The sequence below is a fragment of the Ceratotherium simum genome, chromosome 21 (assembly GCF_057802395.1).
Source record: "Ceratotherium simum simum isolate JZ-2026a chromosome 21, ASM5780239v1, whole genome shotgun sequence".
NCBI classification, from domain to species: Eukaryota; Metazoa; Chordata; class Mammalia; order Perissodactyla; family Rhinocerotidae; genus Ceratotherium; species Ceratotherium simum.
In genome coordinates, this window is record NC_141920.1 from 10,291,759 (window position 1) to 10,435,937 (window position 144,179).

The following is a 144,179-nucleotide window of genomic DNA, read 5'->3' on the forward strand; positions in this document are numbered from 1 at the left end:
CAGCAACTAGAAGGATGTGCAGCTGTGACATACAACTATCTACTGGGGCTTTGGGGAAAAAATAAATAAAATTAAATTAAATAAACACAGAATCCACCCCTCCAGTTGCATGGCTCACTTAGCCTAGTCTCAACTCTGCCTTCTAGAAAGGGGAAATGTGTGTGGAGGAGGAGGAGAAGGAGGGGCAGGGAGAACGAGGGAGGAGGAGAGAGACAGAGAGAGCTCAGCACTCAGAGGCAGGTCCTAGCCCAGGAGAGAGAGGAGTGGTTTGCCCCAAACACGCCCAGAAGATTGGAGGTGAGCTGGCCCCTGCAAAGGGAGGTGGGCTGCAAGCTATCCAAGGGTTAGTCAGGGGCCCTGAGAACAGACCGGGGGCTCTATTCTCTGGGCTCCGCCAACAGCCACATTTATCAGCTCTAATTATGTTGTGTTTCTCAGGCCTTCGGGAAAATCATGCTGAAAATTGCACCCCATAATTTCTAGTAATAAATTTTGCAATACCACCATATTACAGTACAGAGGAATTGGGGAGATAAACCTCAACCTGCCAGAGCCCCCATTTATATTCACAAACCCCATTTATATCCACAATGTTTTTCACCCAATCCATCTCCAATTAGGGAATACTATGGAAATACATATATGAAAAATTATTTGTGTAAAAGTTATAAACTAAGTATAATTACAAAAACAGAGAGAAAAAGAGAGAGAAGTTCAGTTCATCTCCTTATACCATCTGAGATGATGGCAGAGAGTACTACCAAAAATGTGAAGCCTAAATTGAAAAGGAGTCTCTGAAGATATATATTCAAGACTTTCTTTTTTTTTTTTTTTTTTTGCTGAGGAAGATTCGCCCTGAGCTATCATCTGCTGCTAATCTTCCTCTTTTTGTATGTGAGCCACCACCACAGCAGGCCACTGACAGACAAGCGGTGTAGGTCCATACCTGGGAACTGAACCCAGGCTGCCAAAGGAGAGTGTGCCAAACTTAACCACTAGGCCACTGGGGCTGGCCCTAAGATAATATTTAAAGAAAAGAATTACATGTGCTTTCTTTCTTTAGCTGCATAGATATCCTGGCAAACAAACAATATTAGCAGATGGTACAATCCTTAATCATTATGGAAAAAAAAACCTCCCCCCTCCACCCCCCCCCCCACAAAACCCACAAAGTTTTCACGGCAGAATGTTCTGGTAATATTGGAATTGACACCTCCTAGCCACAGTTCTGAAATCTAAGACATAGTCTGGAATTTCCCCAAAACTTAATGACCACCAAGTAACACATCCTCACAAAAAGGAAACTCCCAAATAATACATTTCAGAAGAAAAAGTAAACATCACTTCAGAGGTTGAATCTCAGCTCTCACAACATACTTAATATTTTCTGCTCTCTTCCCCCAAATTAATAATCATACATATCAGAAAGGAAGCAGACAAATTACTATTTCAACATAATTAATTTGACATTTCTTCATTGTTGTAAAATTATTATTGTCATATAGTCATACTTTAATGTGCACATGTCAATAAGGCAGGCCAAGGATGAGGATTTTAAATAGTTTCAAGAAGGAAGACAATTAATTTTTGTGACTGTTGCATAAACATTGCATTAAGTGTCAAAGTAACACATTGGAGGAATTCGAATGGCTTCATAAAATCAAAGAGAAGGAAAGTCATATAATTACACATATCAGAAAATGATTGACTATTCTTTCAACAGAATTCCTTTGCTGAAGATTCACCAGATTAACATTTTTCTAGAATGTTCCAAAGCGAGCACCATTTGAGGGACAGTGGATAAATATGATTCTACATTAATAATTTTGTGTTTATTTTAGTGTATCTTAGAAATAAATAATCACTAGTGTACCGAGCCTGAGATGCCACAATATTATTGCTTACCATGAACTTTTGTTTTACAAGAAGTTCATATAAGTGAAAATATAACTAAGTCATGGGACAAGTATTACACAGATTATAGCAGATGATGTTAGTTCCCCATCACCTCCCTGTGGATCCCTTCCCCACTCTCCTGCGCTCGGACTTCCAGTGAGCTACTGCTCGCGACAGCCAGGCGCCTGGGTTCCTTGTCCACCTGGAGTTTCTGAAGCCAGCTTTCCCTGGGACCAGGGAGAGGTAGACAAGCCCTAACCTATGCCCTTAACTAGTGACTGTTGGGTGTGAGGATATAAATCAGCTCTGTCCAATAGAAATATAACGCCATCAACCCATGTCATTTAAAACTTTCCAGTAGCTACATTTTTACAAAAGCAAAAATCAACAGATGAAATGATTTTGATTATACATTTTATTATATTATATTTTCTATATATAATATATTATATATATTATAATATTTATTATAACCTATTGTAGTCAAAATATATCATTTCAACGTGTAATCAATATTAAAAATTACTGATGAGATCTTTCACTTTTTTTTTTTGTACTGAGTCTTCAAAATTTGGTATATATTTCACACTTACAGCACATTTCAAGTTGGACTAGCCACAACTATCGGCTCAGTGGCCACATGTGGCTGGGGCTGCCATCTTGAACAGAGAAGTTCTAGGTAGCTGCTACGGACTGAATGTTTGTGTCCCCCCCCAAATTCATATTTTGTTACCCTAATCCCCAGGGTGATGGTATTTGGAAGTGGGTCCTTTGGGAGATACAGTAGTCCCCCCACCCACTTTGTAACAAAGTGTCTCCTTTGCCATCTATGCATTTTATTTGAACCCCTTCTGAGTCAACATAGTCCACCCTTTACCCGTGGTTTCACTTTCCCCAGTTTCAGTTACCCACGGTGAACCACGGTCTGAAAATATTAAATGGAAAATTCCAGAAATAAACAATTTATAAGTTTTAAATTGCAAGCCATTCTGAGTAGCGTGAAGACATCTCATGCTGTCTCGCTCGGTCCCAGTAGGGACGTGAGTCATCCCTTTGTCCATGTGTCCAAGCTGTAGTCGCCACCCTCCCCCTTAGCCACTTAGTAGCCCTCTCAGTTATCAGATGACTGTCGCAGGATCGCGGTGCTCGTGTTCAAGTCACCCCTACTTTACTTCATAATGGCCCCAAAGTTCAAGAGTAGTGATGCTGGTAATTCGGATGTGCCAAAGAGAAGCTGTAAAGTGCTTCCTTTAAGCGAAAAGGTGAAAGTTCTCGACTTAATAAGGAAAGAAAAAAATCATATGCTGAGGTTGCTAAGATCTATGATAACATTTATTATGGTATATTGTTATGATTGTTCTTTTATTATTCATTATTGTTGTTAATCTCTTACCACGCCTAACATAAATTAAACGTCATCATAGGCTTGTCTGTTTAGGAAAAAACATAGTATGTATAGGGTTCGGTACCATCCTCAGTTTCAGGCATCCATTGGGGGTCTTGGAAGGTGTCCCCTGCAGATAAGCGGGGACTAATGTAACTAGGTCATGAGGGTGGAGGCTTTATTAATGGGATTAGTGCCCTTATCGGAAGAGACACAAGAGAGATTCTCTCTCTCTCTCTGCCGTGTGAGAATGCAGCAAGAAGGCAGCTATCTGCAAACCAGGAAGGCAGCTCTCACCAGGAACCGAATCTGCCGGCACCTTGACCTGGGACTTTCGGGACTGTGAGCGAGAAATTTCTGTTGTTTAAGGCCCCCAGTCTATGGTGTTTTCGTTAGGGCAGCTGAGCTAAGACAACAGCCGAGTACGATCCCCACTGTCCACAGAGCTCCCCGGGGATTCAACCCAAGTCGCCCTCCACGGGACTCTGCTTGGCCTCATTCCCCGTCACAAATCCCCACTCCCCACTGGCTCCCTGGGATCACACTCTAGTAAATCACTCTCAGACGTTCTTTGTCTCGGGTTCTGCTTCACGTATTCTCAATAAGCTTGGGAAAACGCTGGTATCTAGCACTTTCCCATCATGTTTTTTAACTCGTGACCAGATTTTTAGATAGACTGAAACATCTTAGGCACACATAAGATTTTTTTTTTTTATTTACCCTCCTCAGGAAGATGTTTCCCACCCTCACTCTTCCATATTCTTGATAGCCCGTTTTCTGCATTTACTCACCATTTGAAATAATTTAAAGATTTATCAAGCTTAACTTTCTGCAATTTTGGCTTCTAAAATAGCAGTTTTCTTTTTCATTTTCAAACATAAAAGGACATACTAGCAAATATGTACTCTCCTACTATCACCCTGTATAAGTCAGTATTTTTGCTTCCAGGCAACAGAAATCAATTCTAGGTAACTTAAGCAAAAAGGAAATTTATTGAAAAAATACTGACTAACTTACAGAATCAAAAAGAGCCAGACCCAGAATCAGGAGAAGTCCAGAGGGTCTAGATGAGCCCATTATCAATTTATTGCCTGTCAGCCCCAAATTCAGCCTTCACTACCTGCTTGTGGGAATGGAGATGGGCCCTTTAAGCATCTCTGTTTGCCAGGGACATGATGTTAAACTTTGTCATTAGAGGGAGCTGAAGGGACAGCCTATGAGGAGGGGCTTTTCCACCTCGTTCCCGCTCTTCTGCTGTTTCTTCCTGCTCCTCTGCACACCCACAGGGAGCACATGCTGGATAGTGGGTACATCCAGTGTCACTCTGCTCCAGCTCTGCACCAGTGCACAGTCCCTAGTGAACTTGCACAGCCCCCATCCTCACCTCACTGCAGCTCTCCCAACAGGGACACAGCACACCCCACACCACAGGCTTCCCCGCTGTAGTGTGGGCTCTTGACACCTCAACTTCCTCTCAATGTCCACCCACCAGCTTGGCCTGTCTATACCCCAGAGGGGTGTCTCCTGCTTGCCCAATGACTGTGGACCAGCTCTGGCCCAGGAAATCCAGCAAATCTCTTTGCCACCCAATGGGCTGCAACCACCCCATCTCCAGTGAGACTCCTCAGTCTCCCCATCCTTGGGGAGGGGACTTCTTCCAAACTCTTCCTTCCTTGGATATTCTCCCTCAACACTATGGGGTCCTTCAGGGTTGTCTTTATACCTTAATAATTATTCTTCAGTTATAGTTAACAATTCTTCACATTAAACTCTCCTTGTTGAAGTTACTGTGTGGTTTCTGTCTCCTGCTGGAACCGACTAATAAGCTAGGTCGAAGAAATGATTTGACAGAGTGCTGAAAATTCCGTCCCTGGAATGAATGAGTTTCATCCTTGGTCTCCACCAGGACAGGGAGAGAAAATGAGCATCTGACCAGTCCCTTGGCTCAAGGAGGGAAGGGCATGTTGGTTGATAATCCTACCGAGACTGCCTGTAATACAGGTGATTCAATTTCTCCAAAAGAAAAGTGGATGTTGATAGCATTAAAGTGGGGAATATATTGTAAGCAACAAGGAAATCATAAATATTCTCCACAAACACATACCTTCTTCTCCAAGATACTGATAAAACTTTCCCAAGAGGGTCCACCCCTCCCCCCCCAGTTAAAAATCTCTTTCCAAAATGATCTCTAAGGTTCCTTTAAGCTTTACAATTACTTAGCTGTATTTATATTTGTGTCCTTAGTTATTGGGGCATTTCCTTCAGGCACTTTTAGGGGTACTAGTTGGTGGGTCTTTCTTTGTTTTGTTTAGTTTCAGGCAGGTCTCTATTTCCGTTCCATTTCAGCCCAGAACACATGTTGTGCACTACAGGAAGACACAAAAGAAATAGTAGATAAGTCCTCACTGGCATAAAATCTAGACTTTTCCAAATTTTATTTTTTACCAAGATGCTCAAAATTATTTCTTTTTACTTATATCTTTTTATCTCTTACTTCACCAGAAACATTTTAAGGGGGATTGGCTAGAGGAACAAGTACCTGGGTGCCCATCCGTAATAGCAACATCACTGGAAACGCCGCTGGAAATGTGAGGAGAGGAGAGGAGGAAGCTGCTCTCAAAGGCCGTGCTCTCCAGTTGGAAGGGATGCTTTGATTAGTGATGGGGACGGGAAGTAGGGAGTTTTGGCAGACTCTTGTTAGTCACCCCATGGTCTCTGCCTTCCCTCTCCTCCCTGATCACCTCCCACTAACGAGACTGGAAAAGGCTACTTCCCCACCTACCCTGCAGCCAGGAGTGGCCACATGACCCCACCCAATAAGACGTAAGGAGTCTGCTGACGAATTTCAGAGAGAGGGTCCCCTCTCCCGGAATAAGAGAAGAGAGGCACATTAGGACATTTCTCTCCTTCCCCTTAGTCACCTCCCTTCTTCTCTTTGGACTTTGTCTTTGGACACAGTTCTATGAGGAGGTGAAGGGAAGAGCTAGTGCCATTTTGAAAAGAATGAAGTGACAAACCTAAAGACAAAAGCCACTTGCTGAGTAGGCTGGGGTAGAAAGATGAGTGACACCCAGTCTCTGGGGACACATCAAGCAGCAGGTCCGTAGGGTATGCAGACTTCTTCTTAATCACAACTATCTTAGGCTTCCATCCACCATTGGTCAAGTTCTCTGCTACTTGTAGTCAATGGAACCCCCAAGAGAATAAATGGCTTTGAATAGTTTCAGAGAGACTGACTGTTGCTACCTTCAGGATTCCTCCCTCCGAATAAATTTTGGACAAATATTTTAAAACAATCTGTTTGAAGGGACTTTAAAGTATAACTGTGACCCAGAAGTTCCTCTCTAGCTTATATGAAAAACAGAAACCAGCACATTTAAATTCACATTGTTTTCTGTTTTCTAAACCAAGTATGTCTCAAACTTAGTGTACATCGGAGTCACCCGGGGAAGAGGGTGACAATACATATTCTGGGTCCCACCCTCACGTATTCGGAGTCAATATTCTATGCCCGGAAGTCTGCATTTTTACCAAGTTGTCCCCCTGAGACAGTGTGAGGCAGGCCGTCTGTGCCACGCAGAGGCAGGGGTTGTTCTAAGCATCCAAGTTCATGACCCCTTATGGGCTTTCTGTGTGGCCCAAGGAGAGAAACACAGAAAACTCGCGTCCACCCACCACCTAGAGGGGAGAAACGTGCCAGGGGAAAGTACAGAACTCGAGGATGCTGGTTCACAAAGAGTCGTCAGCAACTAGAAGTGGCTTGTTGGTCAAAAGGATGAACAAGCAGGGGCCAGCCCAGTGGCGTAGTGGTTGAGTGCACGCGCTCCGCTATGCCAGCCCGGGGTCCGTGGGTTCAGATCCCAGGCACGCACCTACGCACTGCTTGTCAAGCCATGCTGTGGCGGCGTCCCATATAAAGTGGAGGAAAATGTGCATGGATGTTAGCCCAGGGCCCGTCTTCCTCAGCAAAAAGAGGAGGATTGGTGACCGATGTTAGCTCAGGGCTAGTCTTCCTCACACACACACAAATAAAGAATGAACAAGGTTAATTATAATCAGTGCATCTGGCTCCACCTCCATAATTTCAATGGTCAGAAGATTCTTAAACTACAAACCAGTGGCTCTCAACCAGGGGGATGTGGTCCCCAGGGGACTTTGACAATGTCTGCAGACACTTTTGGTTGTCACAAGTGGGCAGGTGCTACTGGCATCTAGTAAGAAGAGGTCAAGGATGCTGCTAAACATCCTACATTGTATAGGACAGCCCCACGACAGAGAATGATCCAGCCCCAGATGTCAATATGCCATGGTTGACAAGCTGCACTAGTTTCCTAGGGCTGCTGTAACAAAGTACCACAAACTGAGTGTCTTAAAACAACAGAAATTTATTCTCTCATAGTTCTGGAAGCTAGAGGTCCAAAATTAAGGTGTCAGCAGCACCGTGATCTCTCTGAGGGATCTAGAGGAGAATCTGTCCCCTTTGTCTGAGCTGCTGCTGATCCTTGGCGTTCCTTGGCTTGTAGCTACATCACTCCAATCTCTGCCTCTGTCTTCACACAGCCTCCTCCTCGTGTGTCTCTCTGCATCTCTCCTCTCCTTATAAGGACACCAGTCATACTGGATAAAGGGCCCACCCTATTCCAGCATGATCTCATCCTTACTCACATCTGCCAAGATTCTATTTCCAAATAAGGTAACACTCGTAAGTACCAGGGGTTGGGACTTCAACATATCTTTTTGGGGGTACACAGTTCAACCCACAACAGAAGCCGGGCCCTAAACTAAGTTATTTGTGTGTCTCTTTAAACATTTCCAAGTAGGAACCCTTTAAGAAAAAAATAAGGAATAAGTATGTGGAACTTATGCCAGAAATGAGCTGTGAACGAGACCTTATTGAAATCTTGGTCAATTCTCTTCACTTTTCTTTTTCCTTTTCATTCTATGCCTGGTCAGCCAAGTGCACAGACCAAAGTCATTCTTTCTTTTTTTTAACTTGAGCCAAATATGCTAGGACATCGGACTAAAGAGTAATGACACCTTGAAGTGCTGAATAAGTTTTTTGGAAAAAAATATCTCACATATCTGCCAAGAAAAAAGTGAAGCAAACGGTGAAATCTCTGGTAAAAATCAAAAAGGAAGTCAGTTGTGATGTTTCAACCACCAAGTTATCTTTGCAATGTGGTAAAAGAGATTAAAGTCAGTGGCTATCGCTGTGTAACTTTCTTCTACCTTTGACACCTTCCGGACGTGGCCTCATTAACACCAACTTTATTTCCTACGACTACAGGAGGTCTTGGAAACCTTTTATGTGCTACGGTCAGACATAAATGCTGACCCAACAAGATCTTTGTTTCTCACACTTTTAGTCGAATTTCTGTTACATTAATAGGAGTTTGGGGACTTGAGTCCATTTCAAAAACCGTATAAGTGGTCCTGATACAATCAGGCTGCGGGCTTCATTTTGAGTTATTTGTTAAGTTAGTGAGTTATTCGAGCACTTCTCCACGCCAGCCTTTTCGTCTCAGGCACTGGTACTAAAATTCCCTTTGTGTCCCAAAGCAGAGGGAAGTTTCCTCTTGCTGCTGTATCAAATTACCACCAATTTAGAGGCTTAAAACAACACAAATTTATTATCTGACAATCCTGGAGGTCAGAAGTCCAGACTCAGTCTCGCTGGACTAAACTCAAGGTGTTACCGGATCTGGCTCCTTGCGGAGGTGTTAGAACGAGTTCAAAGGAAGATCGAAAGGACAGACTCTTTCACAGAGCAGGACTATTGAGATAAATGTGCAGATAGAAGTGTGTTAGTTCCTACTGCTGCTGAAATGAGTGACCACAAACTTAGTGCCTTCTGACGCTAAGTGGCTTATTATCTTACAGTCCTGGAGGTCAGAAGCGCTAGAATCAAGGTGTCGGCAGGGCTGTTTCCTTCTGGAGGAGAATCCATTTCCTGGCCTCTTCCAGCTTCTGGAAGCCGCCTGCATTCCTCAGCTCGTGGCCCCTTCCTCCATCTTCCAATCCAGCCGGGTAGCATCTTCAAATCTGTCTCTCTCTGACCTCTTCATCTGTCGCCACATCTTCTTCTCTGACGCTGACGCCCCCGCCTCCCTTTTACGAGGACCCTTGTGATTACGATGGACTCACCCAGACAACCCAGGATAATCTCCCCATTTCAAGATTCTTCATTTAATTACATCTGCAAAGTCCCTTTTGTTATGTAAGGTGACAGGTTCATAGGTTCCAGGAATTAGGACGTGGACTTCTTGGAAAGGGAGGATGTTATTCTGACTACCATGGAAGGGAGATGGGAAATATGAGACCAACTTGCTTCTAATACAGTGTCAGAGAGGAGGGGTGTGCAGAACCCCGTGAACACACACACTCCCTCCTTGACCCTCAGCTCTCACCTCCATGGAGCCCCACTCTAGGGGTTCAGATTATACACCTTTCCAAGGGTAAAAAAATTTTCATTCATTAATCCATTTATTTTTTTAATCTAAAATACAGACAACTTGACCTTTTTTCTTTAGATGCACAGTTCTATAAATTTTAACACAAGTATGGATTTGTGTAACCACCACCACAATCAAGATACAGAACTGTTCCATCATCTCGAAAAAACCCTCATGCTTCCACTTTACAGTCACACTGTCTCCCCACCCTTAGTCCCTGATAGCCACTGATCTGTTTTCTGTTACTATCATTTTGTCTTTTTGAGAATGTCAATGGAAAGCCTTATCAAGGTCAAGCCCCGATGGCGGGCATCTGAGGTCAGGTTTCCTAGAGGTAGAACCTGAGATGGAGAGTCTTGTGCCAGTGATTTATGGAGAGAGGGCTGTCGAGAGAAGAGGAATGAGGACTGTAGGATGGAGCAGGAGTGAAAGCTAAGGCTGTGGCCTCAGCTGGACACTCGTGGGCTCCCAGGAGGAGCTCCGGAATACGAATTGGCCAGAGTCATTCCCACCCCCGAGGGAATTGCACACCTGTGTGAGCCTGTCATTGGCTGATGGCATGGGGAAGGGTGGTGGGAGGGCCCGTTCTCCACAGAAGGATGCAGCCAACAGCAGCCAGGGGCTGCACGCACCAGCCTGATTGACACAGGGTATCAGGGCGAGGCACGAGTAGCATCCATTACAGCAGTGGATCTCAAACTCTAGCGTGCATCAGAATCCCCTGGAAGTCTTATTAAGACACAGCTTGCTGGCCCCCTCTCCAGCGTTTCTGATTCAGTAGGTCTGAGCTGGGTCCTGAGAATTTGCATTTCTAACACTTTCCCAGGTGATACTGATACTGCTGGTCCAGGGACCACACTTTGAGAACTACTGAGTTACAGCATGAACGATTCAATGGTGGAAGCTTCTCTCCTTCCCCTAAGCTCCCATAATCCAACAAATCTTAATATTTGGGGCAAAGCCCCACTGAGAATCTGGGCAAGCTGTATTTGACATCCTCTGTCTCACCTGCTCCCCCTCCCTTCATCCTTCCTCTGGTAATAGAGTCACTCTTCATAGGGGCCTGTCCTTCCTTCAGCGAGTGTGGCTGTGAGTCACCTCATCACAGCTTCCCCTGCACGAAAGCAGGCACATGTCCCAGGCTGGGAGTCAGGACATCTTAGCACAAAGACCTGAGCAGGGCCACCTACCATCTTTTGGGATTTGATAGAAGTGCTCAGGAAAAGGGGGCAACTTCTTTCTTGTGAAGCTGTGAGTTCTAGGGAAAAGATTAAGGTAGAGCCAATGTTGGGTAATTTGGTGGACATGTGAGAGAGGCTGCCCAAGAAAACGCCAACGTGGAGGGAAGCAGAGCTGAGAGAAAGGTAGAAGCCCCAAGAACCCATTCTCCATTCCTTTCTCCAAACACAGCTTGTCTTAGTTCTTTCAGGCTGCTATAACGAAATACCAGAGACCAGATAGCTTATAAACAACAACCACTTATTCCCCACAGTTCTGGAGGGATGTCCAAGATCAAGGTACCGGCAGGTTCAGTGTCTGGTAAAAGCTCACTTCCTGGTTCAAATATTAAATCTAGAGCACCACTAAACAACAGAAATGGTCTTTTTTAGGATACACACCCACTAGGAAAAAGAAAACAGGAGGAGAAATTGCAACAAAATTTTGGAATCTGGTGAGGGAAAAATGTGTGCTTCAATGGAAAACTTCTCATCGACTATAGACCACCCTTCACATGACCTGATTCTGATTCTTTGGGAGCTCCTTACAACTCTGTAAGTTGTAGAGCTGATAGCAATGCAAAATAATTCTTGTTTATAGACTTTCAAATGAATTTTGTCAAGTGATGGGACAGCCCTTCCACTTCCTCCTCCCTCAACTCCCATCCACGAAAATACCAGTTTTGCCTCCTGTGGTAGCTAGGGTAATAGCCCCCCGAAATGTGCACGTCGTATGCGTGGAACCTGCAAATATGTTATTTAACACGTCAAAAGGGACTTTTGCAGATGGATTAAGTGAAGGATCTTGAGAAGGGAGATGATCCCGGATTATTTGTGTGGGCCCAGTGTAATCACAGGGCTCCCCATAAGAGGGACACAGGAGGGTCAGAGTCAGAGAAGGAGATGTGGTGATGGAAGGAGCGGTCAGAGAGAGATCTGAAGATGCTGCACTGCTGGATTTGAAAATGGAAGGGGCCACAAGCCAAGGAATGAAGGCGGCCTCTAGATGCTGGGAAAGGCCTGGAAACGCATTCTCCCCTAGAGCCTCCAAAAGCAAACAGCCCTGCCGACACCTCGGTTCTAGAACTTCTGATCTCCAGAACTGTAAGATAATAAGCCTCTTAGCGTTTGAAGGCACTGAGTTTGTGGTCATTTGTATCAGCAGCAGTAGGAACTAATACACCTCTGTTTGCACACGCCTTTCAATATTCCTGATCTGTGAATGTGTCTGTTCTTTGGATTCCCCTTTGAACCGGTTCTAACATCTCACCTGTTTCCTCATTAATGAGTTAAATAAAATCTAAAAAGTGTGTTCATTTTTCTGTCTGTATGAGAGTCATTACTTTACCTTTTTTGAAAACCATCTTTTAACGCTGGAAAGCAGATGAACACGTGGTAACTGAATCAATAGACTCAGGAAAGCTGACTCCTAGGCTAGCAGTGGGAAAGGCCAGAAAGGAACCCATGCATCCTGCAGATCCCTGGAGACGCACAGGAATCAGTGGCACCAGGTACCTCTGCCAGTTGGAGGCGAAAGTGTGGCAAAAAATAGAAAGAGTGTTTGAAAATCTAAGAAAGGGATAGACCCCAGACTCCCTCCCCCATGCCACATGCTGGGCATCTGATGCTCTTCAAACCTGTTCAACCAGCTGGACTTTATTCTTTTGAGAGAATAAAAGCGAAGGTCTCTGGACAGGGAGCTTCAGGCACAGGGACTAAACTGAAAACAGAAGGGACACTGTCCTAGACCCCAGGCAAGAAGGCTGATATCCTCCAGGCAGGCACGTGGACAAGCATTTTCTGCGAAATTTGTCCACTGTGGAAAAAGATACCGATATGTGGGTGTCGGGAGGTGGAGAGACAGGCAATGACACAGCCCAGCCAGGTCACCCTACACTGATGCTCAGGCTTGACAACCAGCCCCCTCCACGCCCTCAGGCTGCCAATCAGCTCTTCCGTGCCTCTTCCTAGAGTAAGATTAGACAGCCAAGGAGTGCAAGACCTTTGAGGAAACCTGAAAGACAAAGGCAAATACAACCAAACAGAGAAAGGCAGGCCACCTGGAGGAAAGCAAAACCATGCAGGAGGAAGAAAATCCCTCCCCAAAACATTCACTGCGACAGGGAGATAAGAGAAAATCCTGGACTGGCAAAATAAGAATCAGATGCCATTTTTAAAAATTCAGGTAACAAAAAAGAGTTCTAGGAAATTAAAAATATGACAGCAGAAATGAAAAACTAAATAGAAAGCTTGAAAGATACAGTTGAGGAAATATTCCAGAAAGCAGAGCAAAAAAACCAAGACATGAAACTTAGAGAGAAATGGTAAATAAGATAATGAGAGAAGCAGTGCAGGAGTTCCAATTCCAAATACCGGGAGTTCTAGAAAGAGAACAGAGAAAACGGGGGGAGAAAAAAATGTAATAAAATGTCCCAGAACCGGAGGATGCGAGTTATTAGATGGTAAAGGTCCTCTGAGTACCCCATGCAATGGATGGAAATAGATCCAACCAATAAATATCATCATTAACTTTCCCTTTGATTTCTTCTAAATTTCTAAATTTAGATTTCTTCTAAATTTCTAAATTTAGATTTCTTCTAAATTTCTTCTAAGGGACATTTCTTCTAAATGTCCCCTAGATCCCTAAGGGACAAGGAAAAGTTGCTCAAAGCTGGGGAAAAAACATGAAGTTTTCACTAAAAGTACAACAATCAGAATGGCATCAGACATATCATCACCATCAACATGGGAAACTCAAGGACAATGGAATAACGCCTTCAAATTTCTGAGGGACAATTGCAGTTGACCTTCATTATTAGTGGATTCAGTATTTGGAATTTACCTACCCGCTAAAATTTATTTTTAACACCAAAATCGATACTCGAGGTGCTTTCCAGGTCACTCAGAGACACATGCTGAGCAGTGAAAAATTCAAGTCATGTGTCACACACATATCCAGCTGAGGTCAACCGAGGCCGTGCTCTGCCTTCTCATTTCAGCTCTCACACTCAAGCAAGTGTCCTCTTCACAGTCTATGTAGCACCACATGTTTTTGCTTTTTTGTGCTTTTTTTAGGGATTTCAGACTGCTTAAAATGGCCCCAAGCATAGTGCTGAACTGCTGTCTAACGCTCCTACGTGCAGGAAGGCTGAGATGTGCCTTATGGGAAACCTCGTCACAAATAAGGTGTCTTTCAACAGAAACACACATAAAATAAGGTTATGTATCGGTGGGTTGATGGAAATGTTATGACCAGAGGCTCAAAGGAACCCAGCTCTGTATTTCTGCTAGGAGCAGTGGTTCAGTACTCACTAATTCTGTGGTCATGGTAACTATAACACACAACTACTTTGAATAACAAGAATCAACTATAATTTTAATGTAGAATTCTTTTTTTAATTTTGTAATATAGATAATAAGTTCTTTGCTTTCCATGTACAGTTCTACGAACTTTAACACATATATAGATTTGGGTGACCACCACCACAATCAGGATACATCACCCCAAAAACTTCCCCTGTATTGCCCCTTTTATAATCAAACACCCTTAAGCCCTGGCAACCACTGATCTGTTCTCCATTATTATTGCTTTGTCTTTTAGAGAATCTCATATAAATGGAATCACACAGGGCCGGCCCATGGCTTAGCGGTTAAGCGCCGCGCGCTCCGCTACTGGCGGCCCGGGTTCGGAACCTGGGCGTGCACCGACACACTGCTTCTCCGGCCATGCTGAGGCCGCGTCCCACATACGGCAGCTAGAAGGATGTGCAACTAGGACATACAACTATCTCCTGGGGCTTTGGGGGAAAAACAAAAGGAGGAGGATTGGTAATAGATGTTAGCTCAGAGCCGGTCTTCCTCCGCAAAAAGAGGAGGGTTAGCACGGATGTTAGCTCAGGGCTGATCTTCCTCACAAACAAAAAAAAAAATGGAATCACACAGTATGTAAACTTTTGAGACTGGCTTCTCTCACTCGACATAACGTCATTGGGATTCATTCAAATTTTTACACGTATCCATAGTTTGTTCCCTTTTCCTGCTGAGTAATATTCTACCTAGCCTAGAATTTTAAACTCAAATCATCAATAAAGTATGAGGATATACATGTTAGATCTTAAAATGTTCCTCCCTTGTACTTTGTCACAGGAATCTACTACACCAAAAAAGGGAAGAAACCAAGAAGGTGAAGGCATCAGATTTATAAAACCACCGGCTCTGCCATGAGGAAGAAACATAAGACATCTCCAGGATGATGGTGAAGACAACACCTCTAGACGATAGCTGCTCAGCTGCTCCAATCCGGGTTGAAGAGTCTTCTTCAAAAGATGAAATCGATAGAAATTGTAATGTGTTTGAATACATTGAGAAGAGATTTACACAACTGGTGGTGACTAATTCAGATGAATTAGTACACAGGAAAGTAAGCAAACAGAAAAGGAAAATTTTTAACTCTAAAGAAAACAAAAAGTTGAGCACAACAGGAAAAGTAATCAGAATATACTATGGCTCAGCTGCGACTAGCATTTACATAATGTAAACATTGAATATTTGTCTAAACATAATTACACTATAATTCCTTTGGGGCCTGGGGAAATAAGAGTGGGGAGATCATTCTTTTTCATAACAAGCCTTGTAGAATTATTTAACTCTTTAAACTATGTGCCTTTATAACGTATATAAAAATTAAAACTAAATTTGAAAATTTAATGTGATTAAATATATTTTTTTCTAAATCAAGGATAAGAGAAGAGAGAGAGAGCCATTTCTGATAATACCATCCTTGAAGCCATCTCTGAAGCTGGAGTTATAAATTCCCTTTTTGTTTAAAGCCAGCTCAAATTTGGATTTCCCTGATTAGCAACCAAAAGAAAACTGACAAATACCAAAGCTGTGGACCCTCCACACCAGAAAGCACCATCAGTCTTTATTTAGGTCCCCCACTTAACAGCACTGATGGTGCCTGATGTGCTGAATGTGCCCAGGAAGGTACTGCACCTGCTGGACGTCCACACCAGCAGCCGAGCTCGCAGAGCTCGCTGCTCCATGCAGCGGCCAAGGCACTGTGGTGCTGCCCCAGGAGTGTGTGTTCCAGATGCCCAAGGAACTGGTGCCCAAGCCAACCAACATGGGGTTGGTTACTTCTCTGCATTCTCAGCTGTGTCCTTTAGTGGATTCAGGCTAGCTGCAGGGGGTTGCTTGAACCAGTCTTGTGTGGTTTATCATTATTGTGAAATACACGATATTTCATCTATAAGTCTAATTGGACTTGAAAGCTATTTGCATTACCACAAGAAATTCTGACAGGTATCAGTGAAAGAAAGGGAGGTGCTTGCTGTTAGAGCCTTTAAATAAAATGTTAGTGTTGGAAATTTCTGAAAGGTTATTTTAAAAACTAGTTTGATTGGCTGGTCCAGTGGTGGAGTGGTTAAGTTTGTGTGCTCGGCTTCAGCAGCCCAGGGTTCACGGGTTTGGATCCTGGGCATGGACCTACATACAGCTCATCAAGCCATGCTGTGGCAGTGTCCCACCTGCAAAATAGAGGAAGATTGGCACAGATGTTAGTTCAGGGCCAATCTTCCTCACCAAAAAAATACAAATAAATTTTTTAAAAACCTAGTTTTATATTTTTATATAGCCTCTTTGTGCTAACAAAGCTTTTCATCTAGAGGACCCATCAAATATATGACAAGGTTTTCATTACAAAGGCCTGGACAGGAATTGCATGTAACCACTTTAAGCATAAAATATGACACACATGAAAGTCGTGTCTGTGGAAGCCAACTCAAGTTTCTCATGTAAAAATCTGAAATTTTGTAACAAGAAGTTTTGTAAAATTGCAATATTTAATTACTTTATAAAACTCTCTACTTTATTTTTTATATTTTAAGGAAATAACATTAAAAATACGATTAATTTCTTTCACTAGCCTCCATATCAATGCCTCAAAATTTCTGCCATTTTACCCCAGTGTGCTGTACAATTATTATCATTTTAATCATGTACCCTGATGTGAAAAAAGTTGGAGAGAACTGGTTTAAATCATGAGGATGTTTATTGTTACATTTAATGAAAAGTCAGGAGGTAGGCAGTCTGAAGGCAGATTCAATGGCTCAGTAATATCAGCGGGAACCCAGGTCCTTGTTATTTTTGCTCTCCACCAACCTCAGCACCTGGCTTCCACCCCCCCCCCCCCCCGAGCTCACCACGTGCTGTGCACAAGACGGCTGCTGCAGCTCTGGGAGCCAGCTCCACTCATGGCAATGCCCAGAGCCAAGAGAATGAAGATGAGAATGAGGGTAGGAAAGGGCTTTCTTCTCCCATGCCTCTTTCTTTTCAGGGTGGAAAATCTTTCTCAGAAGGCTCCAGGAGATTTCCTCTATGTCTTCCTGAGCAGAACTTGGTCACATGTTCCAATGTGTATCTTGTTTTGTTTCTCCAAGCACCAAGCAATTCTCTAACGCCAGCTGGGTGTCCTACAATTCCACTCAATTCTGACACTGTCTACCTGGAGATAGCGTCAGATCTCACAGGTTAAGGGCTCAGTCCTACAAGGCTGCCTCCCCTCCACACTTCAGAAGGCAATTGCAGGGCCATGTTGTCACCTGTGTTTCTGACCACGCCTATAGATCAGAGGTTCCCACAACCTCCTCCTTGCGTTTGATTAATGTGCTAGAGTGTCTCAAAGAACTGAGAAATATTTTACTTACTACGTTACCAGTTTATTATAAAAGGATACAAGTCAGGAACAGCCAGATGGAAGAGATGCGTAGGGCAAGGTGTGGGGAAAGGGCTCAGAGCTCCCATGCCCTCTCTGGGTGTACCGCTCTCCCCAGATCTCCACGTGTTCACCAACACGGAAGCTCTCCGAAGTCCATCCTATAGATTTTTATGGAGGCTTCCTCACATAAGCATGATTGATTAAGTCGTTGGCCACTGGTGAGTGAACTCAGTCTCCAGCCCCCTTCCAGGGAGCGAGGTGAGACCAAGTTCCAAACCTCCAATCACACAGTTGGTTCCCCTGGCAATCAGCCCCCATCATTAGGTTACCTAGGAGTCTTTCCAAAAGTCACCTCATTAACATATCAAAAGACACCTTTATTGCTTTCATCACTTTGGAAATTCCAAGGGTTTTAGGAGCTCCACACCAGGAACAAGGATGAAGACCAAATATACATTTCTTATTATAAATCAGAATATCACACTCGTCCGCTGGTAGACCAATCACCAGCAAAAGGAAATGAGATTTTCACGCACAGCTGGAACAGCCCCAGATAAAAGCTAGTCCTGACCAATGTAACTAGTCCAGGAGCTCCAGTAAACCCAGGCCCGTCCAGCTATTGGAAGGACTAAGGGCATCTATGTCTTGAGGTACATCTAAGAAAAGCTCCATGTAAGATGCTTATAGCCAAAGAGATCCTAACTGAAACAGGCCAAATCAACAAATACAACACATTGCGGTAAGTGCTAGAATAGCACCACACACAGGGATCTAGGGAGAGCCTCCTAAATCAAACAAGGAGATCCTGAAAGATCTCCATGAAGGAGATCCTTGAGCTCAGACTGAAGGAGTAGAAGTGAACCTGGTGGATAAGGTGGGAAACAGAATTTCAGACAGAAAACAGAACAGAGTGTACACGGTACGGAAGCTCGGAGGAGCTTCAGATAACTCAGTACACTACGAGACATTGGCTATGTCTGGATCACATGACCACCTTTGTGACCACTGGGATGGGGGACTGCGATTAACATTATGTGGAGTAGGGGGGAGTCATTCTCAAAAGGAAGTCATGGAAAGAAGTAGTCCTGTTATCAGAAGTAAGAAAGGGATACCAGGCAGACCAAAAAAAAATCAAAAGTTAGAGTTTGATTTTTAAGCTAACACTAGAGTTAGCTTAATAATAATAGGCTAAATTAAAACCTAGGTCCACAGATCTCATTGATACATCATCTGAGCAAAAGCAGAGAACCCTTTCTGTGGCAGAGATAGCTACCTGCCCATCAAAATTTGCCCCACGCCCCACCCCCCCACCCCACCCTCCACCCCCCATCTAGAGTTGTAGCTGAGAAGGTGCTACCATCCAGGGACTACATTTCCCCCCCTGCCCCCCGGCAGCCACAGGGCCATGTGACTAGATTCTGCCAATGGCACACAAGTAGGAAGTAGGTGTGTCTCTTAAAGACCAAAGCCTTTGGGACACGAGTGGACCTTCTCCACGTCCAGCCGTGGGGGTGACAGAGCCACAAAACAGAAGAGGTCCAGGCTCTTGAAGGGGATCTCCTACTGACAGGAACAAGCATCTCACACTGTTGCGAATGAGAAATAATATTCTACGACTTGGAGTCTTTGTGTTTGGGGGACTATTGATTTCAGTAGCAACTGTGACCCTAACTATAATACTTTGCCAGGACAATTTAATGAAAATCTGAATTATCAATACAATTGTGATATGACTACCTTTTGAATTGGCTGTGAATTCAGATGTGTAAAGAGGATTTAAAAGTAATCAACATTTCAAGATTTTTTTTTCAACTGAAAAAAATATGATATTATTGGGGAGAGCTGGGTGAAGGGTACATGAGAAGTTGGTACCATTTTTGCAACTTTTTGTAAGTTATAACTATTTCAAAATTAAAAGGTTAAAAAAAGTTTTCTTCAAATTTCCACCAATAGCTTTGGACTTCCACAAGAAGGAAGGGGCCTCGGTTTCCCCTTCTGTAAAATGAGAACTAAATCAGTGGTTTTCAAACCATAGTGTCCCTGAGGGTGTTGTAACAGCTCAGCAAATATCTGCTTTGAATTTTATCTTTAACGTACTATTAAAACCATCTGAAAACGCACACAAAAGTATTACACGCTAACTTTTCACACACTGGGGACCCCAGCAAGTTCACCTGTGCTCTCAGATTCATGCTTTGACATTCAAACTTGGGAATGAAGTGTCTCCTTTGTCATCTATGCATTTTATTTGAACATCTTCTGTGTCAATAGAGTAGTCCCCCCTTAGCTGAGGTTTTGCTTTTTATGGTTCCAGTTACTCTTGGTTAAACATGGTCTGAAAATTTAAGTGGAAAATTCCAGAAATAAACAATTCATAAGTTTTAAATTGCGCACTCTTCTGAGTAGCACGATGAAATCTCGAACTGCCCCGCTCCATCCTGCCGCAGACCTGAATCATCCTTTTGTTGGCATGTCCATGCTGTATACACTACCTGCCCGTTACTCACTTAGTAGCCATCTCGGTTATCAGATCGACTGTCCTGGTATCACAGTGCTTGTGTTCAAGTCACCCTTATTTTACTTCATAATGGCCTCAAAGTGCAAGAGTAGAAATGCTGGCAATCAGGATATGCCAAAGAGAAGCTGTAAAGTGCGACTTTTACGTGAAAAAATGAAAGTTCTTGACTTAATAAGGAAAGAAAAAAATCAAATGCTGAGGTTGCTAGGATCTATGGTAACCTTTATCACAGTGTATTGTTGTAACTGTTCTATTTCATTATTAGTTATTGTTGTTAATCTCTTACTGTGCCTAATTTATAAATTAAAAGTTAGCGTAGGTATGTATGTATTGGAAAAAACATAGTATACACAGGGTTCGGTACTATCCATGGTTTCAGGCATCCAACTGGGGGTCTTGGGACGCATCCTCCGCGGACAAAGGGGGACTACTGTAATTACACAGATTGTAACTACATTGTTTGGTTTTGTTGGAGATGGATGTTAAGAGTTTGCTTCAAATCAGACCTGTATCATAATTAGAGAAATGCAAATTAAATCTACAACAGCATTTTTCACCCATCGGATTGACAAAGATCAGAAGTGCGACAACACTGTGTGAGAGAGGATGTAGGAAACAGGAGCTCTAACGGGTTGTTGACAGAAGTTCGGAGTGGCACAATCCCACTGGAACGCTTCAGAATCTTAAATGCACATACCCTTCGACCCAGGAATTCTATTTTAGGAAACTGTGCTACAGATATACTCTCTCATGTACAGATATAGATACAGATATTCATTGTAGCTTTGTTTGTAGTAACAAAAAACTGGAAACTAAATGTCCATTAATAGGGATTGTTTAAGTAAATTTCGGTCTATGTATATATACAATGGAAAACTGAACTCTTCCTAAAGCAATGAGCCAATTCTAGATCCACTTACAAGCAATGTATTCCAACTCACATTGTTATGCGGAAAAAGGCAGAGTGGACTGTTGTTTGCAGGATAGTATAATTTGGAAAAAAAGAAATGGATGAATATACATATAGCTTTTTGCACATATGTAGGCAAGTTCAGAAGTGTTCTTCAGTTCCATGAAACTGGTAATAGTGGTTGCTTCCTGGAAAGGAAATTGGGTGGCTGGGGGAGGTTGAAAGGGTACCCACTTTTCACCGTATACCCTTTTATACCGTTTGCGTGTTTTCTTGTTCATGCACTGACTACATAAACGAGTGAAAAAACCAGGCCTGTGTATGCTTGCCCATTTGAAATTATCTAAGTGAATATACTATTAAAACACAGGTGTGCTACTCTCAGTTAGGTGCCAGGCAAGCCTCAGAGGCAGCTCTCATCAAAATAAGGGGTTGTGTAATCACCACTTAATGCCCAACAGGTTGAGTCTTGATCACGTCCTATTACAGAGGGTGTTAGCTCTCACTTTAACTTTCAAGTGTTTCTTCATTGACTTTTATGTTTAAGGATTGCAGGCAGTTGTTAAATATTGTTAGTGAATCAACTTCAGAATAAATTACCCCCTCGTCCCTTTCCAGGATTTTGGATCAGGTTTCAGTGGTGGAGTCAGGAGGTGCTCACTAGAGTCACCCAAGACGTGTCTCCATGCTGCGTACCTGGACCACACGCCCCGAGATTCTATTCCAGCGCATCCGGGTGGTGCCCGAGCATGTGTGTTCTCAGCAAGTTCCCTTGGAGACTCTAAGGCACTCTCCAGTTAGAATCGCCTGCAGTGTTCAGAAGAGCAAGAATAAAATTGCAAGCCCCACAAACTTTAATCCAGCTACATCAGACAGGGCCCAACCAGAAAAAGAGAATCAACTTTGAGGATTTAAGTAAATTTAATGCAGAGATTCATACACAGCTGATGAAAGAGCTAAAAAGACAAATGGGAATGGTGAGGCAACCCAGAGATGAGTAACAGCTGGAAGCCACTACCCCCTGCCCCCCAGGGAGGAGGCTGGGCACGAAGGGAGGAGGTGGTGGTGTCAGAGACAGAGTCGCCTGGCAGAAGCTGAGGCCACAGTGGATCTGTCTGGAATCTGGAGCCATAGAGGAAACACAGCCACTGCCACGAAGATAGGGAGGGAGGGGAAGTCATACTATGGCTTCTCCCTTCCACCCATTAGCGAAACCCAACAGAAAGCTAGAAGCCCCAGAAGCCTGGAAATGCCTCTGGGGCTCCTAGCTTCCCTGAATGCAGAGCTGAGCAGGGGAGGCAAGGAATGAACAAGAGGGCAACAGACTCAGGGCCAGCCCACCAGCCTCAGTTAAATTTATAGCTGAAACTTCAGACCACAATTTTCGGTAGTATTTTTGAGAAACTGAGTGGAGGGGCTGCTGACACAAGTGTTTTTGAGAATGTAAAGCCCTGGATTAGCCATTCTTATTAGCCTTTGTCTAGAAAAATAAGGGACGTTTAAAAATAATCGCACACCAGTTACCATACAATTAACATGGAATCTATACTTTTTCTAGATTCTGTCATCATATCACACTTTGTATGTTTACTAAAAAGGGAAAAATCCTTTCTTGTAATTGTCAAAGCTTAGCTTTAATAGGTATCTTTCAAAGGAGCCTTGATACTATTCATTCATTTGTCCATCCATCCAATACTTTTTATATACCAGGCACTGGATTTTTTTGTTGTTTTGTTTTGCTGGGAGAGGTTCACCCCGAGCTAACTTCTGCTGTCGATCTTCCTCGTTTGTTTTTTCTTTTTTTCCCCCTCCCCAAAGCTCCAGTACATAGTTGTATATCCTAGTTGTAAGTCATTCTAGTTTTTCTATGTGAGCTGCCACCACAGCATGGCAGCTGACAGACACGTGGTGTGGTTCCACGACCGAGAAGTGAACCCGGGCCACGGAGGTGGAGAAAGCACCGAACTTTAACCACCAGGCCATCAGGTCTGGCTCTACCAGGCACTGTTTTGATGCTGGTGTACAACAAGGAAGAAAATAAACAAAATTTCCTGCCCTGAGAACTTACATTTTAATAGACCGCACGTGATTGCCATAGGGAACTATATTTGCTAAATGTTTACTGTGGAAAAAATTTCATCGCTTGAAATAATGAGCTATTTTGTTAAGAGAAGGATATCTTTGCTCACAAAACTTATGACCATTAATTGAGTGACTATGACCTCCTTATTCTTGTTAATTAATATTACCAGAATAAAAATTTTTTGTATTCCTTGATAATTTAAGAAAGCAACTGTAAATCTCCTTCCAGAAATTATTTAAGCAGGGAAATAATTCCAATGGATTGATTTTGAAAGACTGTGCAAATCTCTGTTCTTGTACAGTTGCTGCTACTTGTCGTCAAAGATTCTTAACTGAGATAGTCCTTAATTGGCCTTTTGACTGGAGAAAACGTATTTACCCTTTATGGGACTCAGCTGCTACATAAATAAAATAGTGATGATAGTGCCTACCTCTATGCTGTTCCGAGGATTAAATGATATAGTATAGGTAATGTAGGTAATTCCTTGGTAGAGATTTTTAGTCAAAAGGAATATTTAGACCATGGGGAAGGACAAATTCCTTTTTCTATCAGAAACATATTGGAAATTTTGGATACATGCAGCACAAGATTAATGATTTAGAAGACTGATACTCAGTCTTGATATCGAGAAGTAAGAGGGAGGAGTGGGGACTGGGGTAACTGCAGAGGTTGGGCTTCATCCAAAGGAGCAGCTTCTCAGATCCAGCCGAGTGCTATTATATGATCATCCAGGCCCAGATTTGCCAGATCTTTCCATTTCTTTTTTCTTAAAAGCTATAAATCCCAATTTTTATGAGAAATCTAGAATCTTTTAAGCATTGGCAACAAATTCAAATTTATTTTAGATTTTAGATTTGAAACATGGAGTAGGATTACCAATATGTCTATACTCCACAGGAAATTTGCCATTTCTAAATTGTATCTATTAAATGAGAAGTGGTCAAACTTAAGAACAGAAGAAACCATAAGCATTCTAGTCAAACAAAGGCTGTTAACTTTTTAAGAAATGTGATCCTGGGGCTGGCCTGGTGGCATAGCAGTTAAGTGTGCACGCTCTGCTTCAGTGGCCCGGGGTTTGCAGGTTCGGATCCCAGGCGCGAACCGAGGCACTGCTTGTCAAGCCATGCTGTGGTGGCGTCCCATATAAAATAGAGGAAGATGGGCACGGATGTTAGCCCAGGGCCAGTCTTCCTCAGCAAAAAGAGGAGGATTGGCATTGGATGTTAGCTCAGGGCTAATCTTCCTCACACACACACAAAAAAATGTGATCCTTGCCGAGAAATTCATCAGGAAGGAACCCATATTGAGAAAATGATCTGAAAAGGGAAAAGAGGAAAAGGCCCTTACAAATGGTGTTGAAACAAGTTATCCTGACAGCTCTGTTCAGGATGGCTGGCATAGAGAGATGATGTGTTCACACGGGCCAATAAAAAAGCTACTGCAGTTTATTACTTATGAGATCTAAAAAATTATTACCAACATCCAGTAGCTTATCAAATAAATTATGATGCAAAACCTTATAATGAAATATTATGCAACCATTAAAACTAATAGTGGGGAGCAGAGGTCTGCAAACACCGAGTGCATCGGAATCAGCCAGGGAGCTGGTCAAAGGTACAGACGCCCAGGTTTCACACCAGCCCTTCTGAAGCAGACTCTCCACAAGTGGAGTTGGGGCATTTGGAGATTTAACAACTTCCCAGGTGACTCTAATGCACGAACCAAACTGGGAAAACTCTTCAAAAGCAAAGCCAATTATGAAACAATATGCATTGTATTGTGTTTGATTACCATTTGATTCAGCTGCATGTGAAAGACACACACACACACACACACACACACACACACACACACGCACACGCGCACACACACACACCTTACATACACACACACACACACACGAGTAACAATAGCTGAAACAAAATAAAAGTGCATTTCTCATGTAAATGAAGCCCAGAAGTGGACAGTCCAGTTGACAACTCCACAATGATGTTAGGGACCTGGTCTACTTCCAGCTCACCACTCCACCATACCTAGACTATAGTCTCATTCTCATAGTCCAAAATAGCAGCTAGCATTCCAGCCATCACATCCTCATTCCAAACGAAGAAGGGAGGGAGTGAAAAAGAAGAAGGGGCAAATGGACTATGTGTTGGTTCACAAACTGGCCCCCAGACACAGAGGGCAAGGAGAGACCAAAGAAGGAGGCAGACCACTCCAGATTGGTAGGTGGCAGGTTTAATAAGCAAGGTAACTCACAAGGTTTGTCTTGGACGGCCACAAGATGCATATATCTCTGCACCTGCTCACTAGAATCTTAAAATTTTATAAAGAGGCCTTAACTGGATTCTGTCACGAACACCGTCCAGATGGTCTCAACACCTTACTCTCTCAAGTCTGTGTCCTTGGAACAGCTCCCACTGGGGGAACTGTAGGCAGAGTGTACATTCCAAGGTCAGGGGAGGGGGTGAGGAACCTCCGATTGCCCAGGTCCGGCTCGAGGGTCAACCGGCGGTCACATCCTCTTGATTACCTCCTCCAACAATATGTCAACTGTTATTGTCAGGAGACTTCCCAGAAGTTACATCACAACATTTCATTTACATTGCCAGAATTTAGTCATACAGCCACGTCTAGCCACAAAGGAGGCTGGGAAAAGTCTCTTTCCAGGAGGTCGTGCACTCAGCTGAAAACTAGAAATTCTATGACTAGGAAAATTTGAGACAACCTACATGGGGTACACAAACAGCAATCTCTATCAGAAGTATAATATTAATAGGGGGAGTACATATTGATTTGAACCACATGAAATTAACATTTTTAGTTAAAAATAGACAAATATCAGCAATTCATATGGTTCATTCTATTTCTATGGAAAAAGTCTAAAAAGATATACAGTACATAAAGATGTAAATACTGTTCATCTCTGGTTGGTGGGATCTCGGGTAGCCATGCATTATTTGTGTAATTTTTTAAAATAATGATCATAATATGTATCTCCCCCAAAAAAGGTTAAAAACAGCATGTAAGTTATAATCACATTTTTATAAAATGCATGAATACAACTTGTGTGTTTATCTATGCAAATATATACATATACAAAGAAAACAAGACTTTAGGTACATGCATCAATCAAAATGTTACTTTTGGATAGCAGACTATAAATAGGTTTTTTTTTTCCCTTATATTTTTCTGTATTTTTTTCCAAATTTCTAACCAAAAACTTGTAATACTCTTATAATAAGAAATTAAAAGAGGAAATTTTAAGACCAGCAACAAAGCATTGCCATGATTGATGTCTGCAGTAGAGAAGGTCTGGCTGGGCGTAGCAGCAAATGGTTAAAATGGAACTGATGGAAACATTCACAAATTCATTCCACAACAATGAATGGAGGCCCCAGTGTGCCAGGCCCTGTTCTAGGCTCCGGGGACGCAGGGTTAATAAAATAAGCCACGTCCATGCTCTCCTGGAGCTCACAGTCTGGTGGGGAGACAGATAATTACCAAGCAGAAATAAAAAATAATAATAGCTAGGATTTGTGGCCCAGTTATACGAGCCACGCACTATTCTAAGCACTTTATAAATATTGACTGGTTTCCTCTGAAAAACAACTTAATGAAGTAGGTACTACTACCATCTCCAATTTACAGAAAACGGAGACACAGAACAGTTGAGTCATTTGCCAAGGTCACCCAACTAGTTACAGTGTAGCAGCCCCAGGATTTATACCGCCTTGGAATAGCCCCACTCCAGGACTATGGATTTATCCACCAACTGGTAGGACCCAGGCTTTTATCATGATAAGAATTTCCTGAGGCACTTGTGAAATACATGCGAATTACCAGCTCTTGCCATAGGAAATTCTGGTGCAGTGGTCTGGATTGGAACTTCAGAATTTGTTCTTAGCAAGACCACTGGTGTTTCTTCTCTTCAGGCACATATGAAAAATACTGTTTTCCACAAAAGGAGTCTGTGGCAACAGAAATCAGAATGGTGCTTACCTCACCAGGCGTGGGGAGCTGCAGCCTCACTGACTGGGAAGGGATGTGAGGCTGGATACGGTCCGTATCTTGATCGGGGTAGCGGTTACCCAGGTGTGCACGTATGTAAACATTCATCAAGCATTAAAAAATAAATGTTGCCCTAAGCTGCAGTGCCTTTCTGGACCATGTAAGCTGGGAATGGGTATAATGAAGGTGATGTAGCAGAGAGTACCAAGGGGGCAGGTGCTTCAGACAAGAGACAGGAAAATTGTCTTGCATTTGGCCCTGGATGACAGAAAGAAGCCAGTCCTGCAAAGACCAGCAATCCAGGCAAGGGGAGGAGCAGACACAGAGCCCGCGGGGCAGGGAGAGCTGGGCGGGTTTCAGGAACAGCAAGGAGGCAGGTGCAGCTGACCTGGGCAAAACAGGAGTTGTAAGGCTTGCAGTGGGACTGGTGGGCAGTGGCCAATCCACATCTAGCTCATGCCTGGCACAGGGCTCTCGCTCCTGCCAATTCCTCAGGCTGGAACTGCCCCTCCCCTATTCAAATATTATCTGCTCAGGGAGGCCCTCCTTGAAGGTTCCTGCAGCCACTATCACACTCTTGTTTTATGTCTCCTGAGACCTTACGACTACCAAGAAATTACACTGCTGATTTGATTATTGAGTGTTGACTGGATCCCTAGCCACTACAAGTTCTATTAGAGCAGGCACCAAATCGTTTGGATCAACTTTGAACCTCCAGGGACTAGCACAGTGCCTCTACTTAGAAATAAATACTTGCTGGAGGAATAACAAACTCTTAAAGGAAGCAGCAGGGAAAATTCCATTAGTTATACAAGCCATGTTTACTAAAAGCCTACTATGTGCCAACTCAGCCAAGTTGCTGGGGATGGATATATCAGTGAAGCAAAGAGATTCAAAAAAAAAGAAAAAGAAAAAACTCCTGCTTTCTTGGGGACTTATTGAATGTAAGGGGGAAAGGGAAACAAGCAAATTATCTATTTCGATAGATAGATAGATATAGATGATGATGATAGATAGATAGATAGACAGACAGACAGATAGAGAGATAGATGATAGACGGAGATACTCCAGATATATAATGTTAGATGTAATAAGTTCTAAGAAGAAAGATAAAGCAGACCGGAGGGGGACAGGGAGCGCTGGGTGGGGGAAGAGGGGACTGCAGTATTAGAATGGGCTAGCCCAGGAGGGCCTAGGGATGTGAATGCGAATCAAGACCTGACGGCCTTAGGGAGGGAGGGTGGCAGGTGGATACCAGGGGACAGCGAGCGCAAAATCCTGGAGGCTGGAGAGCGCTTGAGGCTGACGCCTGAGGGAAGGAGAGAGCAGCGGGAGGCGAGGTTGGGCGAGCGGGGACAGACCAGGCAGGGCAGTGTCCACCAACATCAGGGGCTTCATCTGGGAACTTAGGAAAGCTCATCCTCAGGCCTCGCCCCAGACCTACTGAATCAGAACCCCTGGGGTGGGTCCAGCGGTCTAACACGTCCTCCAGGAGGCTGTGTGCACGCTCCAGCTGGCGGACCCTGGCGCAGGGGGCCTTGAGCGTTGGATACCAGCTGTTAGTCTTATCATCCACGTGATCGCGGTCCTCTTCATTTTACCAGCTGGGCAGGGGACCCGCCCAGCGCTCTGCTGATTTGCCGGGCACCGAGGCTCAGCGGGGATTTCTCCCAAGACCCCGCACCCCGCGCACCCACCCCCAACTGCAGCCCGACGCGGTCCTCTCTGCAGACCACGCCGGCGACCGGGAGCGACGCGGCTGCCCGGCCGCCTTGGGGACCGCACGCCCAGGGCGGCAGGTGCAAAGGCGCCGGAGCCGGGGAGGCCAGAGGCGTGGGCCAAGACCGCAAGGGTGCGGGCGGGGCGGCGGCTGCCGCAGCCCGGGGGGCGCATCCCTCGCCGCCCGCGGTCGCCCAAGCCGCCGGGACGCGTGTGCGCCATCCAGATCCCGGGGGATTCCGCGGGTCCGGGGCCGCGCGCCCGGGCATCGGGATTGGCCCGCGGCTTCCCCCGGGAGCCGCTGATGCAAAGCCAGGTTGGGGCGGCCGGGGCCGGCCAGCGCCCTCTAGGCAGCGGAAGTGGAGCTTGCTTTACATCCGTCCTCCCCGCCTCGCAGAGTTGGGAGAAGGAAGGCTGGGGGGTGTGGAAAAATAAAAGGAAAAGTCCTTGCACCATGTAGAGCAGCGCCCCCCACCCTGGCACCCCCTCCGGCCGGAGGCCACCCAGTCTGCGGCCATGAACGCGAGCAGCGAGGGCGAGAGCTTCCCGGGCTCCGTGCAAAGTAAGTGCTTTTCCGGACGCAGTGCGCGCTCCGGGGCCCAGTGCGCGCTCCGGGGCCCGGGCCCAGGCACGTCTGCGACGCAGCGAGCAGGCCCGGGGCCCCGAAATCGGGGTGACGGCCCCGAGCCGGCGTCTCGGGAACCGCGGCGGGCGCGCCGTGCAGGGGCGCCGGAGTGGGCTTGGGGCGGGGGCACCCAACCCGGCGCCAGGCGGGGGACGCTATCCAGCCTCGCAAGACCCCTTGGAAGGAACGGTGGGGGAGGGCATGCCGTTCAGACAATCGCCACCCCCTCGGGGCATTCCACGCCCCCCAGGCGGAGTTTGGGGGATTTGGGGTAACCGCGGCAACGATGATGGGAAAACTTCTGCCTGGGTGGCTCAGAATCCTTGAAGTCTGGGGAGCCGAGGTCCCACGAGTTCTGGCCGGCTTGGCTTGCCGGCGCGCTGCAAAGCCCTTTCCACATGAAAGGTGGAGATCTGAATGGGGAACGGGGCCATGGTCGCTTTCTTTGAGTTTAGGGTTCATTTTAATTTTCCTGATGAGGACAGCAGCCTTTTTCGCCCGTGGCATTGTTTCCCAAAGTGTGGTCCAGGGACGGAGCGCAAACCAGCCACCTGGGAGTGCGAGCGCTTATTTTAAAAAAAAAAAAAAACAAGCTCTCGCGGCCCCACCCATCGGATGGATGGGAGGGATCTGCCGGCCTTACCCTGGGCGATTCGCAGCCACGTCAAGTTTGAGCACCCCTGGCACGGGTTTGCACACACCTGGCACATAGCAAGCGCTTAGCTTGTTAGCTGTTACTGTTAACAGTTTTGGAGACGCTGCCTCCCAAACTTGGCTGGCTATCCCTCGCATAACTTGTAAAAAGCACAGATTTCCCTAAACCCCAGCCCCCTTCACCCCACCTCCATTGTGACTCCTTGTCTCCAAAGAGGGGCTCAGATGTGTCCGTGTTTAACACACCACCCCCCACCCCAGCGCATTATTCTGATGCCGAGACTGAGACAGGTTTGGAGAACTTTGCAAAGATAAAGGAATCTTTTTGTTGTTGAGCACCTGTCTGTGTCCAGTGGTTTTTATTTGGTCTTTTGATTCTCACTACAAGCCCAGAAGGTAGGTATAGTTTATCCTTCCAAATTATCAGAGAGGGGTACTTTCACAATCAAATAGGGTACCTCAGTGATAACCCCAGCAGGTGACATGCTGAGGGATGGGGACCCCCGTGCTGGCCTTGCACAAGCACCGTCTCCTTTCATCCTCATAACCATCCTGTGAAGCAGAAACTTTTCTCCTCCCTGTTTCGTCCTGGGTACCAGTCCTAGTGATCACTAAGGAATCCTCAGCCATACAAGTCACTTCATCCCTCATCCCTTGTTTTCCTCTTAGTCCCGTGGGCACCTCAGTAGCTACAGGGAGGCAGTGGTCCAGAGGAGAAGAAAAGGCTTCCTTCCTTCCATCCATTGATTTCAAAGTATGTAAGCGCACAGGGCACCGGACAAGACGGCTTATAAGACCGTACCACGCTCAGCCCCCAGTCTCTCTCCTCAGCAACTCAGCCAAATGGTATTTCCACAGAGAGATTTCTTGTCTTAGTTAGACGTGGGGAAAATTGGGCATAATGTAAATATTTTATAAATTTTCAGAAAATTGTGATGCCTGGATGCCAACCATATATGCACAAAGGTAGTTCTCATATTATTTAGACTTGGGAAAGATTAGAAATAAAATAAAGACCTTATAGTTACTGAGAAGATTACAAGGCATGGATCACATGGTGTAATGTGTTGTTATTAAATAATTATATTTAAAGAGAGATTTTAATGATATAGCACAATGCTTATACCATATTGTGTGGGAAAAAGATTGATTTTATAATACATTTTGATCTTAACCAACTTTTAATTGAAAATGAATGGAAAAAAATATTTTGTAATGTTCATGGTACTCATAGGTGGAAAGATTGTAAGTGATTTCCACCCACTCCCCGCTTCTCTTCCAAGTTTTCTGTTATAAACATGAGTTTCCTTATAATAAGGCAAAGAAAAAATTTTTAATAAAAATTAAGGTAGTCATATTAGTTAGAGACATTAATTAATTGTATTTCTTTACTTAACAAACATTTATATAGCACTTTCTAATATAGTGCCAAGTACTATGGTAAGTGCTTTGCAAATGTTAACACAGTATTAACTCATGATATCATTACTATTGAGAAATAATGTCCCTATCAGTTAGGGATGAATTTTGGCTACAAGTAACAAAACTGAACTATACTCGCCCAATCAGAACTCTGGAATTGGTTGATTCCAGGGTTAATTCAGGAGTTCAGAGAAATAAGGGCCAGTATCTGTAGGGATGTCAGCATTTTCCTCATGGTTACAATATCGCTGCAGAAACCCCTGGCATCACGTCTGCATTCAAGCCCAGAAGAAGAGGGAGACAGTGCCAACCATGTCTGCTCCCTTTTTACCCCAAAAGCCACACTTTTCCCAGAAGCTCCTCCAGCATTGTGCTGGAGGGGTTCCCAAGTAGTAGGGGACCCGAGGTTATTTAGACTAGTGGTTCTCATGGGGAGAGCAGGGGTTGGAAAAGTGGGGGGATTGGTTTTCATCATGATTGGGAAGTACAGTGACCTTTTAGTTGGGGTAGGAGATGGCTGCTGGTCCTTCGAAGTGGAGGGCAGCCCTCACATCAAAGAACTTTCTTGCGTGAAAGGCAGCTAGTGCCCCTGTCGGCAGTAATGCATCGTGAGGGTCCTTTGCTGCTAGGACAGAACTGGGATTCTGTTTGTAAGGAAGAAGAAGGGAGTGGCATGGATGCTGGGACAGCAACGAGCCATGTCTGCCACCGTGCCCTTGTCCTACCAGGAATCTGGTTTGTGTTGGCATTTCCGACTGTTTGGAATTAATCTGTGACTTTGCTTTGTCCCCTGGAGTTCCAGGTGGCACCACGGTGCTGGTGGAGCTGACTCCTGACATCCACATCTGCGGCATCTGCAAGCAGCAGTTTAACAACCTGGACGCCTTTGTAGCCCACAAGCAGAGTGGCTGCCAGCTGACTAGCACGCCCGGGGCGGCCCCCAGCACGGTCCAGTTTGTATCGGAGGAAACGGTGCCTGCCACGCAGACTCAGACCACCACCAGAACCATCACCTCGGAGACCCAGACGATCACAGGTACGTCCGGGCTGGGGGAGCCCGCAAGAGGTGGCCTGACTTGTCCCAGACCCCCCACCCTGAGGAACTTGTTAAAAATACAGACCCAGGCCCGCCCCCCCAGGGTTGCTGATTCATTATTTTTAACAAGCTCCGCTGGGAAGACAGCTGCCCAGCCAGGTCTGGGAACTGCTAGGTTAAAACATTAAGTGTTAGCAGTTATAAATTGTTGTCACATGTTAAATAAAACAAACGGGCAAAAAACAGATTTCTAAAACAAAAACCTATATACGAAGAAAAAAATACTTGTAGGAAATACATTGCGATAAAAAAAGGAAGATGGTTATTTTGGGTGGTGGGAGTATGTGTGTGATCCCTGAATTTGCATTATTTGTGTGAAGGCACAAAAACCATGGGTTTTTTTTTGTTTTTAAATCTACAAACAGGCATTGACGCCTCCCCTCCCCTGTGCTGCCAACCAGGAAAACAAAATTTCATCCCAGTTCTCCCTTGTGTCCACTCTCTCCACCAAAAATAAATTGTAGATGGATCTAAAACTTAACTGTGCACAGGGAAACCGTAAAAGTTCTATAGTAAATGTGATACACACACAGAGACACATACACACTTACATACACACACCTATACTTATACCTGTATAATTTATCTGAAGGGACCAGACAGCTTAAAAAATATGAAGTAACCCATTTATGAGATAGTACAGGCACTGCTGGGTCCTGTGGGGAAATGGAGAATGTATTCCTTAGCTAAAAGCATTCAAATTTTTAAATTAAACATATATCTTTATTAATACTGTGCCTACCAAAGACGACAGGTTGTGGGACTCCCCCCACCACCCGCAAAAGAAAAAGAAGCATATGTGTGGTTGTAAACAGAGTTATAATTTTTCCAAAGTAAAAACAATGTATTGAAAAGTCTAAAGACAACCAACTGGGGGCAAAAATTGCAGCATATATGACTAAGGCCTAAGGTCCCTCATATATAAAGAACTCTTAAAATCAATAAAAGTAGAGAAAAAGAACCAGGTGGAAAAGTTGGCAAAGGCAGCAGATGATATGCAAGAGGCCACCAAACATAAAAGGATGCTCCATCGCCTTAGTAATTAAAGAAATGCAAATCAGAAGAAGGCTTGGGGGGGATTCTACTTTCATTTTCTGGGGATGTAAATTCATGTAATCTGGGTCATATGTGATATCTTTTAAATTTAACATCTTAAGTTTAACATTTAAAATCTTTCCATTTTTAAAATGTGCATAAACACATTTACCCAGTAAGCCCACTTCTAGGTGTTTATCCTATAAATCTTCATAAGCAAATGTACAAGAATATTCATTTACAGTATATACTATAAAGAAAGGGGAACATTTGTGTGTACACATGAAGAGTAAATTTGATAAATATTGGAGATTCAGCCAATGGAATATGACTTAGCCATGAAAAGGGGAGCTAGATCTGTGTATAGACACAGAAAGATTCTTAAGTATGAAAAAAGCACATATACATAAATACATAGTATTATATTCAAGGAAAGCTTCTAGAACAGGAATGAGGCAGGTATGTTAATGAGAGAAGTAAGCTGTGCATTAGGCATTAGGGAATGATAGGGACTGTGGTAAAGTGGAGAAAGCTGCTCTTGGGATCCAGTCAGATATTTGGGTTTTTCTGAGAAGCTGAAAAATATAAAATTTCCCAAATTTTAAAACTTTGTTGGCCAAACAAAATACATCTAAGAGCCTGATCGAGCCCACAAGCTTCTGCTAGCTTATTCTCAACAGTGTTTACCAAACAGTTTATCTGGAGCTGGGAGTGGAAAAACTCTGAAGTGGGGGAACCGACTTTCACCTTATCAATTGTATCTTGGTGTGATGTTTGCATTTTTTGGCAGTAAGCAGAGTTTTGTGGTTGTTTCCTTAATGCACCCAAAATAATGTTTCTGCTGAGTTTTTAAAACATTGAAATGAAATTAACTGATCACCTCACAAACCTTAGTACAAGTACCTTGAGGTCTTCCCACTTTCTCCTGAGTTTATCTTAATTCTCGTCTTAGAGGAAGTCACCAAGAAATGTGAAAACTAAAACCACCTTAGAGACGGCCCTGGTACAACCTGCTTATCTTACAGCTGGACGAAGTGAAGCTGCAAATGGGGACCAGACACGGCCGAGGTCCCACCACGAGTTCAGGACAGTCCTGGGACTTACGTGTTTTGGCCCTTCCCCTAGCGGTCTTCTCCCTGAAGACTCAGCGTTTGGTTCCCTGTCCTCAAAAACAAACTCCCAGGAGCCCCACACACTGGGTGTGAAGCCTATGAAACAACGCCCCAGGCTGCAGAGGCTGCAAGGCCCATCCTTTATTTGTGGCCATTGCGTCTTCCTGGGTTCTGAGCCTCTGCTTATGCTGTTCCCTCTGCCTGAAATACTTTTCCCGCCTTTACCTGGCATGACAGTCTACACACAAAGGATCTGGTTTCATCCCGGGACACCCACCTCCACTCTCTTTTGCAGCAGCCATGATGATCTCCTTTCTGTTTTCCAAATGAGCCACGTTTCCTGGGTTTCGGAGCCTTGGTATGTGTTGCTCCCCCTGCCTGGAACTGACGTAATTCTTACACATACGTCAGAGCTGAGGGTGAGGGCATTTCCTCACAGAGCCCTTCTCTGACACCGCACACGCAGTGTTCTCCCAGACCAGGTCAGTGCCCGGAGTTCAATGATTATTTGCAGAACTGATTATCTGAGGTCTGTCCCCTCACTGAACCGCCCCGTGTGGTCAGGGGCTGCACCCCTCGCCTTCCCCGCTGGATCCCCAGCACCATTCTAGCCACTGGTTCTTTGTCGAGTAAATGAGCAGCTGCCCAAATCTCACATCCGTCAGTGAAGCTGACGCCACCCCAATACCCGCTCCTCCGCCTCTCCTCCTAGTTCTTTGCTCAGAGACGCTCACCCTCCTCTTAGCATTTCCACTGCCCTGCAATCATGCGCTCTTGCTGTGCCTCAGTTTACCCACCGCCCTGTAGGCTCAGGCCAGGCCTGCAGCCTCCTTGTGCCCGGCTCACGGTGGCCCCGCTGCGCAGTGTGGAAGGGAGCTCCATGCTCCAGAGACGGGCGGCTGGACCGGCATCGCAGCCCATCAGCCAGCCGCCCGGACTGTGGGCCAGTCACTTGCTCTCGGCTCCAGATTCCGCCTCTGTAGGAGGGGCTTACAGTGATGCCGCAGACTATCAGGTAATAGAATTAGGCGCCTAACGCCTAACATCATCAGGTTGTTGTCAGGACTCTGTGATAATGCACATAAGGGACCCAGGACAGAATAATTGGGCCCAATAAACGACCGCTTTTATGAATATAGAGATGGACAAGTGCTGGATGGAGGTGCGGTGTGCAGAATGCCTCCTCTGCCTGGCTCAGCTGTTCTTCCTCATTGTTCCTGCTTCTGCGCCACAAATGAGCAGAGTCTTGCTTTTTCCCCTTTCTTTTACACTATTTAGTTTGGTTTTCTGGCCCCAACTCCCCGCAGGTTTGCCCTCGGTGTTCCACTTGTGGCATTCCCAGACCTGCCTGTGAACCAGGATCCTGGGGGTTTGTTAGAGATGCCGGTGCCCGGGTCATACCTCCTGAACCCGAGTCTCTGGCGCTGAGGCTCGGGCATCTGTATTTTTAACAAGCTCCCCAGGGGATTCTGGGTCTCAGCCAGGTCACAGAGTCACTCACTGCCCCAAGGCCATGGTCGGAGCCCAACACTGGTGGATTTCTCCAGACACCGTCACCCAGACAAGGTCCCGACTTGTTGTCGCTCTTCAGTCCTTGGTTAAGCCAACCCTTCCTCACTCGGCTCATACGTCCTCCAATAGTAGTTGGACATAAAGTAAAATTCTGTGTCTTCTAGCTTTGAAAGCTCCCTATTGTTTGGCATTTGATTTGAGAACTTGCACATAGGAGCAGTCAAATTAGATATTGATGCTGGTGAAAAAAACTAGCATCCCACATGCATTTTCTAAGTTCACGGCTTAAAATTATGGGGATTGGGAGTCAGGCCTCTGAGTTTGAGTCTTGGTTGTCTAGGGCCTTATGAGCCACGTGACTGTGACAAATTATAAGAGCTCGTGGTGTCTCATGTTTAAATAAGGACAAGAATAAATAGAAAGCCCGTGGGGTTTGGTAGTTAAGAGTCTGGGGTCCTGAGCCAGACAGCCTGGGTTCAAGTCCCGGCTGCACCACTTGCTGGGCAGGCAGCCTAGGGTCTCAGTGTCTCTGTTTCTTGTGAAATGGGAGTAAAAATGGTACTCACCTTAGAGGGTTCTAGCCAGGCTCGTTGAGCTCCTACATGGAAGACACTTAGAGCTGTCAGTGTTAGCTCTCATTACTTACCAAATCAGGCAGCTGTGAAAATTAAATGAAACAGCACACTGAAAATGTTAGCACAGGGCCTGACTCATGACGAGCCCCCCAACAATATTAGTCAAATTAATCACTTGACCTAGAATGATCTTTCCTGCCTCTTCTGGTTAATTCCTATTCTTTAGGTCCCAGGTGAAAAGTCACCTCCACCTAGAAGCTAGCCGTGATTTCCCCCCTCCCCCGACCCTTGAGATTAGGTTTCTCACTGCTCCCTCACGTAGCACTTATCCCAGTTGTAATTAATTAGTTATTTCATGACAAGCAGTCTTCAGTTAGCCAGAGAAGTGAGTTCGGGTGCTGTCAGGGGTCCGGCAATGGCAGCAAACACAGCAGCAGATCCAATATGATGGAGGGCGGGAGGGCCCGTGGGCAGCCAGCTAAGAGGAAAGCAGCACCCGACAGCCAGGAACAGGCCCGGGAACATCATCGGCCAGCTCTTGGTGTTGCTAGGAGTGGCCTGGCTCTCACAGGCAGGCCGTGCCGTCCTGCTGTGGAACAGAAACAGCTTCCCAGCGCGTCAGCATGAGGCAGGGCCACTCTGTGACTGTGGTGGGACAGGACAAAAACAAGAGCCCTCCGTGGTCATATCTGGGCCACAGAATACCAGCATGCCCTCCCCCAGTGATCTGAGTGACAGCGGCTCTTCCGCCGTCACAGCCTCAGCCTCTGCTTCTCGGTGATATTTGTGAAGACATCAAATCATAGACTTTCCCCACTTCCTGACAGCCTCCCTGCAGGCGTGCTTGAACCCTCCCCAAATACCATCTAACAAGAGCCCCAACCCTATAACAAGTCCTTTCTCGCACCTTGTTACTGAGACAGTCCCCATGGTACAAGGTCTCCCTCATCGCAGTGAGTCCTACATTTATTCAACTACAGGTGTGTCCCTGCTGCTCTCTGGCCGGAGGACATGGCCGTAGGGAAGACCCAGCCCCCCTAACTGATTTTGAAAGCCTTAAAAAAGAATCTGAAGGCTCAGTTTGGCCTATGGGCCCCATATTAGTGGTTTGGTTTCTAGTTTCCTAGACTGTAAATCTCCCTGCAGGCAGAGACCTAATCAGTCTTGTTTTCCTGCCACCCGGCGCCAGGCCTGGCACATCATGGGCACTCAATAAGCAGTTATCAAGTGAGTGCAGGAAAGGGCGGCTGTGAGGATTAAGTTCGTTAATGTGCATGGGGCACGTGGCCTCATCTCCCCCATCGTGAGGGCCCAGTGAGGGCAGCTTTCGGACTGGTCTGTGCCAGTTGCTGGAGCCGAGATGCTTGCCCGTGGAGAATTCCAAGCCCACAGGGGAGGAGGATTTAGTTGTAAGACACACAAGCCCAGCCATCTGTGACAAGCACAGCCGTGTGCAAAGAGTTAATGGAGTAGATTGGCCCCAACAGGGAAAGCCAGGGAGAAAATTGTGAGTTAGATCAAATGTATAATAGGCCTTGAAAGACTCACCGGCCTTTGGGACGAGTTTGGTGGGAAGGGGGCATTTCCTAATGGTCATTTAGGGGTGGGGAAGCTCAAGGCAAGATCTGATAATGGCAGCTAGAGATGACACGGGCATATGTGGTAGGAGCCATGCTCAGCTCTGGCCTTTATTCTTAAGGAGCTGGGGAGCCATCGAAGGTTGTTGAGCATGTGAGTGGCTTAGTAAGGCAAACTAATGGTTTGCCAGAAGGATCTGGCAATGATAATAATAGCTAATTCTTACATAGTGCTTATTATATGCCAGGCGCTTTTCTAAGTACTCTATAGGAAGTAGTTTTTCACCACCATAAATTAGGTACTAAGAAGTTTTATCCCCATTTTACTAATAAGGAACTAAGGCACGAAGTGGTTAAATAACTTATCCAAGATGACAGAGCCAGAGAGCGGCAGAACTGGGTCTCAAACCCAGACTACCTGGCTGTGGAATGTGTACGCTTGACCACTTGACCACTACGTTGTAGTGTTTCTCAGATTTGTTTGTGCCTAAGAACCATCTCAAGCTTCGGAGAAACATGCACATACCCAGACCCACCCTCCCCCGCACCCTCGCCCCCACCCCCCTGGGTAACATCTCGGTGGGTCTGAGCAGGGTCCTGGGAATCCGGACCAGCCAGTGAGGGTTGGTTTGAGAGAACTGCGGAATGGGCATCTGCGTTGTCAAGAGATGCCGGAACGTCTGTGCACATCACGGTTGTGGAAGCCCAGCTGGACGCCGCACTGCTCCCAAGGCTTATGGCTTATTTTTTCAGAAGGCAAGCCCGCACCGAATTCCTGGTTCCACGGCCGGCGGGTCTGATTGGCTCAGCTCCCGTCAGGTGTCTGCGCCTGGGCCAATCAGCTGCGGCAGAGAGAGGGGGCGGGGTCAGGGATTGCGTCCTCGCGGCGGGCTTGTCAATTGCTGCGAGGGGACTGCTGAGCCCACGTGGCTGGGCAGGTGTGCACCACGCGCGTGAAGAGCCTTTAGAAAAGCATGGGAGGCCCTTTCGTTAGGGAGAGAGAGGGAGTTTTCTCTCAGGAGGTGAATTCTGAGTTTGCAGTTGGGTCAAAAACCCTAAATGTGAATCTTAAGCGTGGACAACTTTGGAAGAAAAGAACAATAGATTTGAATGTATGACAATGAAGTACTATCTTTAATCTGTAAAAGTCTTTTACAAGTCAATGAGAAAAAAGTGAAAATTCAATAGAGAAAAGGAGCTGATAGCCTAAACAGGCAGTTCACAAAAGAAGGTGTGTGAATGAATAATAAATGTTGACAGGGGTTCCTCCTGACCAATTATAAAAGAAATGCAAATTAAACTAAAATGATCTCATTGTGTCCTGTCACATAGTCTGTGTTGATAGCCAAGGAAAAGGGGAGAGTGTAAATTGGTTTAGATTTTCGGGAAAGATCTTATAATTTTGTATCACCAAGCAATAAAATGACCATACCGTTCTGATGAATTCTTCAGCCTAGACGAATGTATCCAAAGAAACTAGAGATAAGTTAAACATTTTGTATAAGTCTTATTTATAAAAGTAAATACTTAGAAACCAACTCAGTGTCAAAGAAAGGGGAATGGTTCATTTAACTATGTGACACTCAGAATGAAGGAATATTATGTAGCCACTAGGAAAAAAATTCTAATTTTTAGAATTTGTATTTTGGATGAAAAGATAACATGGCAAACTGCTTTAACGTGGCAAAAACTTTTTAACAAAAAAGGAGACTATAAAACGATTGAAGCCGTGATCCCAGTTTTATACTTTTAAAACTCTATATACAAAGAATGCTTTAGCCATTTGGTCGATGGGTAATTCAACAAATGTTCCTGGAGCCCGTGCCCTTCCCCGAGTTCTGTGTTAGGTACTGGAAGACAGTGATGGAGAGAAAAAGGCGTCTGTCCTCACGTGGCTCATCCACCCAAACGGAGGAGAGGATGGGCTTTAAATAATTTCCCAAATAACTTATTTAATCACAGTAGAGATTAGTGTTTTAGAGAAAAGTACAGTACATAATGAGCATATAATGCAAGGGTGCATATTGCCACGTGGTTACAGCATTGGGCAGCTTTTATTTTCCTCTACGTTTTTCTATACTTCCTAGATTTTCTACCATTACTGTTTACTTTTATTTTGAAAAAACGATACATTTTTTAATTACAAAAAGAGAAAAGGATAAAAAATGGAGTTTTTAAATGGAAAAAGAGAAGGGAGAGGCAAAGTGGGTTGGGAGAGGTGAAAGCTGTGTCTAGATATTCGAAGGCAGTTTTGTGGAAAAGGGCTACAACTGGTCCATGTGAGCCTGACACGTGTAAGACACCAATGGATACTAACCTCAGAGAGAGAGATTTGGATTCTCTGTGAAATTCACATAACAACATCATGACTGAATAACTGAACACCCAGGGTGCTCCTGCTGCAAACCAAGACTGAAGACAAGGCTCTCGGTTACACACCTGGACACACAAGAGAGCCAGGGAAATCCCCAGGAGGAGAAAAACAGAACTGAAAGCCCGCAGCAGGTGTGTGAGGCTGGGAGCTGCTGGCGGCGGGGACGGGGATCTCCCTAAACACGGCACTTGATTTTAACAGCCACCCCCGAGGAGGAGATGAGGCGCTGGGCTCCTGTGTAAAGTTAGAAATGAGACCCCCACGCAAAGCAGCGGCCCTTGCTACACCCTCAGTGAAGAGAGGGCCTAGAGAACATTCTTCTGTGGGGGCAAGTCATCCTCCACAGAAGCACTTCCCACCCGAGGCCATGAGTGGTCCCACCTCTGCAGATGTGGGGCACCCGGGGTTGTCCCTGCTGCCTTCACTTCTGCTGGGCACCCTGCGATCCCCAAGGCTGATGCCACCATTATGCCAAATCTGAAGACAGACAAATGATTAAATCTGTTATTGTGTATAATTACAGTGATACCGGCTGACAACTGTCCAGCCCTAGCAGGTGCGCCACTCAGTGTCTTACCCTCCTTGAAGCTTTACTAGAACAATGAGGTCTAAGCTCTAAGGTCATGGCTAACATCCCCATTTTACCGGCAAAGGAACTGGAGAGCAGAGAAGTGACTTGGTCAAGGTCCCGTAGCTAGCACGTGGTGGACACAGGGGTTGGTCCCAGGTCAGTCTGACCACACACACACACACTCACACTCACACACATCTGGGAATGAGTGGCTACTCAGGTCAGTCTCACCACACACACACACACACCTGGGAATGAGTGGCTACTCAGGTCAGTCTCACCACACACACACACACACACATCTGGGATTGAGTGGCTACTCAGGTCAGTCTGACTACACACACACACACACTCACACATCTGGGAATGAGTGGCTACTCAGGTCAGTCTGACCACACACACACACACACACACCTGGGAATGAATGGCTACTCAGGTCAGTCTGGCCACACACACTCACACATCTGGGAATGAGTGGCTACTCAGGTCAGTCTGACTACACACACACACACACACACACTCTCACACATCTGGGAATGAGTGGCTACTCAGGTCAGTCTGACTACACACACACACACTCACACATCTGGGAATGAGTGGCTACTCAGGTCAGTCTGACTACACACACACACTCACACATCTGGGAATGAGTGGCTACTCAGGTCAGTCTGACTACACACACACACACACTCACACATCTGGGAATGAGTGGCTACTCAGGTCAGTCTGACTACACACACACACACACTCACATCTGGGATTGAGTGGCTACTCAGGTCAGTCTGACTACACACACACACACTCACATCTGGGATTGAGTGGCTACTCAGGTCAGTCTGACTACACACACACACACTCACACTCACACACATCTGGGAATGAGTGGCTACTCCAGCATCAAATCACATACAAACACCCAAAGGGACTGAGGCAGCCCCTCAGTGATCCAGGCCACCTGAAGGCATTCCCTGGGGATCTGCAGGTCCTGTTGTTCACAGGGGATCCTGGAAAGAAGCTGAGTGTGGGGAAGGGAAGGGAGGGGATGACTCGATAAAGCCAACCAGGGGTTCCAGTGGGACTGGGTCACTGGATGCCCCATGCCCCTTTGTTAGCTGTTGAATTCCACACATCTGCAACAGAACACTCTTAATAATTATGTGCTTCCATGTTCTATAATGAAATGTCACCTCATTGAGGCCTTCCTGGATCCCCCTACTTGAAATTGCATGCCCCCAGCACTACCTGTATTTATGTTTCTCCCTAGCATTTAGCTGTGTATTTATATTAGCTATCGAGTATGTATTTAAGTTATTTCTTGCCTACACCACTCCCAACTAGAGTGTCAGCTCCACAAAGGCAGGGATCTTTGTCCCTTTGGCTCACTGATGTGTTTCTAGTGCCAAGAACAGTGCCTGGCACATAGTAGGTGCTTAATAAATATTTGCTGAATAAACCGATGAGTAATGACAACAGCAATAACAGTGTTACATGCCTGATCTCGAATCCTCACAACAGCCCTAGGAGATAGGAATGGAAATTGTCCCCATTCTCCAGCTGAGGAAACTGAGGCTCAAAGAGATAAGACTCAAGAGCCCAAGCTCCTGAGCAGACCTTCGTGGTCTAGGAGCCGTCTACTCTGGGGTGACTCATGTTGTGAGTGATTAGCCCACCCCAGAACCATCCCTGCAGCTGGGTGCCTGGCTCCCGTGGCTAGGAGGGCTGGGTGCTAGGCTCCCTGCTGCCTCCCCAAGACACCAAGAGCACAGGCAACAAGGGCAAAAGTAGACATATGGGGCCGCATCCCACTCCTGTGCATCAAAGCAAACAACAGAATGAGAAGCAGCCTACAGAATGGGAGAAAATATTTGCAAACCATGTATCTGAGAAGGGGGAAGTATCCAGAATACTCCATTGTTTCCTCTCTACTGGGCTTCCCTTGAAACGATGCTGAGGCTCATGGTGGAGGGGCAGGTGGGCGGTTAGGGGAGAAAGCCCAGCCAGTCTCCCCGGAGGGCGGGAAGTCATGGGTCCAGGAGGATGCGGGGCCCAGCACTGACCTCCCAGGAGGACTCCACGAGCTGAGCTGTAGGGAGGGCCTGGCCATTCCCACAATCTCTCCCCGACTCCAGCTCCTTCCAGCATTCTTTTTGTGCAAAAAGTTGTAAAGCAGAAAATTGGGAAGTCACGAGAGCATGACCACTCATCCTAGATTTAGCACGGAAAGTCCTGTGTCCTGGGTGACCCATCAGTCCCAGGCCAACAGGGACGGTTGCTCACCCTAGGTCTTGATCATTCCATTGAGTCTGGTGCCCAGTGCCCAGTTCTGTTACACTGCGCTGGCTAACGTTTATGAAGACTCAGGCACGGCCACATCCTGGGCTACTGATTCTCTCATTAAACTTTGCAACAACCTTACGAAGTGGGCACGGTGATTATCCCCACTTACAGGTGAGGAAACTGAGGCTCAAAAAGGTTACATAGCTGGCCTGAGGGCACACACAGAGTAATTGACTGCATCTGGACTCATCTCAATTTGAAGATACATTTTAACATATCTGAGATGGAGGCACATCTTAGAAGCAGTGAGATTGCTGTCAGCCACAGGCAGTCACGAGAAATGTCTTTGCGCCCCTGTGAACAAACTTGATCACAGTTGATCACATTTTTGTCGCTTGGGCAGACGTCTGTGCATTTTTTGGAACTACATGTATCGAGTTTAATTGCTGTTTAAAACATCTTCCAAGATACTGCACGATGATTCAGGTTGAAGGTGAAGAGTGATTATACCCAAACTACATGAAACAGTAGCAGGCGGTCCATTTGATATTAATGAGGCAAATATTTGTTGTTGGAGCTACAGCTGCGGTTCTTGCAAAGCAACAGCCAAGAAGACGGATTCCCTCAATTAGGCAAAGCTGGGTTAAGTTTTACTGCTGCGATGCATGGAAAAGGATCATCTACGCCAGCGGTTCTGAAACTTGAACATGTACCAGAATCAACCTGGATGGCTTGTAGAACACAGATTGCTGGGTCCACCCAGAGTTTCTGATTCCATGGGCTGGGGTGGGGCCCGAGAATTTGCCTGTGTAGCAAGGTCCTCGGTAGGTGCAGTGCTGCTGGCTGGGGACCACACTTGGAGAAGCAAGCAGAGCAGAGGACGCAGGAGCCAGACCCCACAGACGAGATGAGAACACGGCAACAGGAGGCAGGTGTGGCTAATTCATGCATCAAAGAAACTGGGCGTGAAGACAGAGCATCACTTGCTCAGGATCTTTTGGCCGGCTTTAAACAAAAGCCACTTAACTTCCCTCCGCATATTTCAGTTGAGAAAAATTGAAGCCATGAGTTGAATATCTAATGCTGATGGGACCCAGGTGTTCTTTGACGTGCATCTGAATGATGCTGTCACTGCCAGAGGTGCCCAAGAGGTGGAGGTCAGGAACCTGGTTTCCTGTCAAATGTCCAAAGAACTCATTCAATAAATATAAAATTTCTAAGGAATATCAATATATATAAAATATCTAAGGAATATGAAAGCATTGCATCACAATGTGTTTAACTGGCAGCTTTATAAATTTATGGTACATAAAATAATGGTGCATCTTACAATCTATAACATCTTCGATTCAAAGAAAGATAATGTTTGTTTTAAGAGAAAATATAATTAGCCCCTTAACCTGTGGCACAGATGTTATGGATATTACTGCTTTGGGCAAAGCAAAAAGAGGTAGTGATGCTAGGCCTGTGTTGATTTAAATAAGTATATTCTGTAAATACAATGGCAAAAATGTCAAAGGTGGTGCCTCGGTGACTAAGGTTTGGGAAACAGAATATGACAGTGGCTCTCAATGTCATCATTAGGGCCTCTCAGCCTGACAAGTTCACCCAATGACCAAGCCCCTGTTGGTCATATTTACTCCTCATTTGAAGCCAGATCTCCTTGTGACAAATTACATGTAATAAAGGAAGAAAGAAAATATTTCCAAACCCCAGACCATAAACTTAGTTAATAAAGTAGTCACAAAAAAAAAATAAAAAAGAAATTTGAGATTGCCTATTTTATCTTTTATAATGATAAAGATAAAGATGATAAAGATGTTTGGTCTCTTTTTTTCTTTTTTCCTCAAAACTTCAGTGAGAGTAGGATTTCTTTAGGAGTAGTTGTGTTAAAGAGTATTTGTGTTTTTAGAGAGTACTTGTAGTTTTGCCCAGAATTCCTTCAATCAGTTCCTTTCCAGTTGTTTGTTAGGATTTTGTGATAAAGCTTGTGAAAGTACCTAATGCATTTGGCTGAAGTTAGAAAACCTACCTGGCGTAAATGATAGGGACATTTCTTGTTTATTTAGTAAATCTAGATTTGGATGGTTTCGGAGCTCTGGCTCAACATCTGATTTTCTTGCTCTCTCCTTATGATAACAGAATGGCTGCCACAGATCCAGGCATCACATCCTCACTCCAGCATGTCCAAAGACAGGAAGTAGGGCAGCCAGGGCAGCAGGAATGAGCTTTCCTCGCCTGCCTCCCCTTCTGCCCTCACTTTTGTTTTTTAAATCAGGGAGAAAAGCTTTTCCAGACGCCTCCCAGCAGATGTTCTCTAGTCTCATTGGCTAGCACTGGGTTACATGATCACTCGTAAGCAGCAAGGGAAACTGGGAAAGCAATCTAGCATGTTCATTCTCTATCAAGGAGGATGGACGAAGGGAATAGTTGTTGGGTATTCATATTATGAAAATTAATCATCGTCATATCTTTTAGTTTCAGCTCCAGAATTTGTTTTTGAACATGGCTATCAAACTTATCTGCCCACGGAAAGCAATGAAAACCAGACAGCCACTGTCATCTCTCTCCCTGCCAAGTCACGTGCCAAAAAGCCCACAGCACCTCCTGCTCAGAAAAGGCTTAACTGTTGCTATCCAGGTAAAGGCAGCATTGTGTCCTACTTATGTAGAGGATGTGGTTCAAACAGGTTCCAGGACCCTAACTCGTGAATTCCTAACACTGATGTGCTCTAAACTGCCTGGCTTAAAAATCAAAGCCCACAGCATTTACATCATCACCTGTCTCTGTCTCTCACTGTCGCTGGTCATGTGGGCTCTACGACTGTTATAGCCACAGGCCTTTGAAGTGGACTTTCGAGAATTTCAGGTTGCTGTGAACTTCTCCTGTATCTAGCTTAGGAAGACATTCAGAAAGATTTTTCTTTTTAAAAAAACTTTTTATTTGGAAATAATTTCAGACTTACAGAAAAGTTGCAAAAATAGGACAAAAATTTCTATACACCCTTCATCTAGATTTCCAAATGTTAACTTATTACCACATTTGCTTTGTTGTTCTTCCTATATATACATGTATTTTCCCCCAATTTAAGAGCAAGTTGCAGACGTGATGTCCCTTTTTCCCTAAATATCTCAGTGTGAATTTCCTAGAAACAAGGAAATTCTTTTATATAACCACAGTGCAATCATCAAAATCAGGAAATTAATGTTCATGCACACTCTTATCACACCTACTGACCTTATTAAAATTTTACTGGTTGTCTCACTAAAGTTCTCTATATCAAAAGAAAAACATTTTTTCCCCTGGTCCGGGATTCAATCTCTGATCACACATTGTTGCATTTAGTTTTCCTGTGTCTTTAGTTTCCTTGAATCCTAAGCTTTTATCTTTCTTGACTTTGACATTTTTGAAAAGTACAGGCCAGTTATTTTGTAAAATGTGCCTCGATTTGGGTTTCTCTGATGTGTCCTCGGGATTAGGTTTAGGTTATGCGGTTTGGGCAAGAAGCACAGAAGGGATGCTATGTCCTTCTTGGTGCGTCATGTCAGGAGGCACGGGATAGCCATTTGTCCTGTTACTGTGGGGTTCACTTCCATCGCTTGAGTAAGGAAGTTTCTGCCAGGTTTCTCCACTCTCAAGTTACTATGTTTCCCTTTGTAGTTAATCTTTCCTTGCCTTTTTAAGGTTGCCAATTCAAGACTGCCTATGGCATGAAGGACATGGAGCGTCATTTAAAAATTCACACAGGTAAGTAACATTTCTTTGGCACATATGCCCTGAACACGTGCCCTGTGCTAGGAGCTGGGGATCCAGACAAGTCAGACACGTGATAGGACACAGTACCTCTCTGGTTGTCACGGGAATACAAATACAAATTAAATAAAAATAAGATGCTGTTTCCACACATGATTTTGGCCGAAAATATTTAGAGCAATAAAATCCAGTGCTGGAACATATATGAGCAAACTTCACTAGTGGAAATGTGGACTGCCACAGCAGTTAATTAATCTGCCAGAATTAATTAAAATTTAAATGCACATGTTCTTCTCATTTTGAGGAGATGACCCTATAAATGTGTGTGTGTGTGTGTGTGTGTGTGTGTGTGTGTGTAATGATTGGTAAAGAGAGGAATAAGGGGGAAGAATAGTAACTTTTATGTATCTTTCCACTGTATCATTGGATCTACTGAGTATGTGTTATTTTTGTAATTTTGAAGGGGAAATTTAATAAATTTTTTTTTTTTTAAAGAGAGAAAAAGATTGATGCATGGTAAAAGAAAAATGTGATTATTTCCAGTGATTTTAATTTTCTTTAGTATTTTTATGTCTCTCAAATGTTCTGCATGGAGAAGAAATTGCTTTTAGACTATTTTTAACAAAGTGTTAGATGCTCATAATTTAAATGATACAGGCATGTATAAATCCAAAGAGTATAAATGTGTATAAGGTAGGGACACACTGAAATTTGGCTTGGGCATCACTAAATTGCCCAAAGCCTGCTGTTTAGCCTCAGCCTTGGAAGATGAAACACCTGTCACTTATTTCTTATATTCCTTGGCCGTGGCCAGTGATGGCCTTGGTGGGGTCACCGTCATATCTGTTCAGCCTCACAGTGTCATGTCATTTGGATTTATTCTAATTATCGAAGTATTAAGTTATTAAGTTTCAAGTATTCGTAAGCATTCTCCACGTAACAAGCAATGGATCTCTCCACGTGGGTTTCATATGCTGAGGTTCCATCAGTCAAGCTTAGCATTTTCATCACTGCAAGAGTCAAGTGCTATAATTATTAACGATGATTGGGAAGCATTATAGAAATATAAGTGAAGACAACAACCTTAAGTCTACTTCTGCAAATCTTCAGGAAGCATCTTCTACCCAGTTAGCCAAGCTTGTATTTGTAGGATGGTTTCTATATAACCACAGCATCTCCATCATCTTCGAGATGGAGAGGTAATAAGAAGGTGTCCTTACCTTAGTTACTTTCAGGGAGAAGGGCATGGTCCCAGGGCAGCAACAATACCCGGGCCCTGTACCAGCAGAGCTGGCCGAAAACCATCCAGCCCCACCACCATCGAGCCTCTGCTCAGTGTTGCAAATACACAGGATGGCAACCACGGGAGCTGTTTAGCAGCTGACGATGCTGAAAAATTCTTGTTCCTGGATTTTTAAATTTGACTACTAACATTTTTAATACTAAAATTATAATCTTTAATACACTTTTAGATGTATTCTTAAATGCCAGATATTTATTCTCTGAAGATAGTGATCAGCCTTTGCTGACAATTGACGTTAGCGCTTGGCTATTTAGGATTTGGCCAAAATACGTATTTGATATATAAAGTAAAAAGTGAAAATCCCGACTCGCAGACCACCCCCTTCTTATCCTATGCCCAGAAGTCACCCGTCTTAATAGTCTCCTGTTTCTCATTCTTGAATTTTGGCATGCCTATACCAGGCCTAAAAACACACAATTTGCTTTTTCCTTTTCTTATTAAGTTATGATTCTAAGTTCACACTGCAACTTGCTTTTTTTCATTTATTATTGGACATTTTTCCATGTCGGCGTGTATATATCTACTTCATTCTTTTCAATGGCCAAGTAGGGAATTGGTTCAAAAATTTACTGTACACCCATACAGTGAAATACTTCAGCCTTAAAAATCATGTTGTGGATATTTAATGAGGTGAAAAGATGATTGAAATTATTTTAAGTGCAAGAAAGTAGTCAATGGGGAAGCAGTGTTGCATTTGGCTAAGACAGCAAGACCATCCTGGGTTCTAATCCCAGTTGTTGAGAGAATGCAATAAAATCATTTAAAGGCACAGTGCCTTTCAAAAGGGAAGTGTTTAAATTAATGTTAGCCAAGAGATTTTTTGCACCAAAAAAAAGTACACACACACACACAAATAATTGGAAAAATATACATCAAAATATTAGCAGTTCGTGGGTGGCAAGTTGAGGTGTGTGTTTGTGCGGTACAGGTTAAGCTGCTGTAACAAAGAAACCCAAACACCAGCTCAAACCGGGCGGGGGCTTCTGTCTCCCTCACATGACTGTGCAGAGGTAGGCAGGTGGTCTAGGGCACGTAGGTGGCTCTGTCGATGAGATTGTGCAGGGACTTAAATTCTTTCTGTGTCATTACAGTACGTTATGTGATGTCATCCACCTTCTGCAGGTGTGCTGCCCTCACTTGCCCGTTCACCCCCACACCTTGGGTTTACAGCTGGCAAGAAGGAGGGAAAGAGACGAAGGATAAGACAAGCCATTTCCTTTACAAAAGGGGCACACTTTCCTTCTCTGCCATTTCCTTGACAAGAACTTCATCGCACAATCATGCCTCACTGCAAGTGAGCGTGAGAAATGCAGTCTTCAGCTGGTCAGCCATGAGCTCTCCTAAAACTTAGGGATTCTGAGTTTTAGGGTGAGTCTGTTGTGATAAGGAAAAGGGAGAGAATGGATAGAAGAGACAATGAGCAGTTTCTTATTTTACTTAGCTGTACTTTAAAATTTTTGAGTTGCCTTCTATTTTTAATTAATAAGGAATTCATATTCATTGGAGGAAAAATAAGAAAACACCAATAAACAAAATAGAAGAAGAAACTCCCCCTCTCCCAAGATGTTAGCTCTTTGCCAATCATCCGTCTAGCTTTTGAGGGTTTTCTACGTACTCTTTGGTGATTGTGTATTACTCTTTTCATAGGGCAGTGGGAAATTAGTCTTTTTCTTTTTACGTCTTGTTTCCTGATCCCATCTGTGTGTGTGTTTGAAGGAGACAAACCCCACAAGTGTGAAGTCTGCGGCAAGTGCTTTAGCCGGAAGGACAAACTGAAGACCCACATGCGGTGTCACACGGGCGTGAAGCCCTACAAATGCAAGACGTGCGACTACGCTGCTGCCGACAGCAGCAGCCTCAACAAGCACCTGCGGATCCATTCCGACGAGCGGCCCTTCAAATGCCAGATATGCCCCTACGCCAGCCGCAACTCCAGCCAGCTCACCGTCCACCTCCGATCCCACACAGGTGAGTCCCTCATGCTGTTCTCTCTCTGTGCTCCTAACTTCCTATTGCTTGAATCATAAGCAGCTTAAAGCATTTAGTCACAATGCACGTAAATGAATTGGGGACTTTTGGTCACACCATTGTTTGCAGTTTTGCTTTTCATCTGCCCAGAAGTGCCTTTCTCCGTAAACTAGGGAAAAACATTGTTTATAACTCTATATATATCTCGTGTAACTTTAGAACTTACTCACTGGTAAAGCATGTAATCAAGGAGGTGCACTAAATGAAATAGAGATACAGGCAATGCATTTTTAATAAATTTCTGCATAACGTATGGTTAGGCATTTCAATCATTTTTAAAGTATAATTTGATTAGTTCAGTGTGGGAGAGCTTGATCCAAAAACTCAGCAGACTAGGTAACTCAACAAATGATGTACATTTTTCTTTTGGCAAGTGTATCAGTTAGCTATTGATGCAGTGATGCTGTGTAACATCCACCCCAGAACCTCAGTGGCATATTATAATAAGCATTTATTGCTCACATATTTCAGGTCAGTAGGGGGTTAGCTAGACACTGTTGGTCTTCGCTGGACTTAATCTTATGTGTGGAGAAGGCTGGGTTTCCACTGACCTTGGCTGGGGATCTGCTGGCTGTGGGCTAGCTGGCTGTCCACTGGCCTTGGCTGGAGCAGTCTGACTCTGCTCCACATATCTCTTATCCTTCTTCTGGGACCAGTGGGCTACTCCAGGCTTGTCCTGTGACAATGGCAGAGGTACAAGCAAGCATGCCCCAATGTGTAAGCCCATTTCAAGCCTCTGCTTGCATTAAGTCTGCAAATATCCCATTGGCTATTGCAAGTTATATGGTTGGGCCTCGTGTCAAGGGATGGGGCTGAGCTCACCAACAGTGGGAGGTCACCACAAGGTTACATGGCAAAGGCAAGAGATACAAGGAGGGGTAAAGAATTGGGGCCATTTTTGCAAACAACCACAGTTCACCCCACCATCATTCACATCTCTCTGACATGCAAAATGCATTCATACCTTCCCAAGACCCCACAAGTCTTATCCAATGATTGGCTCAGGCTTAAAGACCAGGATCCTGTGATCTCCGTCAGGTCTGGATATGGCTCCTCTTGACCTAGAGACCCTTGAAGTAAAAAGACAAATTGTTTGTCCCCACACTCCCAACATACAGTGGTGAAACAGAGCTGGGATAATTATGATAACCCTGCTATTAGAAAGGGGAAGAACAGGAGGCACTTGCAGTCACTGGTCCACAGATTTCTGAATTCCCTTTGGGCAAATGTTCCCAGGTCCCCCCACTTTGGAGATGGGGAATGATTCTTGATTAGGCCTTGGCTCAGCCCACCAGTTCTTGACTCTGTCCACTGGAGCATCCTTTCCATCACCTTCCTTAGCCACTTCTGAAAAGGATTGGAAAATGTCCCTTTGAGAAACTTAACCTGCTTTCTGCCTACTGAAAGTTGGGGATCTTTTTAGATTTTGTTTTAGTCTAGGCTGGTGACAGCTTTGCTGCTAGAGCTATCTTAAAAACTTTGTGAGTTTCCTGTGTATCTATGTGCCAAAAGGGACACCCACAATTCTTTTGGAGACTCACCTCTCCTCTAAACCCAACTACAGGTACCTTCGGCATATAACTTTCTGTGGGTTGAATCCCTTGAGACTTCTAGGAATCCTTGTCCAGCTGAGAGAAGCTACTTGGCACCAGCTTAATTCTTTTGGAGATTTTAACAAAGAGCCTTACATTCACACCCTCATTTCTCAATCGGTCTTCCTCTGAGACCAGTTCCCTGAATATGATCTTTGTCCCTAGCCTTTTGTCTTACTTTGAAAACCTTTTGCTGGTGGAGATGAGAATCTTTATCCAACCCAGCACATCTTTGATTTTCTGTATTCTCTCTAAATTCCGTTTAGAAAATGGCCAGTTTGGATTTTCAGTTTGTCTCTTTCTTATAGTACCTTATCATATGCAGCCAGTAAGACACTTTCACTGTTCTGCCTAGAAGTAATCTCTTGGCATAAGTCCAAAATTCAATACATATGTTTTCTAAGTTACTGCAGGAGATAGTTTTACCAAATGTTTGCCATTAAATAGCGTGAATTACCATTTTTCCAGCCCCTACCTGCTACCCAGTCCCAAAGCCAATGCTTCATATTTTAGTTTTCTGTTACAGCAGCACCTCATTTCTAGACACCAGTGTCTGTATCAGTTCTCTATTGTCACGATAATGCAGTGTAACAAAAAACCCACAAAATCTCAGTGGATACAACAGTATGCCTTTTCTGTTCACACATTGGGGATCAGCTGGTTGTCGTCCAGGCGACTCTGCTGACCTTGGCTGGGCTCACTTACAAGTCTGAGCATTTGCTGGCTACGGGCTGGCCATCCGCTGGCCTTGGCTGTGGTAAACCAGCTTTGCTCCACATATCTGTCATCCTCCTCCTGGGACCAACAGGCCAGGCCAGGCTTGTCCTTCTCATGATGATGGATGACAGAGGCCCAAGTGAACAAACCCCAACGCACAAGTCCATTTCAGCCATTACTTGTATCAAATCTACTTAACATACCATCGGCCAAATCCAATGACACGATTGAGCCTACTGTCAGGGGTCATGGCAGGTCATCCTGCCCCTGCCAGGAGAGCATGCATAATTATATACATAGCAGAGGCCATGGCTTCATGGAGGGACAGGAGGTGGGGATATTTGGGAACATTTCTGTAATCTACTATAGCAAGTTAAGACATTGGCGTAACTGATGCCCAACTGATTTTCTTCGGAAATCTACCCCAGCACAAGGTATAGTAGCTCAGGGATTCACTTATGAAAGTTGTTCAGAATGATTTTGACTTATAGGGATAAACTTACCATTTATAGCAGCATCTTTAAATTGGTCTGGAAAAGGTGTGCTTTCTAAAAATTTAAATGTGTGCCATTCATGCATTGTCTCCATGGAATGTTCATTTCCCTTTTATCAATCTGTGGCACTTATAAAATTTTACAAATTGTAAAATGAATAGGATCTTGTTTTTACCCTTCCTTTGCTTTGATAGACTGCGTTGTCCATTGTCTTAGTAGCAACCTAAACCCGAGAAAGATCTGTCACCCTCAGTGTCTTAGTCGCTTATTCATTCAACAACATTCGTTAACTCCCCACTGTGTACTGGACACTTCGGGGATCAGGTAATGGGCAGGAACGAACATAGTCATCAGCTTTGGACAGGGACTGTTACTGACCAGTATGCCTCATTTAAGAAATAAATATATGGTTAAAGGGAAAAAAAAAAAAAGATGATGAAGGGATTTAAAAGCCTTTGCTTTCATGTCTGAAAGTGTTGTTAAGCTCTGCCACTCAGCTGTGAGATTTGTTTATCTGGTTTTTCTCGATGTCACCTCTGCTGATTGCTAAAAGGAGCAGAAAACTTTGTCACTAATTTGGGCAGGGATGTAACTAGAAAACCTAGTAGAACATTCTGGAACAGGGATTCTTACTCTGGGTCCACAGGCCCCTCCACCTAGGGATCCATGAATAGAATTTAGGAGGTCCATGAATTTGGATGGGAAAAAAATTACATCTTCATTTTCACTAACTGGTACTGAAATTTGGTGTGTCCTTCAATTATGAAAATAGGCAACCAGGAGCTGGCCCCGTGGCGTAGTGGTTAAGTTCCGCATGCTCCACGTCGGCGGCCTGGGATCGCAGGTTCGGATCCCTGGCGAGGACCTACAGCGCTCGTCAGGCCATGCTGTGGCGATGACCCACATACAAAATAGAGGAAGACTGGCACAGATGTTAGCTCAGGGCTAATCACCCTCAGCAAAAAAAACAGAAAATAGGCAGCGCATCTGGTAACAGTGCCTATGAACTTGTCGCCAGGAGAAATCACAGATCTTTTCATAACAGTTGTTGCAGATAGATCAAAGTATCGTTTACGCTCTTCTTGATTTAGAAACCATTGCAGTTACTAGACCCGCCGCGAGATCTTGTTATTTAATGCATTAATAAAGCACACATTGCCATATCACAAATTTTTTCTTTTTTTTAGCAACTCTTTCAATATAATTGGTTTCTTTTGTATTCCTATTGATTTTTATTTTAGTTTACTTTGTGCATTTACATATTATTCTGAGAAAGGGTCCATGGGTTTCACTAAACTGGGAGAAAGAGGTCGATGGCATAAAGAAGGTTAAGAACAACATTCTAAGGCTGAGGTCAGCACGGCCGGATAGCAAATCTTTTAGGCTTTGCGGGCCATACAGTCTCTGTCACAGTTGCTCACCTCTGTGATTGTAGCATGAAAGCTATCATAAACAACACAGAAACAAATGGACGGGGCTGTGTTCCAATAAAACTTTATTTGCAAAAACAGGCTGTGGGCCAGATGGCCATAGCTTACCATTCCTTGTTCTCGAGTTTAGTGTGCATAATCTCAGTGGCGTTTAGTCATACAAAGCACTGGGTTTGAGCTTCTCAGTTTTCCAGAAGCTTGTTAAATTTGCTCCCCCCCATCTTTAATTGCATTTATCCAGCAGCGCATGGTGCTATTATAGACCTTATACCAGAAAGCTGGAACACAATCTCACTCTTTTGAGCTTGTGGCCTAAGAAAGTGAACATCGGTCATATGAACAGATAATTACCCAGCATCTAAGAATACCAGCTTTGGAGTCAGCCTGGGTTGGAATCCAAGCCCTGCCACGTACTACTACACTGCTACTGCTCAGTGACCATGAGCAAGTTGTATCGTCTCTCGAGGCCTCAGTCTCCTCATTTGTACAGTAATGTTTAGAGTAAAATTGATAATAGCACCCGCCTCATGGCAATGTTGGGAGCATCAAATGAGACCATCCTTGTCGAGTGCTCAGCAGAGCCCCTGCCATCCCAGAAGCACTGAAGAATGTTCGCTGCTGTTATTTTGCCTGCCTAAGCGATATTGAAATGGGCAGGGTCACCAATTTGTTTGAATTATCAGTGCCTTAGATAATTTGGACTTGACATTCCTTGAGGAAACAAATTTGGAATATCACGCCCACTCAGATCCTTGCAATTTCACTCTCCCTGCTCATCTTTCAGTGACTATGAATTTAAAAAAAAAAAACCAAAAGCAGCTGGATTTTGTAACTTCACAAGAACGCAGCTGGCAATGAAGGACAAATAAATTTTGGGCAATAAACACGTCTTTATTAATAAAAATCTGCATGAAGTATAAGCTGGGCGTTTCGATCATTGTAAAAAGAGTATTCTGATGAGTGAGCACGAAGTTGACTGATTCGAAAATGTGTCCTTCAATCTGTTACAACAGGTAACTCAATCAAAATCAACGGATGATGCAAAACGGTACAACTGTGAACCATTAACTAGCAGAGCGGGCACGTTCACTAGATGAACGATAGGTTGATTGTTTTAAAGAATATACTAAGTATATTCGCAGATCTTGTTTTATTTGGGACAATTAAATAGCTCTTTTCCATCTCAGTTTTTCTTCTGGGTGTTGTAACGGTGGTGGTGCACCCAAATCGGTGGTTTAGGTTTGGGGAAAGAAAAGCAGCCCCCGACCCCCACTTTTTTCCTCCCAGGGGCTGCTGGGAGCTGCAGTTAGAAGGTCTCCACCCGCCCGCCTTGGTATAAGCGATTTTCTGGTGTGTGCTTCGGGGGGATCCGCTGTGGTTGTTGCCTGCCTGTTCTTATGGAAACTCACCTTGTGTTAACAGGGGACGCCCCCTTCCAGTGCTGGCTCTGTAGCGCCAAGTTCAAAATCAGCTCGGACTTGAAAAGGCACATGCGCGTGCACTCGGGGGAGAAGCCTTTCAAGTGCGAGTTCTGCAGTGTCCGCTGCACCATGAAGGGCAACCTCAAGTCGCACATCCGCATCAAGCACAGCGGGAATAACTTCAAGTGTCCGCACTGCGACTTCCTGGGGGACAGCAAGGCCACCCTCCGGAAGCACAGCCGGGCGCACCAGGCGGAGCAGCCCGAGAAGTGCCCCGAGTGTAGCTACTCCTGCTCCAGCGCGGCCGCCCTGCGCGTGCACGAGCGCACCCACTGCCCCGACCGCCCCTTCAAGTGTCGCTACTGCAGCTTCGACACCAAGCAGCCCAGCAACCTGAGCAAGCACGTGAAGAAGTTCCACGGCGACGTGGTCAAGAGCGAGGCCCTGGAGAGGAAGGACGCGGGCCGGCAGAGCAGCCGGCAGGTGGCCAAGCTGGACGCCAAGAAGACTTTCCACTGCGACCGATGCGATGCCTCGTTCATGCGGGAGGACTCGCTCCGCAGCCACAAGAGGCAGCACAGTGAGTACGGTGAGAACAAGAACTCGGACGTGACCGTCCTGCAGTTTCAGATCGACCCCAGCAAGCAGCCCGCCGCGCCCCTCACTGTGGGGCACCTCCAGGTGCCCCTCCAGCCCGGCCAAGTGCCCCAGTTCAGCGAGGGGAGAGTCAAAATCATCGTGGGGCATCAGGTGCCCCAGGCGAACACCATCGTCCAGGCTGCGGCTGCCGCGGTGAACATCGTCCCCCCCGCCTTGGTGGCCCAGAACGCGGAGGAGCTCCCGGGGAACAGCCGGCTGCAGATCCTGCGCCAGGTCAATCTGATCGCCCCTCCTCAGGCCTCCGGGTGTCCGAGCCAGGCGGGCGCGATGACCCAGCCAGCTGTCCTGCTGACCACTCACGACCAGACTGACGGAGCCACTCTGCACCAGACTCTCATCCCCACGGCCCCTGGGGGCCCCCAGGAAGGCTCTGGCGGCCAGACTTTCATCACCAGTTCGGGTATTACTTGCACTGACTTCGAAGGCCTTAACGCTTTGATTCAGGAGGGGACCGCTGAAGTGACTGTGGTCAGCGATGGGGGCCAGAACATCGCCGTGGCCACCACCGCGCCGCCTATATTTTCCTCTTCTTCCCAGCAAGAGTTACCCAAGCAGACTTACTCCATCATTCAAGGAGGAGCCCACCCAACTTTGCTCTGTCCAGCAGATTCTATACCGGATTAGTACTTAAAAAAACAAAAGAAAGGGGAAAAAAGGAGTGATGAAAAAGAGGTCATAAATAGAATTCTCTAAGAGGTTTGCTCTTAATGTTTTTTTAAGGACTGTTGTGAGCCGTTGTTCCCCCCTCCCCCGTAATAATTGTAATTTTATACTGCTTACTGTAATTTTTTAACCTGTAATAACTTTGAGACCACCTCTGACTCGCCATGTTCTAACTGTTGTAGAATCTTAGACGTTACCAAGATGTTTCCAATGAGGGTCTGGAATTAAATGCATTTAGTGAATACATTTGTTTGTTTCCAACTTGATTTTGCAACTCTTATAATAAAGGTTTTTTCCACTTCATTAAATTTGTGAGTAGATGGTACTTCCCAGCCTCTCTTAAGTCTCTCTTCTGAAATACCCACCAGAGTTTGGGGTATTCGTGTTTTAGTACATGGATACAAATCTGTTGGCACAAAGGACCATTTTCTGCATAATGTTAATGGATCTTTGACCAAAAAAAATGTTTCGTGCTAATAAGCAAAAAAGGAATGGTTTCCTAATAAACTGTTACATGATTAAAATATACTGAATGTTAATGATTCTTTAGAGTCATGGTATGATTTGGGATTGAAGGGATGTGAATTATCGTAATTAAAGAGAACTTGGGGAAGCAAAGGTTTTTAGTCCTCGCTCGTAAATATTATACAAATGACTTACCTTCTTCACAGCCAAATTACATATGTGTGGTTCCGAAAGTGACCCAACTATCATTTTCATTTTGAAACTTCAGACTGATGAACCTGATATTTCTGTTTAGATGCAAATATCATGCAAGTTCCCGCTCAGCCTTAGGACAGAGAGTTGCAGGACACCATTGTTTTACATATTAATGTGTGTACAATCCCAGGGTCCAGACAAGTGGGACTGGAAAAGCACCTAGGTTTTTCCAAAGCATAGGCTATATTGAAAAGATAGAAATTAAAATTTTATTCTGTTTTGAATTGAAACGCTGTTTTATCAGTAGGTGGCGCCAGAGAGCGAGCTAGAATTACCCATGTTTAGACCCAAAGACATCAACTAGGGTCCTAATCTCTCTGATTTCCAGGCTCTAGCATGATCTTCAACTCCGGTGGGCTCTTAATAAATAGTGAGTGAATGAAAGCTGCTCTCACAGAGTGTCAGCAAGGATTGGAGAGGAGGGAGGTCACTCCACCACTTTTCTTCTCTAATGCAAACTTATTTAATCAAAATTCTCATGCAGATCAGCTCACTTTTATAGAAATATATTATTTTTCACTTCTTTTATGGTAATACACTGAGGAAATATACAAAATGGTGCTGCTAGAAACCTTGAGGGTCGCCTGCTGGAAATTGCAAGTCCCTCCTTTAGGAAATAGAGAAAGAGCTAGAACTCGGGCATTGTCTGCTTGGGTTCTTTGATCCTTAATATTTGAACACATTTCTGGTAACTTGCTGTGTTTTCTTTGCCAGAATTTGTTTATTTTCATATCGGCAATAGTAATAATGAGTCATTAACTATGGTTTGGTAAGAAATCGAAAAAGCTTACAGTGTACTTCTGTTAGTATTTTAATAATTTCATTGCTTTAGAATTATTGCTTTAATTTTAGCTGGGAAACTTCTACTGTCATAAACACGTTTTCTACATCTTTCTGCCCAGAGGGACTCTCTTTTCAACTTTTAAAGGATTTTTTTCCTGATTATGAACATAATGTATATTCAAGATAGAATATATGGGAAACACATTATATTATTCAGAAAAAATTGAATTCGCTAATAATCTTAGTACCCAGATGTAAAAATTATCACCATTTTGAGTGGACTTCCTTCTAATCTGTTTTTCTATGCTTATGTATGAATGTTTTCCACTCTGGTTATAGAGTTGGGGTTGAATTGAGCATACTATTTTCTTTTTATATACTGTATTTCTTTTTGTATCTTGATATCCCCACCTATAATGCTGCCCTCCATTTATATCTATACAATTATACAAAATACAGAATTATACAAAAACCAAGTCAGTAATCTCCAGCCCCCTGCCTATTGTCACCCCACCCAAGGTAAGTAATGTTAATTTTCCCTGTGTTCATAACAACATGCATAGACTCCAAAGATAATGTAGAAAGGGTTTTTTCCTATTTTCGTAGTAATTGTATCACACAATGTACATTTCTCTGCAACTTGCCCTTATTATTCTATTTATTAACAGTATGTGGGTCAGGCTGGCCCTGTGGCTCAGCGGTTAAGAGCACGTGCTCCGCTGCTGGCGGCCCGGGTTGGGATCCCAGGCGCGCACTGAGGCACCACTTCTCCGGCCATGCTGAGGCCGCGTCCCACATACAGCAACTAGAAGGATGTGCAGCTATGACATACAACTACCTACTGGGGCTTTGGCGGGGGAAAAAAAAAGGAGGAGGATTGGCAATAGATGTTAGCTCAGGGCCAGTCTTCCTCAGCAAAAAGAGGAGGATTGGCATGGATGTTAGCTCAGGGCTGATCTTCCTCACAAAAAAATAAATAAATAAATAAATAAAACCTTGAGCCTAATAGAGCATCTGGAACATTTGAAAAAAACAGTACTGTGGGTCAATACAGTTATCCCTAACTTTTTTTTTTTAAGCAGAAGGTAGTAATATGAATATGCCATGCTTCATCAACCATTTCTCTATTCATGGATATTTAGGTTGTTTTTGTGTTTGCTTCCCATTACAAACTGCCTCAGTAAACGTCTTACGGAATTCCTCATATTCAGCTGTTTTTTTGGAATTTCAACAAGTTTCCGCAGTTTGTACTTGCATAGATTCCGATTACTTTTTCAAAATGGTAGTCTCGTCTGTGGTGTGGTCTCCAACTATTGCCAATCCTGGGTGTTATTAATCTTGAAGTTTTGTCAATCTGATGAGTGAAATGGGTGATATGCTCTTTGTGCGTTTCCCCACGTGGTGTTTTGATCTGCATTTCTGTGGCATCCCTGCATAGACTTATTGATCGTTTGCACTTTTCTCTTCTATGAACCTGAAACCCATACTCCCTATTTTCCCCCTTCAGTTGTTAGAAACTTGGGGATATGAACCCCATGTCTGTCGCTTATTGCTGAGTTTCCTCCTCCCCGTCCTTTGTCTTTTGACTTTCCTCGTGGTGCTTTACCACGTAAAAATATCTTTGTATGCAGTCGATTTCTTCTGTTGCTTCATTTATGGCTCCTGTATTTTCTAGGAAACTCCTTTCCCTGAATTAAATAGGTTTTTTTTTTAATATTCTTACTGTTTGTTTTTAGTTAGCATCTTCCTACAGCAAGAATTCATATTTATATATGTGTGATACAGGAGTTTCACTGGCCACATATACCAGGACCATTTGTTAAATAAAATATTATTTTCTTCGGAACTGAAATCCTAATTTCACCTTTAGATGAAGTTCCCAAATACACTTGGATCTATTTCTGGAATCTCTGTTTTGTCCCACTGATCTTTATATCTTCTCTGGTTTGCCAACATCACATAGTTTATTATATTAGCATTAAGCCAGGCCTTAGTATCTTTTAGACTTACAAAGCCTCCTCCTAGCTATTCTTTTCCAAAATTTTCTTAGCAATTCTTAGATATTCATTCTTCCAAATGAACTGCCATTTTATCCAGCACCTCTCCCTCCAAAAAGATAATCTTTTGAGGATTTTGATTCAAATTCCATCAACGTGATATATGAACTTATAAAAAGAATGACTTTTTAAAAAATGTTAAATCTTCCACCCAAAAACCTTTATTCAAATCCTGTTGAAAACATTATTCAATAAAATTATATAGTTTTCTTCATAGATAGTCCATTCTTATTATATAAGGCCTGTATTTTCTTATTAGTGTATAATTTTATTGTATTTATAAATAGGGTTTTTTCCATTTTAAAATAATTGTTTGTTGCAAACATAAAGAATAGCCATATTTGGTATATTTGTCTATATTGAGCTACCTTACCAAAAATTCTTATTAATCGACAGTAAGTATTTATTAGAAACTCTTGGTCCCTGATAAGTATGATTTATGATGGTTATGATACAGTCATCTCATTGCCAGGTTGTTTTATCTCTGCCCTTGCAGTATTTATACCACTTTGTTTGTTTTCTTGTCCAATTGCGTTAGTCGAGCCTCCGAGCAATGGTTGACTCAGCTAGCATCCCCGTTGCGTCTCTAATGTTAATTTGAATGGCTGTAGAATTTCCCGATTTAATATAATATACACTGTTCCTTTGAGTGGTGGTTTTTATAGTTCTTAGGTCATTTTCTTCTACTCCAATTTTCACATAAAGTTTTTATCAAGGTGGGTTGCTGAATTTTATCAAATATCTTTTGGCATTAACTATTAGGGTTTTGCACCTGCATATGTTGATGTCACAAATTAGTGTGGGACATAGCCTGGCACTGAGTCACCTTGAGTTCCAGAAACAAGCCCTCTTGATCATGTTGGATTATTCTTCGAATACATTGCTGGATCTCATTTGCTAGTAATTTACTTGAAATTTGTACAACTAAATGCGTAAGCACAATTGATCTCTAGTTTTCTTTTTTGTGCTCTGATTTTTGCCTTTTTGTTCGTTCTCAGTTACGCTACTCTGAAAATAAATTGGGGCTCTTTCCTTCTTTTTTCAGCGACCAACAGTAGTTTGGCCCTCTCAACAATTGTCTGTTTATTATCTGTGCTGACGTACATCCTTAACAGACTTTCCAATGTTTTCTGTAATTGCCAGTCTGTTCATGTTTTATATCTCATTTGGATGAATTTTGGTAATTTATATTTTGCAAAAGAAAAAAATCATTTGCTTGGCTCTAAATTTTCAAATCTGTAACCCTATAATGCTATTTAACATTCTCCTATAATTATTTTAAAATCTTTAGCATTTTCTTATTAGTGATTAGTAATGCTAATTAGTGATTAGTAATTTTCTTATTACTATTGTATTTTTTTTTCTATTTTCAGTCTTCTCCTTAGTTTTCCAAGAGTTTATCTTTTTTGTCATTTGTAAAAATAAAAGTAAAGCTTTTGCTTTTATTTATTCTTCCTCTACCCCCCTCCATTTTATTCATTTCAGCTTTTATCTTTCATCTATATTAATTCTTTCGAAACCCTGCTTTTCTTTCATTTATCTTGTGATTCTAATTTCTTGTGTTCACTTATTTTCAGCCTTTAATGATAAATGCATTTAACGCCATATATTTTCCATTCTAACCTCACCTATGTTAAAAGATAATTTTTTTTTTTAAATCTTTTTGTGTATGTGTGTGTGAGAAAGACCGGCCCTGAGCTAACATCCATGCCAATCCTCCTCTTTTTTGCTGAGGAAGACTGGGCCTGGGCTAACATCCGTGCCCATCTTCCTCTACTTTATATGGGACGCCGCCACAGCATGGCTTAACGAGCAGTGCGTCAATGTGCACCCGGGATCCGAACCCGTGAACCCCGGGCCTCCGCAGCAGAGCGTGCGCACTTAACTGCTTGCACCACTGGGCCGGCCCCAAAAGATAATTTTTTAGAAAGTTAAAACCATGACTGTCATACAAGTAGAAAATGAACATGTGTTAGAGATTTTATTTAACTCATTAAGTAATGAGAGAATCAGTAAGATGTTACAACAGGTTCCAAGGAGAATTTAATGAATGCATACTTACACAGGCAATCAGGAATGCTGAAGTGAATTTACAGACATGGAAAACTGGTCAGTATCTCCGGGGCAATAATCAGTTACATTCCACCAGACAAGGTCTGTTTGCATTCCTGTGGATGAGCTATTTGCATTATTGTATGTTTCTATAACTCACAAAGTTGTAAAATACCTCGAAAACAAGGAAAGGTACTAACCCCTATAGAGTCAGATAACCCCAAGCTGGGAACTGCCAGGACACCCGGTAATCTTTTTTGCCTATTTCAGAGTCTTTCAACATTTTCATGACATCCATATTCCTATAGATTTTTATATAAAGTGGTCTTCTTCCACAAATTTCTTGATGCTTTGTTATTTCAGGTTTAGTGTGGGTTGGTTGGTTTGGAGAGTTGGAGAGACAGACTCCCAGGGTTAATTTAAAGTTATATACGTGTTTCTTATTTTTCAAGTAGGTACAATTTGTGAAACTCTTATTTTGGTTTTTGGTTTCTGATATTCATGGGTTTTGGTCTGAGGATGTGACCTGTAAAATAATGTGCTTTTTGTAATTTATTAGTTTTCTTTATGGCCATGTAGGTGACCAATTTTTGTAAATATCTGGTAGATATCTATGAATCAAGCATGTTGACTTTGTTATCCCGTCCTTCTAAACCTCTCTTAGTTTTTGTCTACTTGACAAACTTTGAAAGAAGTATTTTTAAACCTTTCACTATGGTTGTGTTTTTTGGTCAAGCTTTTCTTAAATTACTAGGTTGTTTTGTTTTATTATATTTTGCCATATGTTGTTTGATGCATACAAGTTCGTGGCTATTTTATGTTCTTTCTCAATTTCATATTTTATCCTTTATTATGTACTTGTTCTTTCCATTTAATAGCTTTTGACCTTAAATTACACTTTATCTCATAATAATATTCTAAGTCCTATTTTGTATTTCATTACATTTGCCTGGTTTATCTTTGCTGACTGTTACTTAATATCTTTCTTCATCAGTTTCTCTTTATCTTTGGTAGGAGAATTCAAACCCTTTGCATTTATCATAGTGACACATACTTAGTATTATTCACTTCTGTCTTATTTAATAGTTGCTGTTTATTAAACTTTGTGACTTTCTCCTTTTCCCTGTCCAACTTTTCCCTTTTCTCTTGAAAGTTCTTCTGTATGTTTCCATTCTGCTCATAGTTACTCTCCAAACTTGAACAATTATTTTTACATTTCTCTATTGCTACATCAAATATAAATATTAACTGTGCCCAACCTTCCATTAAGTCTCCCTCCACATAAGAGGAGGACTTTGGACCTCATCTCTCTCTTTACCCTTCACTCCCCAAATCCTGAGTTGTGCTAAGAGAGCTTACAAGTTAATTTCCAGGCTTTCGTTAAGTTTTGCCCTACAGTAGATCTCATACCTTATAATTCCCAAATTAGCATCATCCATTTAGATTGAACCAAAGATTACAACATTCATCGTATGCTATAATTTCTTATACTCTCCTTCTGCCCCTATTTCACAGCTTTATTCTGACTTTATCTTTATCCATTAGACTAATTTCTTGCATATATTCCTCAGAAAGGGCATGTAGGTGGTATTTTTTTTGTCTTGGCAGATGAATGATACCTTGGGACATAGGATTCTTTTCTCTTCAGTAATCTTTAAATTCTGTTCTAGTGGAGATCGACCCATCCGATCCAATTCTTGGATGCCCTAGATCCAGTGACCAGCAAAGTTGAGACAAAATAGCAGTGTTGCCAGGAAAAAAAGTTGGGCGGTCTCTCGCCTTAGCCAATCAATTGAGAGAACCAGTCTCTGAAGCTTCCAGAATAGAGGAGGGGGCTTAAAAGTAGGAAACGTTATTAATCTTGAAAATTTTTTGTTGTTCATTTCATCCAATTCTTGGCAACAAAATTATGGTTATATAAATTGAAATTTACATTTTTTCTTCTGTATGACCATAGGGCTCCAAGCTTTAAACATTTCTTCTACATCAAATTATCATTAGAAACAATTTTTTTTATTTTGTAAATAACAAAATATTACACATTTTGATAAATAATTTTTTAAAAAAAGCAAAATTTTACTGGTAATGTATATCTTAACGAGATAGGCCTAGTTTTTAATCAGCTTGTATATCCTTAATGAATATTACTTTAAAAAAAATTTTTTTACCAACTGTTAGAATGACATACAAGTAATTTTCAGTTATAGTCCCAATTTTCTTCTTTATTGCTGTAAACTTGAGAAGTCTCATTCACGTTGAACAGGATGTCAACCTTAAAAATAAAACAGCCAGTTATTTTACCAGCAAAATGAGTTTATTCCAGGAAAAAACAAAGAATTGCAATTCCGGGCCTGCATGCTATGGCAAAAGCCATAGGCAAGTCCAGCAACCAAAGGAGAAGAATGTTAATTTATAGGGATAAAGGAGGAAATTGGGAGAGGTTGTTTTTTTTTTTGTTTTTTTTTTTTTTTATTTTATTTTTTCCCCCCAAAGCCCCAGTGGATAGTTGTGTGTCGTAGCTGCACATCCTTCTAGTTACTGTATGTGGGACTCGGCCTCAGGATGAACGGAGAAGTGGTGCCTCGATGCGCACCCGGGATCCGAACCCGGGCCGCCAGCATCGCAGCGCGCGCACTTAACCACCAAGCCACAGGGCCGGCCCATGGAGAGGTTGTTTTGAACAAAAGTCCATTGGAGAAAAGCAAGAGTTCAGGGTAGTGATGGTTTCTCCTGGCTGAATTGCTGGGGTAGTTGATTTCTGTTTGGAATGCAATGTACATTTCTTCCTGTAATTGATGATTCTTTCCTGTTGAGATTTCTTTCTGTTGGGGTCTGTAATTGACTTATCTTTGCTGTAATTGACCTCCAGTGGTACTTTTTGGGAGCTCCTCCTTCTAGCCTCCTGACTCCATTTTAAATGAGATTTCCCTTTATTAATTTTCACAAGGATATAGAAGTAGAAATTTTATTGTTATAGCAATGCTTCTCAATTATTTTAATTCCTTCTGAATTACATACCAGAAAAATCACATAGTGGTCAATCATAATTAACTGGGTCAATTTTTTTAAAAGCAAAGAACTAAAAACTACCTAGGGGGCCGGCCCCGTGGCTTAGGCGTTGAGTGTGCGCGCTCCGCTGCTGGTGGCCCCGGGTTCAGATCCTGGGCACGCACTGACACACCACTTCTCGGGCCATGCTGAGGCCGCGTCCCACATACGGCAACTAGAAGGATGTGCAACTATGACATAGAACTATCTGCTGGGGCTTTGGGGAAAAAAAGGAGGATGATTGGCAATAGATGTTAGCTCAGAGCCAGTCTTCCTCAGCAAAAAGAGGAGGATTGGCATGGATGTTAGTTCAGGGCTGATCTTCCTCACAAAAAAAATAAAATAAATAAATAAATAAATAAATACCTGGGATTTCTTTCCCAGTCATGGAGCGTTTACCTATTTAACACTGGCACCATGATTTCCAACATTTTGTCCTTTTTTCTTTCTTTTTTTTTTTTTTTAGTGTCCCAGAGATTTTACAGCTCCATGCACTGATTCAATATGGATTATTGAAGTGAGCCACCTCCTGGGTGTGTTCTTAGATAATCAGTTTTAGGAAAAAGTACAAATGAAAGTTGAGGATCTGGGCCGGCTCTGGTGGCCTAGTGGTTAAGTTCGGCGTCCTCCACTTCGTCGGCCCAGGTTTGGTTCCCGGGCGCAGACCTACAGCACTCTTCTGTCAGTGGCCATGCTGTGGCAGTGCCTCACATACAAAAAGAGGAAGATTGGCAGCAGATGTTAGCTCAGGGTGAATCTTCCTCAACAACAATGAAAAATGAGGATCAGATAATTGATTTCCTTAATCATGTCCATATACCTCTTGAAAAATCTTTGTATATTCCCAAAAATACAAGAACCTCAATTCAAGACCCTTGCCCTGGAGCCGGGTTCAGCTAACTTTATATGTAAAGGGCCAGATAGTAAATATTTTCAGCTCTGTGGGCCACATGGTCTTTGTTGCAACTACTCAGCTCTGCTACTGTAGCATGAAAGTAGCCACAGACAACATGTAAAGGAGTGGGTGTGTCTGTGTTCCAATAAAACTTTATTTATGGGCATCGAAATCTGAATTTCATATAATTTTCATGTGTCACAAAATACCATTTTTCTTTTTTTTTCCCCAACCATTTAAAAAAATGTAAAAACTCTTCTTAGCTCACTGACCACACCAAAACAGGTATTGGCCTATAGTTTGCCAACCCTTTCCCTAGACCCTGCCTTGGCCCCTAAGATTAGGAGTTAACATGAAAATTTAAATGAGTTTCAAGAAGGTGAGGTACCTGTGGGTGTTTAGATTGAATTTATTTTTTATAGCAACTTTTTATACAGAAGTGGAGAATTCTGTTTAAAAATTCGACCGTCTTTAGGGCTTTTTGTTATTGTTTTTGTAGTTATTATTGGCATCTGTTTAAACAAACATATGGAACACCTGACTATGGTGGTGAGTCACCCTGCATCATACTGTGGGAATGGCCCATAAACTCCTGAAAAGCCACAAGACAATTTGTGACCTTTGATGCCACCCTTCCTGAAAGCATCACAAGGCAGCACTTTGAGACTGAAAAGTTTTCAATTCCCACACTGCTCTGGCTAAAGTTACAACACTTGATTAAATAAAATCATAGGATTCTCACCACCAAACAGAAATCTTAATAACTCAGTGACTCTGCTGTAATAAAATACATTTGCAAATTTGATTTCAGTTTTTCAGTGGCTTACTTTGGAAGACTTGGCTTCCAGAAATGGAAAAGGCAAGTTTCTCTACTGACTAGGAGAGAAATTTTCTGGTGAGGCAACCGGAACAAAATCTGACTTTAAATCAGGTCTGGATCCAGGTTTTATGGGGCCTGAAGTTTATAAAAATTTGGGGGCCCTCTTTAAGATAAAGAATGTAAAATTATGAATACAAAATTACAAATATAGGGTCTTAGAAGGGCTTGGGAGGTAAGGGGCCTTAAATTCCAGCATCTTCACAGTAAATCTGCATCAGTGATTAGTTCTCAGTGGGGAGGGGTAGTATTGCCTGCATGGGGAACCATCCTTCCTGAAGAAGAGAGAAATTGCCACTGCTTCATTTAAGGATGAAAGACGATTCAAGCCAAGACGCCATAGACCACAGGGAGCTCTCAGAGGTGGGCACCCCAGGCAGCCAGGTCTCATCTTCTCTTTAGGATAGAATGTTGTCCCAGAAAGATGTTATACTCACCAAGCTGGATGGAAAAACAATCCAGTGTTTGTGACAAAGACCAAGCCCTTGGCTTCAACCTTACCAACTCTCATTGGAAGTTAAAAAGAAAATAATTTACCTATCCATTCTCCATTATTTTAGGATGTACTTTTAAAAAACTGCATTTTTGCAAATAGAGCAAAACATTTTCTGCTCCTGAAGAAGTCAATTAAATAGTAGATTGCATGATGGCTCTCCATACGTGGTAGCTACTAAATGAAGTTATCTGTGATTCTCATTTCCTATTTGCTGAGTTCCATTGTTGTGACTGTAGTTCTCATTTCAAGTCACCTTTTTTTAAGTCAGCACTTTGTACAGTAAAGCCCAATTTCACTTCAACGAAATCGACTTTGGCCAGATTAATTCTATAACTGAAGGAGCTTTGTGGTTGGGCAGGCATTTTATAACATGAAAATCTGAACGTGAATTTGAAGTGGAGCTAAGAGTCCTTAGATTCTAGTACCTGCTATTTCATTAACTCTTTTCGAGGGCTCTGGCTCTTTACAATCCCTCTGGAACTGAGAATCCTCAGGTAAGAGGAGGATGTTGGTTTAGATCAGGGTTTCTCAAACTTGAGATCACAGACACTCGGGGGTGGAGGAGGCGGGGAAGGGAAGGAGCCTTTGGATATATTCTTAGGAGAGAGCGCTAAAGGGGGGTATCCAGATTCGTCTTAATGACTAACTTATAACCAAGAACTGCCAAAACAGTTCTCTTCCCCAGTTTGCATCTTCCACAATTGTTTTGGAGTGATTGCTTTAAATAACTGGCTTAAAAATCAAGTGGAAGTATTATTACAAAGAAAGTTTAGAGACAGCGTGTTGCCACACATGGCAAAATAAGCAATCTCGTGTTTGAAATGCGTATGGTATCCTGAGTACCCTGGAGAGAAAAAATGCATTTAGATTTAGATTTGCCCAAATGGTCTACAGGGCCCACATTGAGAAGCCCTGACTTAGATCAATGCCTGGCATGAAAGAGGGTGTTGAATATAAAAGTAAACCTCCTCTCCATTTCTCCAATGCACTCACAGCTCCTTTCCACCGTCTCTATTCCATCTAGAAAGTTCTTTTCTCCCACTTCCTACCCCCATCTTCCTGCAGATCCCAGGAGTAAGGTAACTTCCTCCTAAACTGCAATTAAGTCAGTGCTTTCACAGGAGCCTACTTTTATTGACAGTTTTCAGAATCGTAATTAAGAGTAAGCTATTTTTTTTTTATAATCTTCTTTCTTTATTTATTTTTTCCCCCAAAGCCCCAGTAGATAGTTGTATGTCATAGCTGCACATCCTCCTAGTTGCTGTATGTGGGACGCGGCCTCAGCATGGCCGGAGAAGCGGTGCGTCGGTGCGTGCCCAGGATCCGAACCCAGGCCGCCAGCAGCAGAGCGCGCGCACTTCACCGCTAAGCCACGGGGCCGGCCCCAGAATCGTAATTAAAAGCTTATCTGTGTACCTATTTTCTTACTGTACATCATTCCCACTAGCAGTGAGCATGCTCTGCGAGGGAAGGAACTCTACCTTATCCAGCATTATACCCCAATACATAGCATAGTACCTGGCACACAGTAGGTGCATAGTAAATATTTATTAAATAAATGGCAATCATGATTTACCAGGATAAATGCTAACATTTATTGACTTATGATGTGTCAACACAGTGCTAAATGCTGTACATAATAATCTCACATGCTCCTCCCAACAACCCATGAGGGAAGTACTATTCTCATTCACATTGTGCAGAGAAGGATGTGTTTCCCAACTTGCCTGGTGTAAGAATCAGTGGAAAACTTGTAAAAATGCCCACAGCCACGGCCCAGCTCTGGAAATTCCAACACAGTGCATCTGAGTGGGGGCCTGAGAATCTGTATTATTTTAAATCCAGCACCTTTGGAGATTTTTCTGATCCAGGCCATAAGGGAAATACTAGGGTAAAGAACCAGAGTCTTAGAGAAGGTAAGAGACCTGCCCAAGGTCATACAGCTGTTAACTCTAAGAGGCTGAAAGGTAGAGCTGACACTGAAATCACCTGCCCTCATCCTAATCAGCGTGTTTTGGCTAGTCATGACCTTCATCCAACTTTCTAAATCAGGGCTTGTTTGCGGGAGTTGGCTTCTGCTCTGCTCCGACCCGCCCATGGGTCTCCCGACTGTCGACTGTCAACGTGGCGGTGGCAGGATTGGGCGTACCTTCCTGATACGGGAATGATGGGCCTATTTTGTTGTGCCCTGGTTTACAACTATAATTTGGGGAATTCAAAGTTAATATCTTTGCTGTGAGCTTCTTATAATATTTCACTTTTGTGTTCCACATAATTCTGCTGTGCTTGATCCAAGGGGGCCGGTAGAAGCCTGCTGGCGTCCAGTTTTGCTCGGGCTCTCCTGAGGACACCGGGAAGTCCAGGCTTGTGTCCTGAGCACAGGCCCTGTATAGATCCTAGCTACTTCTGCTTTTGTTTTTCTAATTTGACCTTTTTTGTGTTGGTTTCAGAAGAATTCTCTGAGCAATAAAAACAGAATGCTTGCAACGGAAATTTCTCTTTGATTCATTAGCCAGAATTGGATCTTCTGGAAAGATTTCAGCTGAGGATCTGGGATAAAATCTGTAATAGTTTTTCTCCCCCGCCACCCCTAGTTCCTTTGCTGCTGTGCTACTGACCTTTCTTGAGGTCAGAGGTTATCTGAGGTTGTCTGAGGAACTAGATTCAACCCCATGGGGCTTTCCACCACAGGACTTCCTAATCTCCGGCTTGAACTGCAAGTTCAGTGAACACAGCCTGCAGAGAGGGCAAACTCCTGCTTAAACCAACACTTCACTCTTTAAAATGCTCTTTTGCTGACCTATTTCTGCACTTTCAGTGAGATGGGGAAACAGAGACAAGAGATGGAGGTCACGTAAATTGCCCAAGGTCTCTCTGCTGGTCACTGGCCTAATCGCACTTGAGCCCAGGTCCATACTTCATTACTTCCTTCCCCCAGTGTTGAGTATCTGGCTAGTGGGTTATGGACAGAGGCAGGAGTACATTTTTCATTTTGTTTGGTTTAGTGTTCTAATTTCACTTGGTGCCTCCAACTTTATCTTGGTATCATGAGAGCAAAGGAGGGCCCTCCACAAGTCCCTGAAACAGAGAACACACACTCCAAGAAAGGTTACGGTTTAGTAGTGAAATGTGGGAGCCAGCAGGGTCACATTGGCATTGTCCTGGGCTGTGAGCATTTTTGCCTGCATGGTGCCCCTTCCTCCACACACACAAAAAATTTATATATATATAAATATAATCCAGGCTGGATTATATTAAAATTTTTTCTTCTGATTTTAAAAGAAGTTAAAGCACTTTCATGAGCCCTGAGCATTACGCCCACTGTGCCTAATGGAGAAGGCAGGCCCCCCGGGGGCTGGGAGATTATAACCAAGACATGAGGAATGTGAGAGAAGTTTCTTTCTCCAGGGAGAAGAAGTAGGTTGGGCAGAAAGTTATTTACTCATCTTTATTTTGCCCTAGTTTATTTTTTTATAATAGCTTTATTGAAATATAATTCATATACCATAAAATTCACATTTTAAAGTATATAGTTCAATAATTTTTAGTATATTCACAAAGTTATGCAACCATTACAGTATCTAATTTTAGAACATTTTCATCATCCCAAAAAGAAACCCCATACCCATTTGCAGTCACTCTCCATTCCCTCATCTTCCCAGCCTGTGGCAACCACTAACCTTATTTCTGTGGGTTTGCCTATTCTGGGCATTTCACATAATTGGAATCATACCCTATGGGATATTTTGTATCAGACATTTTGGCATAATGTTTTCAAGGTTCATCCATGTTGTAACACGTCTCAGTACTTCGCTCCTTTTTATGGCTGAATAATATTCCATTGTGTAGATATACCACATTTTATTTATCCATTCATCAGTTGATGTAAATTTGGGTTGTTTCTACTGTTTGCCCTAGTTTATAAGATATTCATATATTTAGGATTTTAGAATTATTTGTGAATTTTTATCATAACACCCACTACCTATTGAGCAGTTACTCCATGTCACTCACATTAATTTATTGAACATCCCCACCAGCCCTATTCAGGAGCTAATATTACCATCACCATTTTAGGGCTGACAAGGCTAAGCAACAGAATAGGTAAGCAGCTGGCCCTGGCTCACACAGCTAGTTTATGTGATTTAACTTGAATCATATAGAGTCATGTGCCGCATAACGACATTTCAGTCAAGGGTGGACCGCATACACGATGGTGGTCCCATAAGATTAGTACCATACAGTCTAAGTGTGTAGCAGGCTATACCATCTAGGTTTGTATAAGTGCACTCTGTGATGTTTGCACAATGAACATATCATAACGTTAAGCGACGCATGACTGTAGTGATAAGATCTTGTTCTGGAGCTAGAATCCTGTGTTGGAATCTAGTAGAGAGTAGGGCACATTCATCCATCTTTGCATGAACACAAAGACAAAGCCATTGATTCTAGCCCAGTGGCCAACGTGAACACAGTAGGCCATGGCAAGGAACTAACATGCTTTTCTTAGATGAGTATAAAAGGCGGAGGTGCCTGGCCAAGGGACTACTCTGTTCTCTTAGTAAGCTATCATTTATTGAGCACTTACTGTGTGCCAGGTTCTTGCTAAGCTTTTAACTGCTGCCTCCCACACCAACTCTCAAAACACAAGAGTGGGCCAGAGGAAAGCTCCAAGATTTCTTCCCGCACAATACTGGCAGCCTTAGTTCTCGGGAAACACATCTGTCCATACGCATAGCATGTGTACCTTTGTTTAACACACAAAGATATATTTATTTGTATTTTTAAAACATGATTTCTTAGGATAGTCGAGATTTTTTTTGCAAATTATAAATAAAATAGTGCTTTTGAATAGTCTTCCTTAAACTAATCTCTTTATTTTTTTCAAAATGCTAACCACAAAATTTTAAAAGAATTAATTTAGGAGGTAGTTAAGTTTTTAATGCTGATTTTCTGGTTCTTGGGCAATGATGATAGTCATTTATCTTGGGCTATATTTTTCCAGTATTATCTTTCCCTGAGAGTTACTTCATTGAATTTCAAAAGTGGAGTTGAGTGTTATTTAGTTATTAGGAAAAGGGAGACTATAAGGTGAATGTTCTAGACACCATCAGCTGTAACGATTTCATCAGTTCATTGGTAGATTCATTCCAGGTACATGTATGGAACTTGTAACTGGGCCCAAGGAGCCATGGGGACGCTAAATTGTATGACTGAGCCACTGCCTTGAAGCAGCTTATTGTCTAGGGTGCCATTGTTGCTTGTCTAGCCATTTCCTCTACCACAATTGTGGGTCTTGAGGGTGAGACTGATTCTAACCACTCTAACCCTGGACAAACGTGCTCAGTAAATGTTCATTGAACTCATTTGTTCGTTCATTCAGTGAGTGTTTCTTGAGCACCTACTAGGTGCCAGTGCAGTTCTGAAACTTGGGAGGTATCATGAGCAAACAGAGAGCATGATCCTTGCCCTTGTGGAGTCTGCTTCTAGTGTAGGGGAACAGAACAATGCATAAGTATAACATACAGTGTCTTAGGAGGCGATAAGTGGTAAGGAGGTGGGGGAGGATTTAGTACAGGGAGAGGGGTTGCAGTTTTAAATAGAGTGGTCAGGGAAGGCCTCCATGAGAAGTTAAGATTGGAACAAAGACTGGAACGAGGGAGGGAGGGAGCCATGTGGATATCAAGAGAGAGACTTCCAGGCAGAGGGAACAGCCAGTGCAAACACTCTAAAATAGAAACGTGCCTGGGGTGTCTGAGGTTAATGTGGCCGGAGAAGAGTGAGCAAGAGAAAGAGGAGAAGGTAGCAAGCGGGTTGAGGGCAATATTATTCTCTATGTTTTTTGCATATCTGCCATATTTTATAATAATAAGTAAAACAAGAATAACAATTGCATTCGTTCAGCAAATACTAATTGCCAAAATGGCATGGTAGCAACACAAGACAGGCAGCATCCTTGCCCTCTAGGAGGTCACAGGCTAGTAAGGCAGACAGGCAAATAAGCATTTGTCACAGCACATAAATCCTTTACTGGGGGACATAGCACCCCGAGGAAGCCGTATAACCCGGATTTGGAAGGCCCGGGGGAGGCTGCTCTGGGAAGTCAACGTGATAAATAAGGGCTACACAGTTGAAAGCAGGGAACAGGAAAATGGAGGGTGAGCGTTCTAAGGTGGATGGGAACATATAAAAGTCTGGAGGGAGAGAGGTCATTTGTAATTGGAGCATTTTTCTAGAAGGGAAAGGGAAAAAAATGGTTAGTGCTCCTTGTGGAGTGTTAGCTCCTGGGAAAGTTGTTTATTTCTGGAGAAAAAATACCACATTTATACCATGTATATAAGATGATCATATAGTTCATCACCCAAACTGGGACACCTGTGAGAGCGGCGTGGCACTATTGATAATTATGCTGGGAGAGCAGAGGTAAATCAGCTCCCGATATGCCGCTCCTGATGGAAGGCCAAGCCCAGAAGCTGTAACATAGTGACTAAGGCTTCGCCCTAGTGGTGGAATGCAGCAACAAACTCAACAAGGCAAAGATTTGAGTTTCACATCCCATGGGCCAGTTTTCCAAGATAACAAGTCACAAGCCACAAAGCTGATCAGAGTTTGGGTTTTTGACCTAATGCTTTAGATATAAATTTTTTATTACTATAAATAGATCTATCAGTCTTTATCAATCTGTTTATTCTTCACTGTGTGATTGTAATCCTATTTTCAATGTTAGTAGCTATGGTACATTAGATATTTGTTTCCAACTTGGCACTCCCTCCCCGTACAGAATTATATTTATCCACTCTTGCTCATTGGCATCATGGCAGATGGAGTGGCTTCCCTGCCCCATTGACTTTGGGTAAAGCCATATGATTTGCTTTGGTCAATGGAATACTAGTGGGCTTGGTGGGAAGAGGGGTTTTAAATATGTCTGTGTAATTTGGCTCATCCTCTTGTTCTGAAGTGACCTGTCATGAGAAGAACAGGCCCTGTGTAGCTAATGACTCAAGGAGAAATGAACAGACACTTGGAGCTGACCTCAACCCAACCCACAGCCTAGAGCCAAACCTAGCAGAGCTACAATGAACTCACAAACCCATTAAAAAGAAAATAAATATTTGTTGTGGAAAGCCACTGAGATTTTGGGGTTGTTTGTTACACAGCAAAAACTGACTCGTATAGGGGACTATTAGTGAAATCCTCAATTTATGACTGCCTACTGAATTGCATATCCAGTGTTCAGCATTTATTTGAATGAATGAAATAACGTTTTCCCTACAATGCCACTTTAAAATCACTTTTAACACAAGCATGATGCAAAAAGTATTTGTCCTTGTAAAATCTGGATGCAAATTCCACAAGTTTCTTCTTCCCATCTTTTCTTGCCTCCTTTTCCTTCCTTTTTTTTTTTTTTAATTTCTGGTCAGTTCCCTTTCATGGGAAAGGGAAAGGAAAAGCTGCCCATAGGACCCCCCACCCCAGTCTGCCTAAGACCAGTTAGTCTCCATATGGGCATCTTTTGTTTGGGGCAGCATTTTCCCAGTTGGCTCTGAGACTCAGTGCCTCCCAGGAGAAGATGCACGAAAAGGATAGCGTGCTGGAGATGCCTCAGCTTTTAAGAGACTTCACAGCTTCCCAAAGAGGATTCCATTCATTTTGAGCTCATCTAAGTTACCACGTGTCTGCAGAAAGACAAGCAGAGTTCAGACTAATTTGAAAGATTGGTGTGCTGAAGGCTCAACAAGAACTTACATTCTTTTCAGTATTGAAAGTTCTTGCAAGTTACAAACCAGCAGTCATCTTTACAGAGTGTCTTTCAACCTAATCCAGTGTAGACAGCACAGACGCACCCAAATCACCTTTAAGCAGGTGAGTAAGTACTGTCTGTCATTCAAAGACCTCTCAGGCCTGGGATGTGCAGCAGGCCCATGGAGAACTGGAACAATTGGCAGTAGAGGGTAGTGGTTAAGAACAAGGGTCTTGGAGTCAAAAAGAAATGGCTTCAAATCCCAGCTCTGCATCTTCCCAGAGACATGGCCAAGACAAGTGACCTAACCTCTCTGAACCTCAGTTTCTTCTTCTGTATAGTGGGAATAATAACAGTAGTAATAATAACAGTACCTACCTATAGTGTTGTAAGGAAGGATTAAATGAAATAATACATATTAAGCATATAGTAGGCAGCCAATTAATGTAGCCATATATAATAGAACATAGTAGGCAGTCAATTAATGTAGCCATATATAGTAGAACATAGTAGGCAGTCAATTAATGTAGCCATATATAGTAGAACATAGTAGGCAGTCAATTAATGTAGCCATATATAGTAGAACATAGTAGGCAGTCAATTACTGTAGCCATATATAGTAGAACATAGTAGGCAGTCAATTAATGTTGCCATATATAGTAGAACATAGTAGGCAGCCAATTAATGTAGCCATATATAGTAGAACATAGTAGGCAGTCAATTAATGTAGCCATATATAGTAGAACATAGTAGGCAGTCAATTAATGTAGCCATATATAGCGGCTGCACTAATGATCTGCTTTTCTCGGTGTGTGTGTATCTTTGGTTAAGCCATTCATAGCTCACACTTGTCATTATTAGGGCTGCTCAGGATCCAACCTCTTCCTGTGCAGAGGACATCTGTCATGGTGCTCACTTGCGTGGAAGGCAGTGTCCTACCCCCCCACTGTACAAGCTGGTGAGCATCAGCTACTCCCCCCACGTCCTTGCATCTGGAGGACAAGCACATGACCTAGGCTTGGCCGGTTAGGTGTTCCTGCCCAAGACCGAGCAAGCAACACAAACCACAGAAGGGGGCGAAAATTCATTCACTGTAGCAGCATTTCAGCAGAGGTTTAAACAGTGTGTGATGGCCGCAGCAGTGGTTTCTGGGGGCAGTGGGGTCCAGCTCAGGGGTTTCCAGCATTAGTACCAGAGATGTCCCCCCGCAGCACCCCAAGCAGACAGTCCCAGCAGGAGCCTTGGTCATGATTACACCTCTTTGGCCTGCCTCACTTTCTGCCTATCACCTGAGCCGGGCTCTCCACTCCTCCCATTGATGCTCTCAGCTCCCTTCCTGCCAATAAATTCCTGTTCCAGTTCACTTGGCCAGAGTCGGTTTCTGTCCCTTGTAATCAACAAGCTGTAATTGATACACTCACAAAGAGAAAAGCTCTGATTGGATCTCTTGTCACCGGCCAATACCGAGGACTCCAATTGGGCGGAATTTGAGGCCATACCAATGTCGAATCATTGCTTTAGACTCAGTCCTTGCACCTTATCTAAAAAGCCTGCTCAGATGTTTTCACTCTAATAGTGCAAACCTTGGCACCTTTCCGCAGAAAGACACCACCACCACCAGGGGACTCTCCCTCCTGAGGCTGGATGGGTACCAGAGCTTCAGGGCTAGCCTTTGATTTCATCATAGAGGGGGAACTTTTTAAAGTAAAAATGTGCCAACAATTTTTTTTTGTAAAAAGTTTCAAACATACAGCAAAGTTGAAAAAATTTTTTAGTAAACACCCATATTCTTTCCATGAAGATTCTATCATTAACATGTTACAATTTCTGCTTTATCATATATCTGTCCATTACAGTAAATTTTTAATTGAGGGCCGGCTCCGTGGCTTAGCGGTTAAGTGCGCGCGCTCTGATGCTGGCGGCCCGGGTTCGGATCCCGGGCGCGCCCCGAGGCACCACTTCTCCATCCAACGCGAGGCCGAGTCCCACGTACAGCAACTAGAAGGATGTGAACCTATGACATGCAACTATCTACTGGGGCTTTGGGGGGAAAAAAATGAATAAATAAAATCTTTAAAAAAAAAAAATTTTAATTGAAAAGATAATACATGCACAGCGTGAAAAAACTTCAAACATTTCAGTGTGGTATATAATGAGAAATTATTCTCCTTCCCACACTGAATTCCCAACTCCCTTCCCCAAAAGCAATCACATGCTTACACATCTTACATGTATATTTTTTGTTTCTTCTTTTTCCTTGATTCTTTTTAATGGGTCCTTACTCTACATATTGTCTTCTAGCTTGGCTTTCTTTTTTCTTTCATTTAACAATATATCTTTCATTCAGGATTCATGCAGTAAAAGTTTATTAAGCAACTGTTATGTATCAGGCACTTCTGCGATATACCAGGCACCCTGAACAGGTGGAATAGTTTCACTCTACCCTCTCTGGGCTGAAGATTCAGAAATCATTCCATACCAACTCATGTGAAACTAGTTCATTCTTAAAGGGACTTTTAAACCAGGGCTTCAATGCCTGTAAGACCCAGGGGGTAACAAATATGTGTGAAGGGATCTGCAATGCGAAACAATAAAAGCTTGACCACCAGGCGTGCAGGAGATCAGAAGCTGGAACTAAAGTTTATGAGTTCTGGGAAGTCTTGGGCGTTTTCTGTGCCCTTAATGAGACTCAGATATTCCACATTTATCTGTTTGGTTTTCTTTTTTCTGTTCTGCACCTCGCCCTCTATTCTGTATCTTTTGCGTACCCCACGGCTTCTACTTACTTAGGGGTTTTGCTTCCTCCTGACTTCAGGTGAGGGGAGTCCCTCTCTGGCCCTTCTCTACAGCGGGACCATACAGTTTCAGCACTTTTGGTTACAAGTAACAGAAAACACGCTAAAACTAGCAGAAGTAAGATGACTTTCTGGATGGAGACTAGGTAGTTTCCAGAATCTAAGAAAAAAACCCAGGGACCTTGGGACCTAAACCAGGGAGGTGGTCTTGTGTGGCCTCTCTTTTTTCATGAGCATGCTCATCACTGTGGGCCTTTGCTTGGCTTTATTCTTTCCTCCTGAAGATGGGTTTTCTGTACGTGGCAGAAGGATGTGGTCACAGGCAACTCCAGCTTAACATCATCCCAATTCAGCAAACCCAGAGAGCAGGCCTTGTCTCTCCTTGCTTTGGTAGATAAATACCCCAGGAATGCTTCTCCAGTGGGGCACATGCCCAGTGCTAGGACAGCTCTGTGGTCACAGGGATATGGAGAGCTAGGATGAGCCCATCCTGGCCAGTGGGCTACTCCTCTGACCATCGGTGGCTTTCCATAACTGGCAGCCCCACTAGAATTAGTCATGCATCGCTTAACGATGGGGACACGTTCTGAGAAATTCGTCATTAGGCGATTTCGTCATTGTGCGAACATCATCGAGTATGCTTACACAAATCTAGACGGTATAGCCTGCTACACACCCAGGGTATCTAACACTAATCTTATGGGACCACCGTGGTATAGCAGTCCACTGTTGACTGAAATGTCCTTATGCAGTGCATGACTGTAGTTCCCCAGAGGAAGGAGAGTGACGTAGTTATTATACAAAACCGTAAATGATCATTGCCATGGCTCTGAGCCTCGGCTCCCTCTGCTAACTACCTCCTTCTCTTAGAATTTCCTAGATTTTCCTTGAAGATCCCCTCCACCCCTACTTTCAGCCCATATGCTTCAAATGAGGCTGACACACCCTCTGCATGAGGGGAGGGCATGTGTCCCATGCCTGGCCAATCATAGTACCCCAAGACCTTGGTCAAAGTTATTGGTCTAAAGCAAAGGTCGGCAAATTTTTTCAAAAGCGAGAGAAATGTTGCTGGTTTCAACAGAAATAATTGATAGTAAATATTTTAGACGTAGAGGGTCGTCTGGTCTTTGTTGCAGCTACTCAACTCTGCAGTTTTAGCACAAAAGCAGCCATAGACTATATGCGTAAATGAATGAGGCTGTGTTCCGATAAAACCTTATTTACAGAAACGGGCAGTGGGCCAGATTTGGTCCACAGGACATAGTTGGCCAACTCCTGGTCTCAAAGATGGGCATGTGACCCAAGGCAAACCAATCAGGTCTAACCAGGGCTGAATCCTAGGACTTTTGTTTGAGTTATCAGGAAAAGGGCACTCTCTTTATCTTGGAGTGATGAGGATGTAAGGCTGGCACTGCCCCCCCAAACCTCCAAGTAGAGATGTATTATTTATCTATTTCTATGTAACAAATTGCCCCAAAACTTAGTGGCTTAAAACAAAAAAAATTTATTATTTCAGAGTTTCTGTGGGTCAGGAATCCAAGCACAGCTTAGCTGGGTCTTCTGTCTCAGGGTCTCTCACGAGGCTGTAATCAAGTTGTTGGCCAGGGCTGGCATCTCATCTGAAGGCTCCACTGGGGACAGATCTGCTTCCAAGCTCACTCATGGTTGTTGGCAGGACTCAGTTACTTGTGAGCTGTCGGGCTGAAGGCCTCATTGCCTCCTCGCTGGCTGTTGGCCAGAGGCTATCGTCAATATCTTTCCACATGGGCTTCTCCATAGCACAGCTCACAACATGGCGGCTGGCTTCCATAAGAGCGAGAAAGCGAGAGAGAACGAGACAGGGTGAGCAAGAAGAAAGCCAGAGTCTTTCTGTAATCTAATCTCAGAAGTGACATTCCATCACTTGTGCCAAATTCCATTTGTTAGAAGTGAGTCTCTAGGTCCAGCCCAACCTCTAGGGGAGGGGAGACTAGCCAAGAGCAAGAATGTCAGGAGGTGGGGCTCCTTAGGAGCCATGTCAGAACTGCCTGCCCCCTGAGAGACCTGCCTGGGAGTGAACCAACACACAGCAAAGCCATGCTTAGAGGAGCTGAGGAACACCAAGCTGGCGTGACAGCATTTGAGCCCCTGGATCAAGCCAGAGCCAAAATAAAAACCTACTCCCAACCTTCAGTTCTTTGATACAAATTCTTTTTTTTTTTCCTTAAGGCAGTAGTGGTTGGGTGTTTTGTTACTTACAAGTATACAGTCCCAACTAATAGACCCTCTATTCAGAAATTGAGTCAAAGAAAGCCTTGGGTATCTATAGTAATTGATAGAAAAAAGTCATCTTTCATTGAGTGCTCCCTCTGTGCCAAGTAATGCCCCAAGCATGTTCCAACTACTATCTCCTCAACCCTCATGGCAGCCCTATGCAGTAGATAATGCAATAATGCTCTTTTTACAGATGAGAAAGCCAAGGCCCAGAAATGTTAAACCATTTGTTCCAAGCTTTAGAACTATGACTTCCCCACCTCTTATATCAAAGTTGATATCTTCAGCTTTATATAGTTTATGTACATTAGGCTACATTACTCCTCAATGAGTGTCTCTTTGGTGAAAAGATCATTCACTTTACTTCTTTGTAGACTGTTTATAAGCCCAGGACCTCAAGTTAAATACATTTCCCATATTGATTGATTGATTTAGCAATCTATAAGTTCCTCAGGCCTGCAGACTTACTGAGGGTAAACTTTATTAGATCCAGCAGGGGGCATTGTCCTTACAACTTTGAGAGGAAGGCAGCGTGGGTGTTTATTATGCCCACTTCTCAGGTGATAAAACTGAGGCCCAAAAGTCATGGAGTCACCACCAGTCCACATTGCTCACTGCCAGACAGGCAGTGCCAGGATTCACTGTCACACTCAACGCCTCCAGTCCATTTGCAACCTTGGACTTGTGGCCCTAACAGAACAGAGAGAGAGGAGTTGGGGGGACTCACACCTTTGCAATAAGGCAAGTAGTTTAGCATCAAGCAGAAATGAGCATAGGAGGAATGTGGCAGTGTGGCAAAGACTGTTAATTTTACCCCAGTAACCAGTGTGTTCTTTTTTAGGATTAGAACCACTGAGGTTTTTGTGGGGTCTTTCATGAAAAGTTCGTACATTCACAATGTCCAAATAGCAAAACAATGTAAGATGGTATAATTGAGGTGTCTGCTTCCATCCCTGTGTTCCCTTCCTGGTCCTTATGGGTAACTGCTTTTATTGATTTCTTGTCCTGTCTTATTGGGGTTTCCCCAGTAGCTGACCCTGAGAAAAGGACTAGAAAGCAAGTAGTTTATTTAGGAGGTGATCCCAGGAAACACCAGTGGGGGGTGGGGAAGTGAGACAGAGGAGGGAAAGAGCAGATACAGAGTGTGTTACCAACACAGTGGCCACTGTGACCAATGGCTGCTCGCTCCTGCTGGGACCCTGGGGAGACAGGAGGCACTTGTGCCCCAGAGTTATCTACCGCCCCTCCAGGGAGCTGAGGTGTTTATCCACCAACTCCCATCATTCACTGATGGAGGGCTGCTTCCGAGGCAGTGGGAGGAGAGTAATAGCCCAGGTCATTCAGGCTGCTGCACAGGTAGGCAGAGTGGATGCTGGCAACCAGAGAAAACCCTCAGGAGAGAAATGTAGGTGCTGGCAGTCAGAAGTCAGTCCAGCAGGCACCAAGGTGACAAGGGCAAGGGGATACAGTGAGGCACCAACAGCATTTGCTACACTGTATGGCCTTCCAGTGTTTCTCTGTGCAAACATAAGCCAATATGAATATATGCTTCCCTTACCACCTTCCCTTTAGCAAAAAAAAATATATACATATGTATACAAATATATATAATTATAATAATATATGCAAATACATATATATGTATATAGCATACTATGTACCCAGTTCCATCCTTTGCTTTTCTCACTTAACGTATTCAGAAGATCTTACCATATTAGTGCATAAGGAGCTTCCTCATTCCTTTTTTCATCTGCAGAGTATTCCATTGTGTGGCTCTACCATGGTTTATTCAGCAACTGCCCTATAGACAAACATTTGGGTTGTTTCCAGGCTTTTCCAAATTTCAAAGAGTGCTGCATGAATAATCTTGTTTTTCATGTGTGCCTGTGTATCTATAGGATAAATTCCCAGGAGTCCCCTGAGTTGTAGTTGGGGACATGGCCACCCTATTCGAATCCACATTCCCAGACTCCCTTGCAGCTACATGTGACCATGTGACTACATTCCGGCCAGTGGGACACAGCTAGGAAGGGACATCCACTCTTGGTCACCTCTGTAGCAGGCAGCTGCTTGCCTGACTCTTTCCCTTTGCTCCTTCCCATGGGCTGGATCATGGATGTGGATCTTCACCTTGAGGAAGACACTCCAGGGGATAGTAAAGCAATAAGCTAGGAGACAGGTCCCTGGATGATGTCTTGGAGCATCATCCAGCAGAAATAAACCTTCTATTTTATTTAAGTCACATTTATTTGGTTTCTGTTAAGAACTCAGAGCAACAGTCTAACTAAAGATGGGATCACATTAGGGCCCAGATTATAGTATAGCTGAACAAACACAGCCCTTTCTGTCTTTTTCACCAATGTACCCCAGCATGCTTGGCACAATGTAGGTATTCAATGAAGTCAATGAAATTTACAATAATTGTTATTATATTTTAAAATAGTTTTAAAAGTTATTATAGTATAAGGTAGTAGGTGGATGACTGCCAATAATAATAACTAATATTCTTATTTACTGTTTGTCAATCCTTTTACATATATTCCCTCTTAGTACTCAGAGAAACCATTAGAGGTAGATAGAATTATTATCTTCATTTTACAGATGAGGAAACTGAGGCTCAAGGAGGTTAAGAGGCTTGTTCAAAATCACACATCTGTGAAGAGCTGGACTCTGGTGAGATAATACACATAAAATGTGTTTTAAATTAGTACTTAGCACATGGTGAGGGTCTGTGATTGCTCACTCTTTTCATTGTCATAGTCATTACCATCCACCATTGTTGCTTCTCAGGTGAGGAGAGGTTAAGTAACCTTCCCAAACCAGGCCTGGGATCTGCCCCTGGTTGTGTCTGAGGTTTAGTAACAAGGGAGGGGAAAGGAGGAGCAGGGAAAGGTTTAATCATATCCAGCTAGCCATACAAAGCCCTTACATCTACTCCCCACTCACCGCCTTCACTTATCTCCAGCACTCTGCCCACCTCCAGCCAGACTGAGATTCCTCAAAAGTGCCATCTCTTTACCTCCTTGTCTTTGCCCAGGCAATTCCCTCTGCCTCACTTGTCTGTCTGCCCAAGACCTACCCATCCTACATATCTGGGGTTACAAATCCACCTCTTGCAGGAAGCTTTACCTGATCACTGTATGAACATGTAGCACACTGTCTAGTGACTGTCTGTTTAATTATTTCTCCTCCTGATTACTCTGTGGCTTTTTTAAAGGCTTGCTGTTGCCTTCCTAAAGGTTAGCATAGCACCTCACACCCAGAGGGAACCCAATTAATGTTTGTTAAACAAATGAATGGCTCTGGCACAAGCCCTGGGAGAAAATGTCAGTCAAGGAGACTGGTGGTAAGACGTGGAAACACTAAAAGAACCTGAAAATAACAGTTGGTCCGTGTAATTTCACTGTTACCAGAAAGGGATCAGAATCTCATTTTTCTCAGGAGTAGGTAAGACAACTGACCACCCCAGGCCTGCCACACCCTGCCCAGGGTCTAGAAGCTTGGAATTCCTATTCTTGGATAACATTCCTTTACAGTTCAGGAACTTCCAAACCTGTAGGAGCCAGCAAGTGAATTGGAGGCTGTTTTCTCTATAAACAAAGGCCCCGGTCCACTTTGTTGCCCACATAGTATCCTCCTCCAGTGTTTTATGTCATCATTTCAGATTCTAGTCCATGAAGGGGAGGGGCTGGGAAGTGGGAGCAGAAAGGAAAGAGGAGGAAGAAACGAGGATTTGTATGGTAGTTATTTCCATTTTCCACTAAGACTGTGCCCCAGTGACCTTCTCATTAGTTTCTTTTTTTTCATTTTAATTTAAAAAGTTATGTATGCTGATGGGAATGTAAATGGATATAGCCACATTGGAAAATAGTTTGGCATTTCCTAGGAAAGTTGAACATGAGCATAAGCTATGATCCAGCTCTTCCTCCCCCACACTGCACTTCTCAAACTTACTGTGCATGAAAATCACTGCGGGATCTTGTTAAAATGCAGATTCTGATCCCAGTGTGGCTCAAAATTTAACATAGATACAGATCACCCAAGGACATTGTTAAGCAGCAGATTCTGACTTCAGTGCTTCTCAAACTTTAATGTGTAGAAAAATCACCTGGGGATCTTGTTAAATGCAGATTCTGGGCGTAGAGAAACTTACACGTGTGACTCAGGAAACCTGTGCAAGAATGTTCATAGCTACCTTGCTCATAATTACCAAATTGAAGATAAGAGTGAAAATGTACGAACTACAGCTGCCTGCAGCAACACGCTCACAAACAAGAAGTGAAGGAAAATACTCCTACAGTTTAAAAAGTGGCAAAACGAAGCAACCGGTTATTTGGGTGACAAAACTATTTTTAAATAATAATTACACAAAATTAAAGATAGTGGAAGAAGGTGGCAGAAGGAAGGAGAAGCTAATGGATGGGAACATGTGAAGGGTTTTTTTGATGCTAAAAACGTTCTAGATCTTAAGTTGTCGGTTACACAGGTGTTTGTTTTTTCCTTAAACTGCACATTTATGTTTTATACACCCTGGTATGGGTGCAAGATTTTATGATTTAAAATTTTAAAACTTAAAAGATTGCAGAAAGGTATACAGCAAGATGTCAGTCACTCAGACAACTGCATCACAAATACTGCTGTCCTGTCCCCAGGGATAACTCATGTTACCAGTTCCCTGGTCTCCTCTGCATTAACAAGTTTATGCCTGTGCGAGTGTGTGTGTGTTAAATTTTATAGGGAGAGACGCTGTTATATATGTATTTACATACATATATACATACATACACACAACAGCATAATTGGTATACTTTTCTGTCCTTTGAATATTTCACTTAATATATCTTGAATATTCCATATCAGTGCATGCAGAAATACATTCTTCTTTTTATGGTCATAGAGAATTTATTCCATTGTATGACAGAACCATAATTTAGTTATTTTAATTATTACTTTTTAACTATAAAGTAGTATGAGTACATTCCCTATTTTTGTTAAAAAGGAAATATTACAAAGGATAATGTTTTCTTACACACACAGGGAAAATTTAGGATCTCCAATCCCTTTCCCAAGCTACTTCTCCACCCCCGCCTTGCTTAACACATAGCGTAGATCCTTCCAGTACTTTTTGCTCTGGATTTTCATATTTCACCACTGCAAACATATGGATGTGAATATGTGTTTAATTCTGTATCTATGTGGAACTTTTTTTTCCGTGCAGTATACCTGGGGCTCTAGCCATGCTTGTATGCATAAACTGGCTGATTACTTTTATTTGCTGTCTGGTATTCCATGGTATGGCTAAACCTGAGTTTAATCTAACCATTCCCATATTGTTGGGCATTTAGGTTGTTGCTCAATTTTTTGCTATGACAATGGTGGTGCAACAACATCCTTAGACCGGCCCCCTTGTGCACATCAGCAAATGTTTCTCTGGAGAATAGATGGAAAGCAGAATTGATAGATCATTGGCAGGACACGTTTACAAATGTGCCAAATTTATTGCCAAATTGCCCTCCAGAGTGGCTACAGACATTCCCACTCCCCCTAGCAATGTGTTAGGAGACCAATTTCCCTGTACTCTTGCTAACAGTAGATGTTATTAGCATCCTTAATTTTTATTGATCTGATAGGTGGGAAAAAAAAGGAATTTATGGTTATTTAATATTCTTTCCCTTATAATTAGTGAGGCTGAACACCTCTTCTAGGTTTGTTTACCAGAATCTGCATTTAACAAGATCCCCAGGTCTATTCTCTGCACATTAGTTTGAGAAGCACTGAAATCAGAATCTGAGTCTTAACAAGGTCCCCGGGTGATCTGTATCCGTGATAAATTTTGAAACACACTCGAGTCAGAATCTGCATTTTAGCAAAGTCCCCTGATTATTCTCATGCACAGTGACTTTGAGAAATGCAGTGTGGGGGACGAAGAGCAGGATCATGGCACGTGCTCACTTTTACTAATACATGTACGCACTTAATCTTCTCTGTTTGGACGGTATAATACAGTGTTTCAATTTATTTTAATTTGCATTTCTTTAATTGTATGTGAGCTTGCACCTTTTTTTTTCAAGTTTTTATAAGCCATATTTTTCTTTTCTGGGAACCAGTTAGTCGCTGAATCTTCTTACTTTGCTTCAAACACACCAAAGCTGATCTTAGAGCCTTGGCTGTCTCCTCTCCCAGGAATGCTCTCTGCTTGGTTCTTCCCATGGCTGCCTATTATATTCAGGTTTTAGGTCAAAGGTCACTTCTCGCCAAACTCAGGAACCCCCCACTACCCAGTCACACACTATCATACCACCCTATTCCATCTTGATTGTGGCACCCCTCGATGTTGGAAATGTCCTTGTGCATTCATTCATTCATTCATTCATTCTCTGACTGCCCTGCAGGATCTTGTCGGTCTGGCATATCGCTCTATATCCAACACTTAGAACAGAGCCAGGCAAGAGTGTGGGCTCAAAAAATTATTGCCACGTGAACAAATAAATGAATTCCTGGCAGATGAATAAATAAGATTTGCTCCTGCCTAGTTTTACACCCCGTTTGGGAATCTTTTGTACTTGGATAAACATTTATTCATTCCTGTTTCCATAGTAGAGAATACTTGTGGTATTGACAGAAGTCAAATGAGGTGGCTGCTTAGGAGAACATGACCCAAGCAAGGTGCTCGCACCCACGGGAGGCCCAGGACAATCAGAGAGACAATTATAATTTATTTTTATCTATTTCTCTGAAAAAAAGAAAGCCATTACTTGAGCAATATTAAAGTAGTATTAAAATACCCATTTAATATATATTGAAACTGGTATGAAAGCCTGGGAATCTGTAACTCACAAGGGTTGAGTAATAGCAACACAGGCTTGTTTGCTTCCAATTTATTTCCATGTAAAACAGGGTATCTGTGCCTAGTTCATTGGAACCACAAATCCTAGATGAGTGTTAGCTATTATTAGAGATAACTATAACTCTTACTCTGTTACTATAAATAACACTGTAATTGTTATTATACTATTGTTATTGTTACTCTAAATAATAACACTGTATAAATTGTTAACACTTAGTACTGCCTGTGTGCTAGACATTGTTCTGTGTACTTTACATACATAAATTCATTCATCCTCACAACCACCCTAGCTGTAATAACATTGTCATTTTATTGATGAGAAAACTGGGACACAGAGCATGTTTCTCAAGGTCACACAGTAACAGAGCCAGGTTCTAACTCAGGCTGGCTCCAATCTGTGCTCTTACTAACATTACACAGCCTCTGGAATCTTCATAATGCTCTGTAAAAAAGATGTCGAGTGACCTCGAGAATCTTTTATATAATTCAGAGATGCACTGTTTCTCTTGGCAAAGTACTTAAGAGTTATCAAAATTACAGTTATTCTCCATTTTTCTTTTACAAAGTGACAGGGTTGAAAATCTATTGACTTTCTCGGTAAAGAAAGACTACCTAACAACCATTTTTAAAAAATATATCAGGATATAGGTGTTATATAAAGAATGAGAAAGTAACTAGTTTCCAAGAGAAACATCCCATGGAGAAAGGATTTTGAAAGGCTGTTTGGCCATGATTCTCGTCTTTCATGATTTAGTTGCCGAAGGTGACCAGTTTCATTGTCACCTATAATGAAACTGGTCACCTATAAAAACCTCTATCTTCATGTTGCAACTTAGCAACAGAATTTTCTAATCTGTTTACACATCTTCCAAATAAAGAGCTTTAGTGGGTTTGAAATTCATTTGTTAAAGATACAGTGATGCATCCTCTTCAGTCTTATTTGCAAAACCCTCAGGTTGGTTATGGGAGAAGAAGAAAATTTATGAGGCTTTCAAAGAAAATGAATAGTCTATTTGTATATTTGGTAAATGGGATTGAAAAAGGACAATCCAGACTTATCAAGCATAGCCAATGATACCTTGCTTTCCTTTAGATCTATATATCCTGTGAGGTTTTTTTTTTTTCAGTTTTTCAATTATCACCCTAGAAATCAAGCCATTAAAACCAAACATGGCAATAAACTTAATTTAGGACCATAACTTTGAATGGATGTATTGCAAAAGATGAAAACAGTGCCTTTAAAAAAATGAAACAAATTTAATCAGTTGCTGGCATTATATTTGTGGAAAACATGAATAATTTTCACTTTGTTTTTTGCCGAAGTAATACAGGGAGGGAAAATGCTAATCAAGACCATCGTGAAATATCATTGTATATTAATTTTTTTTTAATTTTATTTATTTATTTTTCCCCTTAAGCCCCGGTAGATAGTTGTATGTCATAGTTGCACATCCTTCTAGTTGCTGTATGTGGAACGCAGCCTCAGCATGGCGGGAGAAGTGGGGCACCAGTGCGCGCCCGGGATCCAAACCCCGGGCCGCCAGTAGCGGAGCGTGCGCACTTAACCGCTAAGCCACGGGGCCGGCCCGTTTGTATATTAATTTGATTGGCAAAAATTGAGACACTTGATAAGACCGAGTGTGGTAAAGGCTGTGGCTCCACGATGTGTCTTACCTTGCTGGGGAAATGTCAGTCAGTCCCACCACTCGGGCATTATCTCTTCAACAGTCACCTACAACAGTCACCTACAATCCAACCAAGGTATCCATTTGCTTAAGAAACTTTGACACTTTTTAGACAGATCACAGATCACAGCCACACTATTCACATGGCAAAGATGGGGGAACAACCCAAGTGCCCATCAACAGGAGAACAGATGAATTACCTGGGGTATTTTCACAACGTGGAATATTATATATCAGTCAAAATGGACAAAAGACAGTGACAGCAATTTGGATGATCTTAGCAATATAATAAATGGGGGGGAGTAATTCCTGAAAGATTACATACCCTCTTTATGAAGTTCTTTAAAAATTAAAATTATATGTTTAAGAATGTGTAGGTACAAAAAAGAATTTGCTAAAAAGAAAAAGGAATTAAGTATGTAGGGTTTAGGTTGATGACTATTAAATTGGAGGTGAGGGGGAAGGGGGACACATGAGATGTAGGTTATGGTTAACATCCTATGGTGGATTCCCTGATGTTTATTATATCATAATAAGCCAAGGAAGAAACAAGCAACCAAGCAAATATAGGCACCTGATAGATCAGTAATGACAACGTGTCAGGTACCAAAGATTGATTAATCCAATTATGTGCACTTGAGCTGAAGAAATGATCTATACGTATAGCAAGTACAAACACACCTACACACCTCAAGCTGTATGAAGGGTATCAGATGTCTCCCCTCCTCCCGCTGGGTGCACTTCCCCTTTCAGCTTCCCCAGAGGCAACCACTGTCCCCAATTTATCCAGTACCCTTCTGAGACATTCCACAAGGAGACACACAAACATAGCACATATGTATGTTTTCAAATGGTTTGCCGTATACATGTAGCTACACACACATCCCAAAGAAAACTTTAAAAGTTGCTTTAAAAAATCTTGTCTAGAAAATTTAACCTCGAATGACTTCACCTGGCATTACACCAACATCCCTAAAATCAACTCCCAACTTGAAAATCAACAGGAAGTTTGAGGAAAACAGCACGGTGTTTGAGAAATATAAAAATGCCCTTCTTGCAGGCCGTGCCCTAGGGTTTGCCGACGGTGACCTCTCAGAAGGCATATTACCCGACGCTGCGAAACCCCATGGGGCCCGCGCAAGCCACAGCACAAAAACTCGCCGGCGCTGTTGGAAATACAGATTCCCAGGCCCCGCCCCCACGGATTCAGAGCTGAACCCGGGCCTTTCTTAACAAGGGCCCCCACGTGATTCTCAGGTTCGGGCAAGCTTGGGGCACAGCCCTGCCTTAAGTAACTCCCTGATTTGAAGAAAGTAAACACCTGGGGGATGTAAGTGGCTTTCTTGCTCCCTGTTGGATGCCGTTCACCTGGTGTAAGCAGGGGTCCCCCACCCCCTCGGGCCTCATCAAGGTCCCAGCTGGTCTGAGCACGAATGCCAATTACCTCAAAGCCCCGAGGACCACGCCTCAGTCACCTGCTGGGCGGGGCCGCGCCCCTGTTGGCCCCAGAGGCTTCTCCTGTGTGGTCTTGGACTCGGGGCGCCAGAGTGGGCCCCCCACCCCACCCCCCGCCCCGCGCGCCCTGTAAAAATACAGATCCTGGGTTCCCCGCCTGAAGCCAAAACTTTCTGACTCTGCATTTTTTTGTTTATTTTTTGTGAGGAAGATCAGCCCTGAGCTAACATCCATGTCAATCCTCTTTTTGCTGAGGAAGACCGGCCCTAAGCTAACATCTATTGCCAATCCTCCTCTTTTTCCCTTTTTCTCCCCAAAGCCCCAGTAGATAGTCATATGTCATAGTTGCACATCCTTCTAGTTGCTGTATGTGGGATGCGGCCTCAGCATGGCCGGAGAAGCAGTATGTCGCTGGGCACCCTGGATCCTAACCAGGGTGGCCAGTAGCGGAGCACCCGCACTTAACCCGTAAGCCATGGGGCGGCCCAGGAATCTGCATTTTTAACAGGCTCCTCTAGGAACAGTGTTCCCCCTGCAGTTAGAAACACTCTTGGCCTCATTTAAATTTTAAATTCGAATATGCAGCGAAGCGTCCACGAGTGGAGGGCGTGCTTCTCAACCTTGGCTGTACATCAGAATAACCTGGGGAGCTTGTTTTCAAAAAAACAAAAAAGACAATGCCCGGGTTTCAGTCCAGACCAATTAAGACAGAACCTAAGATCGTGGCCGGTGCCGCAGCAGCCGCTGCATCACCTGGGAGCTCGTTAGAAATACAGAGGCTCAGGCCACGCCCCAGAGCCACGGAGTCGGAATCTGCATTTTAACGAGATCCCCAGTGATTCGCGCGCACGTTCAAGTTGGAGGAGAGCTGTGCTTCTGAAATTTTAATGGGCAAACGAATCACCTGGGGATCTCGTTAAAATGCAGACACGGTTTCTCCAACTTTAATGTGCATGCGAGTCACCTGGGGAGCTTGTTAAAATGCAGATTCTGATTGAGCGGGTCTGGGGTGGAGCCCGAGAGTCTGCATTTCTAACGAGCTCCCAGGCGGCGCGGGCGGCCGGGCCGCGGACCACGCTTCCCCAGGACCCCTGAGGTCTTGGCTCCGGGCCAATCAGCCGCCAGGGCTCTTGATATAATCGCGCTGCTGGGCTGAGGAGCTGAGCTGCCGCGACGTGCGCGCTCCGGCCGAGGAGGGGTGGTCCCCGAACTCCGGGAATTGGCTGTGTGAAGGAGGCCACTCGTAGGGGCTCACCGGGAGCCCTGATCCTCACGCCATGTCGCGGCGCAAGCAGGCTAAGCCTCAGCACCTCGACTCTGAGGAGCTGCAGCCTGCGCGCCAGGAGTCAGGCGAGGCGGCTGGGGAGGTGGCGGGGGAGCTAGGTGAGTAGCGCTGCGGCCGCCCCGCCCCGGGGCTGGGGGCAGTTTCTTGGATCGGTGCGGGTGCGAGGTACCAGCACCGGGCGTGGGAGGGCGGGTGAAGCTTCCAACTCCAGTTCTGAGGCTCGGACCTGAGCGCCCCCGCCCCACGGCTATCGTAAATTACACCCCCTTGTAAATTCCTCCTCCCCAGGTAAATGACGCTGCTCCCCGCGTGGATGCCTCCAGCCACTTCCCCTAAGCGCTAGTAAACGACGTTCTTGTCCTAAACACACTGGAAGGATTCTCTGAGATCCCTTCCGAGACTGTCTGCGGGGTGCGCCGGCACCCGGGTCCCCGACCTCCTTGGCGCTGGGCTGCGCGCCTGGAGGGCGAGCGTTTCAAGACCTGCGCCGTAGGCGTCCTTCTGGGGCGTGGGGGTATATCTGAAAAGTGTCTGAGCTTCTGCTAGAACCCGAGGCTAGGTGCTGCAGGGGGACACAGCAACGAACAGGGAGAACAAAATTCTGGCCTTCCTGGAGCTTATGGCCCAGTGGGGACGAGAAAGATGGTACATGAAATAACGCGGTGAAGCGTCAAGTGGGGTAGGGGCGAGCGCTAGGGGAAAACATCATAAAGGGAGATATGAGGTGGGGAGGAGGGGGCTTTTCAACTGCGTCGTGCAGGGAAGGCCTCGCCGAGGAGGGCAGCGTCGAGCAAAACCTGGAGATTGTGAGGGAGTGAGCCGGGGAGATGGCCGGCAGGCGAGGCTTGCAGGCCGAGGGAACGGCCAGTGCAGAGGCCTGGGTGTCAGCGAGGTGGAGCCGGGAGGAGTCAGATGAGGTCAGAGCGGTGACGGGCGCCCCGCGGGCTCCAGTGAGGACTTGGCCTTCTACTGTAAGTGAAGCGGAGCCGTCAGGGAGAGGGGGCGGTGGGCGGCGCAGTGCCACGGTCGGATTTAACAGGCTCAGCCTGGCTGCCAGGTGGGGCTCGGGCGAAGCGGAGAGGCCCTGGACTACCCTAAGCCCTCGGGGCGGTATTTCTCACCCTGTGGTCCTGGGGCCCCCCCGCTGCTGAAGAGCCTGCGGGTAGAGAGCTTTGCTACTCACTCAATTCCTCAGGTACTCGGCCCCGTTGGAATCCCGGGGGTGGGGTGGGGTCGGGGAATCTGCATTTCTAAGGCGCTTCTCCTTCTATTATCTGGCACTCACATTAAGACAACGTAGGTTCCTACTTCACCCGCTCTCCACCCTCCTCCCCTCCCCCTGTGGTTAGCTGAAACTTTCTTAGCCAGGGGGTGGGGAGAGGAGTTCTAACTGAACTTGCTTCTCCCCCTTCCCTGTATTTTCCTGGCGCGGAGAGGGGGCAGGGGGGGATCTCGGGTCTCTTCTCCGAGAAGTCTCAAACCTCCAGCAGCGTAGGTCTGGTGGGCTTTGACCAAGGAGGTGGTGAAGGGGAGGAGCTTAAAGAAGCCACTCCTAAACTAATAGTTGGTATTGAAAACTAAAGCTTGGCTGGATAGAGCTGCCGTAACCCAGATACCGTTGTGCCCGAGGCCTAGAATGGGGATAGATAGGTGGGAAGGGGAGGATCTTCCTGCGGTGGGAGCTGGGCTCCTGCTGAGCCTCTGTAACAGGAATTGGGGAGTTATTGGGGATGTTGAATCTTTGGGGGGAAGCGATTATAAAAGATAATTCCTGAATAACCCAGGCTGCTACTGTTCCAAGTGAAGTCGCCGGGCTGATGCTTGCTCCTGCGAACAGTGCTGCGAAGGCACTTCCTGAAGCCGCCCCTGTGTTTGGAGGGGTTGGGGAGGGTGTTCTGTGGTGTGCGATACTCGGGGTGCTCCCCTGTGGGAGCAGGGTATAAGCAATCAGAATTAGGCACCCGTGTGCGCCTCAACACCCCCCCCCGCCCCCCGCAGAGAAAAAGCAGGCATCCAACTGATGTGTCTTCACCTGCATTTTAGGTCTGTCATGCTGAGCAAGAGGCTTTTTTGTTTTGTTTTGTTTTGTTTTGTTTTAGGTTGGGCCACTCTTAATTTGCAAATGGCTTTGCAACTCGAGTAGTTTTTGGAGGAAATATAATGGAGCAGGTTAATTGGTAGATTTCAATCACCAGTAAAAAAAAAAAAAAACAACTTGACAAAAATATCATTTTCTCAAAGGGTTAAAATGCTCACTGTGCTAAACTTGGTTCTAATTGTCAAATGTGGCCCACCCCCACTTTCAGACTAGAAGGGTCTGTGCCCCAGCTGTACCTTGCTCCAGAGGGTGTGGGCTTCTGACCTTAGTTGGTTTCCCTGATGTCCAAAGGTGAAGGTGGTCTCTTTGGGGCCCCCTCAGCCTTTGCATCTCATTCTAACCCTTTATAGTGTTGGCCTCGGTTTTCTGATAGCTTTAACCTATCAATCTCCCATATGCGTATTTTCAGGTTTGCATTGCATAATGCATTTCCCTCTCCGTGAGGATGTGGGGGGGGCTCACGTGTGTACACATCAAGGAATAAACCAACATTTACGTAGTGCTGACTTATGTACAAGGTTCTTTTATGTATGCTGAAGAACCTAATTTTCATCTAAACCTATGAGATAGGGGCTGTAATCCTCACTTTACAGATATGAAAATTGAGGAACAGGGAAGTTGAGTAACTTACCCAGGGTCACACAGCTAAAAATGACAGAACTGGGATTTGAAATGCACCAGCTGGCTTCCCAGTCAGTTCCCTAAACCGCTGTGCTTTACACCTTCTCTCTTAGATTTCAGCTTTTCTGTCTTATTTGGTTTCTGTGGGATTAAAAACCCTCAAGAGTTTGATGGTTTTCCTATTTAATATGTGAATTGCTAAGTAGTGCAAGGTTTTGTTTTTTCCCTCTGAGGGGCATAGTGATGGGCTTCAGATCTGGCAAGTGTGGGTTCTAATCAGCTGAAAACTTCTAGCCCTGCAACCTTGAGCATCCCCCTGAGCCAGTTTCCTTTCTTAAAGAGCAGAAGTTCTCCAAGTGTAGTCCCCAAACCAGCAGCAGCAGCAGCTGGGAACTTGTTAGAAATGAAAAATTACCAGCTGCCTTTCACTGATTTAGGAACTCTGGAGGTGGAGCCCCAGCCACCTGTGTTTAACAAGCCCGCCAGGTGATACTGATGCACAGGTTTGAGAAGCGCTGTCTGGGAGTAACGTGCATAGGAATCGCCTGGGGATCTTGTTAAAGTGCAGGTTGATTCTGGAGGCCTGGGACCTGAGGTTCTGCATTTCTAACAACCTCCCAGCTTATGCTGATGGTAGTGCTCGGGAGACCACCCTTTGGGTAGCAGGGCCTCAGAGACCTATGCGGGAATCACTTGAGGAGTGCTTTAAAAATGCAGGGTCCTGGGGCTGGCCGGTGGCGTAGTGGTTAAGTGCGCACGCTCCGCTTCGGCGGCCCGGGGTTCGCAGGTTCGGACCCCGGGCGTGCACCGACACACCGCTTGTCAAGCCATGCTGTGGCGGCGTCCCACGTATAAAGTAGAGGAAGATGGGCACGAATGTTAGCCCAGGACCAATCTTCCTCAGCAAAAAGAGGAGGATTGGCAGATGTTAGCTCAGGGTTAATCTTCCTCGCACACATACATGCACAAAAAATGCAGGGTCCTGAGATCTGCCCCTAACCCTCGCTGCCCCTAGTTAAGTCTGGGGTGAGGCCCAGAAAGCTACAGTTAACCCACATTCTGGTGATTCTGATATATGTATGGTGGCAGTCCTGTGCAGCATAGGATGTTTAGTAACATCCCTGTCCTCTACCCACTAAATGCCACTATCACATACATGTGTGCACACGATCATGACAATGGAAAAGGTCCCCTGGGGCAAAATGACCCCCAGTTGAGAGCCACAGAACTAGGTCATTTGTTCAGACCTTGTTAAGAGGCTTCAAGCACCACAACTACTTGGCTGTGATATCAACAGTCCTTTCTAACTGAAGTCCTGTGACAGCATTTACTCGACACAGGCCAGCACTGTACTGAGAACCATGTTCATCTCTCAACTCGACAACTCGGAGGCAGGTCAGTGATCCCTTTTTACAGATGAGTGAACTGAGGCTCAGAGAGGGTAAGAAATTGCCAGTAGTCACACAGCTAAGTAAACCCTGTGCCTAGAACCGAACCCTTACCAGTGTGGTCTATAGCTTCTTGTGGTAAGAGAAGGCTTACCAGGACAAGTGTCTCAAGGAAAATGGAATCCACCTTCTATACTGGGGGCAAAAAAAAGAAGTCCCAGACCTTGGTCTGTGATTTATAAACTAGTCGATCTTTTTCTTTAAGCACTTGATTTTTTTTTCCCCCCCCTCCTCCTGAAAGCCCCAGTACATAGTTGTAGAACTAGAAGGACCTATAACCAGAATATACATGAGCCACCACCACAGCATGGCTACTGACAGACGAGTGGTGTGGTTCCTCACCAGGGAACTGAACCTGGACCACTGAAGCACAGGGCACCGAACTTGAACCACTAGGTGGTCAGGTCTGGCTCAATAGCTTTTCTTTTCTTTTTTTCCAACGTCAGATATTGGCAGCACCTCTTTTTTTCCTTGGACTTAAATCTACTTGGAGAGAAATGGCTTCACAATCTTTTAAGAGTACTTAGTCTTTGTTATAGAAATTTTTAAGCCTACATATTAGATTGAACCATATGAAATTGCTATCTGGCCGTTTTGGCCCACAAAAACCGCGGTTTCACATGGTGCAACTTGACTGAAAGTAGAGAGAATGATACATTGAACACCCACGTACCCATTGCTTGGCTTCAAGAACTAATTACATGTAGCCAGTCTTGTTTCTTCTCTACCACTATTCCCCCTGCTGGATTACTTTGAAGCAAATCAGACATCTATACAGCTTGTAAATATCCATCCCTAGAATGCGAGAATGCTTTTAAAAAATTCGAATTTCATCTTCACACCAAAAAACATCCCTCATCATAGTTTGAATTGGTCTTCACACTTCTCACTGTCTTAAGTGGCTTGTACAGTATGTTTAAGTCAGGATCCAAATAAGGTCCTGAGGTGGCAGACCATCATCTCGGGTCTTCTAATCTCTGGTTTTGACCTCCTCCAGCTTCAAGTTATTTGTTGAAACCACTGCCTTCTGTCCTGGAGAGCAATGGGGCTTCAAGTGTGGTCTGTGGCCTGTTACTGAATTGAGACAAAAGCTCAGAAACCGAGAGTAAACATTTAAAAATAGCTTGACATTGCTATGGCATCCAGCTTTCTGTCATTATCTAATAATAACGTTTGGGCTTTTATTTTTGTCTTATTTTACTTTTCTTGTAATGTGTGTTTATTATATTTTATAAAAATATTGGCCTGTGATGGATCGGAAATTATTTTACAAATTAGGTCTTCACCATGTCATTCGGGAAGTGCTGTGGCGAGGTTTTGCCGTCTGAATCCTGCCAGTTGTGTCCTGTTGTGTTACCATGTTCCTTGGTCCCTTGTATTTCCTGGGAATTGGTAGTTGGAGGACTTTTGTAAGACCAGAGTGTACGTGGCTTTCTGTTTTGAATGTTTTTGGAGAGGTGGTCAAGGGAGGTGAAATAAGCCCAGACCTGCTGTATTATAAGATGTACCATGGTGGTTATATTGGAGAAGTGATACTTTTGTCTCAATTTCAGCTTCGGAACTGGATAATGAGGTTCCAAAACCAACTTGTCCCTCTGCTGATGGCAACAACACCCAGAGAGCCCCTGTCATGACTCTTCCCTCAGAGTCGAAGGAACAAACGGCGACCCTTGGGGAGAGGACCTTCAACTGTTGCTACCCAGGTACAGAAAGCTCGAATGCACTCGCCCCCTTCTCCGCGCCAGGCACTGTTACTCAAGGCGTGCGTGAGTTCACGTGCTGGATCCTCCAGTTGCTCTTACACGATCACGACGCAGCGGCGTTCTCTGTGGGTCCTAAGCGACCTGTGACATCGGAGCTCAGCGTGTGACTCACCAGAACTTCAGGGTCGTAGTAGCTTCCTCTCTGAGGTTATATTAAGAAAAGCTGGGCTTTTTCTTTTCTAGGTTGCCACTTCAAAACTGTTCATGGCATGAAAGATTTGGACCGCCATCTACGAATCCACACAGGTAGGTATCCATTCATTAGTTCAAAACGTTAGTGTTTAAAAAGAAATGGATATGAAATAAGTGCTGGGCATATAGTGGTGAGCAGGACAGAAATGGTCTCTGCCTCATGAAACTTAGTCTAGTGGGGTGGCTGTGACCTAAAAAGTCGCAAAGGCAGAAATGATAATGTCCCGAGGCCGGAGAGAAAGTGCTGGGAGAACCTATGGTAGGGGATTTGATCTAGGCTGGTCAGAAAAGGCTTTTCTAAAGACGCTTGACTTGAGTGTGAAAGATGGCTAAGTAACCAGACAGAAGAGAAGGAAGCATTGCAAGTAGAGGGAACAGCAGGCTGGAACAGCCTTGTGGCCTCAGTAATCTTAGAGATGCGCAGTAAGTTTGCTTCTTAAAGGTGCCTTCTTCAAAGCAACCAGCTGCTAAGAATACAGAGAAATGAGATGTGCTGGAGCAGAGGAATGTCACGACCTATAACCAGGGTCTGCCCACTATGGCCCAAGGGCCAGATCCAGACTATTGTCATGCCCGCCTGTGTGCCTGTCATCTGTGGCTGCTTTGGCCCTACAGTGGTGTATCGATGGTGCACAAAGCATAAGATATTTACTATATGACTCTTCACAAAAACTTTGCCAGCCTTTGGTCTCTAGTGTAGACCCTATACCAGCCGGTGTGAGTTAGGATACTGGTCTGTTGGCTCTTATAGAAACCAAACAAAGTGGCTTAAACATAATCAGACTTATTTCTCTCAAGTGCAACGTAAGAAGCAAGTGGTCCATAGGTGGCAGAATGGCTCTGTCATCCTCAACATACAGCTTCATCCCCGGTCCGAGGCAGCTACTCTAATACTCCAAAAATCTTAACCGGTGGAGTATGGAAGCAGGAGGAGGCGCTTACAGCATCCCTCCCTCGGATCTTGCCCCAGAAGCCTCCCTATGACTAGTGGGATATGAGCGGAACTTAGTCACGGCCACGCCGAGCCTCAAGGGCGGCTGAGAAATGGTTTCAGGAAGGGCTCCCACATGCCACAGCTCCGTCATTAAGAGGACAGCTTTCTGACAACTAGTAGTCTCGACTGGAAATGGGCATCCTGCTGTGGAAATAAGAGAACAAAGGGTCCATTTTGCCTGGGAAGGGTGGGTCCCTCAGTGAAGGGAATGTCGATCCTCACCTTGAAAGAGGCGGCTGCCAGGATGTCAGCGAGGGCGTGCAGGTTTCAGGAGCCATGTGAACAAAGACAAGACCCCACCAGCAAGGCTGGTCGAGGCATCTTCCAAGTGGGTGACTGGCCTGAGGATGACTGGAGCGCTGGTTCTCGGCAGCAGCACCGTCCCAGCCATCTCGTGGGTGGGGGCCAAGGGTGCCGCCAAAACCCTACAGTGCACGGGACAGACCCTACAACGAAGAATTATCAGGCCCCAAATGTCAACAGTGCCAAGGTGGACCCAGGTGAGGCAGGGGCTGGAGCAGTGTTTTATTGGAGTAATACAGAGCATGATGGGGATACAGAGTATAAGGTAGGGCCCTGTCTCTCGTGAGATTCATTGACTCTGGGGTACAGATGTGGGGCCAGCCAATTGCTCCTCTAGTAGACATGTTACTTGGGCTACTTTTCTGGGTCAATGCAACTGCTCTAGTCCTCTGAATCTCTTAACCAGTAGAAAGTAAGAGAGGGGCTTGGGGGGCTCACAGCATCTCTCCTTTAGGGCATGACCCGGAAGTGGTATCCCTTGTGATTAGTGGAATAGTGAGATCCAACTAATGGTGGCTTAAAAGCAAAGTATTTCTGTCCTGTGACAGTCCAAGTTCAATATGGTGGCTGGCCCCATGGTTTCAGGGACTCAGGCTTTTATTTTGATGCTTTGACATCTCAAGGATGTAGCTCACGTTGGATGTGAGATGGCTTACTGCCACCTTAAAGGCACATCCTAGAAGTTACACACATCACTTGGGTTCATGCCCACTCAGCCAGAACTTAGTCACACGGCCACTCTTAGCTGTGGAAGTGAAGGCTGGGAGAATGAAGTCTTGAATCTGTGTGGCCATTTGCCCAGCTGTAAAGAGAAGGTTCTAATACCAAGAAAAAGGAGAAATAATACATAGGCCCAATGGCATCTCTTGACCCCCGGCTAAGTGGGAGGCAGGAATGGCAACAGATGTGTAGGGGACCATTTAAGGCTTAAGCTGGATCTTTGCCAAATGGGAACCACGGTTTCGAGATCCTTCTACACTTAAATATTGAAGACCCTGAGTTTTTGTTCGTTTTATCTACAACTACTGCATTAGAAATTAAACCAAAACTTTAAAATATTTATTCATTTAAAAATAACAGCCCATTGTATAAAATAACTTTTCCAAAATAAGTGACAAGTGGCATTGTTTATACCTTTGCAAATCTCATGTCTTGTTTAATAGTGAGCTGGATTCTCGTACCTATGGTTCATTGCCATATGTTTTGGTTGAAGTGTATGAAGAAAATCTGGCCTCTCACATTTGTGATGGGAAATGGAGGAGTATTTTGATACCATTTTCAGATAATTATTTTTCTTTAGTATATACCAAAACACCACAAATGGTAGTTTCCTAAAGATTAGTTGCATATTGACTCTGCCACCATATCCATAAACTTTTCAAACTGTTAAATTAAAATCTATTGGTCTCTTTTCCACTTTGAATGACTTACACATGCTTGATTGTTGACATCTTATGCATTGGTCGTTTGGATAATACTGGTATACCAACTTATGTAATTATTCCAAATGTTGACCCACTTTGTTATACCATACCAGGAAAAAATCACTTGCTAACATTACCAATCTCATCAGAAAAATCTAAGAACTAGGAAGCTGCAAGCCTGGAGTAGCAGATATATGTTCTGAAATCCTCATTTTAGAGCCTGAATGTTATCATTGTGGTATTGTTGGTAATCTTCCTTGAAATGACACACTGACTTGGTTCATTTTTTAAGAACATTTGCCAAATACCAAATCTGGGGGGGGAAAAAAAAATTTGTCACCTTCAAGTCAAGATGGTGCTGCATGGAAAAAGCACCTAGTTTGTGGTGCAGCCACCCTCTGAGGGCTTGTGCTCAAGACAACCAGTGTGTTTGGGTTTGCAGCAGAAACCTTACGCATACTTCCTATTTCATTACACAGAATATTAAAAAGGCTTGTTCAGGGAGAGAGATTTAATAAAGTAATAGTTTTTACTGCTTGCAAGCATATTCCTGAGTGAGACTGGCTCGGTCTCCACTGGGAGGGCATGACAGTGAAGATCAGGACAGTTGGGAGAGCTGGCGATCCAGCCAAGGGGCCAGCAGTTCTGCCCACCATTGCTCCTACATCAGTGTAAAAGTCAACAATGGAGAAGGCAAATCATGTTTTAGTAGTGGTATGAAAATGTTTTTGACCGTGGACTCAACCAGGAGAGTCTCAAGGACCCCCCCCCCCCAGGCACTCAGACCGCACTTTGAGGCCCGTGGAGGTCAAGTCTGACAAGTACAGGAGCGGCTAAGAACAGAGCACCTGTGTGCCTAAACTGCAGACTTGCTGAGGGCTTATTTGGGGAGAGTAAGTTAGAAAGCTAGGCTATGAGCACATTGGGGAAGTCTTAGAAAATCAAGCCTTGAACTTGGATTGGATCTTTATTTTTATTACCTTTAAAGTTCTGTTGGGTTTTTTACATACAGTTATGTGTTGCTTAACGATGGGGATACGTTCGGAGAAATGCATCGTTAGGTGGTTTCGTCGTAGTGCGAACACCAGAGAGTGTACTTACACAAACCTAGATGGGACCGCCTACTACACACCTGGGCTATATGGTACTCATCTTATGGAACCACCGTCCTATATGTGGTCTGTCACTGACGGAAATGTCCTTATGCAACACATGACTGTACCTTAAATACGTTTGTCCTGGATGAAAAACGAGATTTTCAAATACACAATAGAAATGGAGTGAGGAGTAGAATTGGGAAGAGCAGGATAGAAAATGCTTTATTCCTATTTTTTCCCATGTAAAAGCTTAAGCAATAAAAGTTTAAAAATCAACATCATTAGTAACTCTGGATAGAAGGTTTAAAAAGAGCATCGGTTTTTCTCTCTTTACACATTGAGTCAATATTGCTTTTATCTTCAAATCTGTAATCATTCCAGTAAAAGGTGAATAAATCATTGTTTGGAAGCTTACAATGACAGGATGAGGTTTTTTTTTCTGCCACCTCTGCTTTCAAACCACCATCCCACCTGCTTTCTAGATAGTAAAACTCATCTGGAAGAGAGAAGGCATAAAACTAGCCCAAAAACTTTGGACAAGGCCTTTTGCTTCATCATAAATGAAAATACAATAGAGCTATAAATCAAACAGTGTGATAGTAGGACTGGAATGAAGATGGAGCAGAGTAGAGGATAGAGACTGACCTGTGTGTGTGCAAATTCCACACCTGATAAAGATGGCATTTCAATTCAGTGGAGGAGTGGGTGAACTCGAACATATGGTGCTAGGACAATTGGCAATCTATTACAACACAGGTAATAAGTCCTTCACACATTCTAAAGATGTTAAATATTAGAGTCTATAACTTGGTAGGAAATGTAGGAGGACAAATTGATGGTATAAGACAGGCGAACAACTAGCAAAGACCACAAAGAAGACAAATAGGACTATAGTTAAAACTTATAACAAGACACCATTAAGACAAGTGTCGCACAAGAAGAAACTTGCAACTGGGGCAGAATTAATCTTCAGAACACATAAGGATTCCTACAAATAACCCTAATGGAAAAGGATATGAATAGGCAATCACCTAAGAAACGGAAATGCCAGTGTTCACTTGAAAAGCCCGTAAGCAATCAAGTGCAAATGAAACATACTGTGAGGTACTGTATTAAAATAGTGAATCTAGAACACCATGTATTGCCTGGCCTCTAATTGTCTCCATGCCCTTCCTCCCCACGTCCCCATTCCGAGAGAGAATGGGATTGTCTTTAGGGAAAAGACTGGGACTGGGGACATGGGAGCAGGGGGGACATAAAAACTTGGTAGAGTGCGGATAGTAGCAAAGCTGGTTTAAAATGAACTCAGTTGTCTCTCCAGGCCTCCTTGCTGTCCTCTCATTCTAATAGTTCAAGTTGATCGTTTTGGATTGTCGAGGTAAACGATCGTAGGCAAGTGAGTTTTCCTCCTCCTGTCTTCCTACTTGACACTGCTGGTCGGAGTTGAAGAGAGTAACAAGTGAAAGTGAACCATCCATATCTTATCCCGTGCTCGAATGGAATGCTCTGATTTCACCATCATCTGTGGTTCGAGTCCCTAGGATTCTTGTAGAGATCATTTATCACGTTAAAAAAAAGTTTCTTATTCCTAGACTTCTGAGGTTGGTTTTGAGGTTTTTTTGATTTGGGGTTTTTTTTTTTAATTGAGAGTGATGACTGAATATTAAACGTTTTGCTCTTTTTAAGATGGTCCCATGGCATTTATTTAGCCTCATAAAGGAGATTGACTTATAACCTTTGTATTTTTCATCCCCTTTGTATTCATTTGGCAGTGATATAGGGGTTAATCTATCGTGAAGCGAGTTGAGGCATTTTTTATCTTTCACTGTGCTATTAAACAGTTAATTGAATGTGGAAACACTTTCCCTGGAAAATTTGATAGAGCACGCCCACAATACTCCATCTGCTTAAGAGCTTTTTCAGAGGACGGAGAGGGGCTGTAGATGAGGCTGTGACAACGATATCAATCTCAGTGGCAACTGAAGGCTGCTCTGCTCATCCCAGTGTCCCCCAGAGTCTGTCCAAGTTCTCTGCCTCGTCTTCTCTCCAGATAAAGGCATTCTTGGCCTTTTTTTCTGCCATGACCTGGCAATTTTCTGAAGCTTATGGACCCTTCCCAGGATAACGTTTTTAACTGTAATAAAATCACATTAAAAAACTATTTCAGTACAATCACCATCAGTGTTAAATGTGTGGCGTTTTAATACACTGAACCTTACTCCCCAAAGTGTGGTGAAGACTAGAAATGTCAACGTGGCTTGGGAGCTTGTTAGAATTGCAGCACCTCAGGCCCCACCCAGACCCACTGAAGCAGAAAGTGCATTTTACTCTTTGAGTTGAGCTTGAAAAATGAGGACGTTGGTCAAAGGGTACAAACTTCCAGGTGGAAGATGAATAAGTTCTAGGGATCGAACGTACAGTGTGGTGACTAGTTAACAATACCAATACTGTATCATATGCTTGAAAGTTGCTAAGAGTAGATCTTATTCTCATTACAAAAAAATAGCAATTATCTGAGGTGATGGAGGTGTTAACTAACATTGTGGTAATCATATCTCAATGTGTGTATTAAATCATCACATGGTACACCTTAAACTTACCCAATGTTATATGTCAATTATATCTCAAAGCTGGAAAAAAACCTGTATCTTGGTAAGACACTCCTTACCCCCAGGTGCTTAGTATGCACAGTAGCACTGAGAAGCCCTGCATTTAATGTTAGGATCTAGTGGCTGGTCTGCTGTGACCTTAATTCTGAAGTAGTGATGAGCATGAATGATACTTTGAGAACTGCAGCAAGTGTAACATGGTATGAACCTGGCTCACGTCTGCTGATGGGGGTCTCGGGTACCATTATTAGTGTGGTTTGTTGACTGCGTTCATAACTGGAAGAAATGCTAAATTCCAGTTAGAGGTAGTGGAAATAAAAATGTAATCGTTTCCGAGGCTCGCCTGGTGGCGTAGTGGTTGAGTTTGCGTGCTCTGCTTCGGTGGCCTGGGGTTCACAGGTTCAGATCCCAGGCGTGGACTGACGCACTGCTTATTCAAGCCATGCTGTGGCAGGCATCCCACATATAAAGTAGAGGAAGATTGGCACGGATGTTAGCCCAGGGCCAATCTTCCTCAGCACAAAGAGGAGGACTGGCAACAGATGTTAGCTCAGGGCTAATCTCCCTGACAAAAAAAAAAAGTTTCCCATACAAGGTCTTGGACCTCCCAAAGTTGATCACAGCCCCAAATTAAGAACCACTGATTTGGAATGTTACAGGTTCTTGGGCAAGAGAAAGGAGTGTGGCAAACCACATACTGGCTCTTAAAGGCTTTTGCCGAACAGTGACTCATCAGTTTCGATCATGTTTCCTTGGGCAGAGCAACCACATGCCCCAGCCTGCAGTTATTGCGACTGGGAGCATAATTCTCCAGCGAAGGACAGCAAATACTTGAACAGTAAATAATTTACCTTGGGGTACATCTCTGACATAGCATTTTCTTAGAATTGTTGTTGATCCGTTTTCTCTTCCTTGATTCAGACTTGGTAGTTTTATATCTTCCTGGACTATCATCCATTTTTTTTATCCAGTCTTCTTAATTTATTCCGGTAAAATTCTACTTAATCATGATTGACTTTGCCCACCTTTCTTTCCCTTCCTTTATCTTCTCTGTCTCTATCTTCTTTCTCTTTTCCAGTGTCGTTTGGAATGGTTCTCAACCAAGTACAATTTTGCCCCCCCCGCCCCCCCCCCAGGGATATTTGGCAATATCTGAAGACATTTTTGAGGTGCAAACGGCATCTAGTGGGTAGAGGCCAGGGAGGCTGCTAAACATCCTACAATGCACAGGACGGCCTTCAGCAAAGAAGTACCTGGCTCAAAATGGCAATAGTGGCAAGCTTGAAAACCCTGGTCTATTGGTATCTTCTCTCTTTGAGCAAACCTCCCTTTTAAACAACCACATTTTGTTTTTGTTGATCAAGTGGTGTATATCTTCATTTCTTCCTTCCAGCTTCCCGATTTGCATACGGTTCATTTTCAGCCTTTTGTTTAAAAATGAACTTAAGTCTACATTCTTCTGAAAATTGTTATAGGCTATAGGTTTTGATGCAAAGAGCGTTCACTGTCTATCTCTAGGGAGTTTGTAATCCAATTTTAATTCTTGAACAAGTTGTCTTAAAATATGTTCTACAATTTTCAAGCTTTTTTTGAAAAACCTTTGTGAAACCATGGTAGATTCATAAAAGTTTGATCCATATCTACTTAGTTAGTTTTATCTCTTCTTCAATATGAAATTTTCAGTGGCTTTCACCATGATTTCTATTTTACCAAATGTTAAAATTGATACTCCTGCTTGCTTTTAGCATTTTCCTAGAGTGGCTTTTTTTTTTTTTTTAATCGTTCTCTACTTGTCATTTTTATTTAGGTATCGTAAGAGCATTAAGCTGACTTTTCTTAAATGTAATTGAAATTTTAGCAGGGAAATATCCATTTATGTTGGTTGTACTTACGTCTAGTTTGATTTTTACCTTATTTTGTGTTCTGTTGCCTTTTTTTTTTTTTTTCTGGTTGGTTCTCTCTTGTGGTTTGGAAGCAATATTTTCCATTTCATTACTTATATCCCCATCTTATCCACTTTTTTTTCCATGATGTACACAGTTCAAGCATGATACCCTGAGTTATCAATTGGCTTTATTTTCTCTTCCCACTGAATGCTAGTTCAAATATAGGATTCTATTTAAATAATTTCTATAGGACTTGGCAGATATTTTTTCCATCATTGTTTCCAGTGTTGTCTGAGGAGTTGTGTGCTGATCTGAGCACTTTTCTTTCTGAAAGCTTTAAGATCTCATCATTCTTGGGCTTCTGAACTTGCACCAGCCTGCCTCTAGATAAGCCATCTTGAGACCCATGGCTGCTTTAGTGTTGAGAAATAATTATTTTCTCTGTTCTGTCCTGGACCATCTAGAACTAGCTTTCATGTCTTATCTTGTCCTTTCCCTGTTGTCCTGTTGGGCAGCCTTCTAGGAGATTGTTTAGCTCCATCTTCTACTTCTAAGTCAATTTTTGACATCCTTTCTGTGAGTCAAGTGACTTACAGGAGGTTTTGTTTTGGCAATCATAGGAGAATAGAAATTATTATGAATGAAAACTGTTTGCTTCTATAACTTCAAGTTCTTGAGTTGGGCGTGTCTTCCTGGTTCTGGCTTTCTCCAAGTATTTGGTTATTGGGTCGATTAATTTTTATTTGGATGTGATCAGTCTGGAGTGGTTGTAGGGGGAGGATGGAACACTGTTTGGTGAAGATGTTCTGGGCATGGGGTTCTCCGTCCTTCAGGGTATCTCGAGCTATTTGGGGCCTTTGCATCATTTCTCTGGTGCAATCATCCTCATTTCCTAATAGCCTGGGGGTAGTTGCCATTGCTGCTTGCAGTTTGGTACAAGTGAGGGAAGGGGTCAACCTGACTGTTCTCTATGCGGTCCATCAACTAGTTAGCCAGAAAGCTGTTCTAAGATCCCTACACCTGCCACCTCCAATCTTGAATACTTCTAGAACCATTCCCATTTTCCCAGAGTTTGCCCTATGACTTTATCTAATCTGTCCCTTACGATTCTTCAAAATTTCTGAGCCATCAATTAATGATACACCTTCTTGTTCCCCAATGTGCTGATCTCGACTTCAGTATCTTCCCATCGGGGCATTTGGACAGAAGGAAGAGGCAGGCCCATATGCCCAGGCTACCATCTTGGTCAAATCTCTTTGTAGTCCTCTTGATAGAGAAACCCTTCCTCTTCCTTATGTGTTTGAAGGAGACAAACCGCACAAGTGTGAGTTCTGTGACAAGTGCTTCAGCCGGAAGGACAACCTGACCATGCACATGCGGTGCCACACCAGCGTGAAGCCCCACAAGTGTCACCTGTGTGACTACGCCGCCGTGGACAGCAGCAGCCTCAAGAAGCACCTGCGGATCCATTCTGACGAGCGGCCGTACAAGTGCCAGCTTTGCCCCTACGCCAGCCGCAACTCCAGCCAGCTCACCGTCCACCTGCGATCCCACACAGGTGAGTCCCTGACCTGGAAACCTCCGTGCCTCACTTGTTCTCTAATTTCTTAACCTTCATTTAGTTAAAACTTGAGTTAACCAAGCAACCTAAGTGACTTGGTGGTATAAGTAGAGAAATCTGGAATTTCTGTGGTGATTGTGAACCTTGTGGTTTCTCATTCACCAGGACAAGAGTTTCAGTAAAACGTGAAAATTTGACAGCTCGGTTTTCTAACTTTGGCTACACAGAATACAGCTGAGATGAGGACCCAACACAGCCGTCAAAAAGCAAAGGACGTATCTTGAATAAAAGTCTGACCTATAAACTAGGTGTTTCAGTCATTGAACTTAAACTCTGTTTGAGGGGCTTAATTCAGAAACATGTAGCAAAATCAGTTGAATGTAACTGCAAATCACAAACTTCTAGTTCTAGAAATTAGCTTTAGCAAAGAGCTCTCCCTTCCCTTCTTTGTGAGACCCCATTGAAATAACAATCCATAGATATAGATAGAACGAACCAACCAACCCATCGTAGCACAGAATAACGGGGATTGGGAGGCTCATCAGGTGGTTCATAAAATGACTTTTCAGTGAATTTACGGAAGAGGGGAAGCAGATGGGAATATGTCAACATCTAAAATTGAGTAAAGAAGACTGTCCCAGCAGACACTTGGGAGGCAGCCATAGAGTTGGGAGCCAATCTTTCCAGCCAATGTGTGACTTGCCCTGAGAGCTCTGGACTGGGAACTGGCACGTAGACTGCTGAGGCCACAGAGCTTAACAGAACCGGAAGCCTATTGGCAAAATGGCTTGAACTACCCAGTAGTAGGTAAAAGCTCATGGCACCTGTGTCTAATTCTTAAACAATTCTACTCTTCCTAAATATAAATTGTCAACTGTGGAGTATGAGTAACTTGCAGGAAATGAGTATAAAATGCTCCAAGTCTAACAAAAACTAATCCTGGAGTTGACAGAGTACTTGGGTCATAGAGTTTTTCAACTCTAACTGGTATCTACCCACTGGCAGAAATGTTGCGTCCAAGAAGAGCTCCATGAAAAGCTAGTGATAACAAAGAGGTATGAATTAACACGTGGGTTGCTGGCTATCAAGTTAATTTTTTCCTCATCCCTGAGCAATTTCTTTGAGTTGGAGAACTGAGAAGCAGCAGCTAGAAGTCTGGTTTCTGGCTAGGTCTAGGAAGAAAGGAAAATAGAAGTGAAAAAATCAAATGAGAAAAAGAAGTTCACCATTCTAAGGGGCCAGGAGAGTGAAAGGGCTCACGCAATGCCAAGCTGGATAGAGGGAGTGGAGAGATCCACACCTAGAAGGGCTGCTCAGTAATATTGGTTTCTCAGAAATATGGAATAGTGCCCTCAAGGTTGGGAAATGATTTGGAACACAGAATTCTATACCCAGCCTCACTAGCTCAAGAATGAAAGCAGAATAGATGAAGATATGCAAGGAACTCAGCCTTTACTCCCAGCCACCATTCTGGCAGAAGGTACCAGAAGATAAACTAGCAAAACAAGGGATGAAACAAAATTTAGGGTGAGATATTTGATATGTGACTATCTGAACACGGCTAACTTGGGTTGCAGTAAAGAGAAACAGCAGGATGATACTTACATTGAATTTTTTCTCTAAACCTCCAAATCAGAAGTTCAGAAAATCTACTAGAAATTCCATGTAAAAAGTTACATAATTAAGAGACTGGATGACTTGAGTTCATAGTGAGATTTTTTTCCTCAAGAAATGCACAGTCCAGTCAAGAAGTGAGATAAAATGTTGCCCAAAATGAGCATGTTAAGAGAAGCAATTTGACCTTGATGCTAGCAACACTGTCAACTGGCCCAGGTGTGACAGTGACCCTGTAAGGAAGCGGGCATAATCCTGGTGCAGTATTTGGCTCTGGTGAAGATCACATACCCAGTCATAGTATGAATTGTAGTTTGATTCTAAAGTTGAAAACAACTAGTTAAAGCATGAGAATTCACAGGTCAGAATGTTATTGAACGTAAATGTAAAAATAAAGCTATTCCTGACAAGTGGGGAGAGGTGGTGTGATGAAGAGGGATGGAATTCACGAAAAACCTCTCAAGCTGATGGACTAAAAGTTTTGAGGCCATTACTCAGCTTAGAAGGTAATGCTAGAAGAATAAAAATCCCACCCAGCAGCATGCAGAGGAGGTTAGGGAAAGGATGAGTGTGTAGGCTGAGTCAGACTCGCATCTTGGCTTATGCTCCACTGACGATGATTCAAGTAATCTCCAAAAGAACCAAAAACCCTTAGTGCCTCCAGGGAATGCAGGGGAGGCTATGGCTTTTCATTCTTTGTCCCCTGTTGCCATGTTCATGTGTTAATTTTATAAATAAAATTCAGTCTATATTTGTAAAACAGTGAAATTTCAGTAATACAAACCAATTAACCAATGTAATATAGCTTAAATGCTCGAGTAAGCTTGTTTATAAGTCTTAGCACCTCTTCCATTTTTCATGTTCAATTTTGGGATGTCAAGTTAAAGGAGAGTTTAGATTCAAAACTGAGGTGTCCCTGTGAAGAGTGTGGACTTAGATGCCACGATGCCTGGGTTCAATTCCTTGCTCTTTGACCTAGGTCAAATGACCTCTCTGAGCCTCAGTTACCCTATCTGTCAAATGGGGGTAATAATGCCTACTCCCAGGATTGTTGTGAAGAGTAAGTGAGTTAATATACATGGTAAGTGGTGGTATTAGGAGGGTCCGGGTCGTTGGAGTTTAGAAGACCCACCGACTCTCGGCGGCCAGGTGTTCTCACGCATGTTTGGGGGAGTTCTGTTTTGCCTGCCTGCTCTAACGGAAACACGCCTTCCGTTGCTAGGGGACACCCCCTTCCAGTGCTGGCTCTGTAGCGCCAAGTTCAAGATCAGCTCGGACTTGAAAAGGCACATGATCGTGCACTCGGGGGAGAAGCCTTTCAAGTGCGAGTTCTGTGACGTGCGCTGCACCATGAAGGCGAACCTCAAGTCGCACGTCCGCATCAAGCACACCTTCAAGTGCCTGCACTGCGCCTTCCAGGGCCGGGACCGCGCGCACCTCCTGGAGCACAGCCGGCTGCACCAGGCCGACCACCCGGAGAAGTGCCCCGAGTGCAGCTACTCCTGCTCCAGCGCCGCCGCCCTGCGCGTGCACAGCAGGGTCCACTGCAAGGACCGTCCCTTCAAGTGCGACTTCTGCAGCTTCGACACGAAGCGGCCCAGCAGCCTGAGCAAGCACATCGACAAGGTGCACAGGGCCGAGGCCAAAACGGAGAACCGGGCTCCGCGGGGCGGAGAAGCGCCTCGAGAGAGCGGCTCCCAGCACGTGGCCAAGATAGTGACCCAGAGGGCCTTCCGCTGCGAGACCTGCGGGGCCTCCTTTGTCAGGGACGACTCGCTGCGATGCCATAAGAAGCAGCACAGTGACCAGAGTGAGAACAAGAACTCGGACTTGGTCACCTTCCCGCCCGAGAGCAGCGCGTCGGGGCAGCTCGGCACCCTGGTCTCCGTCGGGCAGCTCGAGACGTCTCTAGAGCCCGGCCGGTGCCTCTAGTTCAGCCAGAGAGGGTGCTCAGCTGTCCGGAATTCGGCCCAGCGCTGTTGCGCAGCCCTGCGAGGTGAGGCCGTGAAGCCAGACAGGAGTTACCAGCTCTGGGGGTGGCTGCCCCCACTTTCTAGGCCTCCAGAGGCAGTGGCTGCGGTCACCGTGGCGTGAGGACCAACGCCAAAGCAATGCGATGGAGACATCTCTCCACGTTTCTGTCTTCCTTGCAAGAAGCATCTAAGCAAGGTGACTCGGTTGTTCTAAGGTGGGGGTCCCTTGAGCACCGCTCTATCCAATAGGGATAGCTTGTTCACAGTGGATTCCAGTTCTAAAACTGATCTGTCTCTGGAATTATTAAGCTAGACCACATGGAAAACTAAAACTTACCCCTTAAGGTGAGGACGGGGTACGTGGAGGGTCGGGAGTAGCTGGAAATGTTCTCTTAACCTGGGTGGTGGTTATAAGAGTGTTCGCCTTATACATTTTTGTGTGGTTCCTCTTATCTGTTGTCTTAATAAAAAGGCAAACTCGTCTGTAGAAGGATGTAAGAAGAACACTCAATTTTTCTTTACATTCTTCCATAGACAGGTTATGGTGTGGGGTTCTCCATCCCCCGTTGGGTGATTTAATTATAAATGCGCAGAGGATTTCGCAATGTCTCAGTGCCACAATGGAGTGAAATGCAGTTTGATCTGTAGGTGGCGCCAAAGATCAAGCTCACGCTGGCTCAGCCTGTGTGCGTTGTGAAATTCAAATTGGTATACTTGTATTCCTAAAGAAGAGGCTAGGGACCCAATGGGCCCTGGCTTTGGTTCTGGGACATGTGATGCATGGGACAGCCTGACACGAGCGTCTTTTTCATCGCAGTAAGCACTCGGTGTTTGCTGAACCAAGTGAAAATCCAAGCATCCTGTAAAGGGACATTTTACTTGACCGAAACTTAGGAGCCTACGGAATGCCAGAGGGTATATAATTTATCCAAACTTGTTTGTTCTACTTTGCCGTGTTTTTCTTCAAATACAGTCTTTGTTTAATACATATTCTTGTGTGTCCTCATCAAGCTAAAATCGGTGCTTTTAAAACATTAAATAGATCCATTGTTGGTAAACTAAGAAAAAGGATGTGAAAACTTTTATAAATTACAGAGGAATATTTCACTTAGGAAATAGCAAGAGTTATGTAGCTTATTTTGTTATGAATTTTGTTTGAATAAATCTAATTCCATTCAAATTTGACATCAGGTGAGAGAGAACGTACTGTTGAATCTCTTTGTAAGACAAAAAGATGGAAAGGATAGAGACCCATGTTAGACAAAAAGATGGAAAGGATAGAGACCCATGTTAGAATTAATCCTTTCTTTGCTTTGGAACTATTTTCAATTGTTCAGAAAAGTGTTTGGTTACTGAATGCTGGTGCATTGTACAGCTTCTATTGTCACTTTTCTGCTGTTTGTCGTGAGTCTTATCTACATTTCTTTTCTAGGAACGGAAGGTTGTTAACCTTTCAAGTGGGTACCCAGAGATCAAAATCGTATAAGCGTTCCTCATACTTCTGTTATAGCTCTTCAGATAAACAGGAAAGAGATCAACCTTTCTAGAAGGTATCTTCTCAACAGCTGTATGGACATCAAGGGTCTTAGATCCACCCTGGTATCACGTAGCAAATTGGGATTCCCAGTAGAACGCAGAGGTCAGCAAAGAGTTTTGGACCAGATAGTAAATATTTGAGGCATTGGGGGGCCCTAAGGTCTCTTGTGACTACTCAACTCAGTGGTTTTTAGTACAAAAGCAACCTTTAGTACAAAGCTGTAAGAGAAGGAATGAACGTATCTGTGTTCCAATAAAACTCGATAAAATAATTCAGGAAGTGGAAGAGAGAACTGGCCAACTCTGCTGGGATGCGACTTAAAATATATGAATAATCCCCAAATAAAATTGGGAAGCAGCCATAATGGCTAAGGGAGTGCTGACATGGTGCAGACTAGAAAGGCAAAGTTTCTATACCAACCTCCGTTTGCGGAGTCAATATGGATCTGAAAGGGGAAATTGACTAATGTGTGTTTGCAGTTTGACTTCACCCGGACCGGGAGTTGACGGGCCTTTTCAGTAAAGGGCCGGATAGTAAATATTTTGGGCTTTGCTGGCCCCCCTCTCAAAACCACTCAACTCGGTTCACCTCTGTTGTCATAGCAGTCACTCAGCTCTGCCGTTGATAGTGGATAGGTGAATGGGTATAGCTGTGTGTCAATAAAACTTGATTTACAAGAAGCAGGCTGTGATTTGGAGGGCCGTAGTTTGCTGACCCCTGAGCTGGACTAGTGACTGTGAGCAGCAGGGTAACTGTTCACGGGTAAACCGGGGGAGAAACATTAAGAATGCTGAACTTCCTGGGGCCCCTTGAAGGAAGGTGCTGCTGCTGCTGCAATAGACAAGATGAGTTCCAGGTAGGCAGGGGGGAGAATGGGGTCCTTTTGATCCTTACTCAGATCTGCTGTGAAATCTTCGAAGAGTCCAGAAATCAAAGCGACATCCTCTTGCTGTCCACTTAACATTTCTTGCTGCCTTCTAAACACTGGAACATGAATTTTTTGTTTTTCCCTGCACTTAAATTCTTCAAGGATGAGCCTCAATTCCTGTTGCCATGGTGATGTGAGCCCTTGCTCTGAGCCAGGCACTGTATTAGGAGCTTGACCTGTATTCACGCGTTTACTTCTCCCAGGTGCCATCCGGAGCTGGGGGGAGGCAAGTGAGGCACTCGCCGGGGACACCAAAAACCCAGTAACCAAGAAATAATACTTAAACGCAGTATTTTTTTTTTTAAACTGGCAAACTATGGCCCAGAGGTCAGCTGCTTTGTAAGTAAAGTTTTGTTCGTAGTTGGCCTGGGAGTTAGGGCAGGGCCATGCAAGTGCAGAGTTGGGTCCTGTCTTTATTTAAAATTCTGACATTTTGTTCATTGTGGATTTTTTTTGCATTACATTTGGTTTTTAGAAAATTGCATTAAAATATTTACCTTGATCAGGGGGATTTTGGCACCATTTCATATTTGCACCTGAGGAGGTTCCTCACACACCTCACGCGGGTCCCTGCCGCTTGTTCAGATGCAGAGACTGAAGCCTGAAGTTGATGCAACTTCCTAAAACGGGGTGGGTTTTAGCTCCAGAGTCCGTGTTTTTCAAGTGCTAGGCTGGGTCTCAGAGGAAAAAGTATTAGAGTAATAAATTGATCCAAGTAGAGTGATGACAGAACAGTCCAAAAGAAGCCTTTTGTTACAAGTTAATGGGGTTGAGGAGGAAGGAGGTGAGAAAACCCTGCCTCTGGTGACACTACCTGACTGACATCTGACTAGAGATTTTTACCTCAGATTTTTGCTCTGCTCGTCTGTGAAATGGGTCATGTCAGGCATTTGGCTTAACGATAAAATCAACTGGTTTAAAACAAAAGTTGGCTTATCTCTGTCCTCACATGTCTTATTTGGGGGGGGGTGGGAAATAACCAAGAAGCTAGTGCTGTGGCCTCATGACACTGGGGATCGTGGCTTCTATCTTCTCACCCCACCCTGTATCTTCATGTGGTCCAAGGTGGCAACTCAAGCTCCAACCAGAACAGAAGAAAGCCATGCCCCCCCCCCCCAACTAACACTGCTGGAAGGGTGCACATAAACTTCGCACGTCCCCTGGCTACCTGGCTAGTCACACACCTTCACTTTTATAAAGGATGCAAGATGATGGCCGGTCCGAGTTAAAACCTGGAAGGAGACGCTGGGTCGTGAGTGTTCTCTGCCCCTGCGCAGTAATGCAGGCTCATGAAGCTTGCAGCTGGCTTGTCTAGGAGACACCTGGCATGGTTCCTGAACACCCAGGATGTTCTATTCATGAGCATTTCTATTTTATCAGAGCTTTACTGGGGCTACCTCTGCCTGCCCTTTGTGGATGTGGGCCCATGGCACACTTCCAAGGTTTTCTGTCGCTCTAGTCAGGGGGGTCTCCACTGTAGCTACCTGGGAAGCTCTTAGTTATTTGGAATCTATCTCTGGGGGAGGGGCCTGGGCATCCGTACTTTCTAAAGTTCTACAGGTGATTCTAACGTGTAGCCAGGTGGGAGCAGCTGCTCCAGTTAAAGGAGCAGGGCTATCTTCGTGGGCGTGCTACCTGTGCTGTCACGAAGGGCTCACACTTGGTTGCATGCTCTGCTGTCGCTGTCTTGAAATTCTTAATTTTTGAACAAGGGGTCCTGCGTTTTCATTTTGCAGTGAGTCCTGCAAATTATGTAGCTAGTCCTGTGAAGAAAAAAGAACATGCCTAAGAAGAGGGAAGCCTGTCTGCTTCTGGTATAGGAAGGGCCTCAGCCATTGAAATCGAGACTCCTGCCTGGGCTGGCCAGCCAGGGCTCTGGATGGGAGGGGCCGGCACTATGAACCATAATGTTCAGAATCCCTGTGTGTTGCCCCTCAGACCTCACCGCGAAAGGCATCTGCATTCGTCCTTAGGAGGGAAAGCTGATCTTCAGAGAACTTACCTTGCTCAGGGTTACGCCTCTAGTGCAGGATAGTCAAAGCCAAGTGTGCTGGACTTCACTGCCCACAGTCTGACTCTCCTCCAACCTCCTTGGTCTAGGGGTCTTCCACTGGTGGAGGTGGGGAATCAGCACCAGAACCGCTTGAGTTCTAATTGTTGATGCAAAACGGTGAGCTCTGTGGTTGGCTGGGAAAAGACTTCAAATGTGGGTATTGTTAGATGGTCGGAAAAATGTCCCTAGGCTGTCCAACCGTATGCTGGGTCAGGTGTTGCAGGAATGACCAACCTTACATTCCCCCAACACAGGCAGGTTGCACAATTGCAAATTCTGCTTCAATACTGAACTTGGTGATAACCGCACTTGAACTCGCACGAGTATAAATAGCCACCTGAGCTTGTGAGCAGCCATTCTCAGGAGACACTTCAGGAGACACTTCAGATAGGATCTTGTTTACGCCCCACGTGCACCTGGAGACGCTTCCACTTTATTTTTGTGTGTGAGGAAGATCGGCCCTGAGCTAACATCTGCCAATCCTCCTCTTTTTTTTGCTGAGGAAGACTGACCCTGGGCTGACATCCGTGCCCATCTTCCTCCACTTTACATGGGACGCCGCCACAGCATGGCCTGACAAGCGGTTCATGTGTCGGCGCTGGGATCCGAACCTGCGAACCCCGGGCCGCTGCAGCAGAGTGCGCACACTTAACCGCTTGCGCCACTGGGCCGGCCCCTGCTTCCACTTTAACAGAGAAGAAAATGAAGATGAGAGATAAAGAGACCTGTCTAAGGTCACGTAGTTGGGCAGGATTAGAACCCATGTCTGAGGCCTCCCAGTGAACTCCTTACCCAGACCTGCCTTAAGGCCAGAGCTTTTCATTGTTTTTTTGAGTCATGGACCCTTTGTCAGTCTGATGAAGTCTGTGAATCCCCTCTCAGAGTGACGTTTAAAAGAATAAAACAGATGCGTAGGTTTGCAAAGGAAAGCAATTATATTGAAATAGTTATCAATATTTTTTTAATTATGTACCTTTTTACTAACACATTAAAAGCTCCAGCAGATCTAGTAACTGCTCTTATTTTGAAGTGGCAATGAGCATAAATGGTATTTCCAGGTAGCTACAACAACCATGATGTTAGATAAAAATATCTGATTTGTTCACCAAACCACAGCTCCTGCTAATACTGCTGTGGTTTGGTGCCTACGTGCAAATTTGACAGGAATGTTCGATTTCAGTTAGAGCCTAGTGAAATAAAGATTCATTTTCTTTCTCATCCAAGTCTCTGGCCCCCACCCAGAATTCCATCCATGGTCCCCTTGATCCTATGTTAAGACTTCTGATGCTGAAGGGTTTTCTTAGTGAAATTTGAATTTTCAGTTGCTTCCATCCCACCAGATCAAGTAACACCAGCATTTGAGTACTTCCCTCCCCCCAAAAAAACACCCTCGCGTTGGGCAAGATTCACCAAACAGGGCTCTTTGTAATACTGTGTACAGTCTACTTCTGATAAACTGCTCTTCAGATGGCTCTATCCTCACATTAGTTTGAAGGACTTTGGCCTCTAGAAAACAGACACTGTACGGTTGTCAAACAATTCTGAAGTTCTGAAGGCCTTGCACACACTCACGTGCTCTCTCACTCTGTGTGATGTGTTACTTGAGAGGTCACAAAAGTCTAATGCTAAGGGTGGGATTTTTACCTTACAGCTGGGAGGGTAACACACGAATAAGAGGGCAGTTAATTACAGTATCCGGCACAGTGTCATCTGCGTCCTGGGAGGGGAATGGTATTCCAGTTTTATTGGTGGTGACTTGTGGATGTGATAACAATCTACCTCCATTTCTTTGAGCCTTGAAAAACGATCCCTTTATATTTAAGAGAAATTGATTCCCTGTGTGTAGTTCTTTTAAAACCCATAGACATCTCTGCATTTTGAGAATAACTAGATATATTTGCTTCTTCTTCAATTGTCTGTCTGTCCCCGTTTGCAAGAAGAGATTTCTAATATCCATATCTGAGGGAATCCATGGTGCAGATGTCATTTAGAAATGTTTTGTCTTTGAAAGAAATATCTTTTTTTTTTTTTTTAAAGATTTTATTTATTTTTTTTTCCCCCCAAAGCCCCAGTAGATAGTTGTATGTCATAGCTGCACATCCTTCTAGTTGCTGTATGTGGGACTCGGCCTCAGGATGGACGGAGAAGTGGTGCCTCGGTGCGCGCCCGGGATCCGAACCCGGGCCACCAGCATCGGAGCGCGTGCACTTAACCACCAAGCCACGGGGCCGGCCCTGAAAGAAATATCTTGATTGCAGATACTCACTTCTTCCCTGACCCTAGCCCAGTCTCTAGCCCAGGGGTCGGCCAACTTTTTTTGTAGGGCAGGTGGTAAATATTGAGGCTTTGTGGGTCATCGGTCTCTGTTGCAACTACTCAGTCTGACCTCATAGTAGCGCAGAAGCAGCTGCAGACAATCCCTAAATGAATGTGCCTGGTTGTGTTCCATTAAATCTTTGTGGACGCTAAAATGTGAATTTCATGTAACTTTCACGTCACAAAATATTTTTCTTTGATTTTTTTCCAACCATTTAAAAATCTAAAAACTACTCTTAGCTCGTGGACTGTGCAAAAACAGGTGGTGGGTTACGGGAAAAACCGGGCAAAGTATACGAGAGATCTCTCTCTCTATGTTACTTCTTACAACGGCACATGGATCTACAATGATCTCAATAAAAATTTCAATTAAAAAAATAAATTAACGGGTAATTGGTAAATTAACGGATTTGCCCCCAGGCTATAATTTACAACCCTTGCCAGTCAGAACAGCTTATGAAAATAGGATAATTTTAAACTGCTCACTTATTTCTTAGATTGTTTTGGACATGAACAGAATTGAATATGATTTTTTCTGATGTGTGCTGTTCCCAAATATTGGTTTTATATTACAGCTCAAATACAAAAGCCTTTGCCATCTAGCTGTCGATTAAAGACTCTAGTGTTTCTCAGCCATCTAAGTGATATGAAATAAATTTACCTTTGTCAAAGGTTTGCTTAATTTGAAAGCTCAACACGCCATCTTTCCTTAATATGAAAGTCATTTATAAAAAGTCTTGCATTCTTAAAATGTTTTATCTTTTAACATAGTAATACACATCGTTTTTAACAAATCAAGCAAAACCAGAGGACATGCAGTGAAAAATCTCTCCCATCATGGTCCCTCATTTTTTCTTTCAAGAGGTGGTCACCACTGGAAATGTCTTTTATACCTACAAAAGTTTTGATTTGAGCCAGCCCTGATGGCCTAGTGGTTAAAGTTCAGCGTGCTCCGCTTTGGTCGTCCAGGTTCATTTCCCAGTCACAGACCCACACCACTCGTCTGTCAGTAGCCATGATATGGCAGCGGCTCACATAGAAAAACTAGAAGGTCTTACAACTAGAATATACAACTATGTACTGGGGCTTTGGGGAGAAAAAAAAAAGAGAGAGAGAGAGAGAGGAAGATTGGCAAGATATGTTAGCTCAGAGCAAACCTTTCCCAGCAAAAAAATAAAGAATAAAAAGCAAACCCTGTATGGCTTTCTACTAAAAAAAAAAATGAGGCCAGCCCGGTGGCATAGTGGTTAAGTTCAACCAATCCGCTTCAGTGGCCAGGGGTTCGCAGGTTCGGATCCCAGTGCGGACCTACACACTGCTTATCAAGCCACGCTGTGGCACACATCCCACATATAAAATAGAGGAAGATGGGCACAGATGTTAGCCCAGGGCCAATCTTCCTCAGCAAAAAGAGGAGGGTTGGCAATAGATGTTAGCTCAGGGCTAATTGTCCTCAACAACAACAAAAAAGTTTTGATTTGAGCCAGCCCTCATGGCCTAGTGGTTAAAGTTCAGCACACTCTACTTCAGCGGCCTGGGTCCATTTCCTGGTCATGGAACAACACCACCCATCTGTCAGTTGCCATGCTGTGGCAGCGGCTCACAGAGAAGAACTAGAAGGACTTACAGCTAGGATATACCACCATGCACTGGGGCTTTAGAAGAAAGAAAAGTGTCTCGATTTAAAATTTGTCATCATGGCTGTTTTTGTGTGGGGTTAGCTGCCAAAGATAATTATGGTAGCTACCAGTGCCAGGTGATGCTCTGAGCCTCACAAACATCTACTCTGTACGGCAACTTTCCAGTGGAGGTAATGCTGGCCGCACATTACAGATTGAGATCCTGAAGGGCAGAGACGTTGGTCACTGGTAGGTCATGGTCCCTGAGCATTCCCTCGAGATGGTTCCCGTTGCCCACGTGGGAAGTGCTTCAGTGTGGGTTGAAGGCTCTCTCTCCAGCCCCATAGCTCTCTCTCCTCACCCTAATTCGTTCCTACACACCAAGCAGTCTCCCACCTTGTGAATGACGTCCCTCCGCTCTTTTCCTTTTCTACTTCTTCCATCTACACGAGGGCCCCATCTGAGATGGACGTTCACTGCTGGGCTATGCAAGGATCATTGCAGTCACCTTGGAGGTGCGTTCCCTGCACGTCATGACGCATTACCAGTGACCGTCCCATCAAGGATGTATGGACTGACAGTCTGGTCGTCTTGTTCTTTGAAATCATTCAAGTTTTAAAAAGTGTTCCCGGGTAGGCGAAGGCTCACAGGACACACATGCCCCTGAGCTTTCTCTTCCTTCCCCTCTAGCCGTAAGACCTAACTTTTTATATCCGGTGGGCATGGTTGACCGTTAAAATAATCCCGCATTTGTTTAGTCAAACTATTTGCTGTAAATTGATAGTCCTTCATCTGGAAAATGGAGACTACAGTGGAGTGAACAAAATATACACCCTGACAAGGACCACTCTGGAAAAGCAATGCCCTAATGCTTGATGGCTAAGAGTGTTAGATGGTGTATTAGTCAGCTACTGCTGAGATAATGTTGCATAACAAGCCATCCCCCAAAATCCAGGGACTCACAACAAACACTTAGGGTTGACAAGGACAGCTCAGTTTTAGGCTTCTGGTTAACTGGATATGGCTCCAAATTTCAGATTGGGTTCCAGTTTATTCCATGGATCTCCACACTCTCCTTGGGTCAGCCACTACCATGATCGTCTCGTGGCCAATCACAGGAGTGTAAGAGGGCAAGGCAAACTCACAAAACTAGTTAAAACCTCTGCTCACATCATGTCTACTAATATTCCATTGGCTGGAGAAAGCCCAACATGAAAGGGGCGGGGAAATACTTCATCTGCAGTGAGAGGACTCTGCAAAGTTCTATAGCAAAGGGTGTGTGTGTATAATCCTGTTAGAGGGAAGTAAAGAATTGGGACCAATAGTCTAATCCAGGGATCAGCAAACTACAGTCCATGGGCTAAATCTGGCCTGCCGTCCATTTTTGTCAATAGTTTTCTTGGAATCTGAATGTACAGTTGAGATAATTATAGATTCACAGGCAGTTGTGAGAAACAATACAAAGAGACCCCTTGTACATTTCACCCAGTTTACCCCCCACCACCTGTTTTTGTACAACCCTTGAGCTAAGAATGGTTCTCAGATTTTTAAATGGTTGAAAAGGAAAAAGAACTCAAAGAAAAACATTTTGTGATGTGAAAATTATATGAAATGGAAATGTGTGTCCGTGAATGACACTGTAGCCACGCCCATTCATTTACCTTATCTGTGGCTGCTTTCGTGCTGCAACCAGAGTTGAGTAGTTAAGACAGACCATCTGTCCTGCAAAGCCTAAAATATTTACAATCCAGGCCTTTACAGAAGAGACTTGCCCACCCTGCTCTAACCTACCACAGGTGGCACTCACTGTAATGACAACAGCTCGCCTTTGTTTTGTGATTACTCTGTGCCAGTCACTCTTCTGAGTGCTTTATCTACCGTAAGTCATGTCATCATCGCAAGAACTGTGAAGGAAGCGCTCTTCTCCCCGTTTTACACACAGGTCAGCTGAGGCCATGGAACTGGCCCAGGGTCATATGGGTGATGAGTAGTGGAGCTGGAATTCAGACTCAGGCAACCAACCTGAGGTCCCACAGCATCAGCCTCTGAGCTGTTCCAGGTCTCTCGGCAGTCTGTATCCCAGTGGCAATGGGGACAGTGGATTTTAAGTGCTCTGTGTACTGCTCAGCAGATGAGTTTAAGCAAAAAATGCATCAGAGGAGAGTACCAACAAACCCTGAGCAGCACTTAGCAGGGGCTTTGCAGTCTCTGTTGGAATGCTATTCATCCTTTAAAGCCTGTTTCAAATGCCACCTCCTAATCACGCCCCAACCAGAAGTACTTTCTCTTTGTTCTCTCCCAAAGCAGACAGTAGCTCTCATCAAATTCTGCTTTGGGGTTTGTTTTGTTTGTTTTGTTGTTGTTGTTTTGTGCATCTAACTCCCCTCCAGTGATACACTCCATTGGGGATACAGACCCTGTGATGCTGAAATCTGTGCTCAGTTCTGTGGGCATGGAGTATCTTCCAGATTTGTATGTGAGGTGTATGAGTCACCAACATGATTGTTACAATTAGGAGTTTTGAAACTTTGCCCCTGGTGTCTACGTGGTTTTGTGGTTTGATGTAATGAAACCTTCCTGATGCTCAGTAGCTGTTGGTAGGTAGACTGGATAAGACATTTGAAAGATGAGCCACTTTCTGTTATTAAAATTATTCTGGGAGGGGCCAGCCCAGTGGCGTAGTTAAGTTTGCGTGCTCCACTTCAGCAGCCCGGGGTTTGCAGTTTCGAATCCCAGGCGTGGACCTACGCACCGCTTATCAAGCCATGCTGTGGCAGACATCCCACATAAAATAGAGGAAGATGGGCACAGATGTTAGCCCAGGGCCAATCTTCCTCAGCAAATAGAGGAGGGTTGGCAACAGATGTTAGCTCAGGTCTAATCTTCCTCACCAAAAAAAAAAAAAACAGTATTCTGGGGGCCGGCCCAGAGGCATAATGGTTAAGTTCACACACGCTCTGCTTTGGCGGCCTGGGGTTCACAGGTTCAGATCCCGGGTGCAGACCCGCACAACACTCATCCAGCCATGCTGCAGCAGCATCCCATATACAAAGTAGAGGAAGATTGGCATGGATGTTAGCTCAGGGACCATCTTCCTCACCCCAAGAAAAAGAAAGTGTTCTGTTCTTAAGAACCGTCAATATTATAAAGTAACTTTTTCTTATTACAAAAGCGGTATGTGGTCACTGGACGAAATGTAGAAAAGCAAAATAAAAATTAAAAACCTATCATCCAGCCGTTGCAACATCTTGCTATGAGGGGCACCTCCAACCCAAAGGCAGGTAAGGAAGTTCTCTCTGTTGTAAATGCTAGGATGAAAAGCTTTGTGGAGAACTGTGGAATGCATCCTTATTTCCTGAGGATGAACTTCAGGTATAGCATGGTAGTTGGCTGCAGTCGGAATGCCCAGTTTGATTTCCACCTCCATCATTTTATTGGTTGCGTGACCTTGGTCATATTACCTAAGACCTCTGTACCTCATTTTTTTGCTCTATAATATGGAGATAATCATAGTGTCTACTTCACAGAGTTGTCATGAAGATTAAATAAGTTAATCTATGTAAAGAGCTAGAACAGTGCCTGGCACATACCAAGCCCCAGATCAAGAGCTAGCTAATTATAATTTACATTTTTAAATGAGTGGTAAGTAGCCCACAGTTCTCAATTAGCCATGCCTACTAGGATGCACAGGAATTTCCTTAATCCTCAAATCATTTGTATGTGACCTTGGAATTAATGATATAATTTTTGTATTGGATTTACTTTGTTAATAGGAATTTCTGATGCTCATACTTGAATTTGGACAAACCTACACACATCTCATCCTTTATCCTCTTCTCGTTGGTCAAATAAAAAATGCCTGTACTTTGAAAATAAGTGGACACAATAGAATAGAAATCATCTATTCATTATAAACAAAATTTAATTCCACAGCCAGAGACTGGGGAAAGAGAATTCTCACGCTCTGCTAGGAGGAGACTTATTGGACAGCAATTTAATGATAATTACCAAAATATAAAATGCGAGTACCCTTTGACCCAGCAATTCTGCTTATAGGAATTTCTCCTGTGGAATTAATTTGATTAAGTATGCATATGAATATGTACAAGGATTATACTTTGAGAGTAGCATTGTCCATGAGAGCGGTTAGCAGGATACAACCGAAACTTCCATGGGTACATGCAGAGCTGGTCAAATTTTGATACAGCCATACAGTGGATGACCACACAAATCTTTTTTTTTAAGAAAAAGCACAGTTGATGCACGCATGTTGACATGGAGAGTGCTTGAAGGTCAATTATTAAGTAAACAGAAAGCAAGTTGCAGAGCACTCTACAGTGTAATCCCCTCTGGTGTTTAAAAAAGAAGGTATGTGCGTGGGTATCGTCTCGAAGGATATGCGATAACTTGAATGGTGGCTATCTCTGGTGCGTGAAGCAGATGTGGGGAGAGGAGGAGAGCTTCTTAATACCCTTCTATTATCATAATATCCTCAATATCTTTTTAATATCCTTCTATTCTGTTAGGCTTTTTACAACAAGCAAGTATTAAATAAATAATAAAAATAGCTTGTAAATGTATCTGCCAGGTTCTCATTTGTTTACTTTGATGTCCGTGTTCTAAATATCTGTGATACATTAAGTGGTAAAATCCTTTGGAATTTAAAAATTTTATGAGCATCTTTCTCCTGTTTTACTTCCGCCCTCTGCTTCTCCACCCATCTCCCCGCCACTCCCACCTTTGGACATTTTTAACCTCATTTTCTGCCGGTCTCTGGAAAACAGTTGGATAACAAACTGAAACGCGTTCTTCACAATGCAGTTTGTGAATTGCACAGAACCTCTCCTTTCCCAGTGCGAGCCTGGAGGAATCCATCACCTTTGTGGGGTTCTTTGCTATTCTCTGGTGTTCTAACTTCAGGATAGAGTAGGAGTTGGTTCAGTTAGTGCAGTAGTCACAGCAGCTCACCTTGTTTTTGCAGAAAAGAAAATTTCAGTCCTAAAGTGATCTAGTCCCTGACTGCATGTGTTACTTACTGCCGCCCTCCCCCCGCCCCGCCGCCACTCTTGTCTTTTCCTTTAATACAATATTCCCCAAGAACGTTACCACATCTCTTAAAAACAGGTCATATTGTACTGGGAACGATGCAATGTATTATTGATATTTCACACCAAAATATTGATCTTAATATTTTAAAAACAATTGCAATACAATCATTTTTTATGTAAATTAAATTCTTGCTTACAGAAAATACAAAATAATACAAAAAAGTAAAATTATCTATAATCTAGTCCCAAATCCATAGGCAATAGTTGCTAACGTTTCGCTCTATTTTCATAGTCTTTTGCTCTGCTTAGTATGTTTTTACATCATTGTCTAATATATGTTGATGTATGCACAATTTGAAAATTGTTACTTTGAAAGCTAACATGGGTTTCCCCATGTTATTATAGGCTACTTGTAAATTACTTGCGCTTGCTCCCTCAGTGAACATTTGGGTTTCTTCTAATTTTTTATAATTAAAAATAAGGTTTCATTTATCATCTTAATGCATAAAGCTCTTTCCATATATGGGATTATTTTCTTCAGATGGATTCCCAGAAATTGAATTACTGGGTCAAAGGGTATGAACATTTTTAAGGTTCTCACTAAATGTTGCCAAATTGCTTTCCACAAGGGTTGTTCCGGTTTATACTCATCAGCGATTGGAAAGGCCAACTTTACTTTACCCTCCTCCAAAACTGGGCATTATTTTGTTAAGTACTACTAATTTAGATAAGCTGATTATCATTATTGCATTAGTAACTTTTAATGGCATTAGTAGAGGAGTTTTTAAAAATCCATACATGGTTGTATTTTTGCATAGTTTAAGTGATATATAATATATTTTAAAAAGAATGGCGAAAAATACCAAGAGTCATGAGTGTCAACGACCAGGTGTCAATATGCGATTATAAACCCCTCCAGCCCGTTACTCCAGCAGCACAGTAAGCACAGTAGAGACAGAAAATCATTTGAAATCTCGCCACTTTATTGAGTACATAATTATTGTAGTAACCAGCAAAAAGAGAAATTATTAAAAACCTGGACTTTTTGCCCCAAGAATGTTGGGAATTTATCCCATGTGCCTTGACTTGCGTAATCAATATTAAATACTGCTTGTATGTAAATCACAGGACTCAGCAAAATGCTGTAACTTCTAATTGTTGGACAGTGACGTTCACGATGACCAAGAGCTGCCGGCACAATTGGTTTTTGGTGATGACTCTGCTTCACTATCGCCCAGCAGGGAACCATTTCCCATTGATTATCCTTCATTGCTAATAGCCTCACAGACTGTGTCTACTCTCATGTTTAAATGTAACTCTTGATAGCTGAACACGGCAGTGATCAAGGGAAGGGTATGGGGGTGGGCGCCACTATAAAATAGATGTACAGCTTTGCCGGATTTCCAGTAACTCTGAGGGCAACCTAAAAATTGGCAATGTGCAGCAGTTGACAAAGCTCCTTATGTCACAAAATGAATGGGAGCTTTGGAGAGGGTGTGGGAGAGGGAGGTAATCCACCCCCAGCAATCCGTTAAAGTCGTCATATTTAAAAGGAAGGAAGGAGAAATGCTTATCTAGTATCTATCAAGGGCTGCTCATTGTGCTCTCATTTCTGTAAACTCATTTAATTATTTGGGAAAAGATTCAGGATTGCTGCAGTTTAAGAATAGCTGAAAATATGTGATATGAATAATCCACCAATGATAAAGGGCATAAAGAGGGCAGGAAGATTATATTCGATTTGTTTATTTCATTTTTAAAATAAAGAACCCTGGCACCCAACATTATGTTTTTATATCCATAGAATGGGATTCTGTATAATCTAACTAAAAACTGGCACTAAGAGAACAAAACCTTCAATATTATGATCTTACTCCCAAAATATCTATAATGATGCCATAGCTAACATGAAGATTGTATTGCCCACAATACTGTTAAGTAGAAAACAGAAAAGTTGATGCCTTTGTTTCAGAAAGATTTATTGTGCACATACTATGTGCCTGGCATTGTTCAAGACACTGAGAGAAGGAGAGATAGACATCAATATATGATTTTATTCCTTTTCTTTTAAGTAATTGTATGTCTTTTATTATTATTATAAAAGTTTGTTGTTACATGCCATCAAGTCCGCTCCGACTCCTGGCAACCCCATGAATGAGTGAAGTCCACAATGTCCTGTCCTCAACAGCCCTGCTCAGCTCCTGTAGACTCATGCCTGTGACTTCCTTTATGGAGTCCATCCATCTCATATTTGGTCTTCCTCTTTTCCTGCTGCCTTCAACTTTTCCCAGCATTATTGTCTTGTCCAAAGAATCCTGCCTTATGATGTGCCCGGAGTGGGGCGGCCTCAGTTTTATCATTTTTGCCTCCAGCAATAGTTCAGGCTTCATTTGCTCTAGGACCCACTTGTTCATCCTTCTGACAGTCCAGGGTGTCCGCAGAGCTCTCCGCTAACACCATATTTCAAATGAATCCATTTTTCTCCCGTCAGCCTTCTCCACTGGCCAGCTCTCACGCTCATATAGTAATTGGGAATACGAGGGTATGGACAATCTTGGCCTTGGTCTCTAATGACACTTCCTTACATGTGATGGTCTTTCCTAATTCCTTCATTGCTGCCCTTCTGAGTCTCAGTCTTCCCTTGATTTCTTGGCTGCATTCTCCATTAAACTGGTGACTGAACCAAGGTAAACAAAATCTTTAACAATTTCAGTGTCTTCATTGTCTACATTAAAGTTGTGTCGTTCTTCGGTAGTTGTGATTCTTTTCTTCTCAATGTTCAGATGCAGTTCTGCTGGGGCACTTTCTTCTTTTACTTTTGTCAGAAGTGGTTTCAAGTCGTTGCTGCTTTCTGCCACTAAGATGGTGTCATCTGCATGTCTTAGATTGTTGATATTTCTTTCACCAATTTTCACTCCTCCTTCATCTGAGTCTAGCCCCGTTCTTCATGTGATATGTTCTGCGTACAGATTAAACAGATAAGAGAGATAAAATGCACCCTTGTCTGACACCTACAGGAAACTGTTCTGTCTCTCCAGATTCTGTCCTGACAGAGGGTTCTTGTCCACAATACGGGTTATGCCTCAGGACAATCAAGGGCTGAGGCACGCCCATTTCTTTCAGAGCAGCCAATAGGTTTTCACGATCCATGCAGCCAAAGGCTTTACTGTAGTCTGTAAAACATAGACTAACCTTCTGAAATTCTCTGGAGCACTCCAGTAGCCAATGAATAATCTCAGTTAGACCTCGCATGCCTCTCCCTTTTCAAACTCCAGCTTGGACATCAGGCATTTCTTGTAGCACCTTGAGCGTCACTTTACTTGCACGGGAAATTAGAGCAATGTTCTGTAGTTACTGCACTCCTTGGCGTCTCCTTTCTTGGGGATTGGGCTATATATTGAGTGTTTCCAGTCTGTAGGCCATTGTTTTGTTTTCCATATTTGTTGGCTTATTCTTGTTAGGATTTTGACAGATTCAGTCTCTGTGGCTTAAAATAATTCTCTTGATATCCCATCTACCCCGGTGACTTATTTCTTCCCAGTACTTTCAGAGCAACTGTCACTGCACTTTCTAAAATTACAGGTTCTTCCTCAGAGCAGTCTTCGTCAAGGAACCTGTCATCCTTTGTCTCTTCTGTGTAGATCTTCAGTATACTGTTCCCACCTTCCCTTTATTTTCTCGTGATCAGATAGTGTGCTTCCCTGTTGGTCATTCAGCATTCCTAATCTAGGTTTGAATTTCCCTTTGATTTCTTGAATCTTCTGAAAGAGACCTCTTGTTCTTCCAGTTTTGTTGTTTTCTTCCCTCTCTCTGCATTGGCCATTATAGTGGTTCTCCGTATCTCTACGTGATCGTTGCTGAAAAAGTACATTCAGGATTCTAACCCTATTTTTGTCACCTTTTACTTTGGCTTCTCGCCTGTCCTTAGGGTTGTTGTTAGTCCATCTAGCAGATTCTGACTCCTAGTGACCCTGTGGACAGCAGAGCGGAAGCCTGCCCAGTCTTTGTGCACCATCCTCTTATCTTCCGGCGCTCTATCAGGCAGGGCTTTGCTCCCGTTCATAGGGTTTTCATGGCCAATTTTTTCCGAAGTGGGTGGCCAGGTCCTTCTTCCTAGTCTGTCTAGTCTGGAAGCTCCAATGAAACCTGTCCACCATGGGTGACCCTGCTGGTATTTGAAATACTGGTGGCATAGTTTTCAGCATCACAGCAACACACAGCCACCACAGTATGACAACCAACACATGGTGTGGGTGGTGTGGTTCCCTGACTGGGAAATGAACCCAGGCCATGGTGGTGAGAGCACCAAATCTTAACCACAAGAACACCAGAACTGGCTATTGTAAAAGTAATACACGATATTTGTGAAAGATTTAAATCTAACATATAATTTAAAAAGAGAAAGATTGGGAACAATTCAATAAATGTGGCTGGGAAAATTGACTATCAAATTGGAAAAAAGTAAAGTTAAATTCCCTACTTTAGTTACAAAAATAAATCTTCGTTGATTAAATAACAAAACCTAAAAAACAAAACTGACAGTTGTAGAAGAAAATATGGAAGAATGCATTTATGACTTTATTCAAAAGATGCAAAAACTATCAAAGAAAGAGATTTAACAGCTCCAGATTTAAAACACCAATAATAGTAATAATAAGGCGCCAAGAGGAAAGTTAAATGAAAAACAGGGTACCGGGTGAAATATTTGCCAGTTCTCTTAGAGAAATGATTCACATCCAGAATGCACAAAGAACTCTTTCAAATCAATAAGAAAAAGACAACCCAATAGGGAAAAACATGGGTAAAGGCTGTGGACAGACAGATGACTGATGAGGTCCATACGCCAGGCGCTGGACCAAACCTGGCTTGAGAAAGGAGAAGTGAGATTGTTTCCAACCATAAGACTGGCAAACTTTTTACAGCTGGTGATACCAAGCATATGTCCAGGGTGGCTAAAATATAAAACATGGGATATGAGGGTCCAGTCTCCATAATATACAAACTTGCTACGTTGCTCTCTCAGCTTGGACAATGACTTGGACAGAATTGTAAGCACTTCCTGAATGGTCCTGCCCTCTGCTAATTGTGGAGAGAGTGGAACACAAAACAGAGGCCCAGCAACTGTGGTTAGAAGCACAGACTCACATCTCAGGCCAGCTCTGCCACTTACTGGCTGAGACACCTGGGGCAGTGACCCTCAACTGCCTTCGCCTCCAGCAGGTCCATTTATTTCCAGGAAGCTCAGCACCCTCATCTAAATGGTGGGCACAGGGTTGTTGGGAGGATTAAGTGAGATGAGGCATCTTTGGTACCTGGTCCAAATCCTGACACATAGTAGGTGTTCACTTAATGATGGCTATTATTAGGATCATCGTATTTGATCCCCCGTAAATTGTATCCTTGTGGCAATAGGCTCTCTATTTATTTTGTGACACAAAGTAAATATTCGCTAATTCTAGTGTTTTGCCTCAAATATTCACAAAAGATTCTAATTTCAGATAATGAAATCAAGATAGACGTTAATAAAGCCGGTCTCTCTGCTCTCCACCACATTTAGTCCTTCCGGAATTTTAGGAACAAGGTGATGCCCAACTATATAACTCCTACTTGACGTGTAAAATAGATTTTATTGTAAACAAATAAATGGATAAATGTACAGACAGACAGACCAGAGATACAGATTGTTCAGGGATGATTATACGGTTCATCTTCCTTAAGTATTAGGGCATTTTTACATGTATCTCTCTCTTATCTTGGTTGATAAGAATGCAAAGCAGAGGGTAACTTTTTTTCCCTTTCCTTCCTCCCCAGCACACCTGTTGACTAGCTGTCCTGTTGATCATATCTCCAAACCAGATTTTTTCTTGAGCTTTTAACTTTTTATCTTGAAAAATTTTTAGATTTAAAGAGTTGCAAAGTTAGTACAGAGTTCCCAGAAAAACCTTACACCCAGCTTCCCCAGATGTTAACATCTTACAGAACCACAGTACAACTATCGAAATGAGAAAAGTAAACTGCCTACGATACTGCCAACTAATCTACAGACCTTATCCAAATTCTGCCGATTTGTCCCACTCAGGTCCCTTTTCTGCTCTAGGATCCAATTCAAAATCCCACGTGCATTTAGTTGTCCTGGTCACTGCCCCTCTGTGATAGATCCTCAGTCTTCCTTTGTCTTTCATGACCTTGATGCTTAAAGAGTCCTGACCAGTTATTTTGTAGAATGTTCCTCAATTTGGGATTCTTTGATGTTTCCCATGATTAGGTTGAGATTATGCTTTTTTCTTTTCCAGAAATGCCACCGATGGCTTTATCAGTGCATCATATCAGGAGCTGCCTGAAGTCAATGTGTCTCGTTACTGGTGATGTTAACTGTGGTCACTTGGTGACGGCTGTGTCTATAGGGTTTCTCCACTCTCAAGTTACTTTTTTCTTCTTTGCCCTTAATAAGTGCCTTGTGGGGAGATTCTTTGATCCTATGCAAATATCTTGTTTCTCATCATTCTTTTGCCCACCAACTTCAGCAACAGTGAATGGTTCTTGGCTGCAACAGTTATTCCTGTGGTGTTTGCCAAATGGTGATTTTTCAAATTCTGTCATTCCTTTCACATTTGTTAATTGGAATTTCTGTAAGGAAGCATTGTCCTTTCCCCCTCATTTATTTGTTTAATCAATTATTGACTTACATCGTTTATTATTCTTGTTACTTATTTGCTTGTTCAAATTGCTCCAGGTTTGGCCATCGGGAGGTCTTCAAGTTTGTTTCCATGTCCTTTCAACACTCCCCCATCATTTTTTAAGCACTTTCTTATTTTCTGGCACCATAATATGTTCCAGGCTCGTCGCGTATTTTCCTGCCCCAGCTCTGGAATCAGCCATTTCTCGAAGGAGCTCTGGTTCCTTTTATTGGAGAACAGTGTTTGAAATCATGATCTGGGCACTAGGTGTGCCCATTGCTGCTCAATGTCTCCAACCTATGTCCTGCGCCTTCCCTGTCTCTCCATCCCCACCGCCATCCCCTGGGGCAGGCCGTCCTCATGTTTCACCTGGATAATTGCCTGTTTATGGGTCCCCTTACTTCCAGTCTCGCCTTGCTCTAATCCATCCTCCAAGCAGCAGCAAAAAATAATCTTAAAACGTTATCTGGACCATATCATTCCAGAGCATAAAACCTTTGATGGTGTCAGGGTTAGGTCAGGCTAACAGAGCTCGCTCTGTGTGCTCGAGCATGGGAAGCACAGCCTCGCTCAAGGCCAGCCACTGGCGATACTGGCCTGCCACATCCTGGGCGCACGGTTGACAAACTTTTTTGTAAAGGACCCGAAAGTAAATGTTTTACGTTTTGCAGGCCTCTCAACTCTGCTGTTGTAGCACAAAAGTGGACATGACGATGTACAAATAAATGAGCATGGCTGTGTTCCAGTAAAACTTTATTTACACAGACAGGTGATGGGCTGCATTTGGCCCTTGAGGCATAGACTGCTGACACGTGCCTTAGTGCGTAGTTTTCACAAGCTTGTCCAAAGCCACTATGAACCCTTAGAAAGCTCTCAGTGGGTAGCACCACAATTAATACGAAGTTCTTCAGGAAGCTGCCAGTCCGTCGTCCCCCCACCCCACCCCCGAGTCCTCCATCTGCCAGCAGCTGACTCTAGCTAGCCTCTCTTGTACTGCCTGCCAAGTTTCTTACGAGTGCCTCCCACTGGCAGTCTGTAACCTGGAACCCACAGTGAAAGGGATTCTGGGAAATGTCAAGATGGCAACAGTGTAGCCCAGTGGCTTCCAATTTCCCATGGACTGAAATTCACTCCTTTCCAAGGTTGCCTTCTCCTCCTGTTGCTCACTGCACACTCTCCATTATATTCCTCTCTCTCAGTTCTTCAAACTTGCTGACCTCTTTTCTACCTCAGGACCTTTGCACATGCTGCCCCATTTGCTTGGAATGCTCTTTCCACCCTTATCCCAAGGCTAGCTCTTTTTTATCTTTTTGATCCCAGATTAAAGGGTACTCTCTTAGGCCTTCTGTGACCCTCTATTTAAAATCACCTCCCTTTTATTAGAATCTGTCTTAGCTTCTCAAAGCTAAGGGACTGTGTTGTTCCCTGTTACATCTCCAGGGTTTAGAACAGCACCTGGCACACACAGGTGCTCAAATAATTACTAAATGAATGTAACACCACAATTGGCTAACATTTCACTTGCCTATTTACTATGTTGATTATTTCATTGATTAATTGATTGTTGATCTGCTTCCTGTATCTGTATAAGCTCTTTTAGGGCAGGAGTTCGGACTCCATCATTTATTGCTTATACCTAGCCCCTGAAATAGTGCCTGGAACATAGTATGTATTCAGTATTTATTTATTGAGTCAATAAATGAATGAACTTCACACATTTAAAAAACTTTATTATGGAGCCAGCCCCATAGTCTACTGGTTAAGTTTCGTGCGCTCCACTTTGGCGGCCTGGGTTCAGTTCCCAAGCACAGACCTACACCACTGGTAGGCAGCCATCTGTGGTGGCGACCCACATACAAAATAGAGGAAGATTGGCACAGATGTTTAGCTCAAGACGAATCTTCCTCAAGCAAAAAGAGGAAGATTGGCAACAGATGTTAGCCCAGGGCGAAATCTTCCTCAGCAAAAAAAAAAAAAAAAAAACAACTTTACAGGCTGACCTGGCGGCATAGTGGTTAAGTTCGTGTGCCCCCCTTTGGCAGCCCAGGGTTCACGGGTTCGGACCTACACACCGCTCATCAAGCCATGCTGTGGTGGCATCTCACATACAAAGTAGAGGAAGATGGGCACAGATGCTGGTTCAGGGGCCACCTTCCTCAAGCAAAAAGAGGAAGATTGGCAACAGATGTTAGCTCAGGGGTAAAATTTTCTTTTTATTAAGTATGATCTGTCCGTTCAATGTCTAGACTTCTCATATTTCTGTGTGGCAACCCATCCAAGGAGGGGAACTCTGGATTTGGAAGGTCCCCTCTGAGTTTTGGACCAGCGCACCCTGTCAGTTCTCTGCCTCACCTTAAGATGTCACTAAGTAACTTGGCCGTGGCTTCCGCTGGCTGTTGCTGAAAGAGCTGGGAGGTCGGGACGGGAAGGGAGGAAATGACCTGGTGTTATGAACAAATCTCCCACTTCCTCCAGCGCCTGGCAGACACGGTGACAAGGTGCTGATGGGCTCTCCCCCCACCCCACCCCCAGCTTTACTGGACATTCATTAGCACACCTGATATTCCAGAGCCCTGGAACCTTCTGTTTTCTTCCACAGCCAGAACCTTAATAAATCACGCAAAGCCAGATAAATCATGTCACATCATGAGTAACTCCATGCCAGGGGTCCAGGACTGTCCCTAGGGCACTAGGGTGGACTCACATGTTCAGTAATATTTCTAGAAGCTTTCAAGAAGTAGTGGGAGGGCTGAGACATACAGGAAAGAAATAACTAAAAGCAAATCCTACAGGCAACGTGATATTCTGGACTGGATCCCAAAGCAGAAAAAAAGAACGTCATTGGGAAAACTACTGAAATACAAACAAAATGCCTGTTTTACTCGCTAGTGCTGCACCAGTGTTAATTTCTTAGTTTGTTAATTAGGAGAAGCTGGGTGAAGTGTACATAGAACTCTGCTATCTTTGCAATATTTCCATAAATCTAAAAGTAGTTTTAAAAGTGGACACGACAGCCTTGGCTCTGATGGTATGGATATATGCTGTAGAACTCCAGAGGCAGTGAATGAATTCCTGAAATCAAACAGACCTGGGATCAATCTCTATCCCCACCACTTACCAGCTGTGTGACTTTAGGCAAGTGACTTAACCTCTCAGATCCTCAGTTTTCTTATTTTTAAATAATGTCAACATCATGGGGATGTTGTGAGGGCTCCAAGAGATAACATATCTCATGTCATACATCTCCTAATATGGTACCTGCACACCATAAATTCTCAATAAATGCTAGCTTTCCCTTCTCTGTCATTTCAGAAGAAGGAGTAATCAACTGAGCTTAAATATTTGGAAAATAAATAATGAGAGGTGAGATTTGTATTAGGTCATTGAGGTTGGCTAGTCTGAATTAGAAAAGCAGGAAGGGGATGAGCATCCAGGTTAAAAGTGAGTCAAAAGAATCACTTTGGATCAAGTTTTTAAATCTATGAAAGGTATTTCTTAAGTTGCCGAAAGGAGGCATTTTTCTATTAAAACTGGTCTTAAAAACCTGTGTTGTTTTTTCTAAGATAAACTCAGAGATGAGCAAAACAATATTTGTGAAGGTTATCCATTGTAGCACTGATTGTAAAGGCAAAAGATTGGACATCACTTACATGCCCCCAAGGAGGGAGGAGTCCGACTAAATAACTACGGTTCATTCATTCCATGGAATTCTCTGAAGATATTCAAAAAATATAAAGCAAGTGTATGTATGTATATATATTCATAGGGCATTGTCATAGGTGAAGATACATAAGCAAAAAACTGTAAGGTTCAGAATGCGCACAATATTCTACCATTTATATATCAAAAAGAGTACATATGAATATTTATTCACATATTCATCCAGTATCATTGGAAAAATACACAAGAACCTGGTAATAGTGGTTGCTACTTGATCGGCACCAAAGAAAGAGACCATTCAAGTCACATCCATCTTGTTAAAATATTATTGCCAGTAAAAATTTTACATTTTTTTGTTTAGGAATTTTTAACCAGAATTTATAGCAGACTTATTCTTCAATATGTTTCTAAACTTTTTATTACGGAAAATTTTAAACATACACAGTGGAGTGAGAATCATATTGATCCTTTCTGCACCCATGACCCAGCTTCGACAATTATCAACTTTCTGTCATTCTGATTTTGTAGTACGTTTACCTTGTTTTCATCAATTACATAAAATTAGTCATTGTAATAGGAACTCAATTCTGATCAAAGGAAGTTAAAAAGTGTTTTTTATTATGTATATATAAATTTTTCTGCCAAGTGGTTTAATACAGTGATCAGTAAAAGACTTCTAAGCCCAAAAAATTACTACCTTAATAGAAAATTTCATGGGGCAGTGGAATTGAAGTACAAATTTTAAGAGGAAAACTCCTTAAGTAGTGATGTGAAATTTCAACTATTTGAAATTGAATAGTTTAAAAACTATTTCAACGAACAGCTTGTTCGTGTATTATTTCATGTGTCTCTTCCCCACTATCCATCATGACAGTGTTGGATTATTCCAGGAATGCGAGGTTGGTTTAATACTTGAAAATCAGCCAATTTAATTCACTTGTCCAAACCGAGGGTCACATATGTTTGAGTCCCCTTGGCCATTATACACATGCAGGAGAAATAAACACCGCCAACCACCATCCGTTCCTTTACTCACCAAGCAACCTATTGAAAGCAACCTGTTTTCTCTTGAAGCCTTTTCTCTTGAAGTACTTCCTTCGATGCATGGGCGGTGGAGTGTAAGACACACATATGCCCTAACCAACTACCTTGAAAGGACGGTAGCCACTCTGTCTCCTCTCCCTCGCTGCGTGCTCAGTCTTCACACGGTGTTCTTCCAAGTGTGGTTTGTTGTCTGTCCACAGTTGGAATCCATATAGATTCCTGGGTCCCAGCCCAGACCTACTGAGTCAGGCTTTCTGGGAATCTGCATTTAAACATTTACCCTCTCCCAGGTGATTCGTCAGTACCCTAAAGTTTCTACAGCACCATTCTAAATCATTTTCACTCTCAGCACTGTTCTGAAAATAAGGTCTCTGTTTTATTTCCACAGAGGGGCCTTCCCTTAACCCTGTCGTGACATTTCTCCTACCTGACTGTTCCTTCTCTGACCCCTCTGAGGGTTCCACTTTTTTCCTCTACTCCCCCAAATACATATGCTCCCCAATATATATCCAATATATATGCTCCCCCTTCAGATTTCAACTGTCCCCCTTTCTGCTGATGATTCCCAAATTCCCATCACTAATCCCAATCATTCTCCTACTAATGATAGCCAGCATTTACTGAGTACTTACTGAGTGATGTGTACTAGACCTTGACTTGGATGAGCTCATTGGCTGCTCACAGCCGCCCTTTGCGGTAGACCATCATCACCCTCTTTCTTACAAATGGTGAAACAGAAGCTCAAAGGGAGAAGCAACTTCTTCCAGCTTGTAGGTACCAAACCTGGGTCTTGAACTTGGGACAGTCTGACCTCTTAACCACTCCACCAGGCATCTCCCTTGTGCTCCAAAATGCCTGAAACATGCTTGCGACCTTCCCCTTTTCTTGCTGCCTCCCCACTCCCAGCCCAGCTCTCTTCTGCTTGCCCCTCGAGAACCACAGGCTGTGTAACCCCATGTCCCGAATCTTCACATCTCCTAGAAATACTCCCCTTAGATCACTAACTTCATTCTTCCACAATCTAATCTCACATTTTTCACCACTCACTCTCCTATCACTGAAAATAAGTTGAAGTACAATGAAGATCTCTAAAAAATTATCTGAACTTAGTGGCAGAGCCAAAGACAGACTCACATGTCCAGGTATGGAGGCGTCTCTACTTATAATCAGGATATCGCCGAGTCCACGTTCTGCAAAGTCAAAGTGACAGAATACACGTAACCCTTGCGTGCACGTCAGTGTGAACTTAGCCTGCACTTTCTTTTCTAACTTCATCCTGTACTTCTTCTCCATTTTCGACCCTGTCATTGCTGTAGTATTTATCCAAAATGAGGAACTGGCGATCACAAATGCTTCAAAAATAAGCACAAACATAGTAAAACGCAGTGGCCCACAAAGCTGATCATGGTGGCTTTGGGGACAAATCTAACCTAAAGATGTGATTCCCGCTGAAGGTGCTTTTCAGTTTTTCAATTTGGATTATTCATTGATATCAATTTTTTCACGTAAAAACCCAAAATTTGGCATTCTCTTGAGATATCGTGTCCAGCAACACGAGTTCCACTTCCCCACAAGTCTGTAATGGGTAAGGGCAGGATATTGACAGTTCTCTTTAGACAGGCGTGGGCTCCCCGGGTCTGTCCGGGGAGTGATCTGCCACCTAGTGCCAGCAGCCTTTATCTCCCCACTTGAGGGGTTGCTGTGTCTAACCTAGTCTTCAGCCTACCTTTAGACCCAGGCTAGAGGGACCCCTGCCCTGGACTCCTCCCATTATTGGCTCTGAATAGACAGCGTGCATGCACGCACACACACACACAGTATATTAAAAATCACAGGCTAATCTGCTCCTCCGCGTCTGGTACTCAGCAGCGGTGCTGTACAGCCCATGGCACTAAACATCTCCGTCTGCCTGACACTGTTGGTGTCCCAGGGTAACATTTCTCCGCATCTCTGGTCCTATGTCTGCAGAACAAAAGCATTTGCTTCTGCATGTCTTGAAGATTCGTCCTTGTGCTGCTGCCAACATCACACGGACGGACCGGTCCACAGTGCAGGGAGGATGTGAGCAGAGGAAGCACATAGGAAGGAGAAAAGACAACTGAATTAACCATCAAAGCCTTCTTTCCTGTAGCGTAAATGCATCAGACACTTGTATGGCGAGTCTCCCCAGCGATACCAGAGCATCCCCTTTCTTGTTTCTCATTGTCCCAATTATTCATTATTGCAAAAGGGTGTACAAAGAGCACAGCATTTGTACCCATTGCACATGGCAGCTGAGGAACATTTTGTAATATTAAACAATTCATATTACTCTTAAACTTGCATATATAGAGATCTTGATGTAACATGCTTAGATTCTCTACATTGAGAGCTAGATGAACACTGAATGCTGGAATTGAAAATAGATTTATTTTTGTAACAAATACTTAATGGGATTTAGCTAAAACTTTTTTTTTTTTTTTTTTTTGCTGAGGAAGATTGGCCCTGAGCTAACATCTGTGCCCATATCCCTCTATTTTGTACGTGGGATGCCGCCACAGCATGACTTGATGAGCAGTGCATAGATCCAGGCCCATGAACCCTAGGCCTCCAAAGTGGAGCACATGAACTTAACCACTACACCCCACCAAGCCCACCCCACTAAAACTTTTAAATACATATATTTCAGTTTAAATAATTTTAATGTAAAGCTTGATATCAATTATTTATATTTTGCCTTTCCATCTTAAATAATATTGAATGTTTTAGAAGAAAAATGTTTTAAACCATTTATGAAATATTTACTTAACATATAATTTTTTAATGAATATAGGTTCAAATTTTTAATACTTTGAATATAATTATATTTGACTTTTCTTTAATCTTTTAGATGATTATTAATATCAGGGGTTGATAAATGACAGGATTTTATTTCTAACAGCCTAAGGGATATATTTTGTGCATGAGCTAAGAATGGTTTTTATATTTTTAAAGGTTTGTAAAACAAACAAAGAAGAATATATGAGAGAGACCAAATATAGACCACAAAGCCTAAAACATTTCCTCTCTGGCTCTTTACAAAAATATTTTGCCCATAGAATAGCAATAGGATTTTGGTCAATAGAATATAAATTATGTAAAAACTTGACCATAATTACATATTTAGTGGTTTTACTGAAATGCAAGCAACAAAAAGAAATGTTATGAGTTAAATAATAATTTATGAATTATGTTTGTTACTCATACGAATAATATCACGCCATCAACAGAACACCCAGACGTGCAATAATAAGTAAATTCTCTCATCTGATAGTTTTCTTTGAATCAATATAAACAATAGCTTAACATGTATATTTTGCTTTTGACATTATGGATGTATACATCAAAAGAGAAGGATTAAATGTTTTATTTAAAATTTGTTTAGCTCGATGTATGACTTTTACACCCTCTGGCATACCGTATTCGGGCTCTGGCCCACACGTGTTGGAAGATCTGTCCATCTGTTTTGCTCTGTCCCCAGTGCATTCGAGCTTTCCTGTTGCCTTAGCCTAAAAATTTTGAGGAGACTAAATGACAGATCCCAGTCTCTATCGCCCTCTGTTGGCGGTGGGCAGAATTGTCACACGTGAAGTTTTGTTCAAATCAGGAAAAACTCTGAATTGAACATTCATAACTAGAGGGGTTTCTTATTAATACTCTGGTTACATAATAATTTCAAAATACATAAAGCAGCAAAGGTGCTTTATGAGGCAACTTTTTTTTTTTTTTGAGGCAACATTTTTATCCCAGAGAAAAAAAGTCATTCTGGTGAATTCTGGTGAAATCCTGTCTTTTTACTAACCACCATCATGTGTTGCAAATGCTTTGGCCCAATGTTTCCATTCGGTCCTCTCAGACCTTTTTATTGATAATAGTTCGACACCAGGAAAGAGACATAATTTCCAGTTCCTTGGTGGAAGAAATAACACAGAGGCAAAAAGGGGAAGGCATTGATGTTCCCGAAGACAAAAGTCTCAGTCCCCTCACAACTGGAGGCAAAGAAAGAGAGAAGGGGGAGGGGGAGGAGGAGACAAGGGAGCGGCCGGGAGGAGCCCAGACAGGAGGAGGAAAGCAAGGGAAGGGAAGGGAAGCAAAAAGGGAAAGAATTACCTCTAAGACTCTGACCCCCACTGAGTTCTTATCAGACTCCTCAACCCTAACTGCCTTCCTCCCTCTCGGCTTTCACCAGTTACTTTCTTTCAGGGTGAAAAGAAGAGTTCTCCCTTTTGAGGGTGAGCCTTGGCGAACTAGAGCTTTTTGGCTCTGTCCTGAAGCACACCCGACTGGCCCCAGAGTGCAGGCTCTCGCTGGTCACACTAGCTCGTGAGAGCAAAGGGACCACCCTCGCCAGGGACTCACCTGGAAACCTTGCAATCCATTCTGCTCCTTCAGGCTGCAGTCCCCAGAGCTTCCTTAACCTGCAACTACGGTCTCGTAGCATGTACAGGGAGAGAAGTGGCAAGGCGTATGCAGAACAGAATCTGGAATCCTGTTCCTTGGGGAGTGTAATGGATTGTTTCCAGGAAGGTAGATTGCTTTTTAATAAAGGAATCGAGAACGTTGCTCTCCCCACGTTTAAATCCACGTTGGACACGTATTCCGTCCTGCGCCGAACGCTACTCAAAGTTGCCAGACATTTTCCTGGGTACAGTCTTGCCTGTGGCTTTCAGCTTTGCACCTTTTCAGAATCTTTACCGTAATCAGAGAACTCAACTCCAGGTGGTTATACTTCTGAGTGTTCCTTTAAGGGTTCAACCTGCAAAAGCCAGAAAGGAAACAAAACATATTTGCCCTAAGAAATTAAGAAAGATTTCCAGTTTTGTTGGGTAATAAGTTTAATTCTGCAAATCACTCTTTAAAGATACCTCCAAGAGGTATTCAAGCACACTTGCTACATTTTTGGCATTCCTAAAATTGCCCACAGTACTTTTAAAAAAACCCTCTCATCCCATTTTAAATTGACTTCCATTTTGTCACTTTGAATTGGGGCAAAAAGTTCTCAAGATCTTTTCTGTTTTCTTATTTTTGAAAATAACACGTTCAGAAGGGGGGGTCAGGGGCCTTTTTCCCATATCCGATTTTATTTTTAGACTCAGATCCACTGTCCTGATACACTAAAACAATGAAGGCTTTTTGAGCCTATAAATTAATTTCCCTTAATTCCATCACTGACATATTTTGATGTCTATAAACCCAACGGAAGAGGGTTCCCACGTAACCAAACGTAAGTCAGTATAGAAAGGAGTTGAGTCTTGGGAACACTGGCTCCTCATCAGAACCGCCTAAAGAGAGATTGGCCATTGACAATTTAAATCTTCAATGCTTTATCTCTTTGTTTGAGTCTTGGAATGCCATTGATACCTTCTTTGTATTGATAATTGTTTTAATTAGCCACCCAGCAGGGACCCTTCTCCCAGCTGGATTATGAGCAGCCCAGCGGGACCGTACAGCCCTGTTAAAATAAAGCGCAGACTTTATGGCTCGCTTAATTTCTTTTATCTGTATCAAATTTTTTCTTTTTTCTCTTACTCTCCCTCATTTTCACCCTCTTTTTTTTTTTTCCCTCCCCCTTGCCTTTGTGGGGGGCAGGGGCAAAAAGCTTTGACTCCTTTAATGGCTTTGCTTTTGAAGAATCAAAGAATTATGGAAAAAACTCAACAGTGGATATTTATCAGCAGTTCGCATCTCAAAGAGGAAAAATAGCACAGATGTGCTTATCCACTGCCCTTTGTAACATTTCATAAACCTCCACCGTGATTGTATCTTGAGCTATTATGCTGAAATTGGTGTCGGTTGCTAAACTTTGGTGGGCGGAGGGAGGGGAAAGTTTGCAAAAAGGCTTCTCTGTTGCCCCTGGTGTTGTTTGTTCTTATTGAGGACAGCCTTCTTTTGTGGATGGAAATCTGGAGGATCAATTATGATGCAGATCTGACACCATTTCCATTTGCAGCCAGGGATGTTTGGACTTTTGGAAATTCTTGCATTGTTAAGATTGTTTTTCCCCAACTTTGAACTGGATGCTGCTACTGATGTGATCACAAACACGCTGCCTGACCCGGAGCATTTCATAAGAAGGAACAGAAACGCAGGGCTTGTTTGTGGCTTCAGAGAAATAGCCAGGGTCTCTATTTGTGAGGCTATGAAACTACCTGTCTGGAAATTAAAACAGGGCTGGTCCCCGTGGAAGCATTCATCATTTCTAAAAGTAATCCTCCTGCACTAGGCTGCAAATAATCTAGTTTAATTTTTTTCTAATAATAGTCAACTTATTTGCATTTAAAAAGAAATGATAATTCCACTTACCAGATACAGGAAAGGCTTTGAACTGGCTTCCATATTTCAGTGCATTTAAAGGTCTTAAACATTGTTGAACCCTACTTTTATTTCTAGAAATTTTCAATAGTAAGCATTGAGTCTGTCCTAAACCAAGCAACCTAACAAAGTTGGGGGTGGGGGAATTATTTCCCTTTTGTGTACAAATATTTAGTATTTGAGTGTCTTTAAAACCAAGTATGGTTATAATTAAAATCTTCTCTTGTTATCTGGATTATTTTTGGCTTGGTAGCCTATCAGAGACCCAGACATTCACTTTCTTTGTGAAACAGCTATATATCACAGCGACTATGAATAAATACCCACAGCAATTTGTTGGGTGCCATGTAAGGCTTTGAAATTCAATGACAAGATTGAGAGGAGGCAGGAATCCCTGCGTGAGCTAGAGGCCTAGGGATTGGGAGATTCTTGCAGGAGCCTAGTGTCCTTGTGGGACACTAAATGACTCAAGGATAAAATAAGGAAGCTTTTCGTGCCCGAAGTTGTCACGTGCAACGTATATATGTTCATGAAGATAATATACTTCGGCGGTTGCACAACATCGTAAATGCACTAAATGCCTCTTAATTGAACAC

The 144,179-nt window shown here is 43.6% G+C and overlaps 1 protein-coding gene across 4 annotated transcripts; it reads left to right on the forward strand.

Annotated features, from left to right (window-relative positions):
* The first annotated feature begins 29,111 nt into the window (after window positions 1-29,111).
* ZFP64 (ZFP64 zinc finger protein) lies at window positions 29,112-113,359 on the forward strand. 4 transcript variants are annotated; one of them, XM_087445111.1, is made up of 9 exons: window positions 29,153-29,470; window positions 32,406-32,645; window positions 46,217-46,378; window positions 47,423-47,485; window positions 50,511-50,762; window positions 98,509-98,658; window positions 98,902-98,964; window positions 108,530-108,781; window positions 111,621-113,359. In XM_087445111.1, exons 1-9 carry the CDS (start codon window positions 29,425-29,427, stop codon window positions 112,328-112,330), a joined length of 1,938 nt encoding a protein of 645 aa, XP_087301237.1. In that variant the 5' UTR covers window positions 29,153-29,424; the 3' UTR covers window positions 112,331-113,359. The 4 variants fall into 4 exon arrangements, with proteins under 4 accessions (XP_004430317.1, XP_004430319.2, XP_087301237.1 ...); XM_004430260.3 differs by lacking the exons at window positions 98,509-98,658; window positions 98,902-98,964; window positions 108,530-108,781; window positions 111,621-113,359 and adding an exon at window positions 56,478-58,327 and having other exon boundaries at window positions 29,112-29,470; window positions 32,412-32,645; XM_004430262.3 differs by lacking the exons at window positions 98,509-98,658; window positions 98,902-98,964; window positions 108,530-108,781; window positions 111,621-113,359 and adding an exon at window positions 56,478-58,327 and having other exon boundaries at window positions 29,116-29,470.
* The last annotated feature ends 30,820 nt before the right edge of the window (window positions 113,360-144,179 follow it).

What these genes read in the sequence shown, in the direction of transcription:
- ZFP64 (XM_004430262.3), top strand. Translation starts at nt 29,425, where the DNA reads ATGAACGCGAGCAGCGAGGGCGAGAGCTTCCCGGGCTCCGTGCAAA. An exon ending in GGAGACCCAGACGATCACAG is followed by an intron (nt 32,646 to 46,216) that starts GTACGTCCGGGC and finishes CATATCTTTTAG; the next exon opens with TTTCAGCTCCAGAATTTGTT. An exon ending in CCACCTCCGATCCCACACAG is followed by an intron (nt 50,763 to 56,477) that starts GTGAGTCCCTCA and finishes TTGTGTTAACAG; the next exon opens with GGGACGCCCCCTTCCAGTGC.